This window comes from Cinclus cinclus, chromosome 5 (assembly GCF_963662255.1).
Source record: "Cinclus cinclus chromosome 5, bCinCin1.1, whole genome shotgun sequence".
Lineage (NCBI taxonomy): Eukaryota > Metazoa > Chordata > Aves > Passeriformes > Cinclidae > Cinclus > Cinclus cinclus.
In genome coordinates, this window is record NC_085050.1 from 25990317 (window position 1) to 26134160 (window position 143844).

Sequence of the window (143844 nt, forward strand, 5' to 3'; positions counted from 1 at the left end):
CAGTTAAAGACTTGTGGGTTGAGATAAGAACAGGGAGGGATCACTCACTAGTTAGTGTCATGGGCAAAACAGACTTGGGGAAATTAATTTGATTTATTGCCAATCAGAATCAGAGCAGGACAATGAGAAGTAAAATCTTAGGAGCACTTTTCCCCTCCCTTCTTTCCAGGCTTAACTTTATTCCCGATTTTCTGCTTCTCCCACGCGGTGGCTCAGGTAGATGGGGAATGGGGGTTACGGTTAGTTCATCATGTATTGTTTCTGCTGCTGCTTCCTCCTCAGGGAGGAGTCCTTCAGCTGCTCCAGTGTGGGGTCCCTCCCACGGGGACAGTCCTACACAAACCTGAGCTCTTCCCATGAATTGCAGTTCCTCATGCCACACTTCACGGGTTGCAGTTCTTCAGGAACAGGCTGCTCCAGCATGGATCTCCCACAGGGTCACAAGTCCCGTCAGGACCTTGCTCCAGTGGGGGCTTCCCACGGGACCACACCTTTCTTTTGGGGGCACCCACCTGCTGCAATGGGGGCTCCTCCACAGGCTATGGAGGATCACTGCAACCCTGGGGATCTCCACGGGTTTCATCACAGTCTGCAGGGGAATATCAGTTCTGCCACCTGGAGCACCTCCTCCCCTTCCTTTACTGTCCCTGGTGTCTGCAGAGCTCTTTGTCTCATGTGTTCTCACTCCTCTGGCCATGATGACATCTGCTCATTACTCTTCTTTCCTTCTTAAGCATGTTACCATGGAGGCATCATCCCCATCACTGATTTGTCTGTCTTGGAGCTGTTTGGCCTTGGCTTTGTCAGACATGGGAGAAGTTTCCAGCAGCTTCTCACAGAAGCCACTCCTGTAGTCCTGCTATCAGAACCTTGCCAAGTGATCCAATACAATGATTGATCAGCCACGACCTGATGGATCTGCTCTATGTAAAATGAAGCATTTCTGCATTTTATAAATGCAAGCTTCAGAAAGGAAATACAGGCCTGATTTTTGTAGCATCTGCTGGCTTGGAGACCTCCAAAGTAGTTTCAGCTAGTGGTAACAAAGGGGATTATTTATAACATCTTGTGGTCAGAATGAAGGTGCATGTTTTAATGGGCCTTGCTCTCATGGGGCAGGCCTTTTCTGACTGATGCATGAATCCCCTGTTTAGCAGGCAGAAGCTAAGAAAACAAAGCTTCTTTTACATTTTTCTATGGATTTCTTTGCAGATCTAATTTTTGAGGGTCAGGGATTATACTTGCGCGTTCAAAAATAAATGGAAGTTTTGAAATAGGCTTGTCAGACCTATTTGCTTTACAATTTAGAATTAAAGTATTAACAGAAGCTGTAGTATAAGGAAATATTTTTTAGGCCAAGTAGTATCTTTCATTTTACACTAATATAAATGGGGGGAAAGTACAAACCGTTCTGTCTACAGATACAACCAAAAAGGGTTTTTCTGTGCTACTTTTCTTTACATCATATCAATGTACAGCTTTGTAAGGCATGGAAGATATTTTCTTTTTGAATGCATTTTTATTCTGAACTAGCAGCCTGAATGCTTTTTATGGTCAAGTGAACAAACAGATACCTCTAAAGGAATTGTTCCTCTTAAACCAGAATTAGATCAGATGAACTACTCATTGCTGCCCCTATTGGATATAAGGATTTGGGATGACACATACTAACACGAATGCCTGGCATGTGGGATGTTAGAGAACTACCAAAGAAGTGAAGCCTAGCTTCCATTGCTTTATAATCACTTTCTCTTTTTTTGCAGAGGTTTCACAGAATTGCAGAATATTCTGAATCGGAAGGAATCCTCAAGGACCACCGAGTCCTGATCTCAAATAAATAGTTCATACAGGGACTGAACTCCAACCTTGGTGTTATTAACACCAACTAACTGAGCTAAAGAAAAGATGATGAAAATAGGAAAATATCCTGAGATAAGAGGCAGGAAGTCCTATGGAAATTATTTCAACGAGTTAGTGAGTAAGTAAGAATTTCAAATAATGCGAGCTTTCATGGCTCTGACATGGGTTTTAGTATATGACTTTTGAAAAGCTGATTCATTTTCTTGAGGACTCCATCCTCTTCTCTGTAAAACAGGCAGTGGAAAACACAAGCAAAATAAATCATCTGCACTTGCACGTTCTGACTCACTGAGTAAGGCAAAGCTTACAAAAAACCCCAAAGAAACACAAACAAGCCTGTGATCACTTAATTCAGGACTGTATGTGAATGCATTACTCCAAAGGGACAATTACCTTAAATCTGGCACTACTTTAGATTCGTGGTCTTTGACTATCTTTTAACTTAACCTCTTAGCGGAAGGGTTTTTTTTCATTACTCTGTTCTGTTGTTATAATCCTCCACTGTGCACAGACGCTGCTCTAGCAGTCTCTTCGCATCTGTGTTTCAGCGCCGAGGAGTGCCAGGGACGGCATTTATCCCTGGAACGACACGGGATGCTGAGCTCGCATGCTAAGCAGCAGTGACCTGCAGGCTGCCTTCCTGCCCCGGCTCACGGATGGAGACCTCTTTGTGAAAGGAGAGGCAAAGGAGGGCGGCTCCACGCGCTAGGTTTCTGGGATCGTGGACAATCGGCACGAGCCGCTGTCATCGTCCCGCAAGGAGCACTCTCGGCCCCAGGCTTCCCCACCGCCCATCCTGCCGCTGCCGTAACATTGACCTGACACTTGTGTGCGTTCGGCTGGCGTTGGCAGCTTGCCATTTGTTCTCCTTTGGAAGAGGGAGATGGAAGAAGCAATGGGTTCTTTCTAGACTAGCCGGTGACTTGGGCACACCGTGTGGGGATCACGGACTAACAAAACAGTGCCGCAGTCCGGCCCCCCCCCCCCCCCCACTGGGGCACAACCCGCCCGCCCGCGGCCCCTGGAGGGCGGGGCAGCCCTGGGGGCACGCCCCCTTCCCAGATCAGCCAATCGCATCAGGGCGTGGGCGCGGCCCTTGGTCCCCATAGCCAATCAGCGCCGCGGGTGACACAAAGTGGTGCTCTTTGCACGCGCTTTAAAGGCCGGGAAAAACTGGCAGCGCCAGAGCCCAGTCAGAGCGAAGAGAGGCGTGGCCGGCTCATCTTTCTGCCCAATAGAAGGCCGGGGAGGCGGTGAGGGGCAGGCGGGGGAAGAGTGGCAGGAGTCTCACCCAGTAAGAGGGGGGAGCTCGCCGCGTCCCCCGGCAGCCCGGACCAATGGGCGCGGGCAGTGGGCGGGGCGGGGGTGTCCGTGCCCAGGCTCTGGATTGGGAGCAGGGCAGGAGCCGGGCTGGGCCGGCAGCGTGTGCAGCGCTGCACGAAAATGCACTCGGATGCCGCCGCTGTCAGTGAGTAGCGCCGGGGCCGGGCCCGCCGCCAGCCTCGCTGCTCAGCCGAAAGAACCGCTTGGCTGGGGGCAGCTTGTCTTGCCCCTGACCCGTGAAGCTTGGCCGAACGCGTCACGGGGATTCCCGATGCTGGGGAAGGGTTCAGGCCCGCGGGTGCGGGACTGCCGCGGAGCGGTGCGGTGTGTGAGCTCCTGGCGGTGGGGCCTCCGCGGGGACAGGGCAGCTCCGCGGCCCTCGGCGCGCTGCCCTGGGGGGCGGGGGCGGGAGCGGGCGGGGGCAGCCGCACCAGTGAGGGCTGGGGGCGCTCGGCGGGTGTGACGCAGTTTGCCCGACCTAGCTGGCGAGCGAGTGAGGCTGCGGCCGGCCCTCGTGGCCGGCTGTGAAAGAGCCGGGACTGTCGAGGGGAGCGCGGGCTGCGGAGCTGCGTGTGTAGGGGAAGACGGGCGGGGGTGAATTCAGCGGGTTCCGCCGGGCCGGTGCGGGAGAAACGGGTTGCTTGTGCGGGGGGCTGGAGCCGCGACGCATGGTGGGAGGTGGAGTCCCTGCGGTGGCGGCTCCGCGCATCGGGGCGGCGCGGCGGACTACAACTCCCAGCGGGCCCTGCGGCCACGGGGCGCGCTGCCCCCGCCCCGCGGACCCTCGGCCGGAGCCGCCGTCCCCGCCCGCCCTGGGGAGCGCGGGGGATCGCGCCGCCTGTTTTGGAGGAGCGTAGTGAGGGCTTTGTCTCCGCAATAAGAGTTTCTGGCTCTGCGTTCCGAGCAGCAGGGACCGCCTGCTGTAGACGGGTTGCATGGCGCAGGGGGTCACACATCTGCGTGGCCGTGGGGCGGCCGAGGTTCAGGGACAGGCACCGTCCGCGTCCGCTGGAGGTACCGGGCTGTCGTCCCGAGCGCAAGGCTGTCCTGCCAAAAGGACAGGTTTCCCTGTGAAATCCCCCAGGAACGTGTTCTCACTGCGAAAGGAGTTGCAGCTCTGAAATGCTTTATTACTGTAGAACTTGCTTGTGGGGAAGATAATGAAAAATTGAAGCTTTGATCACGCGTTAATGAATGATGGTCTGACTTTCGGATCAAGTCCTTAAAGCAGCGGTGGAAAGAAATGCTGCATAATGCCTGGATTTTCTCGAATCCTATGTCTCTCAAAATGAGATGCTATACCGGGGCAGCCTGGTAAAGGCTCTTACTCACAAGGTTATATAATTTTTTAGTGGTTCTGGTTTATTCTACCTTTATATTTAGGGATCATTATGTGTTGGTGGTGAAGGCTGCTATTAAAGCAGAAATAACTGCCTCATATTAGAAATGGAAAGGTAATTATTCTAGAAAATGCCTTCTGTTCAGTATCTTTTGTCATGTGCCCTGTCCAAAAAACATGCAGGTCCTCATTAAATATACATAGGAGTTACATTTATAAATATTCCAGGGTTCCCTTATGTAGGATGTTTAGACTATGTAGTGATTTTTTTAGTTTTAACTTGTCTGCAGAAAATAGGAAGAGTATTCTTCCTCAGCCTTCAGCTGTTACAAGCTTTTTAATTAAAAATGTGCTGTGGAATGATCAAATCTTGTGCTTCAAATATTTTTTTTTTGCTTGTATATGTGTTATTTTGAATAGATATGTTTTCCTAAATTAGCTAATTTCATTATCTGTAGTTTCATAGTGGTTGGATTTTTTTCATTGATTTAAATGCTCAAAGCAAGAAGTGTTCATAGCATAGTTTTACACATACAGAAGCTGGCTTATGGTAGTCTCTCTACTGAGTTTATTTTGAGCCACCTTTTTGATCCTTCTTAGATCCTTATCTGTTCTCATGATATAAACTCCATTAATACATTTTTGCTTAGTCTCAGTTTTACTTTCTGAATACACACCTTTCGTGTCATATGAGGAAAACAACTTTCCTTTTTTTCTATTGAAGATGTTTCCTTAAAAATTTCTTGTAGCTCCTGTAGCTGTAATTGGAAAAGCTTCTCTTTACAAGACCATGCAATAGGTTGTATTAGGCAGGTAAAGTTGGTTTTTATTGCTTCTGTTTATTCTGTTATATCAGGATGAGCTCTTATTTGTGTAATTGCAGCACTTAATTTAAATTTATTTTTGTCTGAGTACTTTTTGTGCTAACTCTTAGTGAATTATTAATCCTGTGTTTTCTTTAGTTCCTCTCCTCCCACACTTTCTTTGCAGGTATTGAAAGCAAAGACATTGGGCTTTTGCAAAGCATTCGTTCCTAGTTTTGTTTGTGTCTTCAAGCAGAAGATAACCCACTCAATTTGTCTGTCTTGTGCTTGCCAAAAAGCATAGCACTAGGAAGTACAGTACATCCTGTGAAAGTGTTCAACGCTTGTATCCTATGTAAATATTAGAGCATTTAATAGGGTGATTATTTCTTTTGTAGTAAATAGGACTACTAACAGGGGCTTGAAGTAGAATCCTTAATTTAAAAGTGCCAGCACTGTTGTTGTACTGTCCAATTAAATTGTTTTAATTAGAATCATGTTCTGATGTTAAACAGAATTTTTACTTTTGGCTCATAAAGAGATAGAAACATCTACCAGTTCATTCAGTGGGGGGTGTATGTATATGTATGTAGGTGGTTATATATATAATTAGAGCTGCAAGGCTTTGGCTTGTCCTGGGGAACTGGTGTGACACACTCGATGCAGATGTGTCGCTGCTTAGACTGTGGGGCTGGGTGTGCTGCAGCTGCTCGTTACTGCTCATTAGCTGTAGATTACTGCTTCCCTTGCTCTGTTGGTAAAGTGGTTTGTAGGAGCACTCTAATCCACTCAGTGAAATGTACCTGGCTTAGCTCTTGCCACTTACTTAGGTTGTCTAAACTGGCAGGTTGATTTCTTGGCTGAAGTGGTTTAGGGAATGTGGCCACGACCTGTGCTGCTGGCAGAGTTGTGGGGTCAGTAAATTTTGGCACGGAGGAAGAAGAAAGCAGCTGGCACAGTAATACTTTTGACTGGCATAGCTGTTTCTAGGCTGTTGCAGCTCCATCATGATGCATACCAGATGTGCACGGTGCTGGATACCCCAGTAGTGTGTGCTTGACAGGGTTGCGTTTCTGCTGGATTAGCTAGAGCACAAGATACAAAGTTCATTTTACCTTTATGCCCTCTGTAGGATGCCAGATAACACTTAGCATGAAGTTAACAGCAATGCTTGCAAGAACCTCTCAGGTCATGGCAGCCAGTGATGCAAAACAAGTTCACTGACACTTGGTTTGAGTTAATCTGATGGTGGAATAAGTGTTAGACTGGATGAAGGCATTTATCAACAGAAGCAGATGTTTTGCACCAGAAACGCACTTAATGTTAGGTTTTTGCTATGTAGCATGAAACATCCAACTAAAATCACTGCATCCCAAGCAAACCCAAATCCTGCCATGAGCCAGTTGTGCAGAGTATTTTATCCTGTATGCTAGTACAGGAGAATTAGCCTAGTTCTTGTTTGTTCAATCAATTTAAGGTAAATGGAAATGTATTCAAACTGAAGTATCAGTTACACAAATTCTGCACAGCTTAAATTGCTCTAAAATTCTCAATTAACTTTAAACTGCTGTAGCTCTTTTTATAAACAGGCCTTCAGATTAGGACACTCCAAAAACACCTAGGTAGAATAAAAAATTGTTCCTATGGGGGCAGAAAAGAATTATGCTTTTTCCTATCTGTGTAGCATGCAGTGACCTTAAAATATTTTGTTGCAGTAGTCATTCTAAGTGGTAATACCAAAAGTTAAGAGTTGAGTGGTTGAATGTTTACCTTTAAGTGATTCTAAGATGTGTGTAGTAATTCCGACCATATTTTTTTGCTTGGGTTTGGGTTTTCTGTAGGGCTTTTTATTTACTAGCTGAAGTCAGTCTGTGTTTTGCTTCAGAACATTTTAGGCTGTTGTGTTTGGAAAATATGCACCAATTTGCAGCTGTGGGTTTTGGATACCACTGGTGTCAGCAGTAGCTCTGAGCTCGGTGCAGGCAGGCAGGAGAAACGTTCTGCAGTACGGTGACTTTAGCTTTAATGGCTAGGTCCTGATGCTCCTCAAGATAGGTTGGATCTTCCCAACTAATTGCACGTGCTCACTTTCCAAGCTGGAATTCACTGCTGTTTTCCTTACTTTCTGAATCATGCCTTTTATTTGACCACACCGAATCAAGGGAGACCCTGCTTTTCAAGCCTGTTCTCTGTCTCCCTTGACTCAAGGCTTCTTGTCACACGATGGACTGGGAGAAAGGATTCTTGTGCAGGTTGGCCCTGGTATAGGGTGTTAGTGCCTGCAGGGACACAGCTACAGACACACTGGAAATAGTTTCTTCGTCCTGTCTTTGACAGGAATGCAGAGTCAGCTCCTGTCTTCTGTGTGCTGCAGTTTGGGATTCTCCATCTTCAGGTGTGTTAAGTTTTTGTGTAAGTAGGATTGATGCACGTTTTTCTTTTGCCTTCTGTATTTAGTAATGAATACAAAAATGTTGCTTCCTGAAGGTGACTCTTGAGGGCTTTCACCAAATGGAGGTTTCAGATCTGAACCTTGAAGTCCATTAGTCAATTAATCATTCATCATTATAAATTGTATTGCTCTTAGGATAATTTTGTAAGTACACTACAGAACATAAAATGGTATGTTTCATAGAAGATTAAATTACTATTTTCTGAATAAGTAAAGTTTATTTAAAGCTAACTAAGGCAATGTAACTTTGAAGTATTACTGCCAGTACTACTACAAGTTCTATTTCTATCTCTATTACTTGAAAGCAAGGAAAGCAATTAAAAGACTAAGCATGCTATTTTAATTTTTAGGTATGAGTTTCCCTGATGCATGTTTTCTGTTAATTTTTTTCTGAGAAGTTTACAGGTATATCTTAGCAGTAATAAGAGCTGCTACTATGTTATTACTACTGCTAATTCTGTATTTAAATTTTAATATTGTATATGTGGCATATTTATTAAGGCTGTTTTTAGACCTGCTGTTAAAGTGAGATTTTTGTATAGGTTTTCTTTTTGCTTAAAAAAAATTAGAAGCTTTTAAAGGAAACTTGGAGTCAGCTGATCTCTTGTTTACTACTACTGTTAATTTTTTACTAGGCTTTTGATAAATTTGTACTCTACCCTATAGCTGTGTTTTGTCCAAGCTTTAAACTTCCACAGCAGGAACTAAGTTAAAGGTTTTGTTCAGGCAGGTCCTTTTTTTTTTTCTCCTTCTTGGTATTCAGATGTTCATTTAAATAGGTTGGTAACACATTGCTCCTTCTGATAAAAAAATTGGATTTGACCTTTAAAGTTTTTTCGTTTCAGACAGGAAAGCAGAGTATTTGAGTCCAGTTTATCTGTATACTTTGCTTATATTTAAGATACAAGAAACAAAGAAACAAAAAAACCCAAACAAACAAACCAAAAAACTCAAATGTATTTAATGTGTGCATTAATGAGAGGGTGTAGAATGTTTCTTCTCTGATTTGTAATGGAAGCAAGCCCAGCTAGCTCTTGTTTCTGTACCTCTCTGTAACTCTCAGGTCCATAGTTTAAACCTTAACCTATAATATTCTAAAAATTATTTTAAAACTGTTTTCTTTTTAATTTTAAATTGTACATCATTGTGACTAATTGACTAAGCCAGCCTTTAACACTTAACATTGTGCTAATGACAAACTACAGACAAGGTTTAAATTCCATGAAACTAGGTTGCCTCTGTCATTTCTTTCCTTTCTGCGTTCTTGATACGCAATTATTTTACTCGGGTTTTGTTTTTAGCCATTACATTCTGAATTACTGCAAAATATTTAATATCATTTGGAATTTTCATTGCTTCACTGAAGATCAGCTGCCTTTTGCATGAAAAATAATTTAATTGAGAAAACATGTATGCTTGTTTGACATACACCCCTTAAAGTAATCACAGATTTTCCACATATCTTCTTTCAGTATTTACAAAACAAGCAGGTTTCCTTCTTCTGATTTGAGGTCAATAAACTTTGTGGTATGTCAGAATCTTAGAATGGCTTGAACTGGAAGGGACCTGAAAGATAACCTCGTTCCAATTTCTGGGCATGGATACCTTCCACCAAGACCAGGTTGCTCAGAGCCCCATCCAGCCTCACACTTCAGGCTTAGGGCATCCACATCTTCCTTGGCAACCTGTGCCAAGGTCTCACCACCCTCACAGTAAAGAATTTCTTACTAATATCTAATCTAAACCTACTGTCAGTTTGAAGCCATTGCTCCTTGTCCTCTTACTATATGCTCTTTTGGAAAGTCCCTCTCCAGCTTTCTTGAGAGTCCCCTTCAAGTGCTCTAAGTGCACATAAAGTGCTGTAAGATCTCCCTGGACTCTTCTGTTCTCCCCACTGAACAACCCTAGCTCTCAGCCTTTCTTCATAGGAAAGGTGTTCCATTCCTCCAGTTGTCCTTGTGAGCCACAAATGTGCATTACAACAGTCCATGGCTTTCCTGTGCTGAGCACACTGGAGCTGGATGCAGTTTCTGTAGGGAAAAAAAAAATCGGAACAATTCATGTCCTTTGAAACTCTTGTCTTCAGGTGAAAAATAGCTTCACACACGATGGCATTATTCATGTAAAGCTCATACAGTAAGCTATTTGAGTGTGTGGCTTCATGTGATGTATCGCTCCTCTCACAGAGGTGCTGGGATGGACAGGTGGATTAATCTAACACATTGTGCTCCCACTTCAGAAGACCTTTCCTGTTTCTTCTCTAACTCAGCTGGGGTTGCAGCTCCTTGGTGATGTGATTCAGAGCCCTGGGCTGGCGCTGGACTGGACTGGGTTTATTTGTTTGTGGATGAGATTCCAGGTGTAGTGGAGTGACCAAGGGGATCAGCGGGCACAGCTTTGGAGGCTGCATGTGTGGAAAGTTTGGAAGGTGTGTGTGGAGGGTGTGTTGCTGAAGAGCACAGTTGCAGCCAGCTGTCCAGTTGCTTGCCATCTTGACCACTGTTGGTCAGTGCTTTTTGCTAATTTCACAGATAGTGTTATTTGACCATGGGAGGTGTTATTTTTTGGATTTTGTTTCTTAAAAAACCATCTTTTTTCAATATAGGTTTTTTCACAGTGGCATAGGATACTTTGTCTATAATTTTGAAATACAGGTAAAGCAAACACTGACCCACTGACCAATTTAGAGAATAACCTGAGCTGTAATTTAGCTTCCCTAGTTTAATGAGTGCTGCTTGCGTTTGCTTTTATAACTGTAAAAGAAACCTGTTTTCACTTCTAGATAATACCTCTACAATGTGCAAGCTTCCTCTGTGAAAGAAGGAAAACTTTGGGCTCTAGTCCTCCATATTCATAAGGTCTATGGTGTGATATTTCTTGTATAAGAACCAGAAAATGCATTTGTATAACCCTGTAAGTCCATCATAATTATATAACCTATTTCTGAAGCAGCAGCTTAAAATTGTATAGATATTTCCAGTGGACATACAAAACGTACTGGCATGAACTATGTGTTTTGAAGTGCCTAGGAATGTGTTGTTTCAAAGGTGATACCTATATACATAACCCTAATTTTAGAATATTTTTTGACCATTTTTAAAAGTGCTATCTAAAGTTAATATTAGATGAGAATAAATAAATATTTGCTTAGTGTTCTCAGCTTCTTACCCCCAGATCAACTGGTTTCTCTTAACAACTCATGTTCTTTTTAGATTTTAGGCTAAGCAGCAAGGGATACTGTAAGATTGATATTCCAGAAAGTTTCGCTTGGTCTGCCAGTTAACAAATCAAATCTTATCTTTGAATCCTGCCCTTCTCAGACTGGCTTTTATGTTGCCTGTTGTCCTCATCCCTGTTTGCCTCCTCTCATTTTGGTTTTTCTCATTGCTTTATATGAATTGACGGTTGACTAAGAAACTCAGGATAATTTTTTCCTTGCATAATGGTTCTGCTTAATGTTGTTTTACTAGCAAAAATGTAACTTTATTGAGCATTTAATGCAGGAAAGACTCTAGCACTCTGTTCAAGGTTCAAGAGCTTTCTATTGTAGCTTAGAAGATCTGGATTGTCTTATTGCTTATTGTAGGTAAGAAGATCTGGATTGTTTTGACTTTATATATATGAAGTTAGCTTAAGTTGGAAGTTCCATCTCTGGTACTTCTGACTTGGAGCAATTACATTGCTGTGGTGGATTGCAGACAACATGTTAAAAAATAGGTAGCAATTAATGAAATGGTACTCTGGCTAAAGTAATGAATATTAAATGTCTGATTCCTGACTGTATCCTTTGATTTATTCACTTATTTTTTAATTCACTGTGAGAAGAGAATTCCACAGTGATGTGTGGAACAAGTACACTTGGAGCAGGCAGTTTCTTCAGTTCCACTTGTTTAACTCCATGGCAGTGCGGTTCGCTTGACTTGGCAGTTGGATGTTTAATGATGACTCTTGTTTATCTGGGTCATATTAAATGTATCTTGAGAGCATTCCTTTGAAATGCTCTGGATGGAAATAAGGGAATCATGTTTTTGACCTTCTGGGCAAAGCCAAAATAAATGTCTCATATTAGAAATGCTTTAGTGCATTAGCTGGGTAATGACACTAGGCACATACAGGAGCTTTTCACATCTAGAAATTTGCTTGGAATACTTTGGTTATCATACAGTACCTTTCTCTAGAGTGTTCTGGCACATGAGTTCTAGTGGGGTAGCTAATTTATTTTAATTTTAAATGGAGATACTCTATAGTAGTTAGCTGTGTTTAAGCCCTCTCGGCAGTTTGTGTTCAGCTTCTGAGATTCTTCTTGGTTTGCTTGCTGTCTGGCTGGATCTCAGCTTTCTTTTGTAAATTACTTACTTTCCAGTTTTGTTCTTGCCACATTCCTAGCAAAAATAGAGAGTTCAAAAGAATAGAGAAAAATGAATTTGTTACTCTTTAGCAACTGCAGCAAACTCAAGTGTTTTATATTTGGAGTGTGGAAGCAAAATTATTAACATTTATGCTATGGCTTCTTCCAAGAAATGTCAGAATGTTTTATTATCAGTTTTTTTGGCTCTTGTCTTAACAGCTGCTGCATTGTAACCTTTGGTTTATTATTAAAAAGCCATGTTTCAACTGTGCAAGTGTATTCTAGTCACTTTTGCAAGGAAATTAGTATAAAGGCAAGTACTTACATATTAATAAAATCAGTTTTTTTAAGAACTAGGATTTTTATTAATGATTTTAGAATGTTACATGGTACTTAATTTGGTTTTGGGATAGATGAAACAGAAGGACTGGGTAACGTGGATATTATAATGATTCCAAATGTAAAGGAAAAAAGAGTTTTGGGGTGTTTTTTTTTATTCAGCTGTAGTTATAGTTAGCCATACTTCTGTTCTGCTGAGGGTCATCCATGCCTTAAGAAAAATGCATATGTAGGATATATTTTTGCAGATTTCAGTTACTCTACTCAAGTGGTGAAAATGCCAGCGCTGAAAAATATTGGGCAAAAATGTCGAGATGACTTTTATTTTGTAGTTCTGTGATGATTTTGTTAAATAGCCAGAACATAGGAAGATTGACTGCTGCATCTGGAAACCAGAAGTTTAAAACTTTTTTTGTTTTCCCCTCTAGATTTTCAACTGAATTCTCATCTATCAACACTGGCAAATATTCACAAGATTTACCACACCCTCAATAGGCTGGTAATGACTTGCCATTTTCTCTCTGCAGAATAGCTAGGGCTTTGGTCCAGAATATTTCATGATTGAAATCATTAAGTGATTACACTTATAAAAATTATAGCTGCCTTGTTGTGTGAAAGGCTGCTGGGTTTGAATTGGTGAAGAGATAAGCAGTATTAGTAAAAGATGAAAGATTGTACTTCAGAGGTCAGAGTGAAGTTTGAGCTTCGTTTGAACATTGGATTTAGATGTTGCCTCTATACAAGAAGCTTTCTTGGATACATTAATGATGGTAATCATCACAGTTATCCAGTTTCCTACAGTTTTTCTGGAAAACATATTGAATGAGCAAACTGTCCTCTTACACCCATGCAAAAAGTGAAACCAAGTTGGTTTTTTTTTTTGTTTTTTTTTTTTGGTTTTTTTTTTTTTTTTGAAGACTCTTCCTGCTTATGTGCTGTCTATTTGCATTTTTTTATTGCAACCATAGCTGGAAATGGTGATATGGCTTCTGTGTGTACACTGCAAATTTGATGGAAAACACCCTGCCTGCAGAAGGGGGTAACTTATTTCCAAGATTTTGGTTGTTTTTTAATCTGTTTCCTTTAGAACACGTATGTGTGTTTATCCTGAAAGCCATTTCTGTGCTAAATGGTAAATACAGTCTTTCTAATGCTGCATTTATTAGTGGAATTGTTCAATACAATACTGCCAATTCCCCACCTAATGGGTAATTATTTCCACTCCTGAAATAATTTGATACATTTTTGATTGAAAAAAACCTCAAAAATATGTATCGAATTCAATTTACTTTTTAGTTAAATTTGCAAGGGTAACTTTTTAGGTAAATAAGAGCTGAAAACACAAAGACTACAGTCTTATGTAGATGATCCTTAAGTAATTAGGATGAATAATAAAACCCAACTAAAAGTTAAAAACGGTACAGAAGAGTGAACATCACCATCTTGTTTAACTGTATCATTCCTGTTTCTTGCAGAATCTGACAGAGGACGTTGGTCAAGACGATCACCAGACAGGTATTTAATAAGGATGGAGTAAAAATAGATTGAAACCATTTAAACACACTTTATTGAACAAGTCTAAGATGACTGAAAATGGTGTTGTTGGAGTTTTAGGAAACAAGTGCCAGGGTTTCTAAGTTTTTTTCAAAATAGGTGTTTTTGCTTTCAATTTATTGAATTATGTAGAACTTGAACAGGTTTCAGCATTATCTGTAATTTTACTATCTGTTAGTTTAGAAAACTTACTGAAAAATTTCTTTCACTCCTGGCACTCAACCTACTGGACCACAGAATATCCATGTTCTTACAGTGTTTTGAGTCTTGAAAGAGCATTAGTCAGAACAGAGCAGAAGCAAGACCTCCTCTGGCTGTTATGATGCCTGTCACCGAGTTTAAATGCTGTGCTCCAAACAACCAGCTTTTTTCTTGACTGGTTCTGATGCAGGTTATTTCTGTTTCTTGTGCCAATTTTCAGGCAGTGTCTGAGTACTATCTATTTATAAGCTCGTATGTGTGTTTTGTTCAAAGAACTGTCATCATTTTTTAGGCCTTCTTCTCAGGTGCCTGGTACCAGCTTCCTGCCATTCTTGAATTGTCAGCATTTGAGCTTTATGACTTGATGTTCTGCAAGAGTTGCTACTTCCTTTTGCCCTTTTTACTTGTGAGCTGGCAGTTTCCTTGGTTTATTTTTCTTCTTTCCTTTCTGTACTTCAGGTGTAATACCTGAGGAGGGAGGGAAATAACTTACTGCCTTCGTGCCCTGATCAGTCACTCAGCAGAACTATTCTTTAAAACTGATCATGTCTATCCTACCACCTGACTCAAAACTTTTTCACTATCCTGAGGTGATGGCTATATTTGCTGATGTTACCTTGAGGTTACCATTTAGGAAAGTGGAGAGAGCTGTCATCTCCTCCTGGAGATTTCTGGCACACACTTAGAAATCTAGCACACTCTTAGCCTAGAGCAATGAGAAGAGATGCATTAGACTGCATTGCTTGGGATTGGACAGAGCTCACTTAGGTTTATACATGCTCCTCTGTACAGCACCAAGTGACTGTTTCATGCTTGAGTTCTTACTCCAGCCACAAAAGGCTTCTCTGAAGTACTTCCCTTCAGTGTGGTTAATGATTTGATATTTGAAATTAGCTCATTATGTAAATGAAAAGCCTCTGAAAGAGGTTGTGACAGGTAGTTCAAGACAGAGACTTTAGTGTCCATATTTTAGAACTGATGTCCTCTCCCATCTCGTGATGAAGACTTGGAATTTTCTCTGTGACCCAGGTGCTCTAAAGTCAACAGATACATACTGATTCCATGTATGAAAATGCATTCTGTAATCTTTGTTTATCTTGATCACCAAGACCTGTTGTGAAGCATTGAGGTAGTTCTCTTCTCTCACTAATCAGTAAGTGTTGATGTACTTGAGGTATTTGGAATTTGTCTTGCTTCTTGCTTAGCACTTCTGTCATAAAGTATAAGAAATTAGCCTTGGCACTCTTGTTACTTCTATTAGAAGGTGCTTGAGCATGTTGCTGGCATTGAAGAACAGTTTTATACTGACACTGGTGGTGTCCTATTGCCTGCATGGTGTTGTTTCAGTTAAGCTGTTTCAAAAGTTTAAACTTGCCTGTTGAATGAGTTGGGGCACAAAATACTGCTAAAGAGTGTTATTTTTTTTGCAGTAGTTGTAAAAGAATCTTTCAAACCAGAAATAAATATGAAATGAGATATACCAAAAGTATAGGTTGATAATTCCAGGTTCCCTCCTCATCTTCAGATATCATTTCCACTATTTCTTATGCTTCTGCCTTATTTTATGTCTCCTTGTAGGAAGAGATGAAGCCCAAATGTTTGCATAATAAGTTCCAGGCATGTTCAGTTGAAATGTGTGTTTTATGACTCATATGAGGACAAATACACATGCAAGGAGCTGCTTCAGCCATTGGGAATGTAGTACAGTGAGGTGTCCTGTTTGTGTTTCATATGGGACTTGATGCTTCTGAAACATCTTACTTGGAGAAACTCAGATAAATCTATCAAGAGTTACTTTTGCAAATTGCTTGACTTCAATGTGCCTAAACTTTTGGAACTTTTTTTTACAGTAAGAAGTTGTCAAGACCTATTAATTTTGTTACACTATTTAAAGAACTATATAGATGCTGTGAATTTGAGATTCTCTGTCTAGAACTCATTTAACGTCAGATTAAGAATTGCTGCAAAAAGTTTGATTGTTGCCAAACCATATGAAGGTTTTTTTATAGTTCTGAGATTATTTTAACACTAAATCTTCTGGCCCAGGCCTTATTGTTAAAGATTGTTCTTTATCTTCTGACGGAATTATTGTGATTATTGTCATTACACTGTGGGCTTCGTTTTTGGGATGACTTAATATATTCATATCTAAATTTGATAGAGGTTTCTAAAAGCTATTTTTAAAGTCTTAGTTTTAGGTTAATATTTATTAATAATAATAGTAACTTTTAAAAGCATATTACATTTACTTCAAAGCAGTTGTTTCTAAGCTAACAAAAAATGTCTTGGACATCTAAATTACCTGAAGCAAACTATCTTTTCTAAGTATTAGCCAGGTTTCCTTTTTGAAACTAGGCCTTAAAACATCAAAGAACTACAGGGAAGTGGCAGTTTCAAAATTCCTGCAGTGATTTTAGAGCTAAGGTGGAACTTGCTTCAAAATTCCAATCCCCTACAATGATTGCAGTCTCATGTGCTATCATTTAGCATGTATATCTATCTGAAAAATGAGGTAGACTTCAAATGTATCATGGGCCTTTGCCTTTTCACCTGTTTGTAGATGTAAGAACAGCAGGCATTCCAATTCTGTAGACAATTTCTTTTTCTTTTTAGTATGTGTATGTGCATTAAGTTGGAAAACTCATGTTTGAAATAATAGTTGCTTTTATGTCATAGTTACAAATCTAGCATCTTATTAATGGCTTAAAGTCATGATTTGGTAATTAAATTGTGACGTACTTATCCAGACTAAAAAGTCTTTAAAAAGTCTTTAAAAAGTATGTTTCCTGTTGTCACCTTGTTTAGAGCAGTAAGGTAATCTCTTCAACATAACAAAGACTTCATTGCTGTTCTTGAAACTCTGGATGAGGAGAAATTCCTTTTGCCTCTGCCCTTTTTTTTTCTTTTGTTATATTAGAGAAGAAACCCCTCTTGAGTCCAGGGCAATTCTGTAGTGTGGAATTCAAGACAGAGAAGATGAGTTTTCCTTTTGCAATCGGATTGCAAGTTGTTTAATGTTTTGATGAGTATCTTAGTTTTCTCATCTTGTGTCTGAAAATTGATGATTGTTAACTGTGCTTGTGGTCGTTTTGTTACATTATTAAGTGAGCAGCTATATCTTCCCAGTTGCTTCAGCATTCACAGTTTCTAATTATTTTTCGTTTGAAGCATCTTTCTACTGAAGCATCAGAAGAGCAGGATTCCTCACAGGCTTTATCTAGAGAAGGTAAAGATTCCATACCTGTAAATGATTTCTGGAGGGACACAGCTTGTAGAGTTCTTCTTTATGAACTTTTTTTTCTTTTGTTTATTCTGGTTTTGTTGCTATTCTAGGGCTGCTCCTCTCCTATGGGTTCTATTTTGTATACTGTTTTATATTTCCTAGGCGGAATTTTAGCTCTTGAATTGATACTTCCCTTTGGAAGCTTTGTCTCCTGCAAATTTGGGAGTATTGAATAGGATGTTTGGCAAACAGCATTTAAACTTGGCAGGCCTTGGCTGGTGGTGATCTATTCAGCAGCCATTTGGGGGCTCTACCTTCCAAATGCTAGCTTCATGTGTCAAAAAACCACTGAGAACTAGGAGGGTTCTGCCAGTCTTGAGTTGAGGCCTAGGAACGAGAATTTGAAGATAATTGCATCAGTGAAGCTGCACTTGGTAAGTAAAATTCTGTCAAATTTGCATGTAGTCAGGTAGCTGCATGTTTTTTTGCAGGTGGCCAGGCCTTTTGGAACTGAAATTCATTGTGCACTGCTAGACCTAGAAATTATATTTAGAATTAGAAAGCTCTGTGTAGGAAAGGTTAATATTGCTGCTTAGTGAGCCGTATTGTAAATAAGGAAATTGCAGGAGTTCAAACTAAAAATATCCAAACTGGTAATTTTTAGCTTTATATGAAAAAGAAAGAAATATTCTGCTGCATTACAGAGAAATTGTAACTGCCCTTCAAATTTAATACACCAATTTTAGTAGCAAAAGAAATGCTTTGAAAGTAAAACACTGTTTTTTTTTAGTAGTTTAGAGATTATTCAATGGCTAAAACCTAGTGAAGACCAAACCTCAGTTATTAAGATGATGTCTCTGAAAACATTTGCAATATATTTGTCCACTTGGTGTCTGTGTGCTGTCAGTGTGTGAGGGAAGTGTATGTGTGCATTTAAAAGCCACCTACCAATTTCTGAGCTGTCTCTTTTCTTCCCTTTTCTGTCAGTTTGAGAGCTGCAACTAGTTACATTCAAACCAAAAAGGGTACAAGTTTTTTGTAGGAGTCATTGGAGAAATTGGGTTGTAGTGAATTCTGTGATCAGTGTAAGCCTTTAAAGCAAGTTCACCTATCTTCTTAAAAATATCCTATCATTTAAGGAGGCAGAGTCCAAGCAGGAATTCTTGAGTTAAATTCTTTGGTTTGTATGGTGTTGCAGGTCCGACAAAATGATTTCTCTGTTCTGTAGCTGTTTTATTTTATTTTCATATATTTTATTTTTATCTTTTGCTGTGCTTCTTTTTTCACAGAGGCCTTGCATATTTCTTTTCACAATCAACTGACCAGTAAACTGCACAATTTTGTGGGGGGGTGAGGGGGATGTGTGTTTTTTCCTTGAATTTTACCAGCATCCAGTGCCTATGGCCATCACAAATAGATTTTTGTTTTTTAAAAGAAAGGCACTTAAAAACAATCTATTTGCTGTCAAAGGAATGAGACAGCTATAGATTATACTCAAGTAAATGCACATTATCCAAAGAGGTGTTCACTATCACATTTTCATTTATTAAGTTCCATGTGTGTGTCTTAAGTCTGTTGACTCTTTCTAGCCATCTGTTAAGTTCTGCTTTCATCTTAGGGGTTTTTAGTCTGTGTGGGCTTTCAAAGATACTTACTGTCAGAGTCTTTAGAAATTTGTTCTGAAAGATAAAGTATCACAGGTTAAATAACTTACGAAAATACAATTTTTCAGTGTCATTAATGTGCAGGCATGATCAGATGGAACAAATGACATTCAGCAGGTCGGTTTCCTTAGTTTGTTTAATTTGTAAAATGGCACTGAGTGTACTGTGAGTTTTTTATGGTCCCTGGCTTACCTGTTTCAAATATATCTGATATTGTTAAAAAGAAAAGAAATAGTATTGTCATTAATTTCCTTTGGTAATACATTCTGGACAGTGCTTCTGGAAGTATGTTCTTCTGACACAGCCATGATTTTTTTTGTGCTAATAGTTTATGGAGTATAATACTTGCAAGTTTTTTGATGAATAGTTAAATTGTAATTTGAATTTACAGTGCTCTTAATTCTCTTTCAAAAACACAGTGTATGGACATACTTTCCTGGGACAATAATGGGGAGGGAGCTTTAGGGTTAAAAAAACATATATAGGAAGAATATTTTTTAACTGGAGAGTATTTCTTGAACTAGAGAGATCAATTCTCTTCTTAATAAATAGAAATTAATATAAATATAAGAACAAAGAAGGCGTACTTGGTGCAAAAGCTTTATTAACTGAAACCAGATTAGTTCATCTTGAGGTAAAAATTAGGTTGAACATTTTAGATAATTCTAGAGAAATAAGTCTTTTCTTGCACGAGAGAGTTTCTGTGCATGTGTGAAATAACGTTCATGTAGCAAAGCCTGTGAGGCTGTAAGGTTCCTTACATGTGTTTCTCCTATAACAGGAGAGAGCCTTTCAAAGATTCGAAGAATAGGTAAGCAAAAGATTGCTGTCAGTACGTGTTGGGAATTGGGCCTCTGATTTCAGTCTGTTCCCTTGGTGTCAAAAAGCAGTCAAAATTTTATTGCTTGCTTTTGTGCTGTGATGCAAGATAAAAGATTTTGTGGGCATCTTAACTGAGCATAGCTCAACTTGGTTACTGTTATAGCAAAGAGGAGGTAGCTTAGGAATGCTGGAGTTCTTAATGTTTTCTTGCAAATTTCTTTGGCATCGCTTTATGTCTGGATTTTTATACCTTACTTCTCTCTTCCTTTTCCTTTCAAATTCTCTGTGCAACACTTACAGCTCTGATAGCTCTTTGAGCTGCTCTTACACACACCTTTCTCAGGTGTCAGTGTGGTCTTCAGCTTATGAAAGTAGGACAAAATTTTGCCTGGAGTGTTAGCCTACTGTTTTCATGAGACAGCAAAAGCAATTTAATGACTTGCTGTGGTCAAAAGGGCTGGTCCTATGTTCTTTCTTGTGCTAATATACAGAAAGTTGTTATTCTTTTTTTTTTTTCCTTTGGTTAATTATCTACAGGTTTGGTGAGCTGAATTGGCACGCTGAAGAGTTACCAGAGACATAGGAGTGTGTAGCTGAGAGAAGGGGATGGAAAGACTGCCACCTGATTGGCATCAGTGTCTCGAATTGGCTATTTCCTACTTGGGGACCCTCATTTTTTGAGAACTATTCAGTCTAAATAATACCGCCAGACGCTGATGTTTTTTTTCCCCTGGTGGTTGCTGAATGTCTCTTCTCATCCCTGCAAAACAAACAAAATAAAACCTCCCAAAAAACCTGAAAAAAACCCTCTTACAAAGAACAAACAAAAGCTTTCTGACCTCTTGCTCTCTGTATCGCAAAAATCTTGGGGCTTGAAAATAAAGGGTTCTGTTTTCTAGAGGTAGGTGTTCACTTAATCTGTATTTCAAAAAGCAATGATCAACTCTTAGAAGTCGTGATTTGAATAAATGACTAAAAATAAGGATGACTTTTTGAGGACCTAAATATTTCTTCAGGATAGTTTCAGTTCTTGACTGCTGTAATGCTAGTGCTACCGTACATTTTGGTATAGTGCTTTTGACTTTAATGGAAATCTGGTCATAGAATACCATGTAAACGTGAGTTGGATTTTGCTGTTGAAAGGAGACCATTTCTTTTATAATTTTTAAATCCCCTAACTTCCTTCCCTTCAATTTGTAATATGCCTGTAAGTGGACACAGTTTAACTGGTCTGCAACAGTTTCATTTCTTTGTGCTGGTGTTTTTAATTCCCTCTGTAGGAAGTCTTCGGTCTTGCAGTTCATCAGACTGCTTTAGTAAAGTGATGCCTCCAAGGAAAAAGAGGAGACCTGCAGCAGGAGATGATTTATCTGCTAAGAAAAGTAGACATGATGGGTATGTCATCTTACCATGAGCTAAGACTGATGGAATATCTAAAACTGAATAGCTGATATATCATGTGTTTAAATACTAATGGAAATTATATTGAATTTTTCTTGGTTTCTCAGTGTGGAACCATAGCTGGTGATTGAACTGTGGGATATTGATAAGTATATGTAGGTTCAGTTTGCATCTCACCTTTCTCTACACATACAAGAAGCACGTAGGGAACTTCTTGCTCCAGTTGCCAGCTGTCAAAATACAGACTTGTTTGTTCAAAAACAACTTCTAAGAGATACGATAGTATTTTCCCACGTGCATACACAAGATCTGGATTAGGCATTATCAATCCCTAGCCTGGCAAAAAAGTGCATGTAGTTACAGTCTACTCGGCTCTTGAAACCCTGCTAGTCTTTCCCTGTTATGCTGTGATTTGATACTGAACGTGCAAGGAGAAATTGCCCAGGTAAGGTGATAGCTAGTGGTTCGGTGGTTATTGAGGTGCTTCTCACTGGACAACAGAAGCCAAATAGGTTATAGAGCATGCATGAGCAGTGTGTTCTTTTGGCATAGGTATTGGATAGCTGAGACCTCTGCAAGTGTTGGATTTCCAGTATAGGTAGTGTATTGAGTCATTCAGAAACCATTGAAAATGCTCCCTGTGTGCAAGGATCACTATTTATGTGGACTGAACTCAGAATTTGAGGCGGTATAGAACTGTACACTTTGGCATGATAGAGGCAGGAGTGTTCTGGTGTTGAAACATGGCTTATACAGCTAGGAAGGTTGCTTGGCACTGCATCAATCAGTAGAATTTAAGCTCTGTTACATTCATGTATTACTGGTGTCTGAGAAGTCCAGTGCTTGCTGTGCTTCCATAGCAGGTACCTTCAGGGAGGTTAAGAGAGGCATTTTTCTCCTGTCAGGCTGAAATCAGGCTGGTTGTTCTCCTTTTTGTAGTCTAGCATGGGTAAGAAAAATACTGGTAGCCAAATTAAGCCTCTGGTCATGCCCCTATAACTCTGTTGTCTTTAATAGGGTTGCACAACTGTAACTGCACGGGAATTTATTAAATGATCTGTTGATGCAGAAGAAAGAGATTGCAACTCTTTCATTGCTTTGTAACATTAAATAGAACAAAAAAGCAAGCAGTTCATGTTCTTAATATTTTTTGTTGCTTTTCCGAAATAATGAAATACTAGAGCTAAATAGTTGGTAGAGAACATTACACCTTATTCAAAGACAGGCATACAGTGTGGAAGCAATATGAGGATAGACTGTTTCTAGAATATAGAAAGGTTCATAAAACTGAACTCTACCTACCTTAGCCAAGACACTGATGATAGAAGAAAGCAACCCCCTAAAAAGTAAGATTTCCTGTAAGTAAGAAATACTGATTTGTGTGATTACATGAGAAAATTATAAAAACCTGATTTTTTTCTCTACGAATACTAGATATTTAATAGTTTTTAAGAGCTTGTTGAAAATGTAACTTGAAGGATTTTTTTTTTCCATATCTGCCTCTCCGTTTATAACTAATGGATCTAGTCTTCATTTTACTGCTGTGTAAGTCTTTATTAAAAGGAAGACCTCAGCCTGCTTTTAGAATTGGAGGAGAATTCAGATCAGCTAGTTATGAACCATGGGGTAATATCCTCTGATGTGGTTCCAATTTTTATCTGACTTCCTGTATAGGCTTTTGAGCTTTCTCTGCTTCCCCGAGTGTTTCTTTTGTTTTGGTCTTCAAGAAAGCAGTTTATTTCAGCATGACTGGCAATATGAAATTATTTGCTGGACATTCAGCCTGGTCTTGAAGCTGTGTTTTCTTTCAAGAAAGGATTTTTACCCCTGTAATCTTCTGTGAACAGGTTAGTTGAAAAGCAGTCGCTTACTTCTGTTTCTTTGTTAGGTGGAGTTCATACCTGTCAAGTTTGGTTTTTGGATCAGACATCTCAGTTGAGCAGAAATCAGTCTGAAATTAGGAAACTCTACAGCAGTTTGCTGTAGCATACCTGGTGTACAAAGCCAGTTCTGCTTGCATTGTGTGCAGAGAGTGCTATATACAGTAAAAATAGTCTGGATAGTGGAATGCCACTTGATGGAATAAGGGCTTCCTAGGCCCAGTTCTCAGCTTCTGTTCTAGAGACATTCTTCCTAGAAGCTGCATTCTAGGAACTCAGGACAAGCTGTCATGGGACACTAGTCTGTGTGGGTTCTGTATTAAGTGAAGAAAAGCTGTCAGTGTCTGAAGAACTGCACAGTCCTCTCCACAAGAGACTGTATTTCCTAACAGAAGTGACTTGTCACCTCAAATACTTAATGGAATGACATAAATTTTTGGATGTTCTGCATTACAGTGGCATACTTATAGAGTCAACATTTAGAAATTCAGTAATTGCAAGTCTTCTGTTTGTTCTCAGTGTGAAAATACTGGGTAATAGATTTTCAAGGGATGTCATCATTAATGGTTTTACTGCAGCTGAGACTAAATGTTGATGATGTCTCTTGGTTTGTCCATTAAAAAAATGTATTTTTAAAAATCTGTAATGGAGTGTTTTGTTGGGTGATATTTTCAGTCTTCACTGTTTCTTGATTAATTCCTATAATCTCTTAAAATCTGATAGTAATATTTTTAGATATGCTTTCTTCTATAAAGTTTCTTTCAGCAAGTCCCTATGCTGAAAGAGAAGATAGTTTCTAAAGACTCTTAAAGTCATAAACTTAAACATGTCTCACCCCCTTAATTCCAGGCTGTTAGGAATTCAGCCTCATCTCAGAAGCGTTAGCGGAGTGCGCAAACAATTGAGGAAAAACATTTACAGGAACAAATCTAGTTTTTGTGAAATTATTTGGAAATGCTGATCTAGTGCACAGACTGATTATGGAAGACTCCAAACATGTTAATTAGTATTCCACCCTTGCGTAATAAGAACTTGAATTCTCTTAATTAGTGTTCACAGCATCACCATGAACCATGCATGAATGCAGTGTTTCAGTGGGAGGGAATTTTTATACCAGATAATGTAAAATAAAAAGAACTCAGTGTTTTATAGATAACAGTAAGATTTACCTTGCCTTAAAGCATAGCTATTAGAAGTAAACAGTTGAGCACGTGCTAACATGAACGTAAGACTTGCAGACTTAATTTGTATTTTCATCTCAGTATTACAGTCTTTGTTGCAGTTAAAAGTGTAACAGTATAGAGTATTCTCAAATTGGAGTTAAAATTACATTTTCTGTACATTGTTCTTCCATCACTGTGTTAAGCATCTTCAGAAAGGTAAAGCAAGATTAATGTAAAGATACTTGCTAGGTGAAATGGTGGTCTTCACTGGGTAATTGTCTAATGCTCTTTATCTGTTGCACAATATCTAGCCAGATATTACTTTTTCCTTAGGGAAAAATGAGCTGTGAAGTCTTATTTTTTGACAGTCACATTTAAAAATAATTCTGCTCCTTATTTTGGAGTCACACTGAGGGCAAAAGTCATGCAGTGATGGGTATTGTCACCTTAGGAAGATGAAAACTGTGAGTATTTACTTTGCTGAAATTTGTTTTCAAGCAGTTAGATAAATGTTTTCACTCAATTTGCCTGTATGTGTGTAGGAACCATAAAAGGGCCTACTAACATGAAAAATAGATTTTTTTTATTGAATAGTAAACTCTGTAGTGGAAAAAAGTAATTTTTGGAAACACAATGTCATTAACATGGAGTTCACAGACTTTGGAAGTTTTCAAAACCTTTGGTGTTGCAAGTTTGTTTGGTTTTTGTTCTGTTGTTGTTTACTGGCTGTTTTGGTCCTGCCCCATGCACACGGCCTGTGTTCCCAGCTGTCACAGATGTGTAGATCTTTTTGCTTGAAGTAGGGATTTTCAGGTACACACAAGTATAATTTTTCCTTTTTCTATAGCTTTTCAGTGCACTTGACTTAAACTGGACGTGTGACTGTCAGCATGCGTGTTCTTACACATACTGCTTATTAATTAAGCCTGATGAAGTTCCAAATAATTTAACTGTTTAGATATGATTGTAAGCCTTTAAACAGGGAGACAGAAGGCATATTAATTCATAAAACTTAACAGTCAAGTAAGTTGGTCTTGAGAGTTGCTTTAAATGTTTTTTGTCATGTCTTGCGAATTGCAAAATACCTCTTCTCCCACCCTTCTGTTTCTACTACAGTTTTTATGAAACTATTACTAGAATCATAGTTGTGAGTGAATAGATAAGGTTTTATTAAAATACTTTCATTGTGCTACATTGATGAAAATTCTCAGCCAAGATTTTAAATTAATTAGTATTAATGGAAGTAGTCTGGGGTATCTTTTTCAATCAAAGATTTGCATATTTTGAGATACAAGTATTCTGGAAGCAATTAGTTACTCAGTTTGAATTTGTTACTCAACTCAGCAATTTGTTACTCAAACAAAATTCAGTAAAGATTTTGAGTAAGTTTTGGTTGCTTAGGAACAAAGCTTCTGTTGGTGAATTTCTTGGTGAATTTCTTCTACAGTCTTCAATAAGCACTGACCATCTGAAATAACCAGGCTGTGGATCTTCATGAGAGGTGAACTTTTCCCCTCTTCCCCTTTTCTTTTTTTCTCCTCAATGGATTATTGCCACCATGAAGAGAATGTTGTGTGACCTCCATGTTTTCACTGATCTTGGTTTGAGTACTCTGGAACTACACAGCCCAGAGTTACTGCAGTGGGAGGGGCTGTGGGTGGAGCTTTAGTCAACTCCAGGACAGGTGAAACATGCTCAGAGCAGTAGATAACCCAGCTTAAAAGACTGCAGTGGGTTGAAGAGAATTACCCTTAGCTTGTTCTTTTTGCTGATAGCAACCATCAGCTCTTACAATGAATGACTTGCCTAGTCACCCCATAATAGCTGGATGGAATTTTCATGCTTTTTGCTTTCGCACCAAATCAGTTAGGAAGAGAAGAATATAATCTGGAAAAGATGTGAATAACCATGTATTCTAAGAAGCATAACATGCCTAGACACTGTTTTCAATTTTTTTGTTGTTGGTGCTTGCCTATAGCACTTCCAGTTAAAAACTGCATTGTCTTACCTTTTTTGCTGGTAAATTACAGTTCCCTAGTTCACATGAGTATTTCAAATATAAGTATATATAATATTATAAGTTTAAACATGGATGTTATGAGTCAGCTATTAGGTCATGATGGAGGTGTAAGCATCTCTGAGAAAACTATTACATTTTGATGAGGTTAAGTAACTGAAATGACTTTTACAGAATTTAGACAGGTTATCTCATGTTTCTTTTGCCCTGCCCTGTTCCACATTCTTTCCTCTCCAGCTGACAAAATGCCTGTTAGAAAGAGATGACAAGAAGGAAAAACCTAAATGCTCCTTACTGGGACATTTGTTACAAATAACTTGTATATTGCTGTCACTGTCCTGACACAGTGTCATGCTAAACTAACAAAAAATGCTGTTTTTCAAGTCAAGATTTTTCTGAGTTATTTTACCTACATGTGTGATTCATCTAAGGGAAATACATACTTATGTCTGTAGGTAATACTGTTTTGTTCCTTGCTGTTCCTGATGGATATCATGTCATGATTCAGAAATGGAAGGGTAATTCTAAAAGCAAAGGTTCTGAGTTTGGTATTGTCTGGTAGTGACAGGTATAGCAGACGCTCTGGGAAAAAGTTGTGTATGTGCCTTTCTAACTGATGATGGAGAAAATGCCCTTTAGCAATCCTGTTTCAGTGTTAGCATTCTTTGCCAGTGGTACAAATTCTGGTACCAAAAGTCCCAGGTGTATTAATTTGCTCTTTCTTTATGGGAACCATCTTTTTGAGTTTTTTACTTTCCTCCTGTGCCTTCCCTCCTTTTTTTTTTTTTTTTTTGAGCAGTGTGTTTTTCACATCTAATGTGTGACTGGCATTACAGTTTCCTCTTACAGACCATCAATACAGAACCGAATCACCAAACACAGCTTGGTTGGCATAATGGTTGTGCATCTGTTTGAAAGTACTGGTGCTGGTCATCTTGAGGAAGCTGTGAGCCATTGAGGACTTGCTGTTTGAAACTCAGATCTGTTCATTAGATGTTTGGTTCTCCCAAAGTATTCAGAAATCTACCCTGTGCACTCCAGCAGTATTTTTCTGCACAGCAAGAGATGCTGTCAATTAAAACAAAGACAAAGTTCATCATCTTGTAGTATGCATACTGAGGAATTCCACAGAGATGAGGAATACTGCAAGATACAAAATGGATGCCAGATGTGTCTGGAAGTTTCTGTTTTTCCTCCTCTGCAAATACGGTTCTTGAGATAATCAAATCCATGTTAATGATAGTTCAGTGGATGTAGTCCTTGAAAACACCTTTACTCTGTGCCACCAGATTAACCAAGTTGTCCTAGGCTGAGTAATCTCAGGTACTTGTCTATTTACTTGTTTGCATCTCCCTACTCATCTTGCTTCACAAGGCACTTCAAAGATGAGGAGTCTCTCACTAATAGAAATAACTGACTTGGCTAGGCTGGGGTGAGAAACTCTAAACTTCATGTTTGGAGTAAGCAGAAAAGGGAAAAAAAGAGAGATAAGGGTTTGTAGTTATAAATGAGATCACTAATTCTGGCTGTGCGTAGTCTGTTGTCATGATAAACCATGTCACCTGCACTGTTCATGTATGTCTGACTAATCAGCTTGTAGCAGATGGTGGGATAGTTCAAGATTATATCCCTTTTGACTTTATTTTCTCAACTTATGAAACTGGCGCAAGCTGAAATATCTGTAATGAGTTTTGGTGTCTCAGAAATTGAACTCCAGTGGTCAGGTATTGAGCTTTTTCAACAATCCTAAGTTTGAGGCAAGAGCATTTTCATTGGACTTACTTGGCCTTATACTGGGCACTTAATTTATTATTCTTATTCCTGCAGTTCCTAAACTGTGACCTTAGGCTTAAACACAAGTGACTTGTGACTAATCTCTTATTAGTTGTCTGAAATTCTTCTGCTATGTGCAGATGCAGAGAATGTGTAAGAAGTGCTAGGTTTTTTCTGTTCTTGCTCACCATTCCCATTACACATGCTACTGGCACTGATGTCTTGTTTCAGGCCGCAGTATTTAGCTCTACCATTTGTAGATGCAGGAAACCTTTTTTTCTCAAATACCTGAATGACTTAGAGTTCTGTCAATCTTAAGAGCTCCTTAAATGCACTGTATGCATATTGACAGCTTAACATGTTGATTTGTATGAACAAGCAGGGCAAGGCAATCAGCTGTCATCCCTTTGTAAGAAAAAGCATTGAGTCTTGTGATAAATACCTTTCTTTGTGAACCTCATTAGTTTTGCCATCTCCTAGCAGTACCGTTGCAGACTTCTTGAATAAAAAGAATAGAATAAAGATGTTGACTAGGTCCTGCTACAGTTTCCAACTTGGTATTCTACTTGGTGTTTGTCACGTTTGTTTGTGACAAAAAAGGGGATACTGAATAATTAAGACTTGCCAAGGTGGCAGAATGCCTCCTTTCTTTCTTTTGATTGCTCTGAATTCAGAATAGCCTAAAAATTATTGGATAGGTCTTTCACAGTCACAGTTCATTCTGCAAATATGAAAATGTTATCAGACCTATTAAAAAAAAAATTATTCCAACTCAGACTTACATCTTCTGGATTAGCTCTTACTGAGCGATGCTGTCCGCCTTTTCCTTTGCAGCTTCAGTAAAGCTTATGCAAAATAGGTAATTCAAATAGGAAAAGAGTGTTTTCAAAATAAAAAAAAAAAAAACGGATGACATTTCTAGGCAGTGTTCCCATTTGTTGCAGATCAGTTGTGTTTCTCTACAACATCAATTTTTGTTAAGAAATGTCTTAAAAGCTTTATTTGTATTTGTCTTCCAGTTAGCAGTTTATCATTTTGTTCTGACCAGTATTACTTTTCTAAAGGTTAGCTGCTTTAAAGGAACTAGGACAGTAAACATGAAATATTTCTTTGAATCCCTGTCAGAATAATCTGTGTGCCATTAACTTCTAGCTGCCCTTTCTCACAGCTGATGGCTGGAGCTGGGTGGGCGATAGTGGGATCAGTGTACTCTAAGCTCATAAATCTAGCTATCTTTGACATGTCTTTCTAGAAGGATGAAACAGTGGTGAAATCAACTCCAAATTAATTTCATTATTCAAATGGTTTCAGAATTCTCCTTGAACCAGTTAGCTGCTTTATTGTCTTCCCGCAGCAGGATTTGACATTGTGGGAGGAAGCTCTGCATGTTTGGAACGTTTACAGAGCTGTTCTTGGCTACCTTCTCTAGACTAAGCCATTTATTTGTTGCTCTTTTCAGCATGAGCCCAAGCTACTGAAGAGTGGTAGAAATGGATCAGAGAATGCATATGCAGCAGTGGATAACTACTTGGACTGCTGAGTCTCTTTCCTCTAGCAGGCAAAAATTATACTGTCCCTGTTTCAGAAGGTCGAACTAGGGGAGTAACCCTTCCAATTCTGTCATGTTTTCTGTGCTTTAGGTGTTTCAGATACTAAATTTGTTTCCTTTGCGTAGTTAAAATTCCTTACACTTCTTGTCAAAGGAGAAGAGCATTACCCTGCTGGTAGTCTCTGGGGGAAGGGGCCAGCTTTTCAGATGGTTCTGTGCTCCATGATGAATGACATTCCTTGAGTTATTGTTGATGAGGACTTAACCTTTTTCCTGTGGTTGTTTCGTGTTACCAACTTAATGGCTTTAAAATAATGTAAGTGTAGGTCTTGTCTCTTTTGGCATTTATGCCTTTTGTAGAATCTTTTTGAGGTGGCAAAAAATATTTGTAGTTTTCTGTAGGTAATAATTCAAAGTGCCCAAAGTATGGGTGTGCCTAGAGGTAGGATCTGTGTTGGCTGTGACATGGAATTCTCTGGCCTTAGACCCACAGTTGGATTGCAGCCCATCAGTTGACTGTGGTAACTGGTGATGTAAGGCAAGGCCTTCCTGTGAACTTGCACAGAACAGTTTGGGGTTGAATTTGAAGTAACGTATGTTTGTTTTAGGGAAAGGTCATTTACATGGGTAATGATTATGAATCAGTTGAAGTATGACACAGTGAGTGAACAAAGTATTTAGCTTCAGTGATTCTTAATTAGTGTTCCAAGTGACTGGATATGAGGACAGAATGTTGAGTAAACTGAAAGGAATAATGTTTCTGCTGAGAGTGGCTGTTGACTAGAAGATTGCTTTTAAAAATGTTGATGAATTAATTACTTGTTTCTTTCTTTTTTCTAAGTATGTATAGAAAATACGATTCAACTAGAATAAAAGCAGAAGAAGAAGAAGTCTTTTCAAGTAAGAGATGCTTAGAATGGTTCTATGAATATGCAGGTAAGTGTGAAATGCAAATTCCCTACCAATAACAGTTTAATTTATATTGGAATATGAAAATTGCATTAACTGAGCTTTCAAAAGACTGAATATAAAGAGTGTTAGAGAAACTTTCCTTTATACTGTGTGATGTGAGGTTGAAGAGTTCAGGGTTCAGTTTTGTCTTTGTCTATATCCTATAAAAAGAATACGGGAGGTGAGTAATTTGAAATGTTTTGGAACATATATACTTTAGTATTCAAATCTACAGTTAACATTTTCAACAGAAGTACAGCTTTAAGTCTCTGTCATCTGCCATGTTAGTGCCATATAGTACAGAATTAGCCTCAGAAGTGGTGTGTCTTTAATTAAAAAAACCTAAAGGATGAGGGAGGTAGTAACACTAATATTGTTCCTGCTGAATCTGATGCTTAGGGTTTCAAGTGAAGAAGTGAATAAATTCAAATATCCCATACTAGTTTTATCAGGTGGTTTCCCATCACAGGGTCTAGTCAAGGTAGCCTGTATTATTTATTCTTGCCCTTGTGTATGAGAACTTTCTTCAGGCATTACTTCTAGGAATGTTAATTATGTGGTCACGAAAGGTGATCCTTTATTAGTGAAATTAGTTGTTGTATTTATTTTCCTGGATGTGTTTTCTGAAAGGAAGGACTTGGCATATGGGGCAAAATGATCTCATGACTGTCAAGACCAAAAAGAAATTAAATAGAGGCTTAATGTCATCTTGCAGTTTTCTGGTGCTGTCTTGGATAGCATGTCTAACAGCTTGTTCTGTTTTGTCTACTTTTTAAACATAATGAAGAGTGACTTAATTTGATGTAATAAGCCATTTTTTTTCTCCTAATAAAATTATATCAATGAAATAAAGTACTTTGAGATCTCTCTTGTCTGTGGCAGTGTGTGAGAGGAGATTCAGACAAATTCAAGCCAAATCTAACCTGTTAGATTGTATGCCTTTCTGACCAGCTTGATTTATTTTTTTACTCTAGCAACAGGCATGACTCATTTTTGTCAAGACTTTCGTGGAAAGAAAGGATGAAAGGAAGGCTTTGTGAAAGAACTTTGGGGTTTCCACTGGATGCACACACCAAGATAAAACAGAAAAGTGGAGAGTACAATTCTGTTTACAGCATTGAGTAACATTCTAAAAATTGAATTTTCAAGGAATAATCTCTTTTGTTCTTGCTTCAGAAATCTTTACATACGCAGACAATTGATGCTGCATTTGGATTTTTTCCCCTCCCTTGGTGTGTTTTTGCATTACAGAATGAGTCTTTTTAAAGGCTGTTGTGTACACTCTGAGAACTGAGCGACTGTTATGAAAAGATGGGAAAAGACATAATTAATCCTTGTTATTCCTGCAATAGATTACCTAATAATAAAATACAGATGGATCTTCCTTTTGTAAATCCTGTTTTTCTTGTGCATGTGATCTTTATAGTGGAGGAAAGTAGGCATTTCAGCCTGTATTTTTTTTTCAAGTGAGCCCTTTCAAACATGAGTCAAATAATTGTAACAAAGCAGTTAAAATACTTAAAGTGTATTCAGAAATAGAATTGCACAGTACAATTCTTAATGCCTGTATAATTTTTTCAAGAGTATTATAGGAGCTACAAATATCTTAAGACCATGTTGTATTAGTGGTGCACTTTTATTTTTAATCTTTTTTTCCTTTTTAAATAGGCAAAGAAATAAGTGCAATTCATTATTTCCTTATTGCTATTAGTTAGATGATGTGTGGCCATGGTGTAGCCATATGAAGAAGCAGGGTAACATTGTATTAAGATAGTATATGAGACAATGAGGAACGAGACTGTGGGAATGATAAATGTCTTGCATCGTGTATAGCTGTACATCGTGTTTCTATGTGATTTGACCTTGTGATATCAGTAGAAATGAGTTTCACTGGGCATCGTCCACTCATTTAGGCATGGTAATATTATGGAGGTATTCTGTAAGTCTTAAGTGCATTATTGAAAATCTTACTAATTTACACTTCCAAGATTATCTCAGTAAATGAGGAGATTGGCAGGGATGAAAAGTTGTTTTACAATTCCTCTGTTTTCGAAGGTGAGATGAAGATTTGAGTGTATCCAAGTCTGCTAGTAAGTGTGGAAATATGTATATCGTGTCTAAACAAACAGTTTGAAAGTTAGGTTGCACTGTGTGATTGCACTTCTTTTGGGCTGTGAAGGACAGCCCATTTTAATTTTTAGAGATAAGTAAAAGACATTTTGTTTGCAGGCACAGATGACATTGTAGGACCAGAAGGTATGGAGAAATTTTGTGAAGACATTGGAGTTGAACCAGAAAATGTAAGTTGAGAATCCATTTTAAAAATGCCCTATCTGCTGTGGTGTACATGAGCCAGTCTTACATCTCTTGCTGTTCTTGCTGTTAAAAAATTCTTGAGAGTTTAAAAAAATTCAAGAAATATAAATCAGGGAGATTTTGAAACGCGTTTGGGAGCAATCTTGGGGGCAGTAGTGGCCATTATACCATTTGGAAAAAAAAAAGGAATATAAATATATTTATATATAAATATATTTACAGATACATATTCTATATGGGTGTATATAGCTATATATATATAATTTATATATATTCCAAAACCAGCTGTGCCTTTTACAGGCTTTTTCCTAGTGCCTAAATCTTGTTCTTTAAATGCATTTGGAAGTCCTGTCTTTTGAAGAATTCATGGAGTATCATATAAGTAAATGAGAATTGTGGTGTTGAAAGATATACTGGAAAAGTGAAATGTGGTTTGCTAATTTCAGAGTTTATGAGAGTAATAAATGTTGTGATTTATGCATACATTTGGATGTATAAGCAAGTATTCTGATTTCACATTATAAGCTGTACAAAGCTGCACTAACATTAACTAGTTAATGGCTGAGTTGCAAATTTAAATGGCTTGATTATTTTTTTTCTCCAGGTTGGCATCACAGTCAGTTATCTTGCAAGTTTTTCTTTCATGTATTTGTCAAAAGTGGTTTCTTAAGCTGATGAATAAGATAATAATCTTACGGTATTGCTTTACTTAAATTCATTTTGCTTTGGTCTTCTGTGTGAGATGTGAAAAACACTGTTTCCTTTTGAACAAAACTGAAGTACCTATGTATCAGCCTATGTTTTGCTGTGTATTAGTGTTAGTTTATCTATCTCTTATTAACATCTGCTTGAATTGTGGGATCATTATTAGCTTTCAAATCTAATTAAGTTTTGTGTTTTGCAACTGCTACTCATTGAGATTAGGGTTTAACAAATGTCAGGTAGAACTTGTCAAACTGATACTGAAATTCTGTGGTTACTTTGGGAAACATTTTCTGTAGCTTTTGCACCAACTCATCTTCCTCACTGTATTGCTCATGAGATGGTTGATAACTTGGGTGGATGTTCACTCTATGTATTTGCACCGTTACCTTCTCTTCATTTGGACTGTGTACAGGTTTGTCACAGGGTTCTTTTAACTTCTAGGATAGTGTAGCAAAGTTCTGAACTTTCCACTTACACAAGTAAAAGCATTTGTAGCCTACTGAGCAGTATTTTTTTGTAAAACATGGGGATCTTTCTGTTAAATTTACAGTCTCCTTTTTTTTTTCTCTCTAAAACAGGTAGTTATGCTTGTGTTAGCGTGGAAGTTGGATGCACAAAATATGGGCTACTTTACATTACAAGAATGGTTAAAAGGAATGACATCACTACAGTAAGTGCCTTATAAATTCTCTTTAAGTTTGTTATAGTAAACACAGCTTTTCAGAAAAAATGCACTTGACTGTTTTGACTCATAACACCTAAAGCAAAGAGCTCTGCCATGGAGTAGAAGCCACAAGTTTTTGGCCTGATTTATCATGATATGGTCACTTAGCGACAACTTGAAACCTGACATTGCGCATTTAAATACAGTTGAATTGAAAGATCTGCAGTGTCAGGAAAAGAGAGATGTCATGAGGTTTGACACTTTCTGTCCTCAAGGACACCCATCTTTGTTGCTGGATTGCATGTATCTTTTTGTTATTGGTATGTTGTTAGAGTGATTTAAAGCGCTAAGTAATACAAACCCTTTCTGTACCTCTGCATTGTTCTTTCTAAGAGTTCTCCAGTCAAGAGCTTAATTTTACGGCAAAATAAACATAAATAAAGTTAAATAGTCGTGTTTCATAGAGAGCTGGAGAAAGAAAGGACTGTTTTGACTTACCTTCCAAAGAGAATTATTGAAACTGTGTTGGAAGTTCTATAGTTTCAGCAAGACTTTAGAAGTATTTTTCACTGCTTTGATTTGCTGTTTGGTTTCCATGCATGGACAAGCTTTTTTTACAAAGCTAATCATTCCCAGTGTAAGAGTTTTCTACTTTATCTAAATCTGTTTCACACTATGGGTTTAATAAGGCATTTTATGCAGACATACTCAAAAACATGCCTCTGTAGAGAGTGATGTGGTTTGAACAGGTTAATGGGGATACATGTTAGAGATTCTTTCTTAGAACATCAGACATCTCAATAAGAATTCAGACTCTGAACTCACTTGGTTCTTGTTTTATAGGTGTGATACTACAGAAAAACTGAGAAATTCTCTGGATTACTTGAGATCTTTGTTAAATGAGCCTACAAATTTTAAACTTATTTATAGATATGCCTTTGACTTTGCACGGGTAAGTAGTGTGTATCTGAAATGACAAACTTTACTGTCATAAATAATAATTGAAAGACCGTATACTTCTAAGTTGGTTTCTCTGAAGGTACCACTCAAGATTGCTTCTAATGAATGGAACTGTTTGTGTTCTAAAGCAGTGTGTGCAAGATGTCAAAACTGGAAAAGCATATAGGATGTGTAATGCTTTAGTGGTTTAGTGACACGTTTTGTTATGTCTCTGCCTCAAGCTATTTTATAACTTCAGGGAAATAATTTAGGCCACATTCTGTTGTGTGTTGGAGCTTTACTGCTGAGTTCCCCATACTTCATAATTACTGTGGATTTTCTTACTCTAAATTTTGCGAGCGTAAAGATATTTAAAATGGGAAGACACTTCACACATTTCAATAGTTGGTAAAAATGGGTGACATGGTAAAAGCTGGATATTACAGAAATACTGATTCAGAAGATTGGTGGAGTAGTTTTAATGATGTTTTCAGTATTTATTTAAAAATACCACTCTATCAGTCTTCCTGCTATAAAACATGCTTTGGTGAAATTTTGCCTGCAGTGGAACCAATATACATGAGACTATTCATACTTGGTGGGAGTAATAAAAGAACTTTATTTTCTGAAATAATATTCTGAAATAGCAAAATGGATGTCCAAATTCTAATGTGATGGAATGTACAGAAGGTTTAACATAAAAAGGTAAAACTGAACCTCACATTTCAGTGCAAGAGAAATGTAACAATATAAGGCATGAAAAATCAGTGTGGCCAAAGTAAAGGCAATAGAGCCTAATTTCATTAATACTTGTGTGTGGGAAGAATTCAGAGTATAAACAGTAGGTAAAAAAAAATGTATTCTGGCAGCAGCATTATTTCTGCTTAAAGGTATTTGTGACAGAAGTGTAGATGGGCTTTGGAAAGAGAAATAGTTTTTAGAACTTTTTGAGGTTGGAAATAAGTGAAAGATTTGTATCACACCAGTACAAAAATGCCTTTGCAGGTTTCCTTTTCATCTTTATTACTAATTGAAATTCGTAATGGAATTCTTTTTTTTTAAATCCCTCTTGGATTTAGTGCCCAGAATGCAAATCAGTTTATCATGTTTTCAGAATTGCTGGTCTCCCCACTCTACTTTATAAACAAATCTGCATTCAATTTTATCTACACAGTTTTAGAACTGAGGAGTGTTTAGTATGAAATGAACATAACTTTGTGACTTGGGCATTCAGTTGTTGACTGAGAACTGGGATCTTGCTCTGTCACATCCTTCCTATGTGCTAGAAGACAATTCAGTTATGATCTGAGCTTGTTTTTTAATGAAGATGTGTGTTCTGTAATACATAGAACTGCATTCATACAGGGGAGACAAAGGGCTCAGTTCCTTTTGTCATGGGCAGCTACCTGTCTTGCAGTGATCTGTTAGACACTCCCTGCATCCATAATATCCCTGTGTGGGACATGTCCTGGTGGACAGCAAGCTGTCCATGAGTCAGCAGTGTGCTCTTTTTGCCAGGAAGGCCAATGGTACCCTAGGCTGCTTTGGGAAGGACATTGCCAGCAGGCTGAGGGAGGTGATCCTGGCCCTTGACTCAGTCCTGGTGGGGCCACATCAGGAGTGCTGTGTCCAGTTCTGAGCTCCTTGGGACAAGAGAGACATGGAGCTCCTGGAGCAGATCTGGTGGAGGGCAGTGAGGTTGGTTATAGGAGCTTACCAGTATCTACCAGTATCTGCGGGGAAGGTGACAGAGAATGGATCCAGGCTCTTCTCAGTGGTACCAGGCAGTAGGACAAGAGTCAGGAAGCAGAAAGTGATGCACAGGAAGCTTCACCTGATTATGGGGAAGAACTTCTTTGCTGTGCAGGTGACCACACACACTGGAACAGACTACCCAGAGATATTGTGGAGTCTCCCTCACAGGAGATATTCAGGAACCACTTGAGTGTAAGCCGTGTGCGCTAGGGTGACCCTGCTTGAACAAGGGGTTGGACCTGATGACCCACTGTGGTCCCTTCCACTTACCCATTCCATGTTTCTGTGATATCCTGTATTTTCTTAATTTAGACTTGGCAGTCCACTGTCATGAATACGTACAGAGAACAAGGTCTACGTTGGCTAATATGGAAATTTATTTTTTGTGATTTCATTAACTTGACAATTTGTAGCTCAGTGCTGTAACCAAGGCACAAAAGTGTGGGGGTTTGTCTCTCAATAAAATTGGTTTAATTTCACGATAACAAATGTAGATGAATAAACTAGTTAACAAAATGGAATCATACACATGCGTGTTACTTTGAGATTATCAGAAGTTGTGTTACTGAATATTTGTGGCTGATTACCAAACCTGTTAGGTACAGATGCTGCTGCTTTTACTTAGCAGAAACAAACAAAAAAAAATTAGCCTTTAAGCTTAAATGTACTGTTGTTACATTGGACTAAAACCAGACACTCCAAAGAGGAATCTGTGTGCTAGTGTATTATGTTCTGTCTGCTGATGTGATAATTTAATCTGAATCTCATGTAACCATTTAGAATAACAGAGATCCTCCTTTGGCTCACTCTCAGGTAAATGAAGGAAGGGTCAAGTAGCACTAAGTGCCTATTGAAAATCCATGTAGTTGTAATGACAGGGCAGGAAGTGGGTACAGCACTGCTATTCTGGGAGGTGTGGCTGTGCAGAGGATCCATGCAAAAGTGGCTGGGGATCTGATGGCCATTGCTTGCTAGGGAGGTGTGAAGTCAGAAATGACTTTATGCCTCATCTGCTGTAACGGTGATGTTTTATTGGGAACATCTCCGTATAACAAACCATTAGCTATAAGGAAGGAAATGTTACTGGCAAGTTGTGTTTTATTAAAAAACACTGTCAGATACTGCTGTATATTATTTTTTTGTTAATTTATTTTATCTGTGGGTGAGCTGTGAGGGAAGTGAAAAATCTGGAATTTATGCTCTGTTTTCCTTTTTGACCTTTTCATGCAGGAAAAGGACCAGCGCAGCCTAGATATCAATACTGCCAAGTGTATGTTGGGCCTTCTTTTAGGAAAAGCATGGTCCCTTTTTCCAGTATTTCATCAGTTTCTAGAGGTACGGAATTTGAAACAGAATGGCAGGGTTTTTTTAATCTGTCTTCTCTGATACTTTTTAACTTGAGGTAGAATGAACAGCTAAAAATGCTGTGTTCTGATTTAAGATATAGTAACCACCAAAGCAGCACGTGCAGCTGGTTATTTTTGCTTTCTTCCTTTTTCCCAAATTCCTATGCTGTTAAGATTTGTGTAATGCAGAACAGACTATAGAATGTTATTTATTTGCTTTTGGACTTTATTTTATCGCTGTATGTTTGCACTCTAAGACGTCTTAATCAGAAGCATGATTCAACACTGGTTTAAATATTTGCTGGTTTTATCCCTTTTAGTTTGAGATGGCATACAGATTAAAACAGTAATGCATCACAAAGTTTAAATGTTCTGTAAGAAAATCTGAGTTTTAGACAGTTGAAAATACATTTCAGTAATTTCTGTTTCTTGCCTCAAGCAGCAATCAAAATACAAAGTTATCAATAAGGACCAGTGGTGTAATGTTCTTGAATTCAGCAGAACAATTAACCTTGACCTCAGTAACTATGATGAAGATGGAGCCTGTAAGTACTACCATATGTTGATGCTCTAAAATAATTTATTTCTCTGAGCTTAATCATTCAGTGTCCTTTTACAAAATTTTGTAAAATACAGTTATTTGATCTCTCTGCAGGGCCGGTGTTGTTGGACGAGTTTGTGGAATGGTATAAAGGAAAACAGATGACATAGGAGTTTAACTATGCACAGCCACTCAAGAGTCACTGTTACCACAGTTATGTCAACCATTAGCCATAAACTGCTATTTGTATCAAAGTGCATGCTGCTTTTCTTGCACTGCATCCCTTTGGTGGGGAACTTTTGATGTTTGCTATTTAACAAGCTAGCTATGCTTGCTGTTTAGCATTGTTCTCTTTGAAGGCTGCTTTGCATTTTGTATTTACACTACAAATTGGTGAACTTGCCAGAGTCTTCACTGTGATTATGTGTATATTGCTGTCTAAATTTTGTACATGTGTATAAAAAAAGGCTTCACCTAGGAATTATTTCTGCAGAAATGTATTGTAAAAATAATTTTGTGGCATATTTCTAATCATCACTTACATGTCTGTTGAAACTTTAGTTATTTTCTTTTTCCTTTGGTCTCAAATGTAACATTTCAGATTTTCTGGACATGGTTGTGTGGAAGAACTATTTACAGTTTCAGTGTTACTATTTGAGATGCCAGTTTCTGAGAAGACAAGACATGCTGTGATTTCCTTCATCAGAATTTGCCAAACCTGACCTAATGCTTTATAGGAATGAAATATTGGTGTCTTAAAAAGATATATACATATAAATATTTCAGCACTGTAGTAGTTGTACATGCCACAGATGATTTCCATTCAAAAAGAAGTACTGACTTTTTAATGTTAAAACTGCAGTAGTCATTACAGGTACAAATGAAGAAATTAAAATACCTTTTGAAAGTGGATTTTAGACTTTTGTAAATTGCCTTTGGCATACTCCTTTTAGTTTTTGGTTTACCAAGAGTGTTTGGTCTATGTTGTGATCTAGTGACCCAATGACATTGAGAGTTCTAGCAGAAATGAGTGGTTTGGGGAATGAAGTATGCTCACCCCTAGCACAGACATAATAAAGGTTTTGGGGATTTTTTTGTTTGTAACACTAATATTTACAAGGGCCTCCAGCTTCATGTTTCTAAGTACTTAAAAATATGATATCGGGAAAAAATACAATGTTGAGTAGTCTAAATATTTTATTTTTCTTTCCTGTTGGGGATTCACGTTTCCTGGCAGAATGTCCATTGCAGGCAATGGGCGTGTAAGACACCAGCATTAAATGACAGTACTTTTTTGCAGGGACCACTGCCTGTTTCACTCATCTCTTTATCTGTATGGAATGGTTCTAGTGATTATTTTTGGCAAAAAATGAGTGAATGGAATAATATTTAAGTTCTGTAATTTTGTCATGTTGTTGCCTTACCCTTCTTTATTGAGTAATGTTAGTGTTGATATTTATAAATAGGTCCTTGAAGTATCTGGTGCTATTAAACTCTGATCCCTAGGGATTTATTAAAATGTTATTGATTCATGGAGCATTTAACAACAAAGAGCCAGTGGGTGTTTTGGAACAACAAATAACATAACTTTTCTACAGAAATATTTCACAAGGTATTGGCAGTTTTGTTATTTCCCTAGAATGCGATCCAGGGGAACAGGAGGAAAGCTGCTTGTGTTGGAAGTGAAATTTTCTTCTGTGTTGAAGCTTCTGCCCTTCCCATCAAGTCAGGAACAACTTGACTTGCCATTGACTTGACTCCTTTCAGGATTAAGCCTAGTTAAGGAAAAGCACATTAGTTTGCTGCCCTGGGCCAGGAAGTTGTAATTGTGGTGCTACAGGTGGTCAGTCGTGTTCAGATCTGTTTGTTGTTGTTCTTGGTTTTTGTTTTTCAAGCTCAGCTGCCAAAGACAAAAACTGTGTGTCTGTTTGTGTATATTTGTATATACGTAAATATACAATATACGTGCATATACAAAACCTAGAATTTCATGATTCTAAGAAGAAAATATTACCTTTCCTGTGAAATACCTACATTTGGACTTCTGTAGCACTAAATAGTGCTTTTTAGAGTTAGTAGTGGTAAAACATACACAGTCAGTGCTTTCTCATGTATTAATGCACATAACCTTAATTCCATTTTTGATGCCAGTTTGCACAAGAAATTGAGTGGAGTGTGGTATTTAACGTTTACAATAAGCCTCTTAAGAAAAAACACCTTTTATTAAAACTTCTGATGTAAATGTGTATATTACAATAGTATTACTGTAATGAATTAGCAGTGGAGCTGCTGGTTTAGAATGAACTTAGAAGCAATATAACTTTTAACATCAGGCCAAACTGTGATTGCCAAGATTTTAAGTGAAGTAGGTGTAATTGTTCTTAAATCATTAAGCTAGCTGTTTACTCTAGGAAACTGTGCAGCACAAACTGGTGTGAATCCTGCAACAAAAGCAAGTTTGTGTAAGAGGTTATGTACATCACGAATAACTGAGCTTCCAATAATGGGAGCAAGAGCCAAAGACACTTTTCATATATTGCTATTACAGGTGTAGCTTTCATGTAATGGTTGACAGAAATCAGTTCAGCCTGGTGTTGGCAGTTTTGCAAATGCTTATCAGAATAAAAAATATAATTAAAAGCAAAGAAATGGGGGAAAAACCTCAGAAAGTACTTGTGCTATGTAAGCAAACAAACTTGTTTTTTTTAATTTGGGTAAAAGTAACTGGAAGTGATGGAAAGGAAGAATGTGTTCAAAATGCTGCAGTTTTTTTCTTCCATTTGAAACAGTATGAATCTGTAGCCATCAGCAGGTTTATAAACATGCATCTTCATAAAGTAAACCACAGATTCAATTGCAGCTAGTAGAGACAGTTTTACTGACATTTATAGTGAACAAATGGACTGAAATGGACCTGTGTGGTTTGATGAGCTTCCCTGTGCTATCCATCCTGCTGGTTTTGCTATATATGCTGATAAGCAGATCCTAACATTGCCTGCTCCTGTATATTGGAGAAACTTTTAATAGTTGTGAAAAGGTAACGAACCTACTCAGTTAATCTTGTATTTAGTACAAGTGTGGCATTCTCCTTTTTTTTCTTTTTTTTTTTTTTTTTTGTTTATTATGCCATCAAAAAGCTGATGCAGATTTTTTTCTTTTGTTTGATTGTGGGTTACCCTCCCAGCCCTTACAAAAAGTAATCTATAAAATATGCTGTTTTTTGGGACAAGACACTGAGAGGTCATTCCTGAAAAAATGTCATGGGTCTTGTGTTAATGTGTCTGTTGTACTGTTATTGAACTTTTAGCAGAAACTTGGTGATTAATCTACAGTACATTTTTGGTATTTGGGAGATGTAAATTGGAAAGACAGGTAGTAGAAGTAAAACAGTGTCCAGAGACTGTAGCAGTTGATGTTCTTTGATAGATGACAAACGTTTGGAGCTCTATGGACTCAATAATCTTAAAGATCTTTTCAACCTAAATGATTTTATTAATGTTAGTAACCAAAAGAGTCAATGAATTAAATTTCCTTCTAAAGCAAAGTTGATACTAAATATTTAAAGTATTAATATAGTTCTCTATTACTGTTGTTTTTCACTTTTTATCTTTTTCCAAGGAAAGCAAGCTGAAGAACATAGAAATTACTGAAATTAGTTATGTACTTTGAGTTTTCAGTTAAAACCTCTTTAAGGCTGTCTTTAAGCTACAATAAATTCTTGGGTTATCTTTGTGTAGCCATTTCTAATTCTGCAGAGGCTTCTCCCATTTTACCACAAAAACGCATGTTTTAATTAATCAGAAATATGCTCATACAATCAAAATTAGTTACAGCTTATTGCTACTTGGTTAATCTTCCCAAGTTACTGTTTTGAAGGACAAGCAGTGTACTTCAGTTGGGTTAAGGTTTTCCCAGATTTCTGTTGATCCTTAGTCACAAGTCTAACAAATTGTTTGATACTCTGGGAATTAATATAGGCAGCTTTAAAGGTTAGCTTGTGCCCTGGCTTAATTTATAGCTGCTAACATACCTCTTTCTAGGCCTTATATTTTTTCTTTTCGTTGTTCTAAAAGTGTGTAGAATCCATCCGCAAACTGCATAGTCTGTTTTTGGTAATTGAGACCAAAAGTAAAGGGTTTTTTTGTTTGTTTTGTTTTGTTTGGTTGTTGTTGGGGTTTTTCAGTAGTTTTGTTTGTTTGTTTGTTTGCTTTTTTTTTTAAAATCCTTGCCCTCTCCCCCACTGTGTGTGTGCATGTGTACATGTGTCGAAATAGCACCTACTGACACTGCTACTGCAGGAACAGCAGTTAATCTGTAACTGAATGCTTTATGTCTTAGTTATTTGGATATTGCATCAATGAGGTGTGCTAAACTCCTGTGACTCACAATATGATGGAAATACTATTATGCCACCTAACATGAGTTAATCCAGTTGACTTTTTTTTTTTTAGGTCTTTTCATGGTGTTGTAAAATGGCATCCCACAAATAAACAGTATTTGTGTTTGTTTCAGAAACTTGACTTCAGATTTTTCTGTGATTCATACTTCAGAAATTCTCATATCTGAACATACATTAGCAGGCAGCGTTTACCAGGTATTAGCAGGGAATTTGTGTGTAAGATCTTGTCCCCCTTGTTTCTAATAGTAGAGTAAATCAGTATTTAAATCTGTTGGGAATAGGTATGTGTTTCAGAAAGGTTATGGTTCAAATGAAGTGTGTCAGTGTAAAACAGTACTGTAATACACAAGTTTTCAAAAAGTCAATTCAAGGAGAAATGTCTCAAGACAAAGCTTTAAAGAAGTGTAATTGTTACCCACTCATCAAATCCAGCCCTTTGACCCACAAGGTCCTCATAGAAAAGCTGTTGATATATGGGCTGAATAAGCAGATAGGTGTACTAAAACCTGAAAATTTAGGCCCAGAGAGTGGTGCTTTGCAGAGCAAAGTCTGATTGGAGACTAGTAACTAGTGCTGTACCCCCAGGGTCAGAGCTAGGTTCACTCCTGTTCAGCAGCTTCGTTACCGAGCTGGGTGGGGGGGCACAGTGTCTCCTCAGCAAGTTTGCTGATAGGACAGCTGGGAGTAAAGGATGATGAGCCAGAGGATCATACTGCCTTCCAGAGGGACCTCCTTCATGCTTGAGAAATGGCCTGACAGGAACTACATGAGCTACAGGAGAAGTGCAAAGTCCCGCAGCTGAGGAAGAGCAATCCCCTGCACCAGTATCTGCTGAGGGCCACCCAGCTGGAAAGCAACTTGGCAGAGAAGGGACTGGGGGTCCTGGGGGACACCAAGTCAGAGATGAGCCAGCAACAAGCCCTTGTGAAGAAGGTGAGTGGTCCCTGGTCTGATTCAGACGAAGTGTTGACAGCAGGCTGAGTGATGATTATTCCCTCCTACAACAGCACAGCACTGGTGAGGCTGCCAGTGTTTCCAGTTGTGGGCATCCCAGTACCAGAGACCCTGTGATATTCTGGAGATGGTCCAGTGAAGGGCCATGAAGATAATGAAGCGATGGGAACTTCTTTCCCATGAGGAAAAGGTTATGGCTGTTTAGCCTGGAGAAGAGAAGGTGCTGTGGGAAGTCTTATTAAGTATTTAAATATCTGAAGGGAGGGTGTAAAGAAGACAAAGACTCTTCAGCCAGTGCACAGGGACAGGACCAGAGGCAGTGGGCATGAACTGAAACATAGGAGGCTCCCTCTGAACACCAAGAACTGCTGTCTTTTTCTGTGAGGGTTACCATGCACTGTTAATGAGTCTATCCTCAGAGATACTCAAAAGCCATCTGAATGTGGTCCTGAGCAACTGGCTATAGGTGGCCCTGCTTGATCAGGATCATTGGACTAAGTGACCTCCAGCTATTGCTTCCAGCCTTGACTTAAGATTTGAAATGAATGTATTTACATTGCAATTAGAATATTGTAATGCAGAACCCATCCTGAAGAAGTTTTTCATTGTGTTTATGTTTCTGATGAAGGCTGGGATTGGCTTTGCCACTTCTCAGAATGTAGGCTGTTGCTTATCTGTCCTTATCAGAGGGGTTGAGTCGCAGTCTTCTCTACCATGAAAAATTTACTACTACTATCCAAGACAGTTTCTTTTGTTGGTTATGTGCAGGTTAAATGTGCATGTCTTATATTTAAGGGTTGATTTCCAGCCCAATTTTCAGCGTATTCAGGAGAGATTGAAATGCTTTGTACCTACGGCAAGTAACTTGACAATTATCAAACTATTACATGTTTGAAAATTAGTTTTATTTCACTCTGATTATTGTATTTGAAGTTCTTGATCTGCTCTTAAAATGCCTGTATTTTTTCATGTCCTGATTCACTGTATGAGGGATTCTGTGTCCTGTTGCTTGTGGAGCTCTGCAGGCCGTTGCCCTGTGAGAAGGGTGTGTGTGTCCAGACATCCTCTTGTCCTATTCCTCATGCTTCAGCTACAAATTGATACAGCACACACTCAGGCACCTTTTTCATCGAGCTTATTCTGTGACTGATGACCCACAGTCAGCTGGGCTAGGAACAGCGATGGGCTTCCTACTAGTATAGGTGTCCTAGAAAATTCCCAGTGGCCAAATAAGCTAAATCAAGTTTTCAGTGTGAACAAGTTACAGGGGATGAAACGTAAAGAAAGATGAGGATACAATCTTGGCATCAGTGTGTGTGGGGCTGTGTAGCTAATTCTGTACAGAAGGGCATGCTAACATGAGGTGGGTAGGGAGGAGCAGAGTATGATGAGTACTATGTGGAAGTCACAGAAAATACAAAGGTTTTGTACTAAAGAGCAATTGCTAATGAAGTTAACTAATATGAAGGAGAAGCAGCTGAGTGTTTGGATTTGAATGAAGACATAATAAAACTGGAGAGATGAGTAGCAAAGGACAGTGGCAAGATTAGGCAGAAATACAAAGATGAGTTTGAGATTAAACATAATATTTTGACAGTAGAATGAATACTTCACCACATGTTAAAATCCTACCATAAAGGAGTGAATTTACTTTGCCTGATGAGAACAGAACTTTCCCACAACTTTATGGCATAAAGGGAATCTTAGAAATCCTGCGGCTTCTCATAAGTAGTGTACTGTCTGCCTCACCACTGCAGCATTGTCATGGTCAGAAAAAAAGAAAATAATTTTCCAATATATATTTTGAAATCCTATTGGACTGTTGCACGAGCAAATGGCAAAACATTTCAGTATATGAGATACCAATAGAGCACTTGAGTGGATTTTTTTTCCCCATGGTTCACAAAATTGCCTTGCTTGTATGGTTAGATTTCTACCATGTTAGCAGCTGCAATAGCCAAAAGCTGACAGGCCTTGGAGGGCTGTTTAATGGTCTTTGAAGACCCACAGATAGCAAAAAGAGCAAGTCAGTGCTTTTTTTTAGGGCTTGCATTTTTAAAGTTGTTTTGCCCACAGAGAATTTGTGTGGATAATCAGCTTTACTGAAAGCTGGTGGGGGCTCTTCGTTCTTCGCTTTTTCTTTAAAGGTAGTTTCAGTGATGTAGTGTGCCGTTGGACTTGCTCCTCTTGTGATGGAATTGAAATGTGTTCCTTCTGTTTGGAGTTTTTTAGGAGTTAATAGTGTCTTTGTGGAAGAGTTTTCCCAGAGTTGTAGCCAGCTTCCTGCATTTTCCCAGAACTGGGTCTGCTCCCTTTCACGATGACATTTCCCTTCAATGACTGTATCAGTGATACTGAGTCTGTTGAAAGGGCCTTGGGCTATGTATATTCGGAGTTAATTTTACCTTACATTTGCTATCTTTTGGCTACTGATGTTCTAAAATAACAGTTTGGAACTGCTCTTTTCCCCTCTTAAGTAAAATTCTCAAGTGGGTATACGATCCTTTGTCTTTTTTTTTTAGTTACTCTGCCTATGTCACCACATCTTCAAACTTTGGGTGATGTCCCATTATAGCTACATTTCTGAAACTAATGTTTCTGCAAGAATTGAATTCTATTATGTTTCTTTGAGAAAGGTGTTTTTTTTTCTTTTCTCTTTTGACAAGTTAAAAAGTAATTTTGAAATGCAATTGAATACTGCTTGGACTTTATTTATCTTTGCAACAATAGGAATTCAGAGATAATCCACAAATCTGGCTCAAAAACCAGAAGACAGTACTATATACTATTTCATTGTATAGGCTGAGTACCATAAGAAAACACAATAGTAGTAATAATGTAAATTTCCATGTTGCATTTATTTTAGGCAAAAAGACGAAACAGTGAGTATCTGAAGCAAATTCCAAGGGAAGCTATATATTAGTATCAACTACCAGTAATGAGAAAGTAAATATAATTCAGCAAAAGCTTTATTAATATTGTGGAGTATCTTTTTATAAAGTCTATTATTGTTTTTTTTATGAGTACCCTTCTAAACAAAAGTAATTTCACTTTAATACAAAATTAAGTTTGCACCTGCTGTAATGACATAAACACTGTGGGAGCTAAGTATTACAATTTTGTGTTTCAACTATCGAAGTTTGTTCTCCTGCTTTGCAAAATATTAGCAAATCCATCAAATGCTCTTTTCTTCTTAACAAAAAACTGGTTCTGTCCTGAATTTGTCTGGCTTTTTTTGCTGAGATTTTCACTGGAATTTTGGAGATCTACAATTGTTTCAGAATGGTTCTCCAGTTCTGTCAAAGTAGTGTGATCCTTCATCTTGCTGGAATCAGTGCTTTCAGAGATTGTATTTCCTATTGGCTTTTGTGGGAAGGACCATGAACTGTATGGTGTGCTTTCACTGAAGAAACCTTGTGGGATTGAGAAGGAATACGCATCCTCATCACTCTGATCCAGTTGGAAGCAATCATCTGTTGTGACTTCTGACTGTGTTTTCCCAGAACTATGAAGATGCAGCAGAACTGGTGTAGGATTACAAGACTGTGTTTCCTCATGCAGACTGCAATTGCTGGTATCCTCATGCAGACTGCAATTGCTGGTATCCTGTAATTCTATGAATTCATCAGAATTTTTCCCATCAGCACCTTCTTGCATTTTATCTGCACAAGCCTCCTTCCCCTGTGGTTGCAAGTCATCTTGCTGTGTAACAAACATGAAATGTTTTTCAGCTGTGTGTTCAGGCAGCAACTGAAGAGATGATTCTTTGCTGGAATTCAGCAGTGATGGTTTTTTTACAACTTCATTCAAACCAGTATCAGTGGGAGCAAAACCAAAGCCATTGTCCTCAGATGTACTCATGTTTCTTCTTAATGTAACATCTGCTTCACTGTGATTCTTTTCCAGGGAATTCCTGGCTGTGTGCTCATCTGTACTTTCTGCTGGTGCATTTTCTTTTTGTTCTGTGTGACTGAAGCTGAGGGAATGCTGTGGTTCTCTGGGAAGCAGAGACAGCTGCAGTTCATCCTCTTCAGAAGTTTTCTCTGTGTCATATGTGGGAAAATGTTTTGACTTAAGTTCCGTGTTGCCAAAATCTGTACTTTGACTGTGGAGAGAATCAGAAATAGAGTTTTGTACTGTTGATTCTGCATTAGAAAAATAATTAAATGTATCTGGAATTTCTTGACTTGGAGAGATGACTGGATCTGGATCTGGCATGCTTTCTTGGCCGCTGCATTTATCAGCGTAAGGGGATGCTGTTTCACGCATGGTGGTATCTGATCCGTAACTAACAGTGGTCTCAAAATAGGCACTCTGCTCATCTTTATTTTTCCAAACCTGCTCAAGTTCAGCAGTAATGTTTGGAGACTCTGGCGGTGTTGCGAATTTCTCAGTTCCACTGTCTGTATTGGCTTCATCTCGTGATGACTGATGGACTGGAAGGTTTTTGCTAACATCAGATTGTTCCAGTTCAAAGTCTGCTGAAGAACTAGAGTCGCTCAATGTGAATGGAGTCCCTTCAGCTGAAGAACTGTCACCAAATACATCAGCCGAAGCATCGTTTTCATATGAATGTATCCTTTCATAGTTGTGCTCTGTAAGGGCAGAGTTTTCTATTGTTTCATAGATGCTTAAATTCTCAATATCTGCATCTCTTCTGGAGCTACTGAGTGAAATAAAATCTCCAACATCACTAGGTATATTTTTGTTGCCATTTAGACCAAGTTGTTTTTCACAGTTTTGCCTTCCGTGCATAAATGTTTTAGTGTGCCTGGGTTCAATATGTGAAACAACACCTTTTCTTTCTGGGGAATCTGGTGTCACTTTTGTGATCTCAGACTGCAGCAGGCCAGAGTTGTTTCTTAATTTGCTTTTTGGTGTTATTTCATTGCTCTTCTGGTAGTCCGTCCTTACAAAAAATAGTCCAGTATCATAAACGTTTGTACTTTCATCATCATCAATACTAGTTTGGACTTTTGAAAACACTGGTATTTCCTTCATGTTGATCTCAGTATTGCTTTGTTTCTGGTACTGTGCTTTGGGATTTGGTGAATGTACACCACTGCCAGTGACATTTTCATACACAATAGAAGTTTCTGTAGGAAAAATATGTGTGTTTCTTAAAGAATTCTTATCACAAAATAATGCTTCATGCTGTGTATTTCTTGGTCTGCTTGCAGAAGACTGTCTGCTCAAGGTTTCATGTGAAAAAGCTTGATTAGAATACGTGTGTTCTGAACCTGAATTTTTGTTCCTGCGCATGAGTCTCCAGAGGCTCTCCAAGTAGGGTCTAGCAAAAGCACCCAGACAAAAAGCACAAACAAATGTGATGAGCACAGAGAGGGAGACAGCCAGAGCAAAGTTTGCTTCTGTTTGTTGCTGTCTAATAACAGCGTTAGTGTCCCTAGCTTTTCTAACCAAAAATGCTGAAACTAATTCTTTCACCTCTACATTGTAAATGAGATATTTATCTTTTGTTGTATTAAAAAGACACAGATATAATCCTTCATCAGATTTCTCAGCATTGTATATCACTAAATTATTCATTTTATCCAGTGTCATATCAGGAAGACTGTGTTTTTTTGAAATTCTGCCCTTAGGTGTCCACCAAGAGACTCCATTGCCTGAAATGAAAGAAAATATGAACTCAGTCTTTGTTAAAAGCATAGTATACCTGGTTTGCAGGGTCCAGTGATATTTTTAAGAATATACTCTGGACTATCTCTCATAATTTTAACAGTTTATTATAAACCCCATTTTCCTTTTATCTGTCCTAAGTAAATTTTACATATTATGAAGTCTGTTAAACCATATTACAGGCCCTTCCCCACTGTCTCCCATCTAAAAACACAGATGTGGGGTCTTAATCGCAGACTTTACAAGAAAAATGGTAGTGTGAGGGAATAGATCACTGAAATCATCTAAGCAAGCTCAGGTGTACTAGAAACACCTGCTGAATCTTCCTTATGAAAGAGACATGTCTACAGCCAGCTGCTCTGCAGCCTGGCCATGGTCACTGTGTGCAGCTGTGGGATAAAGCATTACCTCTTAACTGACAGTGTTTCAACCACTGTGATTTTCCTGTACTTGCTGATCTGACTGCAGAAAAAAGTGTAAATCAAGGATATTTGTACAGACTGAGCAACTGTTCCAAGCTTGAGCTAGTGTGGGCCATAGCCGGTTGTTGGCTTTTAGCAATTTGTTTCAAGGTCGTACTTTTGGCTTTGTCTTTGGATCAGCTATCATTCCCAGCTGAGTTTTGCTGCAATCCAGTGTGTTGGTTTTAATCCAGGTTTCTGTGACTTTTCTTATAAACAGACAAAACAGGTGGCATTTCTGCATAGGTCCTGCATATTTAATTTGGGGATGTAGTATTCCCAGGGGAAAGCCTTACCACCTCCGAGTGCTATTAGTCCATTAGAGGGAAACCATTTTGCCTTACGACACATGACAAATACACCTTCCGCTCTAAGTTTGGTCTTGGTTTTCTGTCTGCATGCTAAGTCTTGGCTCTATAGGTTTTGTTGCTTGCACCCTCAATGTTCTCTATTAATTTTAAATGTAAGTGAAGTGTGTGCTACAGTAGCTGTACTTTTTTGGGAAGAAATAGGGATCTTTTCCCCTGCAAATAAACCTTCATTTCATTTTGCTGTAACTGAATACTGAAAAGTATTGCATCCTTTTTGGTTTTCTGCATGCCTCAGAAGTGCCACCCTACTAATTGGTCCTTTGTTTCAGGCCAAAGTGAACCAATACATTAGCAGTGCACTACTTACTGAGAATTATTTGTATATAATTTGGTATCACTTTCTCCTTTAATATAAGGAAGGGGACGAAGACTGGGGAAACCTAACTTCCAAATATTCTTAAACAGAATACTACTTTCGGATGAAATATTATTGCATGTTAAATTGTTACTCAGTTATTTTTAAACAGTGTCTTTAGAAATACACTTTTAAAACCAGATTTATTTGATCATTCTGCATTGATTTAGATTTTAGCAGCATTTGGATGGACTGCCTGATATACGTACCCCTTATGTTGTCCATGTTACAGGTCAGCACTGATGTGTTCCCCATGGGGACTGTGGCCCTTTTGAACAAAACATTGTCCCTGCAGTTTAAATGCAAACTTGAAAGATATAGCAGAGGTTTCTGGGAGTTGTTGGCAGACTTTTTGTATGAAAGGCTTAATTTTTTCTTTGTGGCGTCAAAGACAAAATGAAATAAATGTTTAAAAGCGTTTAGCCTGCAGTTAAATATCCAGACATTCTTTGACAAATATACTTCAAGTTGAAAGAAGTTCAAACTGACAAGTATCTGTGGTAGAGGCATTGTCAGAGCATTTTCACGGAGATCCACAACCTATTTGGAAATAATACAGAATTAATTTGGTAAGACTTACAATGGAATTCTTTGCAGCATCTTACAACAAGCTCTTCTGTAATTCTATGAACAATACATCTGCTTAGGATTTCAACAATGTTGTCCTAGGCTTTTTAATGTAGATGAAAAGTTTAAATTGTGGTGTTTAGAATTCTCCCATTGTAGACTTACCTCTGTGTGAATAGGGAGCTGCAGGGCTCTTGCCATGGAAGGGATGGGGGTAGAAGGGGACATGTGTTTAAGGCAGTTATGGATTGATTTGTGGCATGGAGAAATTGTGAATTTATGGTTATATCTTGTGCATTTCAGCGTGTGTTTCCCTACCTATAAAAAGCAAATATGTAAAAATATTTTCAGCATTTGCTCTAGTTTTTTTAATTGCAGACTAGTAGTATAATCAGAACCATATGATCATGCTGAATAGTTGATAAATGGTATCTTTAATGATTAACATCAAATATTGAAACAGTTGTATTGCTTTAGAACCTGTAATTTGTTGAGGTCTCTGAAGGCATCTGGATGAATTTTAGTAATCTTGTTATTTCGCAGGTCAATGTCCTTCAGCTGTGAACAATTTTGAAAATCCTTTGGATCAATCTGTTGTATGGCATTGGATGATATACGGACAGTTTGTAAAGATTGCAGGAGCCCTAGTCCTAGGAAGAAAAAAGCCTATTTTACATTTCATATTCTTGTTTTCCCAATTGCATCAGGTGTCTTTAGAAAATTCTTTGCAACAGAATTCCTTCCATTCCTCACTATTGCAATGATTGGCTGCAGCCTTTGTGTTTTGCCTTTTCTAGTCAGGGGTTGTCCCATTCTAAAAGCTGCATAGCATCAATAGCTGTCACGTTAAAACATTCACAGTCAATGAATGTCTTAATTGACACTTTCGTAAAAGCACTAGCATTTCTTTGTGCTAACAAAATTATTCCTGTGTACTTTGAGCAAGCTTCTCTGGAGAACTGGAGGTAGGAAAGGAGTGTAAAAAGGGTGCAATATACAGAGTTGAAAGATCCAAATACATTAATTCTAAGTAAAAGACAGAGATGCAAAAAGTGATGTAGTATCTCCTATCCATTTGCATGGGCAGTTTCATGGGAGTTTTCCGTACCTGGAATTATTTGTACTGCGGTCATAGGATGTAAAACCAAATGGAAACAACCATGTTGTTGCTTATGCCTATCTGCCTGTGAATTACGAAGCATGGCAGTATATTCTTCAGTGTATCCTAGTTACAATAACATCCACCTTACATAAGGAACACTTGTGATTGCTGGAGACACCTCATTTTCTTGAGGTGCAGGGAAGATAGCCCCTGAAGCTCCAGCCTGCAAGGTCCAGTGGAAAGGCAGGCACTTGAACATCCAGCATCCCCACTGATACTGAGTGTTCAATACCAGAGCGTCACTCTAAAGTGATTTTTGATCATATAGCATGTTGAGAAGCTACTAGTTCTTAAAAATTTTGCCCTTGGTATCACCTTGTTTACCAGAAACCTCTTTTCTCATCCAACAGTTGTGTTTGCTGAATAATTTGGGTTCACTGTGAAAAGCAGAGGGAATGATTCATTCCTGGTACAAAACTAGAGGTAGGTGATAGGAAAGGCATACAGAAGTTCTGGCAGTTCATAAATTCATCAGCACACCAGCAGGAGGAATTGTACTGTGGCTACTTCCCTGAATTTAAGTTTGTGCCAAAAATATACACTAGTATGGGCAGCAGCCTTGCTCCTGTGGCAGGGAGGAGCTGGGAGAAGGGTTTCCCTGTGGGAAACCTCTGCTTATAGAACTGCAGTTGGTGTTTCTTTCCAGAGGTTAAACGTCAGAATTTTAGTGAAGTATTTTGGACAAGAATGAGGTTCTGAACAGGTATTTAAATTAATACAGGATTTAAGTATAACTTGAAGTATGGTGGTACCATGCACAATTTGAACTTTAAAAATTGAGTTTCTTATAGAAGAGGATTGATCTGTCTTGACCCTCTGAGGCATCCTATAATGGGCAGTCATATTTATCTATCAAACAAATCAAATTTTCATTGATATGTTTTATAATGTAAGCTTTTCTATGCTGTTATACAGCCACCTTGTCTATACAGACACTTCAAAATCATTAAGTGAAATGGGTTTCCTGTGTGCCAATTATTTAATAGCATAAAAGGAGAAAAATGGAACTTTCAGGACCCTGTGTAGGGGCAAATATATTATCTTTATGTGACTTTGTGGGATAAGTGGTATTTTTGTTTGTCATCATTTGTCCTCCTGTATTTTCAAACTCTAATGAATCTGATGGTGTTACCAGACATCAATAAATTCAACATACTGTATTGGACAGGGTTGCTCATCTGGTAGCTTCTGCTTCATTTGAATTGTTTGGCCACCGTGAATCATCCCTGGATAAAGGCTAAGCTGCCCAGCATAGCTCAGTGACCAGCAAAGCCTTTCTCAAAGTCTCCTGAAACCTTACAGCCCTCTCCTGCTAGACCAAGGTGTCCCTGCGATTGAGTGTTAAACAGCACTGAGCAAAATAGGTTGGAATGAACAAAATATATCTTCCTGCAGCAAAGTTTTATTTAAGAGCGTTGATGTCCTTCTGAAGGGTAGTATGAAATTCATGACCTGTAATTTTTTGGACCTTAAGGTCCATGACTGGGATGTGGAGGCTGGTGTTTTTCCAAAGATCCTTACTCCCCCTTTTTACACAACAAGCAAAAATACTGCTCGGGCTCTTAAAGGATAAATCTGGTTACATCTGACTGCTACTAACGCAGTACAGTTGCTAAGACTGCATTAAAAACCTAACACAGTAAACAAACAGCCTATTTACTTCCGCCTCTGTATTTGCCGGTGAAACTTCCCCTCACCTTAGTATAATAAAATGAGAAAGTCACATTCTGGATTCAGTAAGATGCAAGAATTATATCCAAAACCACCCTACCCCTTGGGAGTCAAATCTTTAAAGATTTTTGAAATGCTTACCTCTTGGAACTGTATTAAGATTATTTCTTTCAACTGACAATACTTTCAAAGAAGGCAGGAGACGATCAACAATGCTGTACTTTCTAGAGCCCCGTGCAGGTGACGGCATGTCCAGCGTGAGGGTGTGGATGACATTAGCATTGAGGTTTAGAGTTTCTAAAGTGAGTAAATTTGTACAAGTAGTTAAAGAGAGTTCAGAAATCAGGTTGTTACTGAGGTTCAGGTGTTTCAGCATCCACTCTTCATTTCTTCCATCAGAGCACCCAAAAGTTTTAATATTATTGTGACTCAGATCAGCTGTTACTGCTGTTTGTGATATATCTTCTGGAACAGTAGATATTCTGGTAAAAGAGCAATTCAGTAAGAACTGCCCATCCCACCGGCATTCTGAATGGAGATGTGTAGCAGGAAGAATCCACTGTGACTTGGTTCCCACTGATCCAGGAAGATTAAAGTAAAGGACCACAGCTATGACATGCAAGTGAAGGTTATCCATAATATCTACGTGTAAAATGTGGAATTATGGTTAAACTTAGCACAACAAGAAAAGAAAGTGAAAACAGTTTGACATTAAAAAAAATCAACACCGAATAACTACTGCACTACCAACATTGTGCCTTAAACACTGGAGGCTTGCTTATTTTCAGAAAGAAGATTCATAAACTGGTAACCTCCCCCCTCCCTCCATCTATCCCAAAAACCAATTAGAACCTTTTTTTTTCTTTTCCAGCCTTTTGGTCGAGAAACACAACTTCTTGAGAGCTTGAGATCTAACAGCAGTGGAGACTTTTGAACTCTGCTTCAGGTATTGCACACGACTACACTGAGCAAAGTCCACCACATACAATCTATGATAAAAAGGTGTGGAACAATTTTTATACTTCCAGTTACCACATCAACACAACAATGTATTTTTAATGAAAAACGAAACGAAAACACTTCTGAACTGCAGCTGCATCTTAGAATTTATTGTTTTATTTCTAAACAAACATCTGAAATTCTACTGCCTTTCACCCACTGGAACAGCCGCCACACTTACAGATGGTGAGAACTCTTCACATGCGAGTTGTTTCAGCGTACCCATTATGGCATTGTACAGAGGCAGGCAGAATGCACTTTTACACACAGAATCTTAAGTGCCTATGTGGGACTGAAATAAACAGTGTTCCACTCAAAGCTTTAAATACAAATAGAAAAATGTACCTTAGGCAGTTAGAAGATAAACAGATAAATGCTCAACAGAAGGCATGTGTGGTGCCAGTGCTTCTCAAAGTGTGTAATATAAATATAAAATATATTAACAATATATAGTGACTACCAAATTTGATAATTTATTTAATTTGGTATTTTTATGACTGGTCTTGCTACATTTTGACAAAAAAAATCCACACTTCAGAAACAATTCTGCTGATCATAATTTAAAAGTACCTTTGTGACAAATCTTTCAGATCTACACTGCACACAGTATTTCAAAAAGAACTCTTGATAACTACAAGAATCTAATACTAGCAAATAGGCATGTCAGTATTAATCAAAGACTTGTAACACATGTATAACCTACTTGACCAAGGCAGTATCTGTCATTTTCAGGATGTACTTCAGCTTTGAGGACAGTGCTCTTTATATTTTTAGGATGTGTTTGCATTTTTATACATAAAGTGACAAACTTCCACTAGTATGGGAGTGAAAATTCTAAAAATGTTAGTTTATTTCCCTTCTTAACTGTACCAGATACTAACTGAGGTTCTGCTTAGCAGCAAAGATGGGTGTAAAGCAGCAAAATGTGTGTTAAAGTGTTCAGTAACTATTAACTCTGATAAAACTATAAGGCCCACGAAGGCAGTATGCAAAATGTTAGTACTTCCCCACAGTCTTTAATGTGAGAACTCAAGTGGTTTTTGCTACATTATATTCTGCTTATTCTGATTTTGTCAGAACAGCTCCACTGCTGTCCAGCCCCAAAACCCCAACACCTACTGAGCATTGAAATCTGGCTTTGCCTTTGAGCAGTGGGGGAAATATGATTCCTCTGACTTCCCCCATATGTTGCAATGCCTGACTTATGAATACCCCTCCAAAAATCACCTCTACCCATACACATTCTGCACGAGGACTTACTGCCTTCCAGAATTCAGAAATTGGACCTTAGGTATGAATTTCTTGTTCAGCAGGAGCTGATTTGTATTTTATGGAATCCTATATACTTTGAGCACTGTAAAACAAGGGTAGATAGTTTACCTTCCTGTAACAAATAATCAGATCTGAAGTTAATGTGTAAAACTCGCACAACTTTAGGTAAGGAAGTGTGTGCTTATCAAAAAACTTGTCAAAAAGCTGTTACAAAGTCACTTTGAGGCCTCCAACATTAAGGTTACTTGATGCTACTGCAAAACAAAGCTATTTTAAACTGAAGAAATACACTGGGTGGGGAAAGAAGGAATCTTATAAATAGCTGGTCTATTTTTAGCACAAAACACCTCACTGATGCAAAAGCAGTTGGAAGGCTGCAATAGGCCCCAGTTCAACATAGTTTCACTGTTGACAAATTCTGATACACATGTATTTACCCTGATTGTCCTACCACCACATTTGGGATTACAGACCTGCAGTTCAACTTCAGAATTTAATTCTGAGATTCTCAGTAATGCATTAGTACTGACATTTATGGTGAAGGAGAGGTCTGACCTCAGACACTGCTGCAACAGTTATTCTTAGATTATTAGCTATTGAGTAATGGACTCAGACACTGTTTGCATTAGAGCACCCAGGAAAACACTATTTTTGGGTACTAAGTAAGTTGTAAGTACATCTTTAAAAATGTACTTCTAATATAAACACATTTTGAAAGTACTTAATTAAGCAACTGCAGAATGCATTAAGTGCACAGACAGAATGTAAGTTCAAACAACACTTCAACAACTGCAAGATTACTTCAAGTTACATTTCAATATTCAGTATTACTTTCCAAATACTATTTATGATAGCATTTTTTTAAAAAAACCCATGAGAATACATGTCAGAAATAATGCAATATTTTAAAGTGAATCTGCCATTACCCCTCTCACTACACACCTGGTAAACCACCTAAGTTTGGGGTAAATCAATGTATCAACAAAAAAGAAGAGAAAAGACTGCCAATTCAGCCGTCTTAGGAAAAACTATTTCCAACAAAAGGTTGACATTCCTGTTGAAGTACTTCAGACTGCAGTTGTGTGTTTGCAGCAGTCTTCAAGGCCTTGGGACACAGGACAAAAACCTCCTGTAGAGACAAGCGTGGGCAGTAGAGTTGTTGCCGAGATCACGTTCTTTACATGTATATTCCACTGATCCCAATTTGAGAAGGTACTTCAGTATGCATGTACACTGAAAGTTTACTGATTCAGTGCCACTACTGCAGCTAACAGGATGATGACCTAATGCTGCTGACCATAACAGCCCTTCTTTAAAAATCCTATGTAAGAAATGTTAGTATAAACCACTGTAAAAAAAGAAACCCTTGAAGGCATGCAATTACTTCATACAAATCTATGTAAACACAACGAGAGCTGTCCCAGCAGCAGTCTGTTTCAGTGTGTGGCTCCACAGGGGTTGACAGAGGTCTGACAGCCCATGTTATGCCCTGTCACCTGAACCTTGAACAGCGTCCCGTCCGCACACATGCAGAGCTTGAAGCGCAGCCAGTTGCCGTTATTGAACTGCTCCCCGTAAGAAGAACTTGGCAGTCGTGATGGGCTGACCATCACAGTCCCGTTCAGGATGATGCTGTTTTCCTGAAAAAAAAAAAAAAAAAAAAAAAAAAAAGGTGTAGAACGATAACTTCTTAATGTAAATAAGGCAGCTAGGTTTTGAGAAGGACAAGTGGGTTTAATGGGTAAATAACATCTCTAGGATGGCTGTAGAATCAACAATAATAAAAAAGGTATGTATATGAATGTTTAATTTTTAAATGAGAATTATAGCAACGCCTATGGATTTCTTTACTATAGTCAGCAATACTTTGCTATTCCAGTGGTGGATTGATATTGAGAAAGACAGCAGTAGTGTGATTTTGCACTTTACATTCTTATTAACAGAAGAAGTAAATGTAAAATATGGACATGAAATGGGAAACAATATTGGAGTATATACATGAAATTCATTCACACTTGAAAGTGCATGTACCTTCATTTTTATCCTTCTTTTCCATCGTTCCATATATACTGCCATCTTAATCTCCAAAAATCTTAAAGGAATGCTAGTGAGTCTTACAGCAGCAGCACAGAAGGTAATGCTCCAAACTATATGCTTTGCTCTTCTGGCAAAGGTTGCCGACCTGGTTAAGCTTCCAGGGGAGATTAACTCCCTTTGATATTCATGTCAGTAGAGAGGCCAATAGTTTAGCTTTAACTGCATAGTAGGTTTTGGGTGTCTTAACAGTAGTAAATCAGTGTTACCTGAAGCTACTCAACCACTACTTAAGAGCAAAGTAATAAACCATCTATTTAAATCCTACTGAATATACTGACTTTTACACATGAATAATTTATATAAAATTTGAAACTACATAAAGCTACATCAGTTTACTATCAGCCTATATTTGAAACTAAGCTGTTAAAAAAAATTCCTTTGATTTGAAATACTTACTGCTTTAAGTTCCATGTTTCCACCCATCCGAAACTCAATTGTCTTGCCTGTGATAAAAACACCTTCATTTCCCCGGACAATGGCACGACCATCAACCTTTATGTTTAGATCACTGGTTGCATTGCTGGTAATCTAAGAACATAACAAAAAACCACCTGTATTACAGATCAGTGAAAATGTGCCACTTGTGTTCGTCTGAGTAACTTTACCTTAAAAGCAGTTCTGTGCAATTTAATAAAGAACTCAAAGGTACTTTTTGCCCTTCTGCCATTAGCTTCTGCATATTTGTTATTTTCCACATTCAATTTCACAACAGGATTGCTGAATTTTGGAAGGTATGTAAAATCAATTTTTTGTACAAAAATAAGAATTCATATGACAATTCATGGGGTACCCAGCTAACACTTGTACCAAATACAGGCTTCCTGCTAAAACAGATTATGTAAACTTACCCTTCTGTTTTCACTTAAACTGTTCCTCCTATATTTATACTTGTGGGTGTTTTTTCTGCAATACAATTGCTCAGTGCTTCCAAAGGCACACTCAACCCTCCATAAAATCAATAACCCTACTCTACTATTACACAAACAAACAATAGTCTGTATTCTTATTACTTAAAAAAAGAAGAGAGACATACCCTCTCTGTAGAGGCCTTTTGTACATTCAAGATTTTAACCCCATTTGGCAGATGAAACTCATGGGTTTCATAGTCAGTGCTGAACAAAGTATTTTGCGTTCGTGGGTCAACAAATTCCATGCCAATATCACTGGTAATAGAAGTTTTGTCTTTTTCCACGCTAAGCTTGGTTGTTCCTTGCTGAAATACAATCTTCAGAAACAAAGTCATTAACTTAATGATGTTTCAAATGTAACATTTATCAGCAAAGTGAATGTAATTCTCCAGTGCTGCTCACAAACTTTCAATTCATGGTATAACTTACAGGCTGATTATTCCCAGTGATCACCAAGTCTTCATTCCGTCTCCCTCCTACAGTGCTTTTGTATAAGGGATGTATAACACCCATGTCAGACACCTGCTTAAAGCGCAACAAGCCACTCTCATGGAATTCCATACTGTCACAACCATTAGGACCAATTCTTATCACTGCCCAGATAACCAGGGTAATCTGAAAGGGAAATACATTTTTCAAAGATTATGTTGATTGGTCGGATCTTACTACCAGAATTATTGTATTAATTAGAAGCTTTATTTGAACAATTATTAATGCTGGTGTTTAAGTGAGCTTTAAGTGTGAGTTTACTTTGTTCCTACTGAAAACATCATAATACATTTAATACATCATAATACATTTAATTATGAAAAGCACTTAAAATTATTTTTAGACTTATTTGGAACAGTAACTAAAATTATATATATATATAAAATATTAAATCACATCTATTATTAAATCTTTTTTCTGTTTAAGGGTAATCACTGACTAAAAAAATTTCCTGATAAGTTCAGCTTAGCATATGCTTAACGTTGAACTGCAAGACATGGATGTGCAATTATGAAAAATAATTTTTAACTCCTCATTGACCAAGCAGTAAAAATGTGGCAATTAGAACAGTAAAGCTTTAACGTAGTGTGGCTGGTTAATTCTGAACATTCACATACAGTTCTGTAATGTAAAATATAACCATGGTTTATGTGCCATAGATCCTGAATGCATATGTACTAATAATTCTCATGGGGTAACTGATAACCGAAACACCCATGCCTGAACTTACACCATTCTTCCACCTAATCTTGCTCAGACTACAAAGTAACTAAAAAGAAAGGAGGAAAATTAGAATCTCCTTCAGTATATTTTAAGTCCTCAGCCATACTGGAAAAGTTTCTGTTTTTTTTTACTGAACTTTCAGAATGAAATATGACCTAATGTTGCTTACACTACAGCTATTATACTCACAATCAGATTGATGACGGCCAAAATAAAAAGAACAACAATCACACATATTGCCAAGTTGCCTTTCCTGCCACGTAACCCTGTCTTATGGAGACGGTCTTCATCAATTGGAATGTATCCTGCTTTGAAGTTACTGTTGTGCTCCTTATTAACGTTCCTGCGTTCCACTGCCTTCTCTCGCATAGACTTCTTCACTGGGCCATTAGAACTTTGCTGTAACATTAAGGCATGGGTTAGCTTTAAAAGGCATGTGAATTGCCTACCATAACACACATATACGTATGCAAGAAATGTCAGTTGACTCGTGGAATATATTGTATATTATGTTCAGTGTTAGATTTCAGTCTGCCACCCTGCTGTCAGAATACCTGCTTAGAACCACAGCAACCTCTGCTAACACAATGACTAAATTTAAAATCCAGATACTTTCAGACAATATATGGCTTTATATCTCGTTTTTATCATGGCAGATAGGAATTATTAATTACATTGTTACAATTAAAAAACTAAAACAAGCTACCAAGAAACTGATCAAGTTTTTAGCTCTCAGGGATGATACAGGACATAATCCTGCAGGTCATCTGCCAATACACAGGATTTTAGTTTCCTCCAAGCTCATGTGTGATAGACTCTGAGTGACTATTCAAGGAGAGTGTGGTGGACAGTTTTTAAATTAGTTTGACAGCACAGGGTTTGCATTCAACTCCTGTTGTTGCATGCAGCATAGAGAAAGATACTGTGAGGCTTCAAACCTGGCGTGGTGAACTCGGCCAGAGCAGCTTTCATGTAATACTCTGAAGTTGTGAGATTGCAAAGGATATCCTGTCAATGTAACAAATTAAAAGAGGAAACTCTTGTACACATTCATAGTAAAAATCAACCTTTACTGTATTTTTGTAGCTGTCCAAAATTTTGTTCCACTTCCCCTGAATGGAACACTTTGCTACTTAGGGATTCACATTTTCAAAGAAGGAGCCTGATCTTCTGGACAGAATTAAGTCTGTCCACTTGAAGTGAATCCTAAAGCTACGCCTTAAGTAACTGCACCTGCTCATGTCTGCACTGATGTAACGAGTAGCAAACACCGTGTTTTCTTCGGCTGCTGAAGAACTAATAAGAGATGGTGTTGGGAAACGTGCTGGACCTGGACGAGTTTATGGAGGGTTCGGTCTGTCGGAGATGTTGTGGACGCACTGCGACCCTGCAGAACTCACTCAATCCGCGGGGCCCCTCGCCAGAGCCAAGCGCCTCGCCACGCCCGGCGGGGTCGGCCCCGCACGGCTCAAGTGCCCGGCGCCTCCCTCCCTCCGGGACACAGAGTATTTCTGTCTGTCGCGCACCCACACCTGCGGGCAGGACGGCGCCGCTCCGGGCCGCCCCTCCCCGGCACGCCGGGCCCGTCCCGCCCGGACACCGCCGGGCACGGGGCGGCAAACACCGCCCGAGCGCTCTTCTCGCCGCCCCGGCCGGAGCGCTCCGGCACACCAGCCTCGCCCACTGCGGCGGAAATGGCGCGCCCGCCCGAGCACCCCCTCCGCAAGCGGCACCCCACGGCCGCGCCGCCTGCTTCCCGCGGCTTCGCTTCCCCGCTCCCCCCGGCCCCGGCGGGGACGGCGCCGCCGCCTCCCCGTGCCCGTGTCCCGCTGCGGACGGACCTGCTCGGGGGCGGCCGCCGCCATCTTCCCCCGCCGCCGCTGCGCAGGGCCCGCGGGCTCCCCCTGGCGCCGCTCCGCGGGTCGGGTCCCTGCGGCCCGCGCCCGCTGGCGTTACCCGGCAGCGCCGCCTGGCGGCCGAGGACCATCGCCGCTGCGTTACCGGGGCACCGCCGCCGCGCCGGCCCTCCCGTCACCACCGCGGCTGTAAAGGCCCTCGGACGCGGCCGAGCCCAGGGCAAGGGGGCCGGACTGCCTCTACCATCTCTGTTACACCTGCGCCGCCCGAGGAGCGCTCTCGCAGGGACAGGGGAATCAGCGCTGCACCCCTGGGAGCGAGCTGACATCTGACGTCTGAGCATGGCTGAGGACTTAAGGAGTCTGGTGGGCTCGGGGAGCGCCCGAGAGCTGCAGGAGAAGCTGGAGAGCTGGCACCGGGACTACGAGGTGGGTCCTGCCGCTCCTGGGGGCCGGAGGCAGCGACCGCTGCCCGGGGTTCCTCACACCGGTTTGAGGCGCTGCCCTCAGCGCAGTTTTAACACCTCTTAAGCACCCACAGCCTCGGTCGTTTGGCTTTTTGTCCATGACGAGGTCCCCTGAAAACGAGGGTCGGAGGTTGAAAGTGGGGTTTCAGCGGTACTGGCTGAAACTGGTATTTAGAACAGAAGAGAGCGTTGGAGTAAAAGAGCGGCGGGTGGAGGAGCAAGGTTGTGCTCCGAAGGAATCGGCTGCGGTCCTGGAACGGTCAGGAGAGCGCGAGGAAAAAGGGTGCTGGAAGTGAGAGCGGGTTAATCCAGCATCCCAGCTCTCCTGGGTGGGGAAACCTATTAGAGCTGGGAGGATGCTGCCAGGCAGCGCGGCCGCCGAAGGGCTTCAGAACGGCGACGAGGGAAGAGTTTGGGGTGTGAGGAGGAGGCTGCAGATGGAGGTAGTGGAATCCATGGAGGAGTAACAGGAAAATGAGGAGGTGGAACAGTGGATGCAGTAGAGAAGGTGTAAAATTAGGGAAAGATGAGGCGAAGGAACATGAGAGCTGACAGCTGGTGACTTTGCTGAGTGGAAAATCTTCACGGAGTTTTCACTCCTGCATCCCCAGGTTTCTGTACCTTCAGGATTGCTGGTCAAGAGCCTGTAACCAGCTACTGCGTGCTGTGCTTGGTGAGAGAAGAGATGCAGCGATTTCAGGGGAAATCCGATGATTTTATTTTGCTTCATGGTTGGATAGGAGTTACAGTTACATAGCTAGTGTAACTTTTCTGCGGGATTCGTGGCAAAGGACAGTTTTAAGGAGTTTGAGAGTAGCTGGTAAAGCTACAACAGAGGAGGCCAGAGGAGGAACAGTGCCATGCATTTCAAAATCTTGCAAATGGATGGTGGAGGTAGACCTTAGGAGGGCTGAGCAGCAGTGGGAGTTGACCTTTCCATCATAAGTTGTTTGCGAATAGTCTTTCAGGTCTTGGGAATTGAAGATGAACAGTTTCAGGCTGCTGTTGCAGGAAAAGAGGAGCTGGCAGATAGAAACACTTGGTTATGTTGCTGTAATGAGCTGGAAAAATGCACTTTGCAGCTGTGTTCTTGTGGAGGTGAGCAGGTTGACTGTACTCCCCAAGGCCCGAGGAAAGCCTGTTGCAGCAATCAAAATATTGATGGAGGCACGGAGGGGGGGATTTCAGCTGTTCTGGAAGCTTGTAAGAACCATGTGGAGTCATTAAAACCTGAGGACCTCGAGGGTTATCTATATGGAAGGTGATACACAGGTTACAGATAAAGATTAAGGAGGCAAGTAAAAAGTGTGTATTCTCCTAGCAGGTGCAGTAGTATCCTGGACAGATTAGTCCCATCAATTCCTTTTCAAAATTTGGTTTGCTGAAAGTGATACAGTTTTGCTGTTTCCTCCAGTAGTTTTGCTGTTTCCTTCAGTAGTATTTGTTTCCGTCTGTAATGCTTAAAAATCAGGTGAAATTTCATGGAGGCTTCATGTGACTGCTGACAAAGCAAGATCAGTGCCTTGTATGTATTATTTCAGCTATTATGGAAAACCAGATTTTGGACCATTTTTTTTCAATCCAACAATCTGATAGATTATTGTTTTTAATAACTGTTGAAAGATTTTAACTCAGATTCGCAATTTCTACGATTCTTCTTTTAGAGACACTTGTGGTTGCAGCCTCTTTATGATGGAAAAGGAGTATGTTTTCTCAAGTAGTGAATTAACTGGGTCATAGAAGTCCTGATGTCTTGTTCATTTGCCTATTAAAAATGTGAACCTTAAAAAATGAGTATTCTAATGGATCCAGTAAGAAAAGGTTGGGAAGATGTAATTATGGGGGTGGGGGAGGAAATGCCATGATTGTAACTGGATTAACTTTAAGTAAGAAAGCCCACACAGATGTAGCAATGCACATTAATTTGCAGATGAATTCCTGTGGTGAAAATATGAGCCGATGCTGTGAAATATTAGAACTGAACAATGAGATTCAAAAGCAGCTCTACTCAATTCTCAATGAAACATCTCAAGAAGGTAAATCAGTGTCTTGTCTAATTACTAATTACACACATTTCACGTGTGGCATTTTTTCCAACTCTGGCTCTTTCTGTGAATGTTCTCACCATTTCTTAATGTATGTGTTTTCTTAGGTGAAGGTACAGAAACAATAAAAAGCTGTCCCCTGCCAAGCCAATGCTGTGCTCCTTCAGGATGTGAAAACCTCACTCAGGTGTGTAAGAAACTTATTTTAAGGGAATAGAACTATGTGAATTTATACCTGTAGAAGAGTTTTAATGATTTTCTGTTGATATTAGCCTCCCTCTCGGATTTTACTTAATGAAATATATCCTTAGTTGCTTGTGGAGACACCTATGGAGATAACCATGCTATTGTGGTGGAATTTGCTTTGTATGAGAAGTTTATGTTATTATACAGCTTTCCTTTTCTAGGTAAAGATTTGCTATGTTTACATTTGCAGAGGCATCATAGAAGTATTTATGCCATATCTCTTTTAGAAAAAAATAACACCGTGAAAATACATGTGTAAGCTGAAAGTGTGCACGAACCCCATGCATTAATCTGTGAGCTTCTTTGATTTTTTTTTTTTTAAGAAAAAATGCTAAGAATATCTTAACATTATGTTATCTAATGAAGCATTAAAAAGAAGTGTTCATGTGTGTCATGATACCACCATGCCCCTGCCATGATATTTGGAATTTGTATGTATTTGGTATTTATTGAAGGGGTTGTAATGCTAACAGTTTGGCAGAAAAGACAGAGATGTTGTGACTTTCTGTTTTGAAAGAAAATAAGAGAGTTGGCTATTTCAGACTAGGGGATGATTTTCAAGATCCTGAGGTTTGACAGTGATGTCTCCATGTTCTTTGGTTTCTCATTTTTACACCTGCTCTGTCAAAATTTTTCACAATTAAAATAGGGCAAATAAAAAGCGATATCCCTTAAGAGTCAGTCTAGTATAATGCAGGAGTGGGGTTCTGCCAAAACCCCCCCAAACAATAAAAGAACAATATTATTAAATGACAGTACACTGAGCGTACCTGTTACAGATTTATTGTTGGACATGATATTCAAAATTTAATGAAAAACCCGTTGCACAGTCACTTATTTAATTCCAGTACTATCAGACCATTCTATGGGTTGTTAAAGGCAGCTGCATGTGTAGTAGTGTGCTTTCTGGAATGACAGCCTCCTGTGTTCTAATAACTTTTTCTGTTATTTTGTGTACATGAATTCCCAAGAAGTTTACTTCAGTTGGTGATGTAGTCAATCAGAGGTTGAGTAACTGAGAAAAAACAGCTGGGCAACACATCTGCAAAATGCTTTGTTCTGATGATTCATGCAGTAAATTTGCATATGCATACCTTCCATAATTTCTAACATGAGGTATAAAATAAGTCAATATTTTTCTTTATGTAATTGAATCTTTCTTTGGTGTGCCTGAAAGGTATTGCTTACATCTCAGAGACAATGCAACTGTTTTTGTTCTCAGGTTTTTTTTAGAAATAGTTGTTGCTGAAATATTTAGAAATACATCTGCCCATAATGCTATAGTACCTTGCTGAGGGAATCTGTAAGGTAGAACATTCAAGCAGTGTGACTTCATTTCCTGGTAGGATTCAACTGGCTGTGAGCTACAGCTGAGAGATTTGACCTGCAATCCGAATTGTCGACTGCGAGAGCTGGAGGACAAACTAACCACAACTCGTATAGAGATCAACCAGATGGAACAAGAGTAGGGAAATTGACTGCAATTCCTTTTGTTTGCTTTTTATTTTTCAATAAGCCACATTTTTCCCTTGACATCTATCATTTCTGGCCTAAAACCAGAGTTTCAAAATGCATCTAGGCTCTGTTTTGTGTGTGAGTGTATCCAAAGTGGGGTGCAAACATTACAGTCACACCCACATTCATAAATTGCCTTGGTAGGTTTTGTTTCTGGCAGAGGTATTGGAAAACATGCCAGTATTCTACATGAAAAGGTTTTGTATAGTCCATCACAATCCCATGTGGTGTTGCAGTCTATGAAATGTTGCAGACTGAGCAAACCCTAAATAAAAAATCTATTGAGTAGCTATAGTGTAACATTTATTAAAGGACCTACAACATGTCACAACTAATTTTCCAATGTAATTGATACGTAAATATCCAAGAAGATAAAATCCACTGTCGTAAGTGGATGAAGACAGTTGGATTTCCAGATAAGTTACTAGGCCTGAACAGTTTTTGCCTAGTTGCAAAAAACATATTTTGTGGAGCACTATAACATAAAAATTAGTAAATGGCTTCAGATACAGATTTATGAAGTTATTACCAGTTCCAGGGCCATTTAAGTGGTTGCTGCAAGTGGCAGATAGATTGTCATGTATCCTGTTAGCATGAGAACAATGCATGTTCACAAGTCTTGGGTCAGTACATTAAGTCATGTAATTTCATGGCCTTACTAAGTGGTTCCAAGAATATCAGTCTGGATTTTCCCCATACCTATTTCTAGAACTCATCTTCCCAAATCTGCTTTTCTTTCCCAGTTGTACTTTATAGTAGAATATAGAATATATATATAGAATTCTTTAGTCCTCTTTTACTACTATTCCTGCTAGAAGCCTTTCCTGAAGGAGCTGACTAAGGATGGAACTGGCCAGTCTTTCCTCTTAGCAGATATTGCTGGCCTTATTACCTGAGGTCATCTCAGTCAGCCTGTTCCTTAAAAAGGTGGAACAGGAATCTTGTCAACTGATAAGTGTTAGAGCTTTTGTTAGTTCACATCCTCAAAAATCTCACCAGGGTCCTCCAGTAAAGAAAAGGAAAGCTGGAGTGAATGCCTTCAAAATAAATAGAAAACATGTTTTTTTATTTTTTCCTTCCATTTTTGGTAAGAGGAAAGCAACAGTAATACCAGTGTTTGGAGGGAAAACAGAGATGTTGGAATAGTTTTTAATATCAATTAAGAATGAAGGACAGAAGATAAACTTGCTTCACTGGTTGTCTGCCAATCTTTAAGAAACACCCCTTCTTCTGGGGACAGCAGGAGAGGAATTGTTAGCTTTTGGTATGACTTGAATGACATCTGTGATACCCTTTGACTGACTAATATATTACAGCGAAGAGAAGAGCCCAAGAACTTGATAGAAGAAAATACCTAGGTTTTTAATCTGTAGGAAAGAAAACTGAGCTGGTTTAGTTAACATCGTAAAGATGAGAAAGAAATTAGTTTATTTTAGACCTGATCATCTGAGCTAGTGTCAGGACACCAAGTGTTAAAAATCAGCAGTGATTTTTCCTATAGCACAGAGTGCTATATCCACTCTCCTGCCACAATACACTTATGCAATTTAAAGATCAAGGCTCTGCTTTGTTTCCCTTGTTTTTAAACTCTTGATTTTTTCCTGTATTTCAGCATAAGGAAAGCATGCTGAACTTAATCAGAAAACATGAGGAGCTTGCTCAACAGTTTTCCTCTTTTTTCTGCTCCTGTTTGATGATAAGGATTAATTGGTAGTGTACTTTGATAGGACATTTTGTGACTGACTGTTCTGTGTGATTAAGTCTGAAGGCTTCCCATGCTGCAGGGTGCAAAACCCTGAGGAATTTGCATCATCTGTGTGACTTTGACCAGCAGATTCAACTATTACGGGATGAGATGTCTGTCCTGGATGCCCAAAAGTCTGTTCTCCAGAGCAGGTAGAGGCCTTACTCAGAGAAGTCCTTGAATCATAGAAATCAGTCATGTTAGGTAGCATGAATTTCCTCCTCATTTGAAATTGAGGCATAAACAAAAGCTAAGGTTTTTTACTTTGTTATGAAAGCATAAACTCTTTAGAAGATTTCTTCTAGCGCCCAAATATTTTATTTTAAAGCAACTATGTTAAGTTTCAGACAAAACAGCAAATAATGCAGCTTTACAAAATACATAGCAACTGTATGGAATAAAAAGAGAGCTTTTTGCTGATGAGTCCTCTTATAAAAAGTTCTGCCCTGTAATTGTACGGTGTTCAATTTTCACTTGTTTGACTTCAGCAGTACTCTTCAGTGGTACTGAAAGAGGAGCAAATCTCCAAAATATTACTAGCTAGGAGTGTGTTTCCGAGGAACAAAGCGCTTAGCTACACATGCTTTAGGAATTACTTTAGTTTTACCATTTAGGCTTTAGCCCATAAAACATATCGATGAGAATGCCTTCATATTAGACTAACCAGCTGCAGCTTTTTAATTACATTGGCTCGAAATCTCACCCTCTTAACAATTACATTGACAAAAAAAAAAAAAAAATCCTCCTTAGGGAGAAACACCTGAGGGTGGTAAAGTGATTTGAAGTTTCTTTGCACGTGTGTGGCAGGCTTGCACGGAGCTGCTCTCCTCCCCCGTGCAGTGTGAGCAAGCCCTGCGCCGTTTCCGTGAGGACCTGGTCACCTTGCCAGCTCAGACGGGCATGTGCTTCGCGTCGAGCCTGCCTCATAGCTCGCTTTAACTTCATTTATGCTAAGGAACGCTTGGATGCAGAGGCACTTTTGAGGCCATACGTCTGTGACATGGAGGTGGTGCAGAGGCTAATATACGCTGCAGTTGTGGTAAGAAAGAAATGATGTTTCTTCTTATTTTACGAGCCGGAGGTGTGTTGTAAAACACTGTGTCTGCATTGGATTAAATTGTGGGTAAATTAGCATTTCTGTCAAGTGCAGGGAAGGAAAGCTTCCTTCCTTTTTTATTTTGATTTTTCTTTCTTCCCCGTACACTTTTACATTGAACTCTTAGCGCAGTGTCCTACCTGACCTGTCCCAGGATTGATACAGGGTCAATGATTTTATCTAATGATGCCTGCAGTGATTCACACTGCCTTAGTTAGAAAGATTCTTTTTGGAATGCTGCATTAAATACTACAACACTACAAAACTAAAGGTCTTTCCATATCATGCTTTCCTTAAGCTTGTAACTATGTGCTTTTTTATTTTTAATTGGGTCCCTTGAAACCACCTAGTTATTCCATATTTACCATGAACTCAGTTTGAAGGAAGTTGTTTTCATTTTTTCTGTATTGAATCTTCTTTTTTATAAAAATAATATAATACATACCTGTGTTAGAGAGGCAGCATCTCTTAATGTGTGTAATCCCAAGCACATTCAACTTATTGAAAATTTTTTTCTTTCAACTGTCATTCAGTTTACACTCTCCAATTCAACCTCTTTTCCCAGCAAATGAAGTGTTCCTGCCTTACATATTAGGCTGTGGTGTACATAAAATATTGGCACATAAAACTCATGATATCTTTGAACGTGATTGCATTGGTCATGAGTGTGTGATGGAGTCTTGTGTAAATACAGAAGGTTAGGTATGAAGCTTTTAAATCATATCTTCTGCAAATAAATTGCACTCAATCAGAGAATTCCTTCCCAATGAGTTAACTTTATCCTTTAGAGCAGCGTATTATATTCCTCCTCATTATGATGATAGTGGGTTACATTCATTTTCTTGGCTGATAAAAATTAAGTCAAATACATGTCTCCTGTATTTAACTAGATGTTCTTTATGTTTGCAGGAATCTTTCCATGCAGCAAAGATGGCCTTCTGGAAGATCAAAGTAAGTGTAAAAGACACTTTGGCTCTACATCCCTCCGAGGGAGTTGCATCACTTGAAGTTGCTGCCCTGGATTATATAGCTTGCCACAAGGATCTGTATGATGTTTGTTCCAGTGTCCAGGTAAGTCAAGGGCAGTGGGGAAGTGACGTGGTGAGCTCTTTCAGGGGTTAGTAAATTCTGAATATGTAACCTAGGAATGCACCGTAACCTGAAGGAGAAAAAAGTTACTGTATGGACTTTGTCTGATAGCAGTTTACCTTCCAGATCAGCGATGCTAGGATTAGTATATGTGTGAATTAGTAATAGCTTGTTTTGTTTTTTTATAGCAGCACAATTTTTCTGAAGCTATTGTTTTCTAGAATAGTCTAGGGCAACATTACTATGAACTTTTTTTATACTGGTTTTTAAATATAGAAAGCTGAGAGGCATATTTAGGGGGGATTTCTATACTTGCTTGTGAATAAAATTGTTAGTGAGTGCAAAATACTCATGTATGTTTATTTTCAGGAAGTAATTTGCTCCATGAACTTGAACACAAAGCTTCCATGTCCAGCAGAAGTTGATATAGCTGTGATCAGCTCTTTGATTCGAGAGTTGTGCTGTTTGGCTTTTTCAATGCAGACACTCATTCCTCCTCTTGATGTTGCCATTGGTGTTGATGGAGAATTTTTCGATAAGACCATGTAAGAAATCTTTATTTTCAGTCAGACTCTTACCATTAAAAGTTGTGTAGTTTACTTGTTTCCTAATTAATATAAAAGTTTAAGATTGCTAAACATTAATTTGGAGCAAAAAACCCCTGGCCTGTAGTGAATTTGGTATGTCTTTAAGGTTTAGGACAGCATGTACATAAGTGTTAATGACTTTGGGGTTTTTTTGCGAACAGCAGGGCTATTTTCTGGATAAAATTAAGTCTCAAGAGCATATTTAATTTATCATTTAAGAAGAAAATGATCATCAGCTTTCCCTGTTTAGACTCTATCTGCTCTTTAAAAAATGTTTGCGTCTTTGTTCCTCCTTACTGGCCTGTTCTGCAAAAGTCATGTTTACTGAGATCTGGCATTTGGTGTCATTACCAGGATCATCAGCTTGTCTGCTGCAACCTCCAGGCTGTGACTGCTGCCCAACATGAATGTATTAATATAGCAATTATTAATATAGCAAGTATTAATGTGCTTCCATCTCTTCTGGTCTAGAGCTGAGCAAAAGCAAATCTGCCTCTTAAAAATGGGAATTTTGGTTAAAAAAAATATACACCATGCCGTAATTTTTCTTTTTTTCTATGGGGTCAAGCTGCTTTATTAGCAGGCAGGGAACTGTATAGTGCTTCCATGTTGTCTAGAAAATTAATGGGAATCATAGGTCATTAAAAATTGCTCTCAAAAGCAAAAACCCTTACATCACTAAGGAGGTTTCTAGTAATAATTCAGAATGGAACCCAGGTGGTGAAGAGCTTGAGGGGTCAAGGAGAGAAATAGAGAAGTAGACTCTGGACAGCAGAGTGCAAAGTCATACAAGACTACTCGATGATCCTATGCAAATATGGGACAGTTGGCTTTTGACACTCAAAGCTATTGGCATAAGAAACCACTTGTAATATGTTTTGGTGTGCTGCTGTGGGAGACCCATACATCTGTCTGTCTGTCTAGATAAATGTGGCATATGTATATGTTTACATGAATAGCATGTGTATGTGGTAAACAAAGATGGAGCAAAACTTGTAGAAATTAAAATATCTCTGTTTACTATGTGTGATAGCATTCTATAAAAGGCCAGACAAACATCATTTCACCCTATGCCTTGCTTCACGCCTCTGGTTATGACATTGTTTTATAAAACTTGCTACTGTAATACATGCTGAAGTATAGATGCATGGCTTTTAAAAAATTTCTGTTATTTGGTGTTTGTTTGGAGTTTGAATCCATGAAGCCAGATGTGTTATTTAGCCAATATTCCAGATGTAGAGTGGTAGTGTATATATACCTTTGAATTAATTTTTCATGGCTAAAATGTCACTGTTTCATTATCAATATATGAGGATCTTACCTTAATCAAGTTGCCTCATTTCTCATAAGGTACTAGGATGTATTTCTACAATACCCTTTAAAAGGGACTGGTTTTAGCAAGATAGTCCAGGAAGAGGGGATGACTCTGTCTGGCAAATTGCTGCTCAGAAGGTTTAATCTGTCAGTGGACACAGGGGCCCTGGCTTGTATGGGATTTATGCAAAAATTAAGGTCTAGTGGCCTTCTGAAGTGTGAGATGGCCTTATTAGAATGTCTATTGGTATAAGTAAACATTATGTTCTGCTAAGTCTGTCTTCCAAGTCCATTTCTTTTACAGGATCACATAAAGAATACATATTTTTGTGATGTGGAAAGATATTAGAGCTGTAGCTATTTTTTTTGGTCAGCACTGATGATTTGAAACTTATTTGTGGCACTTCTATGCAGACAGTTCTTGTACTGTTTGTTTCAATAGGTACTATCGTAGTTTTGACTCAGATTTCACAGCTCCTTTTGTGGCCTATCATGTCTGGCCTGCTCTGATGGAAAATGGTGCTGTCATCATAAAGGGAGAGGCAGTTACTAAAAAAATGGTTCCGGTACGTATTTTGTTAAAGGAATATGTTAAATGGATTTCCACACTGTTTTTAAAATTTAAAAAGATAAATTTTTAACTGTTCCCTGTATGGGTGGAATAGTATATCAAATATCAATTAGGTTTTAGTGCCTCATCTGTGTATAGGATGAATAGTTCCATTTTCCTTAATGTAGTAATTCTGCAGATGCATGGTTGTTGTCAGAGCCTGTTCTAAGTAAGAAGTTTATTGTGTTTCCTCTCTGTCCTCAAACCTTGTCTCCAGCATGGCAAGTCTGCTTGCAGAGTCTGTCTTTATCAAACCTTCTCTCTCAGAAGAGGTTTGTCAAACTCTTCTCTTGTAGTGTTGTCGCAGAAGCAGAATTAGAAGCAGAAGCTGCAGCTGTGGTCGTCGTCTCCTGCCTGGTCAAGTAAGGCTCAGCTGAATGTTTGTAGTGTTAACAGCATCAAGTATTTTAGCTAGGAATGTAAGCAGCCTGGTAAAAATGCTGAAGTGCCACGTGTACATTTTAACACTGGGAATAAATGCCTTTGCTTGATGGTCTTGAATGAGACAAAGCTGAACTGACACATAGTTATTGCCTAGTATAATAATCAGTAGAGATACTGTATGAGAAGTAGATCATACTTAAATTCTCAGAAGTATCGATTGTGTATCTTGGAATGCTTTCCACCAACTCCCCTTGCTTTAGCACCCTTCTGAATAAATAATTGCATCATGTGGTAGTGTTTCAATAATTTTGAAGTACATATGCAACACACAGTTCCTGCCTTCAGGAATTAGTAACCTAAATTTACTCCTAATTTACTAAATGCGTCAAAGGAGTGGAAAATAAGTGCAGGGTGAGCAGAAGGGGAAGGTGGTAAAACTAAGATATGTGAAATTTTGTCAGAGTCCTGCATATGGTATGGTTACATGACATTTTTAATTATTTCTGTAAAAAATGTGTATATTTTTCTAATTGTTAGCCCATCCTATTAAATGGGCATAGATGCTCTCAATTAAAACGTGAATATTGAAAATGTAAGAGGCTTTGGGTAGGGCTCACTGTTTTTGTGTGTGCGCAGGCTGTAGAAAAATGAGAAAGATCTTGAACTTGACTTTGTAACAGTAGAGCTGCACTGATATTATACATGTACAAATTTTCAGAATGTTGATTGCTCCCCGGTTGGCTTTCTTGGGTACAATTCTTCGGCACACCTGATTTTTCCTTTTTCTGTTTGTGTTGCAGGTGACTCGAAGCCGCAGTCTTTCAACAATGAGGGTCAAAAGTAAGTGAGCATATTGGTTCCTAGTGACTCATGGTTTTCACATTAAGCCCTTGAATGACTGAACAAAGAAACAAAATAGTATGTTGAATGTCTTTGATTCTAAAATACTTGCCCAAGTCTTGTTTTTAAATTGGGTAGCCCTTTTTTTTATGTGTGGAAAAAGGCTGACATTTCTGACTTGGAGGAGAGCTTGTTTCTTTACTCTGCTTGGACCACTGTCATGGTTTCTCTCTGCTGGTTGCCTTCACTGTGGTCAGTGCTGTAGTAAGTAAAACTTGCTTCCTTCCCTACACAAGAGACAGTTTGCTGCTGTCACAGCCAGCCTTTCAAATTCCAAGGAGATGGCTAAGTGGTGACAGTGAAGTGAGGGATTTCAGGTAGTATGAATGTGTGCCAATCTTGAAGCCAAACCAATTTAGAGATTTAGAAAATACGGTTGCACTGAAATCTAACTTTTTCTTCCATAGGGTGCTAACTGAACGTGTTCCTGTCTATGCAGTCCATCTGGATTCAACAACTTTGCTGGTGCCTTTTCTCTTCAGAAATACATCCAGTCTCTCAATAATGTGAATGGCAATTGTCATTTCAAATGGAGTTTGTGTTCAGTGTGTTTTTTAGAATTATAGAAGGCTTATTTATAATTTTAGAAACTAAACTCTTTTGATTTAGAAAAAAACCAAATGCGTGCAGTACAGGAACATTTGGAAAAAATTTGCAAAGCTCTCAGAAACCCATGATGTAATCTTGCAGATGGGGATAGAATTATTGCATCTAGATGTTTGCTTTCCACAGATTCCAAATGATGCAGTTTATCGCGATAGGATGTTTAATATAACCTAAATGGTGAATGTTGCAGAATGTTGAGTTAGCTGTTACTTGAAAACAATGTAATTTATTGGTGCTTATTTACAGTTTTAGAAAATAGCAATAATAATGAGTTGTGCCAGTCTCACACAGCAGCCTTTTAAATATATTCTCGTGATAAACTGATTTTTCTAAATACAGTGCAGAAGTTGCACAGAACAGTCATAAACTGCCAATACTCCAGCAATCCCCAGGGCTTTATTGACATTTATGTATGAATGCACATGTGTCCTTTAGCAAGGCACTAACAGTCCTTGTTTAAATAAATTTTTACTTAGAAATTATTTTTATAAAGATTTCTAGCTTGACACTTAGAAGTGTTTTGAAGTGTGCCACTGGGTATTTGTAGGCTTGAAATATTTGATGGAGGCCTCTTCAGTGTCACACTTAATGGGCTTTCATACCGTATTGATGGATCAGTAATTGTGAATACAGTGAAAAAAATCTTGTCCAGTTATCTCTTACTTAAAATACAATAAAATTTATTGCATTTTAAATGTAGAAATTGGAGATACCTGAAGAGATTTGACAATGATAAGATGTGGGATGACATGCCATCCCACTCATAACAGTTGGCTCTCCCAGCCTGGGGAGGGTGTGCAGGTCAGTGGAGAGCACCTGAAGGAACAGCACCAAGGAATTCCAGCCACTCCAGGCAGAAAGTCAGCTTCACCGGGGGCCCGGCTTGATTCCTCTATTCTAAAAACAGCAGGTAGGATGGGAAGTAAACAGGAGAAAGTAGAGACATGTGCAAGCCTGCAGGGCTATGATCTTATTGGCATCCTGAGAAATGGTGGGCTCCTGTGTCTGGAGGGCTGGAGTGGAAGGGCAAAGGCACTTTACGAGGGAAAGGCAGGGGAGATAATGGTGTTGCCCTGTCTGTTGACCTGCCTGGGCATGGATGAGGAGCTGACTGAAAGCTTTTGGGTGAAAGGGAGGGCAGGAACTGGTGTCATTGTTAATGGGAAACTGCTACAGGCCACCTGGCCAGAAAGACTGAGTCAATGAGGCCTGCTACAGGCAGGTAGGAACAGCCTCAGGTTCGCAAGCCCTGATCCTCATGAGGGACTTCAACCAGCCTTATACCTGTTGAAGGGACAGCGGCGCATGACATGGGCAGTTCAGGAGGTTCCAGAAATGCACTGATGATAACTTCCTTCTCTAAGTGACAAAAGAGCCAGTGAGGGGAGGTGTATGCTGGACCTCATTCTCACCAACAAGGAGCAGCTGGTGGGGAATGTGAAACTCAAGGGCAGCCTGAGCTGCAGTGACCATGAAGTAGTGTAGTTTGAGATCCTTGAGTCAAGGAGAAGTGTGAGAAGCAAGCTCGTTACCCTGCACTTCAGGAAAGCAGACTTTGGTCTCTTCAAGGATCTGCTTGGCAGAGTGCTGTGGGACAGAGCCCTGGAGGGTAGAGGAGCCCAAGAGAGCTGCATGATGTTCAAGGGTTGTCTCTCCAGGGTCAAAAGAAATGTATTTCTACAAAGATGAAATCAGGGAAGAACACCAGGAGACCTGTATGAATGAGCAAGGAGCTCGAGGACAAACCTAAACAGGTTTATCAGCTTACAGAGGTTGGAAACAGGGAAAAAGGTAGCCTGGGATAAACACAGAGAAATTGTCCCAAAAGCCAAGAATATGTTTTGGAAAGCAAAAGCACCAGCAGAAGTAAATCCAGCCAAGGGCATCATAGCTAAGAGAAAAAGTGCCTTCAGGTGCAATAGCAATAAAAGAAAGACTATGAAAAACTGTGGGTCCTGTCAGGAAGGATACAGGAGACCTAGTTACCAAGAACATGGAGGAGACTGAGGTATTCAATGACTTTTTTGCCTCAGTCTTCACCAGCAAGTGCTCCAGCCACATAGCCAAAGTTGTAGAAGGTGAAATCAAGGATTTGGAGAATGAACTGTCTGCTGTAGAAAGAAAATGAGTTTGAGAACATCTCGAGCCTGAAGGTGCACAAGTCCACTATGAAGCTGTACAAGAGTAACATCTGCAGGAACTAGCCAAAGAAGTGACTAAGGCACTGTCCATCATATTTGAGAAGTCATGGCAGTCCCATGAAGTTCACGTGGACTGGAAAAGGGCAAACATAACCGCCATTATTAAAGAGGGAAATAAAGAAGATCCATTGCTTGTGGAAAAATCAGATGCATCCTCATAATTTACACTCTGCAGGACAGACAGCATTTTAAATGTAAAAAGATGTCTGGTGCTCTCAGGCTTGTGAGATGTTGTTTTTGTTTTGACTCTGCAGAAACTGAAGCAAAAAGCCATTAAAAGGAGAAGAGGCTCAAAATCTCATGAAACGATCCAAAAATGTTGACAGGAGAAGCAAGGTTAAGATGTGACTGGAAATGTGTTTGTAACACGTGAAGCAGAGCCAAGGACTCACAGCATGGACTTGGTCAGGAAGGCTGGTCTTGCTGGACAATGCAGAGTAGCACTGCTTGCAGTTGGGCTGGGTGCTCTCCCTCCTGCCCATGGGACCCTCCTGGCAGGGTGAAGGACATGTGCTCCCTTGGTGTGTACCCAAACAGGGGCTGTGGTTTGTAAAACACCTTGGAGCAGAGCAAAAACCTTACAAAACCTTACCATAGTGACTAGAAAAGGCTAGTGGGCATTTTAGATGAAAAATTTATGTATTAACCTGAGGGAGCCAACTTAGGGGAAATAAAAACATATCTCATTTTCTTGTCTAAAAAAGGCTCTGGGCTCCTTTGCCCAGCACAGGACACAAAGCTGAATATTTCCCACGAGATGGCACTATTGCCTTAAGAACAGAAAAATGAACTTTTCATTTCAACTGCGGTTTTAAAAGCTATTGCCATAGTGAGGTTTGCCAGTAAATGCACAATAGTCACAGATTGGAGCAGTATCAGTAGATGTCAAATGGAGAATTAGCTTGCTGATTGAACTATTGAAGTTTGCTGCCCGATAACAATATGAAAATCCTGACATGTGTTGTAAGGTGAACATCACTATCAATACATTATTGGAGAAACTATTTGACTTAAGGGTTTTTTCCTATTGAGGGGTCATTTTTTCCAAATTAAATTAATGAGTTTTTCCAAAGTGAATGGTATTTATTTGGTTGTATTCTGACCAATCTTCTCGAAAAACGTATATAAAACAAATCCCAAACTAAAATTCAGATTGAAAATTAACTACTCTTAACGTTTGTCCTTTTAAAATTACTTCTAGTTCTTACCTAGTTCAAGAAAATGGTAGCTTGCAAAATTGTTATCTTCTATGTGATTTGTGAGTTGTGATAGCTGACTGGCAAGTTGCTTCACTATTCCCTTTGTCTGTGACTGAAATAGATGTTTTTCTAATGAGGACTGAAAAGTCTTTGTATCAGGAATGTATTTCCTGCTTTTAGCTGCACCTCTGTTAATTTTCTAATCAAAGACGGAGTCAATTGCACCTGCTGAACCCTCAGGATACAACTGTAGGGAATGCTGCTGTCCCGGCAACTGGTTTGGATAATTATGTTCTTCAACTTATTAATTACTGTTTTAAAAGAAAGTTTGTTTAACACCATGCCCTAACTTTAATTGCAATGTTGTTCCAGAATGTCATTTCTCTAATGCTTGGAAGTTTTCTTCTGAATCCAGCCCAAATTTATTAATTTGCAGGCTATTCCTCTTTGTTCTTGTGCCAGTGCGATAATCTTCAGAAGTCCTTGTTCCCTGCCTTTGGTATTTGCCTTGCTGTTGAGAGCAATCATCTCTTCTCCTTGTTTTTGTTTCTCTGAACTAAAACCACCAAATCTTTTCATTTCTTCTGAAGAGAAGTTTTTGGTTGCCTTGATTATCCTTTTTGGGTGGCTCCAGGTATATTTCTGTTTCAGTCCATCTTTCTTGAGTACAGATAACTAGAAATGGTGCCCAGTATTCAGGATAAAGCCTGGCAAGGGCTTTGTATCATACACTTACCAGTTTCATAGTACCATTGTAGTGTGCCTGTGGGAAGTGGCTCAATAACTGTGATCAGTTAATAAGCTTTATTATCCTCAGTTGTTTCAAATTGATGAGTCTTTTCTGCCTGGAATTTAATTCATCCACACATTTCTGGTGGACTCCTGATGTCTAAATGCTTTTTATATGAATGGCATGGTTCTTTTAGAAATGCTGAACTTTGGACATCCATTTGCACACTTACCATGGCAACGGTGTCTGTGAACGCAATAGTGCATTGTGCTGTGATCCTCTATTGCTAAAACTTACTGCAGAGTGATTCTTTGCATTTAGCTGCCTGAACAGATTTTAGTAACCAGCCTTACAAAGTTTCAAAGTAGCTACCTGGAGCTTGATGATGCAAAGGGAAATATCTTACTTAACTCTATTTATGTCCACTTTGCCTAGAGAAGAAATAAATGTGAAGAGTATCACTGCGGACTTGTTGAAATATTGGAGACCATTCAATGGACAGGTCTCTGTCAGTATTAACGGAATGACATGCTAAAAATTCCTCATGAAAAGAATGGAAGTTATGTACCTGATGCTTCGCAGCAAGAGCTTTAAATAACATTGAAATATTTTGTAAGTCATCTAACCTTGCCTTTTATTGATGACATAGCTCACACTTTTTCTCTTAGTTGCATTTGCCTACCTCTTAAATTTGCCAAGGGCCTTCATAGGCATCTCCACAATACATTTATGGCACTTGTCACAAATAAAATGCCCTTCTAAAAATATTTTCTGCCATGATTCTGAATTTGTGCTGTTTGTATGTAAGTCCTGGGTCATTCAGAGCTTTGAAGTCTATTCCCTTGGTTGAATGGTAATTTCCCCAGGCTATTTGGTGCCACTGCTTGTTGTCTGAATCATGCAACCGGTAATAGGCAAGCAGTCAACATGTACAGGATTGCCTCTGTCACTGAAATACCCTGTTAATGTATATCTAAATCTCGGTGCACCCACAGTATGTAGTTATTGTTCTCATGGTTCTTCCTTCACAGTTCATCTACTGTGCAGCTTTCAGACTAAAATCCTACACTCAGGAACAGTTCCTTACCTTTTGTGCAGCTGGGCTGGATTTCACAGGTGATGTGTCTACAAAGCAAATGCAGCCTTATCGTTACCAGTGCTTGGTGTGATGACCAGTGCTTGGTGTGATGTGCTCCCCTAGTCCCGTGAGTCAGCTGCAGACCCGTCCACCCTCATGCTGCAGAGCTTCAATCACTCTCTGTGCCCGGGTATTGTGCACTTAGAACAGCTCCATCCTCTCATATAAATAAAAACAACCCAGGCATAACGATGAGTGTTTACATGCACAAATTCCTATGCGTAATAAAGGCAGAGAGGAAGGATTAGAGGGAATCTGATCAAAAGGCAGATTGCCTCTTATATTAAGAGCCTTCTTAAGTCATCTCAAATATGTGGGCCTTTAAATATTCTTGAAGGTAATTGTATTTTTTTTCCTTATTTTTGTTTAGGCTTAAAAAGTAGCTTCCTCCTTATCTCCCTGAAGCATGGAGTGCACACAGGGAACAAAGTTGCTTGGGAGATTCGGGAGTTGCTGGGCCAAGGGCAGGAGATTTTTCACAAGGTCAGCTCTTCCCCCCAGCTGCTGTCTAAGAGACTTCTCGGGATTTGAATAGATGGGCTATTCTTATAGTGTGGTTTTTGTCGCTGTTGTTGTTTTGTGTTTGGCTTTTTTTTTTTTAACCCGCCCTTGGAATAGTATCAGATAAATGAATACTTCAACAAATGGTGAAAGTTGCCTGAGAGAAATTGCTTTTGGCAACTGTTCCTCCTAATTAAAATGAAAGTCTGAAAAGCCTCAGTCTTTGGGAACAATTAATCAAGTGTTGACAATAGATAAGATACAGATAATGCTTTGTGCATTAACTGCACAATTAGCATGAGTGTGTTCAGCCAAATACAGCCTGACCCTGATGTGGTAGGAAGGAGAAGTTTGGATTGAATGGAGGGCAGCACCTGTCAACTACCCTGCTGAGCAGTGCCTTCCCACTTTCCTGCTAATGACAAGAACAATTAATAGAAAGTTTCAGTACTGAGAGACTCCCAAACTGTCCCCAGGCAGTGGGCAGCAAGGGACCTTTTTCTGGTAGCTTAGATGCAGCAGCTACAACATCTCGGTAAGCATTTGAGTGGATAGCCAAACAGGAAAAAGAGAAAGGAAACAGAAATTCTCTCCTGCTGGAGTCCAAGGTACTATCCCTGCTGGGGACTTGAATGCTGATCTAGAGTGGTCAAGGACATGTGAAGAAGTTGTGTTTAGATCTACTTATTTCTCAGACAGTTGCATAATTAGCAGTCATCAAAATCCTGAGGAAATGTGTCCTCTCTGCCCCCAGAGTGGCAGCCTCAAGGCTGGGCCACTTGTTCAGGGACAGGCTCATTAAACCCCTGAACAGGTCAGGACTAGCAGCTGGTGGAGGTCCTGGGTGAGGCTTTTCACCCTGCGAGATCTCAGAGGTTGTTCCTGTCCTCTGTCCCATCTTGGGAGGCCAAGAACACATTGAGAAAGGGCTGAGCAGGAGCAGCAGACAAAATCAGTGTGTACACATGCGTGCAGGGGTCAGGCAAATCCCCTGGAAAAAAACACGCAACCAGAGGCTTTGGGAGGCAATGCTGGATTTATGGCAGCCCAGCAGTAGGAGATGTGACCCCAAAACCTGAGGGATGGTTCTGGGTGGAAAAATGTGCAGGCAGGCACCTGGAAAAAGGCTTTGGAGGACAGCCATGGATTTGCACATGGAGAAGGGACGTACTGGAGTCTGTGGGACCCAGATGGGACAGAGCAAAGAAATGAAGTTTTGAGCCTATTATTTTCAGATGGAGAATGTGTGAGTCAGGGGTGTGAGAGAGCTGAAAATCCACATGTGCATGCATGAAAGAGAGAGGGGCAGGGAGCAGCCAGCCTGTTTGGCTCAGAAACAGCGGAGATGGGTGCTCAAGCGATGTCTCCAAAATAAACCCAACAGTAAGGAGAGTTTCAGACAACACAGAGTGAGAGTTGAAGATGACAGAGCAATGTCATCATCTTGGCTGGTGCTGCAGACCTCACCCCTGGCAGCTAAAGCTTGGAAATAGAAACCAGTGAGCACTTAAGAAAATAAAAGCACAGTACAAGATAAAGGTTGACATGCCCTTTTTTAGCAGGGCAAAATGTTACTGTGCGTAGGGGCATTTAAATGTAGGACAGGTACCACATTCTGGGGATGGCAGCCCCATGGGAAGGCCTGAGCTAGATGTGGAGGAGTTCAGGTGCCATGGGAAATCTTGCCTTGCCAGCTGGGCTGTTGCCCAGGCACATACCCTCAACTGAGGCTCAGAGATGTGTAGAAAATCTGTGATTAAGCAAGCCGTGTTTAGGAAAGTATTCTCAGAACTCGCTTTAGCCGCTCCCACAACCTAGGGTTTCAGAAATGTCTGCAAAGTAGTTGGGCTGCTACTCCACTGCTGGGCTTAAATCCATGGGAGGGATTTATACTACAGCTCAGGGTGCCTGCTTAAGCCTGCTTTTCCTTTGCTTTGTGTGCAGGAATGAGGGTCTGAGCCCATGGCTGCTTGCTGACTAGGCTTATTCCTGGAATAACTCCTCTCCCAGCCTCTTCTGCCCCACAAGAAAAAAATACCTTAAACAAATGTATAAATACTGGCAGCCTTCAGGTCTGTGTTTCTTTCTGAGCCTAATTTAAATGAACAGCAGACATTTTATGGGCTTTTCCAAGAGAACCTACAGGGGCTTATTTGCTTGAGTCTGACTTTCTGACAGCTCTCTACAAGCCTAATCAAAACCAGACTTGCTGTCATGTGAAGCAAAATAATATATATTAACACAGCTACAAAGAACCAGGCTAAATGTAGTAAGTCATAAACCACTACTATGGCAGCAAGCATTCAATCATGTGCATGTACCACACTTGGATTTTGGAACAAGGGGTACATTTGTTTTGTTCCCATTACACAAGTTGTAGTGATAAGGAGCCAAGAAAACATACCTTGCATCTAGAAAATGCCCCACATGTGTAACTTGGAGTTTGTAGCTCCAGCTCAAAGGGTGTCTCTTCACTTCTGTCCCCACAGGTAGGAATGCTGGGTTGATATCTCATGGTGGGGTGCACCCAGTTCCCTTAGGGAAACTGTGACCATGGAAGGCACTATCTTGGAGCTGGATAGGACAAATCCTAGGACCAAGGTGGATTTAAGGGAGATTTGTCTTCATCATCTTTTTAGTATTTTTTCTTCAATACATAGACCATATTTCTGAAATGTTCCCAAGTCTCTGTTTAGATGGATTCTGGATGGCATAGCTAGAGTAGGGAATTCTGTGGAGACATTGAACACTTAAAATGTTTTGACAGACAGCTCAACTCTGACCTCTAAAAGAAGAGTTTTTTCCATTTCTAATTATCCCAGTGTTCTCATCACATAATATCACCTGTCTCTGTATAAGGATAAGTTCATATTCAGTTCCTGACATCTGGAAGAAATTTCTCCTTATCTGGTATGTGCATTTTCAACTGAAATTGTGGAAAGAGGTGCTGAACTGATAGAGCAGGGATGTACATTTGGGCTGGACCAGATGGCGAGGTGCTGCAAACAGAAGGGATTCTCCCCTAATCAAGGAAGAAGGGGAAGGAAATCTCCCAGACTGGACCAAGATGGAGGGATGGTAAAATCCTGTGCTCATTCAGGAGGTCTGTTTAACCTTCCTCTTCTAACACAGATCTCAAGTTTGTCTGAAGCTGGAGAGACATCAGGCAGCTTTAGATTGTGAGCTTTCTTGTCTAATTTAGATTTCAGTGTTTCCAGTTTCTCTGCTGAACTATTGTGTGACTGAAAATCTTATCTGGTAGCAGACAGCCAGCACTGGCCATAGTGTGTATAATATGGTCCACCTGGTTTCCTTAAACCTTTTGCTTTCCAATATAGATCAGCTACTCTATGCTGAAGCCACAAATTAGCTCTTACTGTATTGCCTCAGTGATTTTAGGGTGATGATGATTGTTTTTACCCAAATTGCTTTCTGCAATGTGCCTAGAGGAGAGATTTCAGCCCATGGGCTGAGATTCCTTCAAGCACAGTTCCTGTCCATCCTGGGTGGATATAAAACTGATACCAAATTAATTTTGGTTCATTCTTCTAGTGACTTTCAATGAGCATACAGTGAAATTTTACTTTATCTGCATACATATACTGTTTGGTTTTTTCATGGATATTCAGAGCACTCAGGTCTGCAATTTTGATTCAGGGTCTGTTTAATTGAGCTTTTTTGTGGGTTTTCTTGTTGTTTGCTTTATTTTTTTTTTGTTTTGTTGTTGTTTGCTTTATTTTTTTTTTGTTTGTCCTCTTTACTTTGTGCAAAGCCAGCACACAAACAAATGTATTAACTGCAATGGGCCATGTATTCGGTGTGGCGTCATTATTTTTCACTGCTTTCTGAAGAACATTATTACTGCTTATTTTTTTAAATATGTTGTAGCCATTTGATAGGTTTTCCAAGTTTAATGTCTCTCAGCACAATGCATTGCAGTGTAACTTGCTTTTGGGAGGGTGGATGACTATAGATAAAACATTATTTTGCTTTAAAGATAGGTAGGATCTTTTTATTTTGTTTTTATGAGAATTATTCAGTTTTGGCATGAGAACAGCTGTGGGGTCAGTATAAATCAAATTCTTTTAGATACTTACCTTTTCATCGTCTTCTAAAAATGTGGATGTGTTGACATTTTGTGGAACCACCTTTAAAGTATTTTTGGATAGGCAATTTATATTACATCTATAGGCAATTTATATTGCATCTTTTTGTTAAGCTTTTGTTTTGATCTTTCAGCCTGTCTGGTTTTATAGGTGTCATGGTGACTCTCGAAAACAGGAATTTATATTTCTTTGTGTTGCTGTTATAAACAGACAAAGTGATACTAATAGTGGGTTGAAAAACATCAGAATTTGGCAGAGTGTTTTTAACCTCTTTATGTAGAAGGTTAAGCCATTGGAACCCTCTGGGTGGCTTTTTAGCAAGACTGTTTTTCATGGTGGACAGGAAATATTACTCAGACAGAAGCAATAATGTCACTCTGTTAGTACAAAGGCTTTTAAGGGGTTTAATAATGCCTGTTGCACTGGATTGGAATACAATGTGGGCACTTTTCTAGGAAATGATTATTAAAACAGTAATCCTGAACTATGCATAAATTTGATCAACGTTTGAAGAGTGTCACCAGGGACTGATTTGCAGCCTGGCTTGTGGTGTCTTCATATTGCTCTGGAGGCCAGGGCAGTTCAGAGAGCAGAAGACATTTTTACATCTGAACACCAAATTTTGTATCTTGCAGACTCATGGAGTGGAAAAAGCCTGTAGATGAGAAGCCTGTGTGAAGAGAAAAGCCATTCTCCAGGGATGTTGAAAAAGTGACACTTGGTAGGCTATCCATAAAAATGAGTGCGAAGGAGAATATTCCGCACGTGCACGCACCTGGCTTCACAGAGGGCTCCACTGACTTGTGCCCTTTTGTTCTGTAAATGGGAAACAAAAAGTGCATTCTAGGTACTTGGGTACAGAGAATAATTGAGTCAATCTTTAGATTGCCTTTCAATGTTAAACAAATTTTGCCTGTGCACTTTTATTAATGAGTATTCAAGTTCTGTGTACATTTGAAAAAGTAGCTTTTTTTTTTTTCCCTAAAATTGAATGCCTTGTCTTGTGGCAACATAGTGGAAACCACAGTAACAGTATTAAATCAGGTTGCATTGAAAAAAGCAGACCTATGTCATTTGGAGAGAGCAGGTTCATTAGTGAAGGATGGAGGCATAGTAACTCACAAGATAAATTTGGTAAAACCAGAACCTCCTGAGACGTTCTCTTACTCAGTTATTTCTCATGGGAAACCCAAATCTTGCAGCAGAGAGTGCGGCCACATGAATGAAATGAGAGTCAGTTTGTCCCTTGCCAGCAACAGCAACCATTTCTTTGTCTCATTTGTAGGTGATTTTGAGATCCTGTCTGGGTAGTGTTTTTTCTGCTTGTATAAATAATCTTCTACATTCCCGTTGTACCAAATCTGAGTGACAATATCAAACTCCAAACCCAGTTTTCTTGCACGTGGTGCTGGCAGTCTTTTCCATGGCCCCTGATTACTTGTGGTGATGTAAATACCACTGGGGTGCTAGATGTCATCCACAAATCACAGCCTGGTGAGGACCTCATGTGTGAACCCTTTGACTGTGCCTTTCAGAAAAGGTTGGTTAATGAACAGTAACAGAGGTTTTCTTCTGGACACAGAGCATCAAGGTATGTGGTTTTTGGACCCTTTGTAGACATACTCCAGATGTGTTCCTGGCTGCTTTATAATTACTGCATTCCCAGGTAACTCTGTGATAATGATAATTATATTATCAAAAATTAGCAAAATTCTAGTAATAGATGTGCACAGGAGCTTTCAAGTATATACGAATTTCCTGCTTGAAAAGAAGGAGGTTCAGGGATATATTTTTCTTTATTATCTTACTAGGAGGATTGTCTTACATGCCTTTAAAAGGAGGAAAACAGTGATACATACACAGACTATTTTTGCTACCTCTCTGATTGCCAGCAGATAACAGCAAAATGGTTTAACTACTGCTATGCTACAATTTTTGCACCTGGATATTATGCCAAAGTTTTTCTTATTTCTTTTATTTTTAAATTTTTTTTAAAGGTAGGGGAAAATTGAAGTTTACTGCTAAGTTATTACTTGCCAAGCTTTTTCAGCTGCAGGATATAATGGAGGCCAAATTCTTTGTAACTTATTAATGGTGTCAGTGTAATCAAGAGGAAATGCATGGTGATAAAATTATGGATATGTGCCATAGAACTCATGTGTAATGGATGGCTGTAGACATATATATGTTTATTATGCCAGGGTGCCGTGGCATAGCTCCATATTTTTCTTCAAGTGCAATTTCTCTGGATTGTTGTATATGGTGTACATACATATACACAGGAGAGAGAAAGAAGTATCTCCTCCCCTTGTGTTGTCTGAGTCTTTGAAGACAGCATCTGCTTATAATGATACAGTCGTTGACAAGCAGATGTTCCAAAGCTGGGTTTTAGAGTAGTATAAATCGAGATGTCAACAATTCCTTTAAATTTTGATATGGCACTTACAAAACACCATCTATTTTGAGTTTATGAAAGACAGAAATAGAAATGCTTTCATTTTGTCTCATACCTAAGCCCTAGTAGTGTTTTGGGTTTTTTTTCAAATGACAAGTTCCTTTGTCAGGAGCCATGTTCTATGGCGCACCCACAGTTCCTAGTGGAAAATTTGAAAGAAGTAATTTGTTCAGAGCTGGGCTTGTTTAGGGTCTCTCTGCCTTGGCTGGTATGTGCAATGCACCAGCTTCCTTACAGTAGTTCCCATCAGGACATTTAAGAAGGCTTTTGTTTACCAAAGGAAGACATGGCTTTCACTCACATATAACATATAATGACTCTCACAGCCAAATCAACTTTTATGAAAATAGTTTTGAAAGCCCTGCTTACAAAAAAACATGTCAGGAAATGTTTGTTTGAGAAAACCCAACCTGTGTTCTTATGCCTGTTGGCACAGGAGGGGAGGGGGGGGGGCAAAGCAAAATGTAAAGGGCTTGCAGGATATTGCCTGTGTTATACCATCTTCCCTCTCCTAGTGGGAATCTTCCTCTGCGGATGGTACAAGCAGCAGGTTTGAGGCTGTGAGAAGTGAGAGATCCCTGACCATTGCTGTTTGCCACTGAGCCCTGCCCTGCATCAGCCAGCTGAGTCCTGGCTCCCTGTCTTCTTTGGCTTGCCTGTTGTGTGCTTTGAGGAGAAACTCCTGTCCACAGCTCACCTGGTGCTGGGGTGACACATGGGATGGACACACAGACAGGCAGAAAACAACTAAGGGACAAATATTGACCAGTGCTCCCAGAAACCTGTGCTTTAGCCCAGAAGTTGTCTGGACAGCTCCACAAAGTTGATGTTAACTCAGAAGAACGTTATCTTGTGCAAATTTTTTTGATAGGATGCAGATGATCAGCAGCTCTTTCTGTGGGACAGTCTGCTGGCCAAACACATGCTCTGGCCCAAGGAGACCATACATTGCCTGGGATCTTGGACTCCACTCTAAAGTGAAGTAAGGCCAAAAGACTCCCCTCATTAAGTTGATGTTTGGGCCACTCTTGGGTTTTGATGTTTGACTCAGAAAGTAACCCTAAACAAGGTAGGAGGTTTAATTGTAAGGCTGCAGGAGTTTTCCAGAGTTACAAAGATAAATAGGACACGGTGGTTCTGTATTCTATAGCTACACAAAACACATGGCAGGATTCAGCTGTGTGAACTCCAAAGGAACTGTTTGTTTCTTTTTGATAAGTATTTGTCATAGACAGATGAAGGAAACCATCAACAAATCCTGCTTGGCTTTTCAAGCTAGGAGTTAATTCATCCATAGTTAAACAGAGGATATTTATAGAGGCATTAGCTGGTTGAACAAAATACTTCAGAAGTTTGTTTAGAAGTGATTGAAATCAGCTGTTTCTGAACTGAAAAGCTAGCCACACAAGCTAAGTCTACAGCCCTTTGTCTGTTGTCTTTCTCTGTCTGTTGTCTTTCTCTGTCTGTTGTCTTTTAGTGTAGTGCTTTCTTCTTCCAGCAACATTACGAACTCAGGGAAATAACATCAATCTCCTGTCTTTCACTGGTGGGTATTAATAATTCAAGGATTAAACTCATCATTGAAGAGGGCAATTTAAGTGGGTTTTAATGAGAATCTGTCCCAGTTCTTATATGAAAATATATTTATAGTATTTCCATGTTTGAGAAATGAAGCACTGAAGCATCAGGAAAATCAGTGCAACCCCTGGCCAAAGCCCCCTTTTCCAGTAGTTATAAACCTTGTCAAAAGTAAGTGATGTGGAAGATAACAGAGTCCTTCAGCCCTTCCCTTTCAGAGTCCTGCAGGTCAAAATCCACCACTGCAGTAAACTGCAATTAAGAAAATGCTGGTGTCAGTGTGAACCGGGCTGGTCTGTCCTCATCCAACCCTGCTGGATGCCCCATACAAATACTGATCCCTTTTGTTCCAACAGCCCTTCTTCTATCCCCCAGCAAGCTGTGGACCCAAGTACAGTGGTGTGTTTTGTGCAAGCTAAGTAGAACAAAAATAATCTCATTAGGGTGAAGAACTGAACCTGTCTCCTGTGAAAAGGAGCTTTCCAGATAATGCACTTCTCAAGGCAGCTATGCTCCACTGGTGCCCTTCCCCTAGGCCGTTCTGTAGCATTTTGCTAAATACAAGCATTGCTTTGACTCCTATAAGATACTCAGACAGATTACTGGATTCACAGAATTAATTACTATGTTGATAAGCAGCAAGTTGCTGATACTTTTTTTCTGTTTGTTTTTCTTCCTACATATAAGTAAGTACCATTAGCGTGCTTAACCTGATAATATTTGAATACTCTAGGACAACCCCTCTTAAAACATCCTCATTTATGTGACAGTAGTGACACCTTCACAGCTCAACCAAACCTTGGCATTCCTGTCTAACACCTGCACAGCTCAGAGCTCTGCTCTTCCTTCTCATATTTCCTGGTGGGAACATCACAGCCTTGACACTGGGACTGTCCTATGACTTGATGTCTCTCAGTGGTGGATGGTTTTTTGGGAACATCCTTGATGAATAGCATGAAAAATGCTTTCATAACAAAAAATGCCAGAGATGCCTTTAAAAGGTTTCAGTGCAAGGGGCCTGATTCAGAGGTAAAAGGAAAACTCTCCATATTTAATATGTAAATTAGGAGTTTATTGCTGATGTTTACATAGATGCCATAGAACTGGAGCCACTGCACATCTGGGGAGTAGGTGGCTAAATCTCCCTTTCAGTTTTTTACTGAAAACACAATCAGAGGAGGCTGGCTGACAACATGAATAAATCAACATGCTGTCCACAGGAAATGAGATAGGTGGGATGAAGCATAAATAATGTAATACTAACATGGAGAGATTATTTCATACATCTTCTTCAGAGGTCTATAGTGAATGGCTTGCTGGAAAATTTCTGAGAGTGGCTCTAAGGGCACAGTTATGAATGAGCTCTTCACCTTCATGAAAAAGGCTGGATTAGCAGGATTCCCCATGGCCACAGACAGAGGCAGGGAAAGAGGTGGAAGACAGAAGACAAGGTGGAAAGATCTTTTGATATATTCTATCCTGTCTTTAATAGGGGAATAAAAGAGCAAAGACCTTTTGGTTTTAGCAACATGAAAAAAGCTATTTTGTCTTTTCCATAAAATTTTCCAGATTAAAAGAATGAAGAGGCATGAGGTTTTTTTTTAATCATCTGCTTTTCCCCATTAAAAAGCTCCCATGTCTTATGTTTGAGAATAATAGATTGTTTGTTTAGTCAGAAAATTCAACCAACTATTCGTTCACAATATTATTCTGAGCAAAAGATCTGCCCCCCCCCCCCCCCCCCCCTCTACCTGCTTGCACTTGGGCATGGAAGGAGAGGTACCAGCCCAAGGACAATGTTTACAAGAATCTGGGTTGACACAGAAAAACTTGGCTAATGTCAGCAGAACAGGTGGTCTGGTGTAGCCAGAAGTGCTACTCAGGGGGTGTCTCAGCAGTCCTGTCAGTCATGGCTGGGTGCAATTTTGTCTTGTGCTCCCACTTCATGCTGGGGTTTCGCTACTCACAGCCTTGAAGTCTGCAGAACATCTGGAATCACTCACTTGCCAGGTACTTCAGGAAGACTCATAGAAGCCCAGGAAGATGGTGAGTGGAGAGTATCAGCTCCTAAGAAGACTGTTTCCTGACATGCTCTGTGAGGTTCAAGGAAATAAAATCATTTGGGTGATCAGATTTTGGTCATTGCTGAGCCAGAAGAGGTCCTGGTGTTAGCACTTTGCAAATCCATTGCAAACCAGATGTACAGGGATGTTGGTTGGAGAGCTAAATTTACCCTGAGAAACACTATTATGGGAAGTTAAAATTCCGATTTGAATTCCAATGGCTTCCCATCAGATTATGGGCACATTAGTAGGTTTCTGAGGCAAAATGATTAGAAGAAAAAGAACTAGTGAGATTTTCTGAATCACTACGGTCGTATTTAATGCAAAGCATATGCATGGTCCAAGGGAGAATGCACAGAAGACCCTGGGATAGACACAGCACCTAGTAATCAGAATTTTGGCTGCTGACAAAGGTCTCCATTTCCCGATTTGTGTGTTTGAAGCTTTGTTTCTGAAGTAGTTGTGATTGTTAGAAAACAGCAGAGCTGTGCCAAAGATAATTTGTATTCAGATACTTCTCATGGGTGATGTAATTGTTCATCTGTGAGTTCTTAAGTTATATTGTACCAAACCAGCATTATTTCATGGGGTGTTTTTTGTGTACTTGTGTCATAATGCTGCCCCCAAACCACATGCAGTGGCATTTCTGTCCAGTATTAGGAATTTCAAGATACAAGAAAACCAAGACAAAAGGGATCATGACGGATTCTTAAAATTCCAGAAATTTTCATTGCATTCAGGTGACCAGAGAAATATTCTCCTATTTTCACTAGGTGTGTGGAGTTTTTCTAGGATCCTGTAGAAGCTCCAAATGTACTTTCTGTCATGGCAGAGCCCTACAGAATTCTGCATATCTGTAAAGCTGGAAATTTGACTGGTTTTGCACAGTCTTATTTTGCTTTTGTTGATAGAAATTCTATCCTTGCTGATTATGCTTCTCTGTTGTGGGTTTTTTTGGGGTTTGGTTGTGTTTTGTTTTTGTTTTTTTTTTTTTTTTTTTTGGGTTTTTTTTTGTTTTTTTAAGCACGCAATATGTTGGAATTTAGATTTAGCCAAGATGGTTGGAGAGGTCTGCCAACTATTCCAAGATCATCTGTGTTCTACAAGCTGTTGCAACCACAGTCTTTTCTGTTGACTCAGACTCTTGTGCTGTAGGCTTTCCTCCATCTTCTGGTCTATTTGTCACTGCTTGCTTTTAAAATCCAGCACAGACAACTAAGTGGATCTACACAGGGTAATGTCTGTGTGTGTGCAGAATACAATATTCTTTCATGGTGTCTCTGGTAACTGCTCTGTGCCAGATCTAGATGGTTTCTGATGTCTTTTTCTTTTGCTAAGTGATGGCTAGTCTCTGAACAATCTTTAATGGCTTGTGAGATGACTTTGTCCTTTGCAATTACCAAGTGATGTAATTACCAGGTTGTTTGTAGAGCCTCTTCCCTCTGCATCAGTCTTTTTTGGACTGATGATGTTATTGATCATTTCTGAGATAAGAACAATTCTTAAACAAAACCTTTCTTCAAGCTGTGTTGAAGGCATTAATTTAAGATCCCCCCCCACACTATACTGAACCAAACGGAATCCAAATAAATGCAGGGAGCTTCTAGCCTAGAATATTCTTCATTGTTTTATGTCTTTCAGAGCTGGCATCTTCAAGATAGAGACATTTCTCTTCCTTTTCCCAACAATTTATGTCACTGGATAAATAACTGAGAGAAATAAGCTTCTTAGCAAATGCTCCCCCTAAATAGTAATTGTTTTCCTTATTTGAACTGAAGCAATCTGAACTCTACTTCCTGAATCTGTATAGGCTACAAAAAGGTTGTGAATTTCCTGTTGTAGCAAAGTTCTGTGGTGGATCCAATTCACTACCCAGGTGGTGACTTTTTACCAAAGTCCTAATATTTAGGTTTTCTGTGGATCTAATGCCTCTTACATCCATCATTTTATTGGCAGGTCTTTGCTGGCATATATGTAGAGAAGCCCAGCAGACTGGCAATCTGAGGTTAAATTTTGAGTGAAGAGAGAAACAGCAGAGACTCAGGGGCAGTACAGGGATGTGGTGCCCACTGAGCCTGAAGACCAGGGTGTTAGACCTTGCAGTAAAGGCTGAACAAAGCCTCAGTCAGAGGAGTCAGGAAACTCGGATGCACAAAGGCATTTCGGCTGAAGCACAAAGATGGAAGATCAGAGCAAAGAGACATTGTCTGGGCGATTACAAGATTCATTCAGCTATTGCTGGCTCTGAGCTGTTTGTTACTTTGTGGAAGATTACTCCCTGTATTGAAGGTAGAGAAATGGCTGCCTGAGCTACCAGTCACTTCAGCAAGACTCATCTTAGCAACTTCCAGATCAATTTAAAAGCTCCTGGCCTCTTTTGTTTCTTGCAAAGTCTGTTCCTCAAAAATTAGGTCATTGTTGTAGGCTGGATGGCTGTTAGGATGGTTGCAGATAAAGAGGCAGGAAGGGCCTTTGTATGGGTTCCACAGAGATGTTTATTTCAGCCACCGCATGGATAGTCCAGGGTCAGAGGCAAAGGCCAACTCCTGGGGAGGGTCCAGGTTCAAGTACCTCGGTCTTTGGGGTGGGGGGAGCATCAGAGACCAATGACCAGGGGACATGGGGGGGACAACAAAGGTGGGGTTAGGGCATGGGGGCCAATGGGGAAACAGGGTGGGAGTGACTGAAAGACTGAGGGGCAGGGAAGGGGGCACAGGGAACCAGGGAACAAAAGAGAGGTACACTGGCATTACAGAACAGGGTTTGCTATGAGAGAAGCCACATGTGACCCCCTAACTAGGGAATGCCTTTTAGGGTCTCCACAGGTCATGCCAGTGGTTTGAATTCCTCCTCAAATATGAGAGAAATGCCTACTTGCCTTATTAGGTGAAAGTCCCTTATTTTTAAAGGGCCAAAGAGGCTTATTGGCTTTAACATAAAAGTAGTGAAAAAACAGGTGACTTTATCTTCATACAGTCACAAGGCATGTTTTCTAACACCTATTCCAGAAAACTCTCTGGTGGCTTTCTCCCAATGTCACTCTGTGACTGCCTGTGTTATCTGGGACAGGCTCAAGAAGTGGGTGAGTGAGAATCTCATGAGGTTTAGGAAGCCCAAGGGCAAGGTGCTGCACTGGGGTTCAGGATGTGAGCCTCCTCAGCTTCATGCTTGGGGAAGAATGGAAGACTGCAATGGCCTGATGAAACCAAGACCAGTCCCTATAACCATGCTTCCAGCAGCTGCTTAAGGACAGGGAGCATGGCAGAGGAGTTATTCTTCTCCAGTACACCCTTGCAGCCTTTGGGATCTGCTGTCCCAGAAGAGACAAGGCTTTGGGAAATCAGATGCTTCAGGCCCAAGAAAGGCAAAATTCAGAGAATTTTCTACCAGCCGTGGTATTTCCATATTACTGATTTCTCAACCATAGTATGAGCCAACATCTTACAGGCTGTTTTGTGACCCTCAATTCATGCTGTTACTGAGTTAAAGTCAGACTGACTCTTACTTGTGTTCTGGGCTGTGGTTTGGTATTGTTTCTATGAGTTAGTGACCGTAATCCTGATGATAAATTGTTTTCTGGTGTTGCTTGTGTTGACAGTACTGCTCTTAACCCAGAAATGAACAACAAGTATACTATATAAATATACTATGTTAATTTGCTTTGAGGTATTAACAACAGCTAATAATTCTGCCCTCTATAGGCTTTTGTTTTCTTTAGAAAACAGTTTAAAGATTGTGTGGTGCTCTTGTTCTGATTTTGGCCAGACTCCAGCAAAACAAAGTCTAGAAATTACACTCTAATTAAACCAGTCCTTTGCTGAGAGCTATCAAGTCATGAAGCATATCTATGTTTTCAACTCTGAACTTCCTTCCTGAGGACATTATATGTTTTAATGAAAATGAACATGATTTCTTTAGCATTTTTTCCTCTTCATGAACCACAGAGATAAGGTCTGTCACATATGATGTGTATCAGAGAAGCACTCAAATGGTTAAGAGAAAACCAAAGTATTTTAGTTAGCCTGTTTCATTGTGACAATTTTTTATTTATTTAGCAAAGGGGAAAAAAACTGACATTAGCTGCAGGCCATGCCAAAATAGACATTTGTTTTCCATTAGCTGCACATATGCTTTCCTAAGGGCTTACTATGAACTGAGACGCAGCTCTGGGCATAGACCTGGTTTATGTAAGTAATTTTTTATAAAGATAAGTAAACTTCACTCTCAGAAGTTTCCTGTCTCTTCTTCTAATTCTACATTGATTACCTCTCTACTTAACACCCAAAGGCTGTGAGCCTGTCTCACCTGGTGAGAGGTGTCCCAGACTAGGAGGGAGTGATGTAGTTAGGTGGCCTTCAAAGATCATACAACAAATTAAAGAATAATAAGCTATTTAAAGCTTTGGTGTCATTCTCAAGGCTTAAAATATGCTCCATCTAGTCTCAGGTGAGTCTTGTAGAGAAAGGCATAATTCTTCAGCACATCTACTTAGCAATCTACAGCAAGTGGAGGAAAACTTTATTCCAGACATTTTTTATTTTTAGCTGAAGTGGACTGGAAGCAATCCATTGGCTAGTCTGTTACCAGCAACTTAGTCCATGCATGAGTAGTAACTTCCTTTGAAATCAGATTTTCACATGTTCCAGGTGCAAGAATCAGTTCATGGATGGCCACATGGATGCCAAAGGACTTCATAGTAAGTAGTTAGAACTTATAGTTTTAGACTGAAAAATGTTTGAAAGTAAAATTTACCACAGATTTCAATCGCTACATTTTCCATGGTGATAGGCAACACAGCTGCCACAAGACGTCACTGCCTGTGAGGAATCAGATAATTGATTCTTTGGATAGCACAAAACCCAATATAAATAATCAAGAAGAGAAAGCAGAACATAGTGGTCTTCACTACCACAACCCCTGAATGAAAGTGAGTTGTTGGAAAGCTGAAATCCAGAAACACCTTGTCAGCCCCTAGGCTCCCAGGCTGTACTCTGTTCCCCATCATGAAGAGCTGGAGGAAACAATAGGATTTTCAGCCTTGTGTAGCTGAGAGATCTGTGTGAGCTGTGCCTTACCAGCAAATCCCTCCTGAGAAAGCCCCTTTGTGGCTCCTGCTGCTGTCTGGAAAGACGGCAGAGGAAAGTGGACAGGAAGCAGGTTAATGCAATTCAAGGTAGACAATGTTCTTGGCAGGGCATCTGGCTTTAATCACATCCCCAGCTGGAGGTTAGTAGCCAAGTTTGGATCTACCAGCTGAGCCTGGCACGGTAAGTGGAGGAAATTCTGCTGCACCTGTTTGTGTGGTCTCTCCACAGAGTGTTTGGCCTTGGGTTGGAAGGGTGAACATCTGAAAATGAGGTGTGAGACTCTGGTGAAGGGAGGCAGGACATTGTTATGGAGGTATTCTGTGCAGAAGATGAGCATGGCCAGAAATGCCCTGCTCACTTCAGGACGGCCTCCATTGTGAGCACACATCAGCTTGTGGGAGCCCTCAGTAATCTCCATTCACAGAGTGTGAAGAAAATGCAGTGGTCGGAATAGTAGTTAATTATTTCCCAGTCTTGCAGAGGAGACACCAGGAAGACATAAATGACCTCCGTGATGAAAGAAGAGACTAAATAGGAAAATCTTTACCCAGAGAAGTTCCACAATCTGTACTTAGGTTTCATTTTCTACAGTACAGTATTATGCAGTCAGTGCTGGGGTTCTTTGCTGTTTAAGATTTTGATGAGGCTGACATTTGTCATGCTCATGCTGCATGCAGTGTAGAGAATGAGGTAAATTAATGATATCACTGAGATATCATGATGGCTCCCAAAGCATGAGAGATTCCTCCTCAATGGTATTGTGATTCCTCATTGTTTGTTGGATTGATTATTTTAAATGAACATCACACTGTGGAAACAAAAATTCCTTCACCGACCTTAAAACCTGAAATTAAATGAGAATATAGTATTTTCCTAACTGGAATTTGCTGCTCTCTGATTTGGCTGCTCTGGCAATGGACTTAATCTCCTGTTCCCAAGGACTAAAGCCTACAGGGCTTTTCTCTGTATGTGCTGGGGCAACCTCCAGTGTCTCAGTGCAGGGAATAGATTCTGGGAGCTTACAAGCGAACTAACCTCTGCTAGCTCCATGAGAAAATGTATAGGACATGTAGAGCAAATTGCAGTTCTCATGATGAGACTTATGGAGGGGGGAGATATTTCAGAGGCAAACTTAGACAAGTATAACTTGAGAGGCTCCCCAGGGAAGTGGCCCCAGCACCAAGCCTGGCAGAGTTCAAGGAGCGTTTGGACAGTGCTCTCAGACACATGGTGTGACTCTTGAGGATGTCCTGTGCAGGGCCAGGAGTTGGACTTGATGAACCTTGAGGCTGCCTTTCAAGTCAGCTTATCCTCTGATTGTGTGATTCTGGGATAAATGTCTTGGATAGACCCAGCTGCTCAAAAGCAGATGAAAAGGTGTTTGCTAAACAATGGCAAATGCTTTATTTGGGGGTCCAAATAGGACCAAATCCCCCTTTTTTATGAAAGAGAGTATTATAAAGATGTACTCTGTTATCTCCAGTGTTTGTTTAAAAGCTTTAGCCAGCTAAATAATTTTTGCCAAAATAAGTAATGGATACAAATTCTCTAACATCTGAGTTATTTTAGCTTAAGGAATTTTATTTCATCTTTCAATAGGCTTTTTTGGCAAATTATGTTTTCCACCTATATTCAGTAGCAAAGACTTTCTGCTTTCCAGGGCAGTAACTCACATAAGATGGTCCAAATGAGATCATTAATTTTTTATCTATGCATTTTTATTTTCTAGGCACATATGTTCCCTTTCCTAAAACATATTCCTTCTGAGTAACTTATGCCAGTTCATCTTCTGGTCAAAAAGAATATAGCAGAAGTTGTTTCAAGACTTTCACTTTCTAAAAAACAAAAAAACAAACTTGCTTTTAGGTTGCAGAAAAAGGTATATTTTGTAATTTTAAAAATGCATGTGGAGACTTCATTTATACAAGTTTGGGCTTAAATCAAGTATTATTTTAGCTTATATTATTAGTTGTGCCTGTTTTAACATGAGGTACTGGTTCACTAGTGTCCCAGTGCTGGTGAGAGCACTGGGGCAGGAACCTTAGAGGCTATGTCTGGTGTTTGCTGTTTAGGTCACCGTCCTGAGCATGTCCCAGGCTGCCAGTGCTGTGTGTGGGGATGATGCTGTGGCCAGCTTGTCAGCCCTGTCACGTCCCTTTGCCAGTTTGGCAAGCATGACACATGGTAGGAATTTTGTGGTCGATGTGCTCCTTGAGACTGATGTTGTCAGAGGGTGACCTGGCACAGTGAGTGGTTTATCTGAGTCAATACTGGGATCTCCTAAACCTGAAGGAAAGAGGTGCAACATTTTTAGGGGATCCACTGGAGCCCTGCCCTTTGGCCATCTGAGCAGTGTAGAGGCAAACCCAGGTCACAGTGCTGGGACCAGCTTTTGTTCTCAAGCTTGTCCTACCATCCTTTCCCAGAATGAAACCTTTTTCTTGAACACACAGCACTTGTAGTCTGTGCGTGGGTCTCAGGCTGCCTAAAGAAACTGCTTGTGTCTACCTGTAAGTCCACCTGGATGCTATCAGGTCAGAATGGATGGTCTCTCTTGAGCAGCAAAGCTGACACTCTTCCATGCTTCCCCATGGAGGAGAGCAGTAAGCTGGCCATTCCCTCCTCCATGTGCCTGGGGAGCAGGGCAGAGGAGCAGATGGAATATCTGCAACACCCCTCCTGCTGCAGAAGGGATGGCTGCTGCCTAGAAGGAAAATGGGAATGGGGACCCTCAGGGGTGTCTGCAGAGCAGTGTGACTGGCATGGGGTCGGCACATTCAGCAGCTTGTGGGTGCAGTGGGATTGCCAGCTCCTGAGCTGACAATTCCCTTGTCTTTGCCAAGCAGTCATCTGGGCAAGCTGGGCATCTTGTTGCCTGAGTTCACTGGCTCCTAAGCTGTTCCAACAGATGGATTTACCTTTAGCAGATGGATGAGGAAATATCTACGATGTTGTCTGCCTTTCTGAAGGGTTATCTCCCGAGGAAATCCTTTGGCAACGGTGGATTTGAGTAATGAAGAAGCTGCTGGATGAGGAGGCTGAGAGGGGATCCTGGCAGTGATTTTTTTTTTCTTTTCTTTTACTTTTGTGGGGTGGGCTGTCCTAGCCACAAATACACGTGTTGTGATGACAGAGACTTGATAAATCATGTGGTGAGCCCCAGCGGACTGCTGCTAATTTCGTTATGCTGTGGATTCTGCAGAACACCTCGGGACTGGGACACTGTGCTATCACCTTTTTGTCTTCATTGCCTCTAAAGGCCAGATCACCACATAAGCTGTCCTTCTCAGTGTTATCTGCCTCAGACTCCTCTCGTATGGATATCCTTGAAGGCTGACACACTCAGAGGGGTTCCAGGAAGCCCCACCAGTGTGGGAGAAGTCTTTCTGAAAGGGTGTACCTCTGGAGCAGGCTGTACCTTATTTCTTTTGGCCAGCAGAGATAAGTGAGCTTGCTGTGAGCATATGTGCCCAGCTGTATAGACATCACCTCAGTGTTTAAATTTGCATCTAATCTGGTTTTGGTGAATAAGTGTAATTCCAGCCCGGGACTCCATGCCTTGAGCCCTGGCTCCAGTATACAGGACAAACAGTTTACCAGTAGCCCTGATGCAAGGGCTGACACCCGATACCCGTTTGCTCCCCGGCTTCTGAGGCAGGTGGTCCCCATAGTGTTGGGAAGCGTGGAATGACTGCCTGGACTCATGCCTTGCCAGAAGTCTCTGTGAAAGGCCCCTATGGCTGCTTCCATTTAGCAACATGGAAAGGTGTTTGCAGCAGCCAGCATTAGGTGGTTTTTGTGGTTTAAAACATGTATCTGTTCTCTGGGTGAGTTCTGTAGGTGTGCTTAGGTGTGTTATGCCCTTATTGCCTATGGACTGCAGGTGTGCAACTCACCTGTGTTCAGCCTCTGCATGGGCATATTCACATCTCCAAGGGCAAGTGGGTAGTTTGTGTGGGAAGCAGGCAGCCTCTGGGAGACTGGGGAACGAGCTGGGAGGTTTGGGATTCATAATAGCTGGGAGCTGGTCCTTAATCCTTTGTCTACAAAGCCCCTTTGTTCTTCCCTCACTTGGTTTCACCTGCAAGTGTGTTAGGCAGAATGTTCAGATGTGGGCATGTCCTTCCTGGCACAGCCGTGTTGATGGGAAGTCTCACTCCAAAAGGTGTCTTTGTCTCCCTGAAAGGGTGCATGAACACGGGTGTCCTGGGAATGGTAGCAAAAGAATGGGCAATTCCCAGTGCAATGCAGCATCTCCCATCTTTTTGGCAAAGAGGTAAGAAGCACTGGAGGCTTGCTGGAATTGGCAGGAGATTGCTGTGTCTGAGGATGGTTATCACAGAATACTCTGAGTTGGAAGGGGACCCACAGGGATCCTCAAGTCCAGCTTTTAAGTGAATGACACATTTGGGGATCAAATCCATAACCTGAGTGATAGTAGCATCATGCTCTGACCAGCTGATCTAAAGCAGCAGCCCCGAATACCTGCCCAATGGGACAATGATCAAGGGATCAAGGAGAAAGGGGCAACTGAATAAACTGATGGAGGAAGAGGAGACATTTGACAAGGAAATGGAACTAGGATATTTCTGGGGTATTCCTGTACAGATGAGTGGGACAAAAAATGGGAGTGCTTGCAGCAACCAATGAAGATCTAAAGGATGGAAATGACATGGGAATGATTTGAAACTTTGCAAAAGTAGTTAAGGCTAGTACTGACGAGTAGGCAGGCCTTCACAGGACTGAAGGAGCTTTGGAGGTTCCCTAGAAAGACCAGATAAAATACTTCCAGACGCAATAAAACCATTTATTTGTGAAGGAACAGCTGGCTGGATGAGAAGTGCAGTTGTGACACCTCTGGCTTACCAAGATGAGCTGATGAAGTGATCAGCTTCCTGGCTGCCATGGACAGGAACCTTTTATAACAAAATATGATCAAGTTGGCTCTGGCCAATTTGGAGGTTGTCAGCCAATGTGAACAAAGAATACAAGAGCCAAAATGTCAGCTACACACTGAAAGAGTCAAAGACTAAAGAAGAAGCATGGTCTGTGGACATGGAGTTTAGCCAGCTAAAGGACTTGGGTAAGACATGAAACTTTTATGTATTTCCTATTCTATTTATAACCTTGCGTGCTGCAGAGAGTAGAATTCGTATAGTTACAGCTCATAACTCCTTAACAGGTTTTCTTAACTACAGTGCTAGAGCTCAAATAAATGTGTAGGAGGATGTTGAATTTTTGAGCAATTAATATGACTTGTAGAAGGAGCCTGCAGGAGAGCATGGCTCTGCAGAGATGACCTCAGCTCTCCAAAGAGAGGCAAAAATTTCCAGAACCAAAGTGGGTTTTTGAGCTCACCACTCCAGAGAGTGGCTGCCTGGGGGGAATCTCCCAGAGGGCTGAGAAAAGTCTCGGGGACTCAAGGTGAATCCTGGATCACTGTGATTGCAAAAAGGTCAGCAAGAAATTTTTTGTACTTTCTGAAAGAAATTAATGAATTCAGGGTCTCCATTCCAGTTAGGGAGGAAAACTTAAAAGATGTTTTTAATTTCCAGCAAACAAGAAATCTCATTCTTTATACTACAAAACTGCTCAAAGCAAGCTCTTGTTTTGTTTTTTAAAGGTAATGGCCACCACAGAACTGGGATTTTTCCTATCCAGTGTTCCAGACATGGATGGTTTTACCTGGTGTCCTTTACTATGGCAGTCTTCAGCATGAGCATCACAGTTGTCCATCATTCACCTGTCACTGCTGAGGTGAACTAGTGAACTACTGTTCCTACACAGGCATAGCCACCCTTGCATTGATAATTTTAGAAAACATTTTTTTTTTTTCTGAAATTATGAAAAAGAAATATAATGAAAGAGAGCTGTGGTAGTTCTGGGACAAAGTCCCTGCATCTGGTTTTCAGCTTGAGAGAACTGATGAATGAAGGAGACATCCCACATCCAAATGTCTATTATTAACTAGCCCCCTTCACTTGACTTTTTCTAGCAGATAGCAGCATTGCAAGGATGGGGATTTTGATTCAGCAAGCAGCTGAGCATCCTGGGGATTCCCTTAGTCCATCACACTGGTGCACCAGAACGATCTAATTAACATAAAAACAGGGCTATAGAGGGCAGCTGCTAGGAAGGGTACCAGGGAAAGGATACTTTGTAGGATAAAGTAACAACCTTACCTTATGTGTGTTTGTCTGGGACTTCCACCTCCTGGAGGAAAAGAGTGTCCCGGATTGAGAAACTGTGGGGTTCAGTATGCAAATGAGCATGGATAATGTAAGAAGAAGGTTGCCTTATTGTGAGTAAGTATGGTGCTTAAACCAGTTTCTAAGAGAGAAAAGGACTGATTAGCCAGAGGTGGAGAACAGTTGAGTGGCCTAAAAGGTGAGGACTTGGTGGCTCCCTGTTGTGGGACAGAAGGGCACTCCCAGATTTGGTCATAGATTAAAGTATCTGAGGAGCTATGAGAGTTCAGTGAATATTGTTCCGTGCTGTAGGAAGTGCTTGGAGAAAAGCTAAAGAGATTAATTACTAAGGGTGTTGCTGGTGAGTAGAGTATTAAGAAGAGTTAGGGGTGACATGCTGTGAAGCTCTGACCTGCTCATCTCTCCAGTGCTTATAAGAGGTGGTAGAATCAAAAGGCAAAGAGGTGTGGTCATCCTGTCCTGCTCAGATCAGTGATATAAAAGAATTGATACTGGCTTTCTCTCTTGTGCTGCAAGTGAAATAGCACTTTGGAGGGAAAAAAATGAATGGTCACCACAATTGTTAATTAGGTAAGTTGGAAGGGACCTTAAAGGTCACCTAGTTCCAACCCTCCTTCCAAGGGCAGGGGCACCTTCCACTAGACTAGGGTACTCAGAGCCCTGTTCAGCCTGGCCATAAACATTTCCAGGAATGGGGCATCCACAGCTTCTCTGGGAAACCTGTGCCTGTCCCTCCCCATTCTCACAGTAAAGAAATTCTTTTTAATATCCCACCTAGATGTATTTGGTTTTGGTTCAAAGCCATCCCCTGTTGTCCTATCAGCACAACTTGTAAAGTGTCCCTCTCTGGCTTCCTTATAGGTTCCCCTTTAGGCACTGACAGGTGTATAGGGTCTCCTTGTAGTCCCTTTTTCAGGCTGAACAGCCCCAGCTCTCTCATCCTGTCTTCACAGGAGCAGTGTTCCAGTCCTCTGGTAATTTTGTGGTCCTTCTCTGGAGATCTCCAGCAAGTTTATGTCCTTCTTATGTTGGGGGCGCCAAAGATGGGTTCACTATTCTAGATGGGCTCTCACCATAGCAGAGAGGGAGAGCCTCTCTTGACCTGCTGGCCATGCTACTTTGGATGCAGCACAGGCTTTGTGGGCTTCAAGTGCACATTGCTGGGTCACATCAAGCTTCTTGTCCACAAACATCCACAAGTCTTTCTCCTCTGGAGTGATCTCAGTCCATTCTACACACAGTCTGTATTTGTGTTTGTCCTGACCCATTTGTGGGACTTTGTAGTTGGTGTTGTTCGTGAGGTTTGTACCAGCTCACCTCTTAAGCATGTCAAGGTTCCTCTGCATGGCTCTCCTTCCCTCCAGCATGATGGCCACACCACACAGCTCGGTGTTACCAGCAAACTTGCTGGAGATGCACTCAGTCCCACTGCCCATGCCTCTAACATGGGAAGAGGAGACTTCTCTGCCTCTCTGTGTTCTCAGATAAGGCCAGGTGACCTGATACTGCCTTGTCTCCTTAGGCTTTTTGAGCCCTTGGACTATGAACTGGATGGTGAGACTTGCTCAGGGGGCCTGGGAGCACTTCTGCACTATATACAGTGTCAGTGAGTTACAAGTCAAAATGGAAATACGGAGCCAGCTGACAAAATCTGACACAGGTCCTTTGATCCTCATGATGGTGTCCTGGAAGCTTATATATGATGTGTAGCTGTCTGGCTTGGGCCCTTGCCAAATTTTAGCCCTTGAAGAAAATTTTAAATCAGTGAAAAGTAACTGGTTATTGTTATGAAACTAAGTGTGCATACCTAATTTTTTTAAATCACTAAAGAGAAGAAATTTCCAGGACATTATTGAAACTCCTGTTATAATAATAATAATAATTACTATTCTTCCATTCTCCTTTCCTATTTTTTGGCACAGATCATTTGGATTTCCATAGCATCTGGCATGCAGTTTTCAGTGAAATAAGAACTATAAAGGACCTTATTTCCCTTAGGAACTCACATACAAATTAAACCTGTACTAAGACACCTGATCTGAGCCAGATAAAATCAAAGCTTTGAGTCCATACACCTTAACTTTGAATGGCTTTAATTCTCGGGGAGTGGATCAATTTGTAGGCTTCAGAAACCAGCTGGGGCTCTTTAGAAGTTGTACAAGGTGAAGAAAAAAAAAAGATTTATGATTTTTGAACAAACCACAAATCGACTTGGAGTTTGCCAGCTGTCATCCATTTTTTGAAGCTGTTTTCAAAGCACTGGTACATATACCACTCTTTTTGCTCCTTTTTAAAAGCTGTGTGTTTATCCTTACTATTATCAATAACAATAGTATGTTGTGATCATCATGTTCTTTAGGATGTATTGCTCCTTTAAGTTCTCATTCTTAGTGTTGCAGACAACTGGCAGCAGGAATATTTATAGATGCTGTTAGGCAAGAAGTTATGGTTTATCTAGTAGCACTCAACATTATTCTTTAAGTAGGTTTCAAAATTTCTCACAAATCTGAGGCTTTGCACTTTGAACTATAACTCTAGTGGATAAACTCTGCATAACTCTTCAGAGAAATAAACCTCTGCAGATTTCTTTTGGCTGGCAACTGTTCCACAGTCACCTAACCACACCTGGACACCATTTGATCCTGAATAGCAGATGTGCCCATTACATTGTGCCACAGTTATAATCCAGTACTGGTGCAGATTGACCAGCTGAACTGGGATCCAGGTTCATCTCATCAGAGAGACAAGAATCAAATACTTTAGATGAGTTGCTTAGGGCAGGGTTGACCAAGCAAACTGTGTTTTGCTGATCTGAAAAAGCCTGAACACCACTCTGTTGGGCTGCCACAAAGTTTTGCTGCTGCTCTTCCAATGTGCCGGTAGGAAAGATTCACATGATGCCATAAAGGTAACTTTGGAAAGCCTTAAGAAGAGTGGTGCTTGAAACACATTCACACTGCATTTTCTGAATATTGTCCCCTTTGAAAGGGCAACATAGGCAGAAATGTCATAATATGGAACAGTTAATAATGAAGCCGTATTTTATTTTGATGTTAGAGGGTAACAGGAAGAAAAATTAATGAGAGGGCTTAAGAAATAAGATGGGTAGTTTATTCTGTGGCTAGCAAGGCACATTGTAAAGTAGTCCTGTTTAGGGACACTTCAACAGACTGACTTCAGCACACACTGAACATAAACCACACTGGAAATAGACTCTTGGTTGTGTCAGCCATGATTTGTATGAAAGTGCATCACAGCACTGTGGTTTTGTATTGCTTTTAAGAAATTATTAGAGTAGAAGTTTGATAACAAAATCTTCCATGCTCTGCCCTGCTCCTTATTTGCATGAAGCTGAAAGTTCTTTCACTTCCGTATATTGTTTTCGTATATGTAAAATTATAATAATGAATACCACTGTCTTCCACATTGTGCATATTGTGCACATGCACATTGTGCATGTTTTGATGTAGAGAAAATCATGGAAATCCTTGAAGTCCGAACTAATGATACTGGAAGTACATAATATTCAATATTTCATCCCTGGATTAAGCCTATACAAATTATTTACTGAGTGTGTCTGAAGTGCTGATGTGCATTGTTTAATCCAATTTTGGTTTTTAGATTTAACTTAAGTCTTGAAATGAAGAATGTAATAGCATAAAATATTTAATGGCTCCAACTAAATATGTAACTAAAGGACGTTCTGGCTTTTCGTATAAATATCCAGCTTCTTGAATCTTGCTAATTGCTTGGCCACAAATTTTGAAGCTGAATGATGCAATATTTGAGCCAGGATTGTTTGTTTCTTTTTAAATTTCCATCATTTGACTTGATTGAAATGTTGTTGGGTTCTTTTATTTACTCGTGTTCTTTAGCAGCCCTCAGATAAGTAACCTAAAAGTGTACAAGAACACTTTTGATGCTATATCCCAAGCAGTATGTTGTACTTCACATTGCAACATGCAGAGGTATTATGCTTTGTGTTGTTAATTTTGGGAATGTGGGGGGGAGGATATGTTAAAAATGGAAGAAAGTGGAGAGGAGGGTTTGAAGCATACCTAGTATGAAAGATTGTTTTGGAGATATCCAGCTGGACTATATACTGGACCTGCTTTAATGCTTGTCTGTAACTACTGTGCTGCTTCTGCTTCCTGAGGGCCAGACTTCGACATGACAGGAAATGTCTCATGGGGCTTTGCTGGCAAGCCAAAATTTATCTTGTGTTTTGTCTCTTTAATGTTAGCAGAACTGGCAGAAAGAAAGGGTGGTCATAATCTGTCAGGGTTTTGAAAGGCTGGCTCTGACTCTTCAGCCAATAACATTCAGATGGGCTGTCAAACTGCATGCAGATCCAAGGCAGATTTTGTGACTAATGAAGTTAATAAGCATGACATGCAAATGTAATCTGAAACAGCCTTCTCAGCTACTTGTAAGTGCTTGATAATACTGAAGTGATTATATTCTATGAAATAGTTGATCTTCTGACAGTGTGGCTTTTGTTACCTCTTCCTTTGTTAGATTCTAGGATTATTCTTGGCTTTACAGAAGACAAGGTAATATTTCTTAAGCTGCAAGCATCTGTAAGTGAGCTCTGATTCCCTGGGGACTGGTTCTCTTCAAGCTGTCTGCCTGCCTTTCCCCCCTTTGGAAAAGGGAGGTTTTTGCTTAGTCCTGTGGCTTCTGGCTAGAATATGGCTCTGGCATCTGTGCAGAGCTGCTGGTTCTCATCAAAGGATGCAGCCTTTGTAAACAAATGAGGGGCACTTTCATTCTGAGTATTTGGAATGATAAACTGAAACATGACTAACTTAATAGAAAAGTTAATTCTGATGCAGTTCTCTAGGAGACTCCTGCAAACATCTTGTACAAATCTCATTAAAAGCTGGTATTACAGGTCTCGGTTACTTTCCTAGGGCAAAGCAGAATCATAATATTAATTTGCTTAGTCACAGGAGTCAAAATAAAGCACTAAAAATGGGGTATGGTAAGAAGAAAATAAAGTTATTAACCAGACAGTGTCTTGGTTGATCAGTTGCTACAAAGGGGAGAAACGAAAGCCATGTGGAGCCACACAGAAAAAATTATGCAATGTTATGAAACAGATGTGGACGAACTGATTAAATGCACATATCCTTTGTACTTGAAAATTATTTCTGGAAGCTTCCAACCTTAGTCTTGGCCCTATGTAACCAATCCAAGGCTATCTAAATATAGTGAACCAGAATCTCATGCTGCTGGATCAGTATCTAGAGGTCAAAGATGACAAAGGACCTGCTGAGCACTAGGATACTCCTTTCTGCCTGCACCTTCTATCTAGTGCCTTGTGAATTACTTTTTAAATGATATTTAATTATGGATTAAGGTTGTTTGAAAGATATCTAGCCAACCTTCAAATGCATCTGGGTTTCAGATGCAGCTTGTTAAGTCTTAACATGTGAATTGCCCTGCATGCAGAATCACTAACACTCTTGTCTGTGAAATGGCACCATTGGTCAGGGTCCAGGCACCTTTGTTCTATTGGAGGAATTGTTCCCTGGAGCAAGCTGACCGTTTTCCAACACAGGTCCCACTGCCATTAAGATGCAGAGGCCCAGACCTGGCTGGAAACTCCACAGGTTCAAGTGTACTTTCCTGACAGACCCCAGCATCATGTGAGACACTCCAGGAGCAGGAGGTTGTCAGACTACAAAATTATTTCAGCTGTCTAGGGTCTTCTATGACATAGCTGTCACCCCTATGTAAGGATAGGTGGGGAGAAGCTATTCAGCTGTGAGTTACGTGGCCTTGCAATAACAGCACTGATGGGTCATCCCTGAACCAGGTCATTGGCTTCTTCCCACTAGGAGGGTGACAAATAGGGGACCTTAGTAGCCCTTTTTAATACAAAGCATAGAGAAGGAATTTTATGTAAGGTTTTTCTTTGGAGTGACATATTTGTGGCTATACAAAAAGCAAGGGGTTTTGCATGGTGTCTCAGTGTGTAAGGGATGGTTCATCAAGGCTCCCCCTCAGCTTAGGGTTATGGCAAATTATCCCCATAGCTGAACTGCTACAGACCAGCTGCTATCTCACTCAAGATGTTGAGAGGTTCTTATGACTGTATACAACAATTAATGTAGAAAAAAGGCAAAATAAAAAGTCCTATGCCACTCTGAACGTGTGGCCTCTTGGGGTATGAAGCCAAGGAGATGCATTCTTGCATCTGCACTCTTGCTTCTCACTTCTCAAGGCAATGAATATTGGATCAGCTTTGGTTTCCATTTGGGATGAAGGTGTGGAGTCGCTTCATACTAAGTGCAGTTGGTTGTCTGCCTGAAGCGGGAGATTTTCCACTGAAGTCCATCCTCTGTTTCAAATCTACAGGCATTGGAACTTTTGTATAAATTGTTATTTTTTTCAGAAAGAAAGGCTACATTTTTCAGTAAAAAGCTACAGTGTCTTATGCAAACACCACTACTGAGTGACCTAACAGGATAATTAATAGGTGGTTTTGCTGTTTGGCATTTTTTATTTGTTTGGATTTTGTTGTTGATTTGTTTTTGTTTTTTAAGATGTTTAGATTTTCAAGGGAAGCAAAGGCTGAGCTGTAATAAATTTAATGACAAAAAAACCCCAAGCAAAACAAACAAAGAGAAAAAAAAAAGCCAAAACCCCAAAACCTTGGGAAGGACTAAACTTTTGAAATTTTAAAAGATGGGTATTGATTGGCTGAAGAACAAGCTGGGCATGAGGAGCAGTGTCCTCTCGCAGAAGTGAGGGGCCTCAGCATCCTGGGCTGCATTAACAGGACCATAGCCTAATCCAGGAAGATGATAATTCTCCCTGTTCAGCACTTGATTGACCAAATCTGGGTACTACATCTACGTTTGTTTCTCCCTTCAGCTCCCCAGCCAATACAGAAAGAAACGTTAGTAAGCTGGAAGAAGTCCAAGGGAGAGCCACCAAACTGGTCATGTGGGGGCACTTGTCCTTTGAGAAGAGGCTGGCAGACAAGAGCCTGTTCAGCCTGGAGAAGGAGTTTCAGAGGGAGCCATCTGCACACCCACAGTGCCCCTGGGGAGGTTAGCTGGATAGATCCAAGACATCCCATGGGAACAGTAATTTGAGTTGGTAGACTCCATTCACTGGAATTTTGGAAGCCCCCAAGACCAGGCCCTGAGCTGTCTGCTCTAAACTCACAGCTGGCTCTGCCTGAGCAGGAGGCTGGGCTAGAGATCTCTTGTGGGTCCTTCCAACTTGAGTTACCCCATGGTCATATGGTTGGCCTGTGTTTTATATTAACATCAGTAACACCTTCAGGTCAATGGCATCTGGATATTGTGCCAGATCTTTGCATGATGGATTTAAGTCCTTCAGGTGTAGTATATTTCTTGGGATGATGTCAGTTCTGTCTCAGGTGACAAGTATGAAGCCCAGCTAGCCAGTGCCTAAGAGGAAATCAGTGCTCCTACAGTTAGAGAGCCGTGAGAATATTCTTACAGACTATCCCTCTCTATAAAATCCCCTTCAACTGGAGACAAGTAACTACAGTGAGTGGGAACAACTAGAGTGTAGTCTTGGCAGAAGGGATTGTGTTTTTTCCCTTTGATGTAAAAAGATCTATTTGCTCAAAGAAAATCATACTTCTTTAATGGTTTAAACGTGCAAGAAAAATGAAATAAGACCTTGACTTAGAAAAAGCTTCAGTTTTCTGAAAGACAGAATCTGCTGTTAAATTAGCTGCAATGTCAGTAATCATGTTGTTTGTAATGAGTTATAATTCATTCAAGAAAGAAGATAACCTCCATGTAGTGTCAGCTTTAGTAATAGGGGTTACCTTGGCTTTCATATCTGACACACCGCTTTTACTCAGCTACCTCGTTACAAAGTTTCCTGAAAAAAGGGAAAGGGGCAAGAATTGAGATGGCTTGTTTAGGTTGCAACCGTTTTCAATCCCAGCAGATACTGATGCCTTCATGGATGAATCCACCTAGTATTGCATTAATAACTAGTATTTAATATAGCATTAATATTTAACTAATATTATTTAATAATATTTAATTTAATATTGTGGAGTCTGTAAGTGCATCATACGCATAGTAACCCCCTATTTAAAAAACCAAAACCATCCTAAAGTGTTGACAATTCTGACTCTAGGCATATTACCAGTCTGATGAAGGTACTTGGAGATTACATGAAATCTCTCTGCCCAAATGGTTGTGTAGCAAAATGTTGGGAAACAAGATAGATAAAAGCACCCAATGTCCTGTTGGCAACTCACTTAGCTTCTGAGTTAACCTGGCTTCATTAACTTAGGAAGCAACACAGGATAGAAAACCTTCAGCAGCTTTTTGAGAGTGTGACTATTTTTTTCATATCTTGTGAGGCCTGTTTTGACCACAATACAATGTCATTAACCTGAAGGATGAAATTCTGTGCTGTCTGTGACTTGACTTTTAGTCTTTGTATTTTTCTTCTTCTTGCTTGCAATTTAAACAAAAGCACTCTTGGTAGCTTTTGTGCTACTAAGAGCTCTGTCACTTCCTTGCCATTCGCACTGTCTTTTAGGCTGTCATCAGATGTACAGTGGATGCTTTCCCAAGTTTTATAAACTATTTTTTCTCTTGATTGCACTACTGTCAATACTATGGATATGCAAAATCTCATTCTCATTCACTTCATTACCTTGCCATAGGGAAGAAAAATTTCTTGCAGAACAATCACCTGTGTCTCACGTATGACATCTCTTCCATGTGGTTTTCTTCTGTGTATCCCAAATTTGGTTTTGTAGCTTGTTTTTTATTCATTTGAAGAGTTTGTTTAGAAAGAAAACAAAGTGTATGCACACACACATGCTCCCAAGCTCCAGCCAGTTTAACTACCTATTTCAAATGCATTCATTAAGTTACCCAGTGCCTTATCTGTGTTTAAGATATGTCTTTGAACAAATTCTTGAGTTTTAAGAGCCCATTGCTCTTGTTCTATGCAGAGTAGGTTCTCCTAATTATTATTCAGTCTCCTGCATATTCTGTATCAAATGCTGCTCTGCCATTAACAGGTTTGTATTCAGAAATAGCCAGTTGCATGTGTAGTAACCTTACATATTTTGGGCAAGTAACAGGAACTGACAACGTGTCCTTGTTGACAGTTCCTGATGCTCTCAGTGGGCTGAGGTCACTGTTGGAACATTCCTGAGTGTTTCCAGTGCCATGCTTTCAGACAGCTGCTGTGGTTGCCGTTTTCCATGGCAGTGTTCTTTTCACCTATTCTGTTGTGACTTAGTAATGTTCTCATCACCATGGGAAAGACATATGGCTGTTGAATACTTTTCCCCCCTCTTCGTCTCTCTGGGGACAGGAATCTGATTTTTCTGCTCCTCTTTCTGCATCTTTGATTTATAACTTCACATACCTGCAGGAGCTTGTTCTCTTCTGCCATCGAACCCAAGATTCAAAGGTTAAAAGTAAAGGCAACATGGGACATCCAGATTATGTTCCTTCCTCTCCATCTACTTTCTCAAGGCCTTCATTCAAATGTTCACATGTAGTCCTGGCTCTCTAGCTGGTTGAACATGTAGAAAAGTGTCAGGCCAGTAAAGAGACATGAGTGATATGGGAACACTGAAGGAAAGGACCAGTTTGTTCTACCTATGGACTTTATTTCACCCTTATCTCTGCTCTTCCCCCTCAGCGCCTGCAGACTACTCAGTGCCATTGAGGCTGAAATAGCAATAAAAAGGATACTGTTTATTTTTTACCTTGATTGGAAAAGTAAAGGAGGAAATGGAGGGAATCTAATCTACCTGGCTTCAGTCCTTAACATTTGCACTACTTCATTAGCTTTAGCTTTAGGACTGCAGACAGACACCAGACAGCCCCCTCCTCTTAGCTGTGCGGAAGCCATCACACAGACACGTCACATCTCCCTGTGTGGATCTGCAGAGATGCCTGCCTTCTGCTCCCTGGCAACCCTTGGATTTGAGACTCCTGAGGGTGCCCTGGCTCTTCTGAGGAAGAGATCTAGCTCTCAGTTTACAGTGTAGGGAACTGTAAAATATGGCACATGTCTGTCCTGATGGGAGCCAGTCCATGTGGTGGTGAGGCTGTTGTTGGCCTCTAGTGTATTGTTCCACTGGTTTCTCCCTTCAGCTAGTCCCAAAGTGAATTAAATCTGTCTCCTGTCCTAGCTGTCCTGATCACCAGGACACAGTGAAGTGCTGCTCAGGCATCTGCATGCTTTGGACTGGTTTGCAAGTAGTTTCAAGCAAGAGATAAGTAAGACAGCTAATGAATTTAGTGACCTCTACAATTGTGCAGGGATTTTTAGAGAGACCAGACTGCCATTTAGGATGTTGACAAAAGTAACTAAAATCTATCCTGTCATAATTGTTATTTAGATGTCCAGAATCCTTCCCCATAAGCTTAAATTGGTGGGCACTACTGTTATGCTCAACAGCAATTCACCTAACATTTAATTTTGTCATCTATATTTGAGTTTGATGTAATTGTTCAGTTGCTACTGCATCTTTTAGATTGATGAATTTAATTTACAGGCAGCCTCAGCAGCTTCACTACAAAGATGAGGAATTAATTCTGTGCTTAAACAAAGAGGAAACAGTAAATATTAACCAACTGCTTTCAATCTTGAAGTCCTGATCAAATGTCATGAATAAGAACTGAGCTGTAGCCTGCATAACCTTAACTTTAATCTGAAACTTTACCAGTTTCATCATCAGCAGAGAGAGTTAAATACAAATTCTTAAAGCTATTCTTGGCAGCGAAAAATGAGGTTATCCTGCCAGACACCTACATTAACTGATAAACTACGTAATTCTCCCTCATACCATCTCCCTGCTGTGACTAGACCATTAATGATAACCACCTAATTCTACCAAAGGTGATTTAGTTGTCAGCAAACAATCCTGGCCAGGGCAGAAAACCTAAAAAAAACCAATGTAAATCTAATTTATCTAATTTTCTTTCTGTCTGTCCCACAAACCTCTAACTCCAGGCAGCAAAAGTTTACCAGAATAGAAAGTACGTAAGAACATAGCCTTTCTTCCTACCACAATAAATATCTAACACTTTGATGCTTCTAGTCTACCACAATTGTTTTTCCTATCTGTTCTTTTGTGGCAAGGGAGAACTACAAATGTTTAGAACTGAAGCCTGTTACCATAATTCTGCAGATAATAGTGTATCAGTAATAATTACTAATCCTTTAAATTTTCAAGTGGTTTTACAATATAGAATTAGTTGATTCAAAGTTATCCATCTTCTTGGTCTTCCATCTCCCTGCTCAGCACAACTGAGAGTCTGGTCCTGTTTATTCTGCTTCTCCCTGTTTCCATGCTGTTCTGAGTTTGCAAAGGAGCTCTTCAGTTTTGTTTATTTTTTCTATTTGTAGTTGAATTTACCTGCATTTGTATTGTGTCAGACCTGCCAGCATGCTTTGCTTTTGTGATGCGTTCAGAGCACTCCCATCACCCTGGATATTTCAGTGGCAGCTGCTGACTCTGGCCCTATCTTGCCAGCTATCTTTATTAGCTGTTATCAGGTGCTGAGTTCCTTCAGTAAACATAATAAAAAGAGTCAGTCAGTCCCTCAGCTTGCTAGGGTTGCTTTAGCAGTGGCCCAGAGGGGAGTAGAGTATTTGTTTCCAAAATGTCCTGCTGATTGGTCCTTGACTGGTGTGTACCAGTGACAGCCTTCAGAGAGAAGGATTTAAGAGAAGCTAAGCCTTTTCTGAATCTGAATTCAGTAAGGATTAGGAGTTCCTGGTAGCAAGTTGTTGCCAATGAGACCAGACATGTAAGAGTCCATATACACTTCTGTCCCCATTATGGATCTAAAACTGATTTTTTCAGGCAATTTTTTTTTTTTGTGGTGTGTGTCATTGCACAGCCCTAAGGTTTCTCTCAGCAACAAGTATTCAGGTATATGTTTGGTCACAAACTTCTCTGCTGAGATCTTTACTGAGACTTACTGATTTTCTTCTGAAAAAAAAAATTCTCTGAAATTTAAAGAATTATCTGAAATTAGAAATCAGAAACACTTCTAAGAATATTGTCTCCCTATTGTTAGAAAATCTGAATGTTTGAGTTGGTTTTTCATGATTAAAAGCATTTATATGAATTCTACTAGTCACAATTACTGGTTGAATTGATAAGACAAATATCTGCTCAGCAGTTTGCTAAGCAAGATACAACCTTCAGGTAGCGTGGGATTTTTTCATTTTGTTAAATTTCTTGTCATTTCTTATCTGTGCCCAGAAGGAGCTTTTGTCTGGGTTGCTCCAGGAGCCTGTGACAATCTGCAGAACCAAAATATTAAGACATTGTTTCCAATTTAAGTTGTAAATTGTGGTAACATTTATGGATAAGCTAGTATGATATGTGGTGACAATATTCCTTTTTATTGATGTGAACAATTCAGACTTTGGGCTTAGTTCTACTTAATTTGAAGCAAATAATTATTAAAATGAACCTCTTCAAATGAAAGAAGGCTGTGCAACAAAAGCTCAGAGTCTGTACTTTTTCCAAACTGCCACCAGATGACAGTGTTCCACCAGATTTTAAATCTACGACTCCAGTCTAAGTTCCCACTGAGAGACTGTTCTGCTGCATCGTATTCCTCACTACGCTATCAATCATTTTATAACAGACATCTTAGATTCCATTAAAATTTTTGCTGCCGTCCCCTTTGACCACACCTTGGTTTATTTTAAAAGAATTATCAACCTAAGAATATTTTAAGAGTAAGCTTGAACAAAACTGTTTGCCTTTAAGTTCTGCAGATCTGGAAAAAAAACCCTTTTCTGCCCTATAAAAATTCACTCAGGTTCTAAAGGCTAGGACTCCATGGTAATCTGAATGTGTCCTGTGTAAAATGTTTTTCAAGTTTTGAATCTTAATGCTGCATTTCTAAGCCTGAGATGTATAAACTAGAATATTTCATTAAAGATGCACTTTTTTGTGTTGCTGTTTTATCCAGAGATTCAATATAAGCAATAACTCTTCAAATAATTACAGCTCTACCAGTGCTACTGGTATCAGTCTCAGGAGCAGGCTGTCTTGAGGGTTGTCACAGGAGGAAAGAATGGTGCCTCTGGACGCTGTTTGAAGTTATTGAGAAATCCAGCAGGAGATACCCAGATAAGTTATAGATGCAAGTGCTGATCTTTCCGTATAGAGAGATTTCAGCCTCCTGAATGGCTTAGCAAGAATATTTATATACACAAACACACTAGCGTTATTTGAGATCATCAATTTACAAGCAGGATATTTACACCAAGTTGGGAAAGAGTGTAGATGCTGTTGGTTTTGTCTTCATGCAGGAGCGTGGATTAGACCAGAATTATGGTCTGTCGTTCATGGGCTTGTGGTCAATGAAGTATCAAAGGTGGTACATGAAAGCATTGCTGTGAATTGAGTGCTTCAGTCATAATCAGCCATTGCAGAGATGCAGATTTGACAGCACTCTTAAAATATTTGCATTAATTGCATTTGTAATCTTGTTTATTGGAATGAAAACATGTCTGTAAAATAGCTCATTGGTCTAAACTATGAAATGCCCTTTCCTGACAAATGTTAAACCAAAGCATATGTCAATCAATTTGATTAAATCAGTCAACTATTTGATAGATCATGTTCTTCCCAATCCAAAATGTTAGTCAATTTCCTTAAAAATAAATCAATGTCTTAGATGACCTCTAGAATCTTCTTTCATCTTTATTTTATTTGCCACTATAGCACTATTCATTAGCAAACAAGTATGAACTAAAACATTAACAAGAATTAGTGGGAAGCCAAGATGCTAGGAATTAAAGTTAACCATAAACTTATGGATATTTGTAATAACCTGATGATGAAATATCATTGCTATTATTTTTGCTCCCAGTAGAGCATGCATGCTCTTATTTTTCTGAGCACCAGTCTAAAATAACACACTGAAAACCTTCAGTAAGCCCATTTTGAAATGGATAAAAATCCTGAATCAAAAATTGTAGCACCATCTTTAGCACTTTTAAGTGCTGCTTACCTTTCCTTTCTAAATGGGTAGATTACTGGCTTTAATTTTTAATGCTCCTTCATACTAGACTGTCATCTGATGTCTACAGTATTTTACTGAGACAGGCTTGATATGCCTGGGTAGCTACAGAATGACATACTCAATTCCCCTGGTCTCTTCCTTCCTTCTTAGAGACCTAATTTACAGAGGGTTCCTGTTTCAGCTGGAAAGGCAATGGATATTTTTGAATGTGTTCCAAGAGATTTGCCTAGCTTAAAGTCAATCATAACTGAGTCTAAAAAGACTAACATAAAGGCTGTGTAAAAAGCATACTTTTATTAACAGAGCCCTCCACCCCTTAGAGTACAAGCCATGTAATGATGCCTGCAGTATCAATTCACAGTGTCAAGGAAAAGTGGTTGGAATAGCACTCAGGCATATATTTATTTATAATCCTATCTTCAACAACCACCCAACTAAAAATAATATAGTCCAGTAAATGACTCATGAGCATTAGAGGAAATGGATGACTTTTCCAGTGAAAGCAAGCTGTCCAGTGAGGGCATTTCTACTTTTCTCCAAGCATTTTCCTCCTTTATTTTACCTACAGCAAATTCTCCAAGGACAAACTTACAGATGGTTGAAACTCTCCAGGGGTAAACCAGCCTGAAGCACTAAAGGAAAGCTCTCTGAGAATAGATGGCTAAAAACTATCAGAAGATCTACGAGGAACACTTTGTCTCAGCTGACCAGAGCTGTCTAGCTACAGCTCAGCTTTCTACGCACACGGTAACCATGGACATGGTCTCTTGTTACCCTTTTTCCACTGCCAGTAAAAGACTTAGCAGGTATCTCAGCAGCCCTCTGCAACCTTTCCTTCCAGAATTTCTCCCTCATAGGCTTTCATATGCTGTAAGAAGTTGTCACTATGCAATTGTTACAATTGTTTGACTGTTTTAGTTCTCTACACCTGTCTTGGCTGCTGCTTGTAGGTACTACGTTTTTCTCTAACTTAATCCTGCGGTTTTTCTGCCCTCTTTAATCCCTTTTTGCCCTTATAAACCTGACATCAATTTGCTTCTCGTCGTTACAAACAGCTTTAATTTGGTACAATGAAAGACCAATCCACAGCATCTGTATCCGTCTCCAGAAATTTCACTAACAAAAGCTGAGCAACAGTTTTGGACCTAAACAATTAAATTTTGAATTATAAAAGTGAAAAAAAAAGATATGTGAGAAAGGCAAGGGAAACACAGATTTTTGTTTCTGTCATGACAAATCACCTGCCCCCCTGCCTTTCTCTGCTTTGAGCTATCCCAGCTTTTGCTGAGATGGAAAGGGCGGCAGCTTTCTCTGACTTTCTCAGAGACTTACCAGCTTCATGAGAATTGACTTGTGGCCGCAGGAGAGCTTAAAGTTAAAGGGCTGCAATATTTTATATTGGAATTGCTGAAATGAACTCTCCAGGCAGACAAAAGACAGTCAACAGCAGTAATGCATGTCTGAGTGTGAATAAATAAAATATCTCCCTTGCTTTCCTGTCTGCTTTTCCTCATGGTCAGTGTTTATGCCATCCCTTAGATGATGGATACTTAAAATATCCTTTGCCATGCTTGAAATAATTTGGGTAGGTGTGTGTTTCTCTAGGCATAAAAAAATCCTGAGTTTCCTGTTTATCTGAAGTTCTCACCATTTAAAAATCAGGATTGAAATTAAACCTTTACAGGACGACCAGTGACTGCTATCCTGCTGCTGCATGAAGTCAGTCCCCTGGAACAGAGCCAGCCAATATTTTTGGCAGTGTTCCTGAAACAGCAAGAGGACTTGCTGACCCTGACATCTGGTGCACCTTATGAAATCCAAGCAATTAATTGTGATCCGAGGTAGAATCTCTCTGGAGTGGCTAAGAACGTCTGTTTAGCAGAAAGCTTGTGGTATTCATTAAGACCCTCCCAGACAATTTCCAACAGGTAATTCTCCTAGTCTTGAACAGCATTAGGTAATATGTTATCCAGAGCCCATTCTAACATTCATCTCTGGTTTTTTGGAAGGTAAAACCAGTGATTATTTATCAGGGGATATGACTGACTGAAAACAAGACTGAGAATAGAAAACAATCTTTGTGCTATTGTCTAAGATGCCTTCAAGGTTAAAAGTGTTGTGCAACCATGTGGATCTTAGTATAACTTTTCTGCTGGAGAATGGGTCCTGCCCTTTATTGTGAGTCACAACGGGTATGTGGTCACTGTAACACTGTCACCAGTTTCCTGGGCCATAGATATCTTTTCAGTATAACTACGTCTTAAAGTTTGGTGGTAGCAGTTTTTATGCTTGCTACAGATGAATAAAAAGGAGTAAATGCAAATTATACATCCTTGAGTGTGAATCTGCTTCCCTGCTCTAATGGAGGATGGGGAACAAACTGCTCAGGTCGATGTATAATGCTCCAGCAAACCACTTATTTTGAATGGACATGGCATGTACATACATTTCCAAGAATTAAACAGGAACCCAGAGGGGAAATTTAGCCCCGGTGTAAACAGATAGCAACCCAGGTGAAGTTGAAGTAGTTTATCTTATTTACACTAAAATGTGGTATAGTGTCCCAGACCCACTGCAAATGGTGTCATGTTGCAAGACATTGTAAAAAACTATAAATTTATACATTGGCACTGAGGTCAATTTGTTGTCTTTTTTATTTTTTTTTTGGCCAGTGTTTACAGAAATTTCTTAAAAGGAATAATTGGTTGAGTTTCTACCTGCCCACATAAGACTTTTGACTCCTAACTCCCAGATGGCATTTACAACATTCAGAGATGGTGCAAATATGAACTTTTAAATAATATTTGGCTCCTTAAAGAGTAGGATCAGAACTAAGTGGAATTGATTATTGCACAGTTTGTGCTTCAAATAATTGTCAATAGAAAAAAATTAAGCAAAACTCGCTCTGGTCAGGTTTGGAGATCTTGCAGTGCAGGTGCTTTCTTAACCCAATTGCTATGCTGGGAATCATGAAATCTCAGCTAATGTGTGCAAAACCAACTCATCATGCAAAGAAAATTCCCAGTTTGTAATACAGCATGGATTTTCCAGCATCTGAGGTTAAATTGTTCTCAGAAGGATACTAAAGAAAAAAAAAATCTTGGAAAAAGTGTTTAAATTTCCTGTCCATTTCAAATAGGTGTAATTTCACAGATCCAAAGCTAATGGAAGGCATATTTCTTGGCACTGTGTTTTTAGCAGTAAGGTGGGCTTTAAACCTGCTTTCTCTTGCAGAGAGTGAGCTGATACTTTGGGGGGGGGCAGGGGGCAAGCATAAAATCTGAACATTTAAATCCCATTCAGCCAAATGAGTTAAGGGTACCCAGCGCTTGAAAGAATATTGCCCTGTACCCATTGATACACAGTTTAGTACAAAACAGTGTCCTTTTTCATCCGTGTTCTCTTTGTACAGATAAAAAATGCTTAATGTTTCTCTCCTATCCCCACTTCCAGGCTGTGCTGTTCTTTTGTTAATCCACTTACAAGTGACTTGGTTGGATATAATGCTAGTACAGACATAGAAGACCACAGTAATAGCCAGCAGAGTTTTGAAAATGGGGAGAAGATAGCTCCCATTTTCCTGTTTGTATGTAAGGTACTTCAGTCACTGCTTGGAGCATAAAACTAATTTCTTGTAGCTAAGAACAGGGACAGCCACACTGACTGGAGGAGGGTCCATGAAGATTTTCTAGCCCAAGTGATAACTGTGATTCTTATTGAAAGGAAGTTGAGCTGGAGGAATTGCAGGTTTGGCAGTTAACACTTTTTTATTTTGAAGAAAAGTATTGCAGCTCTGATTTTGAAAATGTCACTTTAACACACAGGGCTTCAGTTGAGTCACTCCTACCTTGTGCTATTGCAAGCAGAATCAGGCCTTGTATGAAAAATAAAACAGGATGTTCCCTTCAGTATAACTGCAGGACTCATTGCATGTTCTGTATTTAAGTGGTGTTGCAGACATTCAAGCAATACAGGCAATACGTCTTTGTCAAGGTGACAAGTCTCTTTTGGAAGGAAGATTTCTTCTCTTTCCCACTATGAAGCACTGTGTATTCTGTATTTAATGTGCACAACACTGTTTGAATTCTTAAGCTTTTAATTCCCTATGCACCATCTGCACATTTTGTTGGAGGATGGGATGCTGATGAAAACTCTCCTGTGCTTTGCATCTGCCAAAATGGTACCTTTAAATCATCACCTCTTTAGAAAGAAGGTAATTCTTGGTGCTCTGTCCTGTTGCAAACCTCACATCAGCATTGCTTCTCTCAAAAATCTTTCTAATTCTGTAGCTGTTCTTTCAGGCACTCCACAGTTGCATATGGATGGAAGGTTCCTCCAGATGATAAAAGAATTACGATACAAATGGAATGTGTTTTTAGGGAAAAAAGAACACTAATATTCATTATTCATGTATTTGTGTGCTGAGACAAAGAGAAAATCAAACAATGTTGATTATGTTCAAAACTAGCAGCCAGAATCAAAAATGGGAGAAATTAGGGAGATTATTTAAAAGATAAGACTATTTCTGCATCTTGTAAATATTTGGCATTAAAAATTATGTTGACTACGGGGGGACTGCGTAAGAGACCCAGAATCTATTTTTAATTCTGCCTAAAAACATTTAGTTGTGACTAATAACTGCCGAGTAATAGAGGAGCAGCTTGCTTCTCTGTTTTGTTTTGTAAAGGAAGCTCGAAGTGAAGCGAGTAGAAGCGGGCAGGGACAGAGGAAAGGCAACTATAAAGGCAGAGGTATGTGCCTGCCAAGGTCATTGAGGAGTATAGGACAGAGGGACAGCAAGACACAAGTATATGCAAAGCTGGGCTATAGTTTTACTCGGGAGTTCCAAGTCACCATTTATCTTACTGCTTTGCACTCATGTGCTTAATGAGGGTCATCTTTCAGGGAATGTTCAGTCTCGCAGTCACTTTTGCCTTTCAATCTTTCGTTATCCATTAATTTTTTTTTTTTTTTTTCCCTGATGGAAGAAATAACTTTTTCTGTTTGAAGAGCTATGGCTTCACTCTAATTCTTTTAATCCATAGAATTTAAGGCATTTTACAGAGCAGGTCGATACAGAGACAGAAGACCAAGCAGCTGCTGCTGCTGTGTGTGAGCAGAGACAGGAAATGCTCAGGAGCAGCACAGGCGGCTCGCCCTCCTGGCATGTTACAAGCAGATGAGTGATGTTCAGGGAAGAAAAGTGTTCATTCATGAGGAAGCTAGAGTAAAATGCCATTTTAGCTTCAGAGTATGCAAAATGCATCCCTCTGGGGAGAAGGAGTGGAAAAGTGTGCATGAGGGGAGCACTTCTTGTGCTGCAGCCACTGGTGGCTGTCCTGTCTGTGCAGCTGGACTGCTGGACCTCTTCTGACATGTTCCCTGATGAACTGGGGATTGTATAGATGTCATGTCCCTGGGACCAGCTATTCTGCTCTACAGGTCTGTTTTAGTGCAGCTTTACTTACGTGTACAAAGTCCCGGTGAAGTCACTGGGTTCAAACCATGAGAAATGTGTGGAATACAGAATGTTAAATCTTAAAGATTAAGAACTTCTTTGTAGTCCTTTGCACATTCCCCATGCAACTTCTGTTGATTCAGTGAATTAATCCAAGAACGTCTAGCGGGCTGCATTTCAATAGTTCATTTTTAAAAATGTCTGGGCTGTTACTGAGGTTTAGGAACCCAAGGTGATTGGTTACTGCCTTAAGATGTGCTTCCAGGAGAAAGGAAAATCCACTCAGCTTCTCTGCAAAAATTGCACATTATTCGAAAGACTTAGAACTCACATGCAGCTAGGTCTGTGAAAGATTTATGTCTTTCTCTAACCACCCAAAAACAGCTGAAGAAAAGTTCTTCAGACCAATAACAGAGCTTTTTAAGACTAGCTGCAGCATCTCTTAAGGATGGGGGGAGAAGCCTACAAGCTTGTTAGAGCTTGCATCTTGAAAGAAAGCACTCATAAGGAGTGCAGAACAAGCTCTAATATCTTCTGGATTTGAGACTTTGCCTCATGGGTCTTCAGTACACGTTGTAGCAAATGTGTTCTTCAGGAAAGGACATGGGGGCTGGCTAGGGTTTTCCTATGCAATTTGCTTTATTGAAGGCTTTGTCCTGCCAGAAATTCCTAGGAGAAAGTAAATTAATTCTAAACTTATCTGCTAAGAAGAAATAACTCCACAGTTTCTTGCCACTAGATGGCAGAAAAACTGCATGGTTCAGCTGGAGCAGAAGAAAAAACTGCAGGGTTTTGTTGGCTGTTTAAGCACCTGCGTAACACTTTGGACAGGTCCCAAGGAAAACAATTAGACATTTGAGTTTATTTTTGTTTGCCTGAAATAGTAAATGTGCTGTTGGGTCAGACTCTCCTCTCACTGACCCCAGAGAAAGCTGGAAATAAACTTTTTGTCAAGAGTTATACCACCTTGGAAAATAGAACTGCTTTTAGTCTCATCAGCAAAACCTTCTCATCTAGAGTGCTGTGGTTTTCTATTCTTTGTATAAAGCCAGTCTCTGAGTTTTAGGCAACTCTTGCAAAAATGTGGTGGAGGGTGAGTGGGTTGGTCCTGATTCAGCAGAAATTAAAGCTGTTGTGGTTGGGCTGCTTGTGCATGTGGAGTAAACATCAAAAGCGACGTTTCTCTATATAGGAATGAACTTAGTTCCCCTAGGATAAAATGGATGCAAATTGAAAGTATTTATTATGAAGAATAATGCTGGAAGCCTCCTATAGAATTGTGATGAAGTATATGCAGATTGACCTTAAGCTGTGTCCCTCACAGCACAAAACAGTTCAGCCTTAAGAGGACATTTTGCCCTTTATGACTACTGTTCTGCTGCTTTACTGCTGCAGCTGCAAAGTTTAGTTTGTAAATCTGACTGTAATTCAATTCATAAGTGAGTGGTCAAAATTATATTTGTGAGTTGTCTATAACGTGAATAAACAGGTCATTGTTCTGCACATAAATGCATATGCATCTAAATGCTTTTACAGGCTGAAATCCACTTTGGAAACAGCACAGAAGTTCACACTCAGTGTATTGATTTTATATCTTAATGTGTGCAATTCTCTGTGGGAGAAAAAGCATGTTCCAAATGAAAAAACAATATGTCTCGTCAAATGAAGATTTATGAAGCAGTTCCATATTTCTAAGCTCTGTGATGTTTACTCGACATACAGTGCTCAGTATTTAAGGATCAGACTGCAACCCTTGAAGGAACATTGCCAGGAAAACTAGAAGGACATTAGACCAAAAAGAAAGAGTCTGAGATGTCCAATTTACTCAGTGTTGATCTTCTATCTAAATGAGAAAATAGAGTAGCCAGGGCTGAGGAGAAGTGTGAAGGCAGAGGATGCTGTCTTGCACCTTCCCTGCTGCAGCTGCCCACCAGCAGGTGGGATGTGCATCTCAGACACCTCTTTTTGCCAGAAGCCTGAAAACAGCAATTGACCGGCTGTAGTTTAGCACAGGAGAATAACTAGCACCTCAAAACCATAACCTGGGACCAAGGATTCTCACTGGGTCTGAAATTCAGGTAGCCACACACAAAATGTGAACTGCTTTGAAACTTACTTGGAGTTAATTCCCCAGGAAGCTTCTCTTTGGGCTGTGTTTTCATTAGTGCAGAGCTGAGGTCAAGGCTCAGCCAATCTTAGGACAGTGACATTTATTCCTCCCTGAAAATTCTCTGTGTGAGGCACTCTGTGGTATTTACACTCAGCTATTTTCTTGTACACTGATATTTGTAGTTGCATTTTAGGCCAGAAGAATTGTATTTAAACTTCTGCCCCTCGCTTCGAGGTGTTTTTTTGTTTTCTTTGTTTTTTTGTTTGTTTGTTTTCCCTCATGTGCTCTGCTACCATCTGTCTCTTGCTCAGAAAGAACAGGGAAACACATTTTCCTATTCCACAGGTGTTTGCAGTGCAGAGCTTTTGCATCGCTAGAAGCAGCAGCCAGATTAATTACCTCATCTACAGCACAGTAAGGAAAGACATCATCAACCTGGGCATCACATCCAGGTGAAACTGGAGTCACCTGGTGTCCATGCCACTGTTGGTTGAAGAAAAGGAATTTGTTGAGGTGGAGATGGGTACATTGCTAAACCTAGGGCTGTTAAAGAAAGCTCTCAGGTTGTAAGCAAATTTTGGATGCAGTGAGTTTTTCAGTCCAGAATATATAGCATGATTAGTAATTGTATGTGATAATATTTTAATATACAAACTGCAGTCTTCTGACTCTTGTGATGTCCAGACAGGCTCAGTATTTTCTGCCTGAAGTTGCTGTATGAAAAAAAGCAAACCTCACTGATGATCTACAGTGACTGCTTGATTCATTAATTTATTTTTTATAATGTCTTGCCTACATTATTACTTTCTCTGCACTTTTAATAAAACTGTCATTGTGGCTCCTCTTTTGTTACTTTTGTTAGAAGGCTTTTTCCACTGTTGTTTAGATTTTTTAAATGAGGAACCTGCATTAGCTTTGCAACAATAAATTTAGAAATGCAGTTTTATACAGAGGCGTTTGGGGCTGGAATATACAATCAAATTTTAGCATCTAAGCATCTAACTTGAGTGCTCAGAAATACATCTCACGTAACATTTGCACATTCAGACCTTCTACATTTTGAGCTTTGCCCAAAACCTGCAACATGAAAGCCTTCTTCTGAGAACCACAAATGCATTATATGGTGAATACACAGGGAGATATTCTGTATGGCTTAAATAAGAAAGCTTCGAAACCTGTGTAGCTGTAGCTTCCGTGACAGAGTGGAATTGCTTCTATTCCTAAGAGCTCTGATTTTCATCTGAATATTTTTAATATTCCATGATGCTGTGAGAAACAAAGATTTTTTTCTTTTGTGCCACTATACCCATTAAGCCCTAACCAGCAGCAGTGTTCTGGGTAGGAAATAAATTGTTGCATTTGGAGTTCCTTTGCACTAAAACAGATGTTTCTTCTTGGGAGTTTTTAATTTGTGAGGACAGTGTTCTGAGCCTATTATTAGGATCTAGATCCAGTTGGCAGATGGTTATGTGAGGTCTCATTTTGAAAACCATCTTGTAGAAGTTAAGTGTCCCATTTCTGGAGTATGCACACATACTTGTACATAGTCACACGCATTCACATGCATAGTTTTTATTTGTACATAAATCCTGTTGTTTCTCCTAGTTAGCTCTTACATGTGCAAAAGTGACCTGACTAAAGTAGGTATTAACTGTTCCCCTGTATTAATATCCATAAGAAAAAATAAGAAAGCCAGAGGACTTCTTTTATTCATTAAGAAGGCCTGTTGAGGATATCTAGGAGGATCATACTCCAGCTCTTGAGCTGCAAATTGGACACTTGTCATGATTTTTTGTCTAAGGATGGAATGGATGAAGGAAAGTCGCCTGAATAGAATCTGAGTGCATTGAGTAAGCACTTCTTGTTAAAAAATGTTGGTAAAAAGAGGATCTCTTTCAAGACAAGAGGCACAATTAACATACTGTGCGTCTTTTTCCAAACCATCTCAAAGGAGCCAAATTCACATAGGTGGAAGATAATCACAACAATCTGTAACAATTTTCAGGAAGAGCCTTTGGGAATAACAGGCATGCCTAAATCTAAAGCCAGAAACTGTTGCTGTTCTCCTCCATCATGTATAGTAAAAGTCTAAGGTTTGGTAGTTGCAAGACTATCCCTGAATTCTTCTATGGGAGCTGGCTTCTAGGGGATTCTTCCCTAAAATTTACCTCTGTGGGAATAAATAAATTCTTATCTATACTTATAATAAATGTCATACAGCATGATATGCTGCCCAGAGACCATGCACATGTCTTGTTCAGCACTAAAATTACTCTCTTCTGTATCTTCTGATGTTGTAGATGCACAATAACCAGTGATTGAATACAGATTCCTTAGTACTGTTATCCTTGTAAATGTAATTATGAAAAATGGAAAAATAATGCAAAATGGTGAGATCCATGCCCCAACTTCCTCTGAAGATTCTAATTAAAGGGATGGCAGAATTATAAAAGCATACAAAATCAGTCCAGGAATATAACTCTGCCAGTAGCTATTCCTGTGTTAGAATTCTAGACAGTCCCTGGAGATCATAGAGAAAAAAATTCTTCTCTGATTGCAAAAAGAGGAGTAACTGAATAAAATCAAGTGAATGCCACTTTCTTTCTTCAGCTTATTTTGTACCTGAGTCAAAATTTTAAATTTCACCTTTATGTCTCTGTGTATAGAAGAACACCTCACAAAAATCTATTTTGGCAGATACAAAAAATTTATTCACAAGCTTTGTTCAACATATACAATTTAATTAGATCTTGCAATATTTGTACTTGCTATAAATTTCATTATGCAGAACATTCACTGAACTGTGTACCCATAGGATTTAATTATGTCAGCTATTATTAAATTGTGGAATGGGAAAGGAACACATAAAGATTTCCTGCATGTTATCAAGGAGACCAGTGGTGACTAAGTCACAATTTTTACCCCTGTAATGTCTTTGCATTATGTTGGCATATAATGGAGTCAATAATTCCTGATAATGTTCAAAACATTATTTCCTCAGACCTTGCAATTCTATAGCTGCAGGATTTTTGTGAATGAAGGAAACCTAAGAGAAGTGAAGACATCTAATGCACTCGTGCCATCCTGCACATCCTGCTAAGAGGACTTCCTCTATCCCAGTTGTAACCTGAATCCCTGTCTAGACAGCAAATAATTCACTCATTTGATGAGGAGAAAAGAAAAAAAACCCCCTGTGGCTGAAGATGAAAGAGAGAAGACAAACATGTAGTCTGGGCAATAGGGACAAATCAAAGAAGTGACCATATCTATCGGATTCCCAGGTGCCTGCCCTCGACATTTTCTCTATGTGATTGTGATTTCATGGGTTCTCTCAGACACATGGCTGGAAGAAGATCTCAGTCAACTCTTCTAGCCTGCCAGGAGAATGAGTGAAAAGTTTCCTTCCAGCAGAGGTGGATAAGGCTTACTGCCTTCCTGTCACGCTTTTATAGATGTCGTGCGTGGCTTTTGGTCAGCCTTGACGTATGTTTCACATTGCAGCTGACGCCATTGGTTTCCAGTGCATTCGGGCTTAGTTCATGTGGCTGTTCCATTGAGATTGCACTGAGAATAGGAGTGGAACCACCCGTGTGAACAGAAATGTAAATGTAACTCCTCCAGTAGGTTCAGAAGACACCCCTTGCTAACAGTTTAGAACAACTTGTCAGCACCTGAAGGTGTGTTCAATAACACTCATTTGCTACTACCAGCATGAAAAAGTAGGTGCAGGAGACCTACTTGAAAAAGGAAGGGAAAAAAAAAGGGAAAAAGAGAAGGTATGTTAAAGAATGTGCCTGAATCCAGGAAAGTAACACCAATGGAAAGGATGGTGCAAAGGAAGGTGGTTCCATGTTGGAATTTAGCAAATTGCTAACAAGTAAAATACATGATAATTATCTGGGATGCAAAGCAAAACACTATAATGAAGAACAAATTACTATAAATAATTTGCTGCTTCCACTCTTTGCCAGGATAAGTAAATATGAACCAATATGCCAACTTGTTCCTGCCATATGTTTTCACAAGTGCATTTCTGTTTGGTATGGAAGAGAGATGTTTCCACAGTGTGATCCGATTTTTATACTAATTCATGTGACTTGAACCTAAGATCTGATTATTTCTTGGAAAAGAAAAATTAGGTTACTGAACGGTGTCCTTTGTGGAAACAGAGAGGACACTGTTCTTGGCTTCTTCAATTGCTCCTGTAAAGGGTTTTGCAAACCCTTGGAGGTCTACACCTTCCCTCTGCCACCCTTAGAACTGTCCTGATCTTTGTTCATCCTTTTAAGTGGTGGAACTGGTCTTTTGGCTCACATGCCAGATTCATCTTTGTAGATCAAATGGTTCTGCTAAGCCTGTTTAGCTCATTGTAACAATAAACCACGAACGGCGTCCAAGAAGAAGTGTCTTGCATTTCAATTTGTTTTCTTTTATCATAACTTAAGAGATCAGAATGTAAAATGAAACACAAATCTGCTTTTGTTGGCCTGTATCCTGGGTGTATTATGACAAGTGAATTATTGCAGGCTTTGTGGGAATACATTATGAGGTATATTATGACCCTGAGAGTCTGTAGAGGTCTGGGGGAAGAAAGAAGTGTAGCTATTTGTTCCATGAGTCGTGTCGGGACGCGACGCTTATGGTGTACAGAGTCTTCTGAGGGGAAGTGCAAGGACCTCAGTGACATGTGAGCTCCTTCCTGGCCTCATGCTGCTGGCTTGAAATATTAGATTGCTGGAAATGAAAGCTGTTGGACAAGTCCTGGTGTCACCAGCATCTGCTGCTCTGCAGTGAGTGATAGTGGCCTCCCAAACCAATGCCTGCTGAATACACGTCCCAGTCATGGGGGCCTGGAAGAGCAAACCTTCATGCACGAGTCCCAGCTTGCATGGGCAGGGGAGCCTGTGGGTTTGGGTGCAAGAGGAGCCCATGGCAGGGAGAGGTACAGCTACCCTGCCACTGTAACACCACTGGTGTCATTGTGATTTTAGGTGGGATGGTAGCCCTGTTTCCCAAGATGGTTATTATTTCCCACGGTAAAACTCTGGCTTTTTTGTACCACAACATGTAGGAGATTTTTCCATGCCTTGGGCAGGTTTTTGTTTCTGAAAACATCAGTCAAAGTACTTCTGCTGTTTATGAGAACAAAGTGTTTATGAGAACAAAGGCAAAGGGTAAACAATGCACTAGTTTCCAAAGCTAAAAAAGGTTAAGTAACCTTTTCCTTAGGAAGTTCAAGTGCCTTGGAGCTTTGCAGTAGAGGCTCTTGGTTTGGCACTAGAGCTGCCTTTCTGTCAGGGATGTGTTTTTCAATCCTTTAGGGAAAACCCAGTCGTGCTTTGCCAAGTCATAAACAGTTGACAAGTTGCAATTTATTCATACTCAGAAGAATTTAGCAATGAAAATCTTGGTGGTGGTTGGAACATCTACAGCTTCCTGTGCTGGACAGACCTGGCATTGCACACTTCAGGCTCAGGCTTCAGGGATGCTGCCAGAAGGATTTTGTGGTGCCCATTTCTCACTGCTTGTTCTGTACATGGTCAAGAGAGGTGGGCACACCTGTCTTTCTTGTGAGTCCTCTGTCCTTTGCACCCTGGCAGGCTGGAAGAAGAACGAACATATAGACAGAGAGACTAAAATCAGGTGGGGAGGCTGACTTTTCACGTTATAGGGTGAGAAAGGGACTAGCTGGACTTGGTGATTAGGATGAAATGCTGGAAAAGGGAGGATGCTGAGGAGGTACTGGGTGTTGAAGTCAGGTACAAGGGTATGTGTCTGTGGGAGATGTCTACTTATACTACTATGCAGATACATTTTTTTTTTAGGAGAGAAAATTGTGCTAATTTATATTCCTTCTAGAAATTCATGTTCCTGTTTGATGTCAGCTTGAAAAGCAATATCTAGATGATACTGTATTGTTGGTTTTGTTATTTATTATTTTTAATCTCCTACTACTGGTAGTCCTGAAGGTACAGTAGCCGTGTTTTTCTATTACTGTTTCTATCATAGACACATATGTGACTTATATGACAGACATAACAACTTCTTTCTTGTTTTGGCCCCTTTTGGAAGTGTGAGATTACATTCATACATTACTTACTTGGCTTTTAATTGATCTCTGATAATAACCATATCCACTGCTGCAAGAGCATCACCAAAGAGCAAGGTTAACAAGTAGAGGGTATGGGATCCATATGTGTATTGCTTCCACAGGCACACATTGCAAGAGGGAGAATGGACAAGACACTGCACATGCTTTGCAAATGCTTTTGTGAATTTATAGCAACGTGGATTCTCCTCCCACCCCCGCATTTACTCAGGACACCTGCACACTGCTGTGTTTATTTTGTGTAGGCGCTAAAAGCTCAAACTCATTTCTCAGTGTTGTGTTTCACAGGGCTGTTCTAGCAATCCCTAGATCCTGGTCTTTGGAAAGGCACCTCCAGGCTTTTCTGTTCTGCTTTGCCATCCTGTGCATCTTACAGCTCTTAATGTCTGTTTGTAAGCCTTCTCTTGGCTACTAGAAACCCACTCTGCCAGCTCTGGGAAATGCTCTGCTGGTTTGGCAAGGTTTCCCTCAGGGTTGGTGGGGGATCCTGTGGGAGAAGCAATGGCTGGCTGCTGGGGAGCGGGAGCAGACCCAGGCGGGAAGTGCTGACATCAGTGGCACCGAGGGAAGCTGGCTGTGGGCAAACTGAACTGGCACGTTGCTTACAAGTCTGTGAGGCCATGTTCAGTCAAAACAGAGCCTCTGCCAAACTGTTAATTGTAGCTCTATTTTCTTGTCTCCTGCCTTCGCAGGTTAGGAATGGAAATTTATCCCTTTGCAGAGTGCCCTCCCCTCCTGTAGCCTGGGGGACTCTAATCTGCTACCACTTCCTGTGGTGCATGGCTAGCTGTCTGACAGTTTTCAGCATCACTTTTAAAGACATTTTTCTTTTTTTCAAATGCTTCCCTTACCTTGGCCTGACATATGTTTTAGCTTTAAGAGCAAATGGTTTCCATAGGCAGCTGGTGAGGTCCCTGAACACATGTTCCTCCAAAACACAAAACCCTAGAAGACATCGATTCCCAGTAGAAAGGTTACTTACTTACAGCTGCACAGCACCGCTTAAAAGTTTTTGGAAAATAATATTGTAGTCAGCTGACATAATTTAGTCACTTTGATTAGTTTCTTCTGCCTGATTACTGAATGACCTGAATAAAGACAAATGAGGCTCATTCGAAGATCACATCTATATGCACTTAAGTAACAACCAGAAAATAAATCATCATTTGTTTCAGAGCTATAACAGGGGAAAATAGCCCCAGGATTAGCTGCACGGTATTTAAAACAAATGTAATTACAAAATACATGCAGTGTAGCCAAAAGTATTGTTTGAAATGAAGATTCTTCTATGCTTTCCACACATAAGTAACACAGGGAAAATGCTCTTTCTGAAAAGAAAATAAGGGCATTAAAGAGACAAAGGCCAGCTTAGGAAACAAAACCACATCCATTCACCCACAAGTTTTCTCTTTTCTTGAGGGCATGTGGAAGAATGGGCAGGTTGTAAAATCAGAAGGAAATAGTGTTTCTTCCTGAGAACAGGAACTGGATTTGGGTAGACTGGTCCAATTTCTGGGACTGTAGACAGAAACTTACTCTTTCGGAGCACTTCCTCTTGCACCCTGCCCGGCTGTAGGGTCCATTAGCCCCAGAGCACAGGCTGTGCTTTGCTGGTCATAGTGCTGAGCTTCAGCAGTAGAGGGTGGAGGGGCAGCACCAGTCCTGCTCTGGCACTTGGCATGGGACATCTTGGGAGCATGCTGTGGGATCCTTTCTGTAAGGGAATATCTGACCTAGCTGTTTTAAAAAACACTATATTTCATTCTTTCCTTCCACATAATAGAGCAATTTTGACAGTCTATTCACGTGTTGTGTCTTTCCTGTCCCAACTGTATTTTTAAGTGACTGCTTGGGCCAGCCAGCACTGTTCCTTTAGAAGTGTAGGACTTTTGGTTTTCCTGTTCAGTTTCTTGTGGTCTTTATTGTTTGCACTCACAGTATAGACCTGAATTCCTAACTAGAGTTATTAAAAAAAAAAAAGGAAAGAAGAAAAGAGAACTGTTCTCTGGATTGCAAAACTATGTTAGTGAGCACCATAAAGGACAGGAGGTCACTCTACGGAGGTGCATTCTTCCTGCCCGCAGATTGCATGTAACTTGTAATAGCCTAAATTTCCATGTTGTCAGAGCAGGTCAGACCAAGAAATTAGAGCCAGAGTGCTTGTGAGAAGGCTTCATGGCAGCATTATTTTCTCTTTCTTTTCTCCTGCACTCTCTGGTGCTGGAGAATGAGGGTGGTATGTGGCTGTGCTTTCACAGTGGGTCAGCAGGCAGCAGCTGCTTTTGGCCATCAGAAAATGTAGGACAGCCATGCTTGGCTTCCTCAATTCTCACTTCTTTTTCTCTTTTCTGTGCTACCCTGAATGAAATCAGAAGTAATTCATAAGCTAGTGTGTTTGAATTTCTGTCCCACTCTCACCAGGGCCTTCTCAGCTCGACAAGCAACAGCAAAGCCATACCTACTTTTTTAAATCATGGGCTTTTCCATCTACTATTTTTCTTTCAGGTTGCTGCTGGTGGGAAGACCGAGAGCAGCTCTAACTCAGATCAGAACTACGCTGGGATGATATTTTCAGTCTGTGAGAGAAACTGTAACCTGCTCATAAATGCTGGCTCATATCATTGGGATGATGCCTTATGCTCAGGCGGCTATGCCCATTAATAAAAACAAGTGGTTAGGAGTGTCTGTAAAGGTGTCATTACAATTAAAAAAAAATATGCTATGGCTGATTTCACTCTAAAAAAAAGCTATGAGAAAGCAGGGTAGTGTTTTTCTTAGCCTTCCACCACTGAGCTTCATTTTCTTTAAAACATTCCTTTGAAATCAACAGAATGTGGGTGTGTTTAATCTGAAGATAATTTAGGAGTATTAGTAAAGATTTGCTTGGTATTTTGATATTAGTAATTTGGTATTAATTTGCATGAGGTCATTTTACTTTTAATGCCAAAATTTCATGTGTTTATCTTTAACATGTCTACAAGCTGGATAGTAATTTTTGCCATGGGCACAGACAACATGTCAACAGCCCAATGATCCATTTCAGAAAAACAGATTTTCTGCAAGAATATGGATTTGTTCAACTCCTATTAAACAGAAGCCAAAGCTGTGGAGGAAATAGCTAGCGGTTTAGTATTTTAAAATATTAGATTATGCTAATCCAAAGTCAGTTTGTCTTAAAATAGGAATACATCACAACATATCTTTTTGACAAAATGGCAGATCCTGATTAATTCTAGAGTAATGTTTCTCCTCAGTGGTATCAAACCTGGGTTCCTTAAGTCTCTTGTTGAAAACACTGAGATATGTAAAGAAAAAAAACAGGTGAAATGCACCACAGTTTCTCAAAATTAAAATCTCCAAAGAATGGATCAATGGCTTTTCAAACTTCTATAAGGAAAAGCTGCCAGCCACTTTGGGCTGAATACTTGTGTTTTGAACTTATAAATGGGATTGCAAGGTGACAAAATCTGCAGGATGATTTTTGACAGGAAGCTGAAATTCTTGCATCTGAAGTGCTAAAATGTGACAACCATTGCATGTATTTTTAAAACAGGTGTGAAAAATCACAGCTATCTGCTTTCAATAACGAAAGAGCAGGAAATCCAGAATAAAACAATAAAACCATAAACTCTAAAATATGCACGTGCAGCAGGTGCTGATATGTATAACAATATTTGAATGCAATAAAATGTCTTACTATTGTCCAAAAAGAACTGCTGCCAAGATATGGCATTTGGCTATACTCTGCCCTTGACTAGAATTAGTTCAGGTATCCAAAGCTAGCATGTGTTAGATAAAGAGAGGAAATTTCTTTGGGAAAGATAATGGGAATTGTGTTCTGGTTCAAGTCACTCGCTTTAGAGAGGTCTCTTTTGTTCTGGCAGGTTTTAGCTCTTTTTTTTCCAGATGGATGATTCAACTGAAATGTGATTTTTTCACCTTTTTATTCCCCAAATTTTTGTGACAATTATTCGCTTCCAGAGCTGCTAATGAGGAGAGGATTGTATGCATCTCACCCACCACACAAAGCAATGGAAACACACAGGCTTTGGTTTCTTTGTCTATGTGAGCTCTTTTTGCCCTGCTCCTTTTTAGAGCTTGTCTGCTTTCCTGGCATCAGCAGCAATTGAGAACAGAGCTTGGCACATCTTCTGACATCCTTTTTTGGGACAGAGAATGAGGGTGTGAGAGCACAGAGGAGATCCACCCAGTGAGTGTCCAGGTCAGTGACCATCCAGATGCTGAGAGCTGGATTTGGAGGGATGAAGATCTAAACCCTCCTTGTAGCTCTTTCTCTGCATTTGGATTAGTGTGTAGCTGAAGGGAATATATTATGGATGCTGAATAAAATTAAAAGGAAATACCTTAGATATGGATGCTGAGTAACACCCAAAGGAAGACTGAAAAAGGAGTCTCTTGGTATGAAGGCTGATTAATCACCCCATAAACACTGTTAAAAGTGTGACTGCGATCTTCAAATTGTCCTTGGTACTTTTTCTTTATGGCACTGAAAAACAAGTTCTTGGTGCACATGCGAATTTTCTGGTCTGACTGTGAAAATCGGTGAAAATGTTTTTAGTTTTAGAAATAATGCTGGTGTCAACCAGATGTTCTCTAGCAGATCACTAATCTAGACTGCTCAGTTTCTCGGATTATCAGATGATGCAGTGCTCAGACGAATGGCAACCCAGGATCAGATCAAATGTTGGTGCAATGTGCAGCTCTGCACATGGGATGGACAAAGAGGCAACAAAGTTGCAAAGATTTTGTATGCAGATTTATATGGATTTGCTGTATATTTACCTTTAAAAAAACCTCAGTTATGTTTTAGGCAGTGGAATCACCTAGATCCCCTAAAAAAAGCTATGTGTCCAATCCCTTTCTCTATAACTCATTCTGCATTCCTAGGCTTGCCTTCTGGGGTGTAGCATGGGGGATGCCGTCACCTCAAGTATAACCAGACACCGTAAAACAATCAGATTTTATAGTCCCTTGGTCTTGGGTGAAGCAACAACCTACTCACGATGACCTGTGTAACTGCAGATGGAGGCAGTGCCAAAATGTCCCCATGAGTACTTCAGTATGTATCCCACCTGCACATGAAACTCCCATTTGTCTTCCTGTACCTGCATCTTTCATTTCCCTTGACCCTGAGTAAAACAAGGCTTTCACAACCCTTTACATGGAATTGTTTCGGTGGCATGTGGGTAAAGAAGTTTATGAGGGTGCAGCTGTAAGAGCTCTTATGCCTTCTCAGAGCTTTTGGTGGGATGCCGTGGTTGTCTGAGCACTAGTACTGGGATTAAACAGCATCTACAGTGGAAATTTTTGCCAGCGTAATTATGCAAGGCAGCAGGACCTCTCTGGTGCGTGCTATAAATAAGACCCACATTACAAACAGATTGAGAACCACCACAGACTTCTCCCCTCCCATGGATTTATTCATTGTTTCTCCACTACAATTGCCAAACCACTGACTGTAAAACTTCCTTCAGGCCCTGCTTTATTTTCATGGTGGGCCCCACAGCCTTATCAACATGTGTGATATGCACAATGGTGGTCACTACTGCTTTTTTGCCATTCCCTACTCTTCTGCTACTGAAATCCAGCAGTGTTCCCCTCTGTACAAGAGCAGATCTCTGGGTTTTTTTCCAATCAGTGAAAAGAGAGAATTTTTAACAAGAAAAATCTGTGTGAAAAGGGAAAGGATGTGACAACTTATTAAGAAAAGAGCTTGAGCTGAGGACAAAAGTCTCAAATTTCTATTATTCCTTAAATACATCCCAAATGGTTGGCACTAGCTTTGTCAGCAGTGAAACATCACTCATTACATTGGACTCCTCTCCAAAGGCTGCAACAAATTTGTTTCCTTTTTTCCTTTAAAATGTTAACATAACTGATGCTTTATTTTACAAGAGTTAGAGTGGCATTGCTGTTTTGGAGCCGCAAGATGGGAAGTGCAATGGTGTGAAGCAACAGTCAATGCCTCTGCTGTGGGGTGGATTTTGGATAGGGGTGTGATGCACATCTGGTCTGCAGCTCCTCTCTGGGAGCAATTCTAGTCACATTTTTACCACTTGGCCTGTGTTGACTTTGAAGCTCATTTGACATGCAAGATTGAAAGACAACACTGGTGAAAAGGGCAGGGCACACTTTAAATTAAAACAAAAACTAAAACAACGAAACCAAAAAACAGAAGAGAGGTTTTTTGCCTATTTTTTTCAATATATTGTGAAAGAACATGTATGCTGGCTGACCAATTTGAAATAGAAACATTAGTAAAGCTGATGTAGTCCAAATCAGTGAAGGTAATTGCAGAAGGTTGTACTCATAGCTTTCCAAAATCAGCAAGGACAGGTGATACATTTTCAGAAAAGAGGTCTACGATGTTCATATCTCATTTTCCATATTTTCTTTCTTCAGTCTTCTATCATTTCTAGCATTCTAGTTTTGACATCTCTTTAATTTTTTCCCACAAACATCTGCTGCTTTCTATGGTATTTTTGTAGCCAATTTCCTACATGTATAGCTCTCATAAAATGAAGGTTTACTCTTTGGCATAGTGGAGCAGGCTTCCCTTAGTTACAAACTGGAATGTCCCCACTTCAGTGGATACTGAGAAAGTGTTTAAAGTTCCTGCTCTGTAATGTTAGAGACAAGCAAACTTATGCTCATCTAAATAATGCCAGTGAGGTTGCAAGACTTTAATTTTGCAAGACTCTGGTTTTTTTGTTTGTTTTTGGGTTTTGTTTTGTTTTGTTTTGTTTTTGTTTTTGGCTGGGTTTTTTTTAAAAAAGTTGTACGTTGCATGAGTAAGTTTGGGCAAAATGAGTTGCACAGCGTGCTGCTCTACTGCTCTCAGAAAAAGGAGGGAAACCTATTCCACCTGTTCCTTTCTCTCAAAGAACAAGGGACAAAATTCTAGATGTTACAGCATGCATGGTTATTGAGAAACTGAACTTAAAAGAAAATACTAGTTTTTCCCTGTCAGCTTCACTGTCAGCCTTTATTCACTGCAGCAAGTCCTAAACCCTATTCACCAAATAATCTTTCTGGCCTTGCTGACTGCTCATTCTGAGAAGAGGCTATTTGCTGTAGGGACACTGAATTACTGGCATTTGTTTTGCAAAATATATAAGAAGTGCTGAGTTCACACATGGTATTATCTTAGAGGACACCAGCTTTTCATGTGGCTAGTTTCGTTCATCCATGTGGTGGGGCATTGCAACAATGACTGCATAATGGAACTCTGAGGATGGTTTCCAGCTTCTGAAAATGTAAAGCTTTTTTTCCCCGAAAAATAATTTACTGTGGTGAGCTGTCTTAGGTAAAAAGGAGAAAAGAATCTGCTGTACAAGTGCAGCTTTCTTGGCTCCCTGTACTATTATTAGTATTTCCAGTGACCTCTTTGGCACATTTCCCCGTGAACACTTGTGATGAGAACTGAGAGGATGAAAACAAGCTCTGAGTTTTGTCTGCTGGTTTAATTTTTGTCAAAAATCATCTTTCCATCCCATTTGCCTTGCCATGTCACATCCAGTTCTTTCTCCTCTCCAGCACATGGGAGCTATTGTTGCAGCTTTTAATTCTTTCTCTGGGGTGTATGTATGGGTGAGTGTGTGTGTATAGGCGCTGTGTTTCCTTTTAAGCCCACCTTCACTCTGTAAAAGATAGATATCTGGTCTCCTCCCTCTTACTGGCAGCCATCCTTCCAAACCTTCATTTTCCCCATTTTAGTACAGGAATGGTGAATCAGGCTTTGCAGATAGAAAGCCATCTGAATATCACTTCACGTGCCCCTGCTTGACCTTTGACTTTGAATGTTGTGTGGTGGCAACCAATGCCCTTTGCTTGGTGTAGCACTCTCCTGGCCACCCCTTGCTCCTTTGTGAATTTGCTTCTGTGAAGTTCCGTTCTGTCTCTTCCTCATGTTGTCCATTTGTATTGGATTTGCCTGGCAAAGTCTTGTTTGGAAGGTGTGGGGGTACAGCTTTCTCTGAAAAACTGCCAGAACCTTCCCGTGTCCAAAAGAGGCAATGCCTGTGGGCTCCAAGACAGACTTTCCAAGGCCAAGGCTGAGCCCACTGGTGATGGTGGTAGCACCTCTGGGATAATGTATTTAAGAAGGGAAAAAATGTTTTTGTGCTGAAGGAATTGCACTGAGGGAAGCAACTCTGCAGACACCAAGGTCAGTGCGGAAGGAGGGGAAGGAGGTGCTCAATGATCATTATTTCAGTGGGATTATGCTAAATCTGTAGCAGGAATATGCATCAGCACACATCTATGAATCAAGACTTTCACTGCAACATGAAAAAAAATCAGTCTGACTGAACAGAGACATCAGAAAACCCATAGTAGTGAGAAATTTAAGGAGCTGGTTTTTCTACTGATTTGTAGGAATGATTCTCTAGCCTAAGATGTAAACCCTGACTGAAGATCTTAGAGGTTGTAATAAACTTGTTTTGGGATGCAGGTTATTTTGGAGGCCATCCTTACAGCATTCATTTTTCTCTCTGTGAGAGGTCAGAGAGAGATTTCATCCTATGGTTGGCTTCCACCTCCCAACAGCTACCAACAACACCATTCTTGTACTGGATAACAAGGTCAAATCTATTGGTGTAAGATAAGGTGGAAGGGTTACCTCACAAAAACAGACGTGATAACAGAGCAGGATTCCTTAGGAAACTAGGCTGAAAAAATAAGAATGACCTGGAATGACAATGAGGGGGACTATCTCAAGCACGTTGATTTGTCTATGATTATTTTGTGTGCTGCCTTCTCAGTAGAAACTTACTGGAACAGAAATATCCACATTTAATTCCACAGAGCATAGCAGAATCTTTGCATTCATTAAACAAATGGAAATATAGCAAAGTTAAATATCAGTAATTTTCAAGTATGAGGATTTTCATTTAAATGAGGCACACCAAACATTCTAAGGTCAAAGCCAATATAAAATCCCTTTTTTTTTCTTTAAGATTTGAAACTTCTTAAAACAATTATTGATAGTTTACAATTACATTTGTGTTGCATGTCAGTTTCTAATTCTGTGCTCCAGATCTTGGAGTTGGAACAACTCACTTTGATTAGTGACCAATGTTATTCTGAAACATAATTTGTCCACTTTCTCCTCTGTCAATGTTATCAAGTCTTTGCATCTCATAAATGATGGGCTTGATATCTATCAAATAAAAAGTGTTTTAAATACCAGGTATAGTAGCAGGAAATGCACAGACATTCACCAGGTATGGTGAATATCAAATATCCAGAAAGTCTAACTTTCAATCATTAATAACCTAAAAATATCTGCTTGGTTGAAAAGATAGATGGTCCTTGTCTGAGAAAGGATATCAAGTCTCACACCCACTGAGTTCAAAATATTTCAGCCAGCTATCTCCCAGCTGGACAAGGCCTTGAACAATAGTGGAATAATTCATGGGAAAAGCCCATATTTTCAGGAGGATTTTTTTTAGTTTTTTTTTTCCTTGTGCAGAATTAAGAAGCAGGTTGTGGGTCCAGGATGTACTTGACTGGGTGGCAGGATTGCATCCTGCAAGCCAGTTGGATTTCTCATTGCAAAGGGTAATTCTCCTTATCTGAACTTGGTTCTGTGTGGGTTTGAAATCACAATGTAGCTGGTGACAGAGGTTCCTTCTGTAAGATATTTCTTTCTAAGGAACATTGGGAAAAAGGGGAAACTAAAGAGGAAAAGAGCATGGGTCCTGATGGAATGAAATCACAACTTAGTCATCAAATCTCAAGGTCATTTTAGGAATCTACTGGAAAGAAATGCTTTAAAAATTATATCATAATGATCAAAATATATACTACCATTTCAGATGCTATTTTATGTGATGGACAAAATAGTCAAATTTTGTTTACTTTGTAAAGAGTTTATACCACTGGGATATAAACTAAGAGAAGTATAGGGGAAAACTGCCTTGCACTGTAATTCATGTCTTAAAATTATGTTTGAGGGACTTTGCTTTTGACAGAATGGAACAAAATTGTTTCCTTAAGAGGATTTCTTTACATAAATTACAAAGAAACAGAATGGCAGTATGTTTCTGCTTCCAAATTCAGATATAATGAGTGAATATCTGAACATTTTTCAGGCATGCATCAGCCAAGGTAAATGAGAACAGCATAATATCACTCTTCCCTTTGGTCATTGTTAGACATACAACCATCTTTTTGTATTGATTTGTAATGCATCCTTGTATGCAACACTACTGCTGGCCTGAATCTAAGGGTCTGGGTTCTTATTTCAGGTTTAAAGTATTCTTGCATTAATCTAAGTTTACTACATTTTTTTTCCTGGGCTTTAAGCCTAAGGCTACTGCAACTCTTTTATGATCATGTAATTTTGAGAAAATCAATTGAGAAAGCATTAGCTATTGATTAGACAATTGCAAATGAAAATGATGAAATGAAAAGTCATAATTTCAACTTGAATCCTGTGTCATTTGCACAGGCTCCCCATTTTCTTCATGCATTATCCTACCAAAATTACAGATGAAAATATATGCAACTTAAATGATAAAACTGCGAGCCTTATAAAACTGGGTCTATTTAGCATTATTACAGTGCATCAAATTGCCTAAGTAAAACTACCAATAAAAATCTGTGCCTCTATAAACTACCAAGATGGACTTGTGCAAGTCTCTTACTCATAACAATCCAGAGAAAGAGGTGTGTGTGTGGGGAGGGTCAGACAGGTACACAAATGAGATTGTATCTGAATTAGGTGATTAGTACTCTTATCACTGACTTTGCCTCCCTCAAAAATTCTGCCTGTCAGATCTTGTCTTTGAATTCTCATCTGCAGGCACAAAATGGATGCTTCCTCTCCAAAGAAATCCTTTTATATTCAAACGAACGGGAGCCTGAATGAGGAGATACAATCAGGGCTCTTTCAACAATGAAACCATTAGCACTGCCATATTTCTGCTGGCTCAACAAACAGCTGAGTGGGATTTATTTGCTGGCAGATAACTGGAGGTGACTAATGATACAAGCAGTACTTTTTTTGCATGGGCAAGTTCAGCTAAATGATGCCTAGCAGGAAAGGCAAGAAGTATCAGATCCACATGTTAAAAAGTACCATTCCTTCTAATGTAGTTCTTTGCTCAGTGGCTCGTTTTTTTTTTTTTTTTGTTTTGTTTTGGTTTGGTTTGGTTTGGTTTTTTTGTTGATTTTTTCTTTGTTGATTTTTTTTGGGGGGGGGTTGGCTTTTTGTTTTGTTTGTTTGGGTTTTTTTGTTTGTTTGGTTTGTTTTTGTTTATTTGTTTTGGGTTTTGTTTGTTTGGGTTTGTTTTTTGGGGGCACAGGGGTGGAGTTGACTGGGACCTAGACACATCCCTCTAGGAAAAGTGTCTGCTTTATAAAAATTCAGTGGCATGTTTCCATCCCCAATAAAACTATATGCAGTTACTCTGTTTGAGAAACAAAAGAGAGAGTGTTCTGATGAAATAGCTCTTACTTGGTTTGGCTAAAAGGTCCAGAATACATTACAGAGACCACCAAGTTTTATTGACTGTACTAACCCTTCTCAATTCAACCCCTTGTAGGGGACTGGCATCACAAAATCTGTGAATGTGTCAATCCAAACAGAACTTAATGAGGTTTCGTGTGGTGATCAGACATGTCCGCACAGAACTTGAAACCTCTAAGAGTCAATCTCCACAAATTGTGCTGTTTGAACCCATTTTGAAGCCCCCACAGCCTTCTTATCTGGTATTTGATTCTGAGGCTTGAGCTGGCTCTGCTTTATAATTATTTATGGAGACTCTGGAAGCTTTTAATCTTTTATCCAGAACCTTTATTCTTTCTGTCAGCAAGATGCCGAGCACTTTCCTCAGGGATGTCCTATTTTCTCACATGGTTAAACCACCCTTTGAATGTTTCCCTGGAGAAACCCATTCTCCTGAGGTACTGCCCAGATCCTCTGGAAGAGCATGTTGCTGTTCTTCAAAGGTGCAGTTGATTTGTCACATTTCAAAGGCCGTGTTGCTGAAATCATTCCTGGGGCATGCAGGGCTCCTCTGTGCTGGCAAGGCCACCCCATCCCTGTGTGTGGGAATCCACAGCTCTGGCACAGCGAGAATGAGAGCACCAGGAATACAGTCCTGTAGCAGGGTTGGGGCTCATCATTTTTTGGTAGTGAGCAGCGTCCCTGTTCTCTACACTGACCAGTGTAAGGACCCATAAACATATATGGATTTTGGAAACAGAAAACTTGTTTCAAATCTGAGATGCAACTGTGTATTGTATACTTGCTTACCGTGCTGATTATAAGAAGTGCAAATAATTTCATTAGGACTGAGATTAATGGTGCACAGGTACTTTATTTCTGCCCTTACTTCTTGAATATGAGCATAATGTCTATTGCTGATGCTTCAAATCATTGCTTTTCTTGGTTCTGACCTTCTTTAGTTTTCTCATTTTTGAACTTTCCTTTTATGTGGTTTAAGATAACCGTAATCAGTTTGATTAACATGTTGAAAGCACTTATATTGCAGTGAGTTTTGCTTTGTGGCTCAACTCCTGTGTGTCCTGAACTCACTTTTGTGAGCAATGCTGATGTAACAACTGCTCTGTGGGATGATCCCTGTATTTTCAGCACCTATGTGTGCAGCTGAAACTGTGCTTTGATAGTCTTGAATATTGTGTTCTCAGTGTTTCCTTGATTAGATAATGGAACATTAATCTATGGCATATTTGTATTTTTGTCATGTCTTTATGAGGGAAATAAATCCTCAGCACAGACTGATGATAGATTTTAAAAATATCCCTCTGTTCTTCCTCCTCATACCATTTATCAGGATGCCTGTCATCATAAAGTCTCTGTCATCATTAGGCATTTTATTCTATCAATGTTAATTTATGATTTGGGTTTTCTTTGAAGGATAATTTGGCAAATTATTTTTAACCACTTCTTGTTTATTTTGAACTGGGATTCATATCAGCCTATTTTTTTGTGCCCAAATTGGACTTAAGTTTACTGAAGTAACTTCCTTTCCTCAATTCTCCTAGGCAAATTATTTGTAGTGTCCTTTAAACACTGACTAAAGAATCTTAGTTGAGGTGAAACGGCATCAGTTGTTTTTTTTTTTTTTTTTTTTGCTATATACTTTTCTGTCCTCAAGCTGTCTCTCAAGTTCTGCAGAAATTCTGTCCTGAAATTATGGAAGAACTTTGTTTGATTATGGAAATTTTCATTCCTATCTAGAAAAATATACAGGTATTTTAAGCATATTGAATTTGATAAGTATCTTTCAATTTTCTTGCATTTTTGATCCAGCTGTGTGACACAGACGGGAATCTTTGAAGTTAATTTTAATAATTTCCCCATGTATCTGCATTTTCTCTTTAGGCTTATAAACCTAAACCATATCTAGTGTATTTTTTATTTGAGG

The 143844-nt window shown here is 39.8% G+C and overlaps 4 protein-coding genes across 12 annotated transcripts; 2 read left to right on the top strand and 2 right to left on the bottom strand.

Moving 5' to 3' along the window:
- Positions 1–3139: 3139 nt before the first annotated feature.
- On the top strand, positions 3140–43580 carry DCUN1D4 (defective in cullin neddylation 1 domain containing 4). 8 transcript variants are annotated; one of them, XM_062492774.1, is made up of 12 exons: positions 3146–3154; positions 12893–12963; positions 13940–13979; positions 19888–19917; positions 21209–21323; positions 30553–30647; positions 32892–32962; positions 34262–34353; positions 35191–35299; positions 38272–38376; positions 38827–38932; positions 39043–43580. In XM_062492774.1, the coding sequence occupies exons 5-12, from the start codon at positions 21253–21255 to the stop codon at positions 39096–39098; spliced, it is 705 nt and encodes a 234-aa protein (XP_062348758.1). In that variant the 5' UTR covers positions 3146–3154; positions 12893–12963; positions 13940–13979; positions 19888–19917; positions 21209–21252; the 3' UTR covers positions 39099–43580. The 8 variants fall into 8 exon arrangements, with proteins under 8 accessions (XP_062348754.1, XP_062348758.1, XP_062348750.1 ...); XM_062492766.1 differs by lacking the exon at positions 3146–3154 and adding an exon at positions 3262–3328; XM_062492767.1 differs by lacking the exon at positions 3146–3154 and adding an exon at positions 3262–3328 and having other exon boundaries at positions 38830–38932.
- A 3827-nt stretch (positions 43581–47407) lies between these two features.
- LRRC66 (leucine rich repeat containing 66) lies at positions 47408–55142 on the bottom strand. The gene is made up of 4 exons (XM_062492624.1): positions 54647–55142; positions 52153–52322; positions 51315–51645; positions 47408–49905 (listed from the first exon to the last, which is right to left on the bottom strand). Exons 1-4 carry the CDS (start codon positions 55140–55142, stop codon positions 47408–47410), a joined length of 3495 nt encoding a protein of 1164 aa, XP_062348608.1.
- A 2418-nt stretch (positions 55143–57560) lies between these two features.
- SGCB (sarcoglycan beta) lies at positions 57561–62859 on the bottom strand. 2 transcript variants are annotated; one of them, XM_062493509.1, is made up of 6 exons: positions 62835–62859; positions 61183–61392; positions 60211–60396; positions 59907–60098; positions 59270–59401; positions 57561–58416 (listed from the first exon to the last, which is right to left on the bottom strand). In XM_062493509.1, the coding sequence occupies exons 1-6, from the start codon at positions 62856–62858 to the stop codon at positions 58213–58215; spliced, it is 948 nt and encodes a 315-aa protein (XP_062349493.1). In that variant the 5' UTR covers position 62859; the 3' UTR covers positions 57561–58212. The 2 variants fall into 2 exon arrangements, with proteins under 2 accessions (XP_062349493.1, XP_062349494.1); XM_062493510.1 differs by lacking the exon at positions 61183–61392 and having other exon boundaries at positions 62835–62858.
- A 332-nt stretch (positions 62860–63191) lies between these two features.
- SPATA18 (spermatogenesis associated 18) lies at positions 63192–74833 on the top strand. Its single transcript, XM_062493638.1, has 11 exons — positions 63192–63278; positions 65247–65352; positions 65469–65548; positions 66954–67072; positions 68884–69018; positions 69674–69905; positions 70872–71033; positions 71421–71596; positions 73395–73518; positions 73859–73924; positions 74747–74833. Exons 1-11 carry the CDS (start codon positions 63192–63194, stop codon positions 74792–74794), a joined length of 1335 nt encoding a protein of 444 aa, XP_062349622.1. The 3' UTR covers positions 74795–74833.
- The last annotated feature ends 69011 nt before the right edge of the window (positions 74834–143844 follow it).

Coding starts and splice junctions, on each gene's coding strand:
- SPATA18 (XM_062493638.1), top strand. CDS start 63,192: ATGGCTGAGGACTTAAGGAGTCTGGTGGGCTCGGGGAGCGCCCGAGAG. Junction 63,279..65,246: donor GCTGGCACCGGGACTACGAG/GTGGGTCCTGCC, acceptor ATTAATTTGCAG/ATGAATTCCTGTGGTGAAAA. Junction 65,353..65,468: donor CAATGAAACATCTCAAGAAG/GTAAATCAGTGT, acceptor GTGTTTTCTTAG/GTGAAGGTACAGAAACAATA.
- DCUN1D4 (XM_062492766.1), top strand. CDS start 3,304: ATGCACTCGGATGCCGCCGCTGTCA. Junction 32,963..34,261: donor TTGGAGTTGAACCAGAAAAT/GTAAGTTGAGAA, acceptor TCTCTAAAACAG/GTAGTTATGCTTGTGTTAGC. Junction 34,354..35,190: donor AAAGGAATGACATCACTACA/GTAAGTGCCTTA, acceptor CTTGTTTTATAG/GTGTGATACTACAGAAAAAC.
- SGCB (XM_062493509.1), bottom strand. CDS start 62,858: ATGGCGGCGGCCGCCCCCGAGCAG. Junction 60,397..61,182: donor TGGCCGTCATCAATCTGATT/GTGAGTATAATA, acceptor TTTCCCTTTCAG/ATTACCCTGGTTATCTGGGC. Junction 58,417..59,269: donor GAAACATGGAACTTAAAGCA/GTAAGTATTTCA, acceptor TTTTTTTTTCAG/GAAAACAGCATCATCCTGAA.
- LRRC66 (XM_062492624.1), bottom strand. CDS start 55,142: ATGGATAACCTTCACTTGCATGTCATAGCTGTGGTCCTTTACTTTAAT. Junction 51,646..52,152: donor GAGACCTCAACAAATTACAG/GTTCTAAAGCAA, acceptor ATTTCCAAATAG/GTTGTGGATCTCCGTGAAAA. Junction 49,906..51,314: donor TAACATGGACAACATAAGGG/GTACGTATATCA, acceptor CTTTCATTTCAG/GCAATGGAGTCTCTTGGTGG.